At 32.9% G+C, this 141863-nt stretch overlaps 4 protein-coding genes across 6 annotated transcripts; 1 reads left to right on the forward strand and 3 right to left on the reverse strand.

Annotated features, from left to right (window-relative positions):
* Positions 1–23226: 23226 nt before the first annotated feature.
* Positions 23227–25890, reverse strand: LOC134707909 (uncharacterized). The gene has a single exon (XM_063568070.1). The coding sequence runs from the start codon at positions 25806–25808 to the stop codon at positions 24882–24884; it is 927 nt and encodes a 308-aa protein (XP_063424140.1). The 5' UTR covers positions 25809–25890; the 3' UTR covers positions 23227–24881.
* Positions 25891–27822: 1932 nt separating this feature from the next.
* LOC134705973 (uncharacterized) lies at positions 27823–28685 on the reverse strand. Its single transcript, XM_063564685.1, has one exon. The coding sequence runs from the start codon at positions 28615–28617 to the stop codon at positions 27823–27825; it is 795 nt and encodes a 264-aa protein (XP_063420755.1). The 5' UTR covers positions 28618–28685.
* A 13183-nt stretch (positions 28686–41868) lies between these two features.
* LOC134707910 (mucin-4-like) lies at positions 41869–78297 on the reverse strand. Its single transcript, XM_063568071.1, has 18 exons — positions 77626–78297; positions 61424–61720; positions 59438–59575; positions 55849–56008; positions 54715–54966; positions 53270–53403; positions 51883–52046; positions 51279–51551; positions 49838–50100; positions 48843–48986; positions 48356–48514; positions 47298–47441; positions 46666–46791; positions 45887–46117; positions 45089–45286; positions 44124–44256; positions 43601–43690; positions 41869–42661 (listed from the first exon to the last, which is right to left on the reverse strand). Exons 1-18 carry the CDS (start codon positions 77854–77856, stop codon positions 42577–42579), a joined length of 3222 nt encoding a protein of 1073 aa, XP_063424141.1. The 5' UTR covers positions 77857–78297; the 3' UTR covers positions 41869–42576.
* A 15854-nt stretch (positions 78298–94151) lies between these two features.
* Positions 94152–106365, forward strand: LOC134707911 (uncharacterized). 3 transcript variants are annotated; one of them, XM_063568074.1, is made up of 6 exons: positions 94152–94278; positions 95374–95432; positions 96396–96644; positions 98573–98830; positions 101017–101085; positions 102442–103139. In XM_063568074.1, exons 2-6 carry the CDS (start codon positions 95381–95383, stop codon positions 102930–102932), a joined length of 1119 nt encoding a protein of 372 aa, XP_063424144.1. In that variant the 5' UTR covers positions 94152–94278; positions 95374–95380; the 3' UTR covers positions 102933–103139. The 3 variants fall into 3 exon arrangements, with proteins under 3 accessions (XP_063424144.1, XP_063424143.1, XP_063424142.1); XM_063568073.1 differs by lacking the exons at positions 94152–94278; positions 102442–103139 and adding exons at positions 94422–94444; positions 105791–106365; XM_063568072.1 differs by lacking the exon at positions 94152–94278 and adding an exon at positions 94422–94444.
* Positions 106366–141863: the final 35498 nt, after the last annotated feature.

A 141863-nucleotide genomic window follows, 5' to 3' on the forward strand; every position in this document is an offset into this window, starting at 1 on the left:
TTTCAGGAAATGTTGCTTTTTTTTGGTTATTATCTTGAATATTATTATAGATAGAGGGTTGCTGCCCCTGAATTGGTAATTTTCAGGAAATGTTGCTGTTTTTTTTGTTATTATCTTGAATATTATAATTGATAGAGATAAACTGTAAGCAGCATTAATGTTCAGCAAAGTTAGATTTACAAATAAGTCAACATGACAGAAATGGTCAGTTGACCCCTTTAGGAGTTATTGCCCTTTATAGTTAATTTTTAACCATTTTTCGTCAATCTAAGTAATCTTTTACAAAAATCTTCTCCTCTGAAACTACTGGGCCAAATTAATCCAAACTTGGCCACAATCATCTTTTAGGAACCTTGTTTGAAAAATGTGTCCGATGACCTGGCCATCCAACCAAGATGGCCGCCACGGCTAAAATTAGAACAGGGATAAAATGTAGATTTTGGCTCATAACTCTGAAACCAAAGCATTTAGAGGAAATCCGACATGGGGTTAAAATGTTCATCAGGTCAAGATCTATCTGCCCTGAAATTTTCAGATGAATTGGTCAACCCGTTGTTGGATTGCTGCACCTGAATTGGTAGTTTTGAGGAAATTTTGCTGTTTTTAGGTTATTATCTTGAATATTATTATAGATAGAGATAAACTGTAAACAGCAATAATGTTCAGCAAATTTAGATTTACAAATCAGTCAACATAACGGAAATGGTCAGTTGAACCCTTTAGGAGTAATTGCCCTTTATAGTCAATTTTTAACCATTTTTCGTAAATCTAAGTAATCTTTTCCAAAAATCTTCTCCTCTGAAACTACTGGGCCAAATTAATCCAAACTTGGCAACAATCATCTTTGGGGTATCGAGTTTGAAAAATGTGTCTGGTGACTTGGCCATCTAACCAAGATGGCCGCCACGGATACAAATAGAACAGGGGTAAAATGTAGATTTTGGCTCATAACTCATTTAGAGCAAATCTGACAAGGAGTTAAATTGTTAATCAAGTCAATATCTTTCTGCCCTGAAATGTTTAGATGAATTGGACAACCGGTTGTTGGGTTGCTACCCCCAACTGATAATTTTTAAAGAAATTTTCCGTTTTTGGTTATTATCTTGAATACTATTAGAGATAGAGATAAACTGTAAACAGCAATAATGTTTAGCAAAGTAAGATCTACAAATAAGTCAAATGACCGAAATGGTAAATTGACCACTTTAGGAGTTATTGCCCTTTATAGTCAATTTTTAACAATTTTCATAAATTTGGTAAATTTATGTAAATCTTTACCAAATAATTTTCTCTGTTACTAATGAGCAAAGTTCATTATAGATATAATTGTAGGAATCAAGAATGTTCAGTAAAGTAAAAACTTCAAACACATCACCATCACCAAATTACAATTTTGTCATGAATCCATTTGTGTCCTTTGTTTAATATGCACATAAACCACTGGGGTAAAGCTGATGACCGTAACTGCATTCACGGTCATCCCAAGATGTCGGATGAAAAATTAGGTCAGTCTTTTTATTGTCTGTTAAGGTGTTTCTACATCCTTTTCTTTACAAAGCATACTTTGATACGATGTAAATTTATAAAAGATTCACACGGAAGTCACAAATCTCTACCGAGGAACGTGTATAAAACGGGAATTTTGATTTGAAAAATTCGCTAGGATGACCGTAAATCGTAATCGAGATGACCGTAACAGGATTAGCGATTCATAACAAGGCTGACCGTAATTGGTAAAAAGATGACCGTAAATTGGTAAGGATGACCGTAATTTATAAAGAATGACTAAATTTAAAAGGATTACCGTCAATTGAAAGAAATACCGTCTCGGTTATTGTATAGAAAGGTATATACTATGAAAATAAGAGCGCGGGGCTTTGTCCCATGCTCTTATTTTCATAGTATATACCTTTCTATACAATATCCAATTTAGCACATATTTACAACTTGAGTAATCTTGTAATTAGTCTATTGATTTGGTTTGGCTGACTATCTGTAGCTCATTTACATAGTTTTGTAAATCTACTCACTATCATCATTGTAAGATATTGACTTCAGAATGAAAGGTTGTAGTTGCTGGTGTACAATGTAAGTATGTTTATTGGTATATTTGTATAAACTGTGTTTTACTATACATGATAAATTTCAAAACACATAGATAGTTTGTAGACCTGGATGCTTCATACTTTGTATATAGATGCCACATGTTACGGAGTTTCCGTCAGTCACATGTCCAATGTCCTTGACCTCATTTTCACGGTTCAGTGACTACTTGAAAAAAAAGTTAAGATTTTTTGTAATGTTAAATTCTCTCTTATTATTAGTAATTGGATAACTATATTTGGTATGTGCGTACCTTGCATGGTCCTCATGCCCGTCAGACAGATCATGGATCAGTGAACAAGGTTAAGTTTTGGTGGTCAAGTCCATATCTCAGATACTACAAGCAATAGGTCTAGTATATTCGGTGTATGGAAGGACTGTAAGGTGTATCTGTCCAACTGTCAGGTGTCATCTAACCTTGACCTCATTTTCATGGTTCAGTGGTTATAGTTAAGTTTTTGTGTTTTGGTCTGTTTTTCTTATACTATATGCAATAGGTCTTCTATATTTGGTGTATGGAATGATTGTAAGGTGTACATGTCTAGCAGACAGGTGTCATATGACCTTGACCTCATTTTCATGGTTCAGTGGTCAAAGTTATGTTTTTGAGTTTTGGTCTATTTTTCTAATACTTTATGCATTAGGTCAACTATATTTGCATGGTGTATGGAAATATTTTATTATCTATATGTCTGTTCAAAGGTTTTATTTGACCGTGACCTCATTTTCACGGCTTATTGCTCAGTGTTAAGTTCTTGTGTTTTGGTCTGTTTTTCTGAATTTATAAGCAATATGCAACTATATTTGTTGTATTGAAGAATTGTCAGCTGTACATGTCAGCCTGGCATGGTTCATCTGACCTTGACCTCATTTTCATGGTTCATTGATAAATGTTTTGTTTTCTTGGTGATTGTTGAGTTTATGTGACAGTTGTAATAAAGCTTTATATTTGGTCTATCAACATATTAATATCTATGATAAATAAAGAAGCGAGACATTTCAGCGTGTGCACTCTTGTAATTTAAATGGACACTATAGACAATAGACACCTGCAAACAATAGGTGAATTTAACTGTGTAACTGAGTGGACCGTATCAAATGAAACTCGTATGTCTGTTTTTTTTGTTTTTTTTGCTATCTTCTGCATATTTAAAAAAAAATGCAACTCAAAAACCAGGTAAGTTAGTTTTTTTTTCTCAAGCATAGACTTGATATAACTTTTACATATCTAAAGGTCCTGCCATGCTTTAAGATTTATGTACCCTTCTGTAGCCATTTTTGTACGAATTTCTTAAACATCAATTGTATCAAAACTACAGATATAATGAATAATAGATACAGTCAATTTTAAACATATACTATAGGGGAAAACTTGATGCAAAGCATTATTATTTACTGTTGCCTAGCATTTGATAGAAAAAGAGTACTTTGTGGCAAATAAACTAAGATTTTTATAGAAAATCTACAGCCTTTAATAAAGAGATTTTTTTTTATAAAATTTGAAACATAGATTACTCACTTGTATTTCTATGATGACTTTTTTGTGCTGGTGATTATTTTTTACAAAAAGTTCTAACCAGCCTGTAAATTTCAAAATACCTCGTGCAGAGTAACTAAAGTCGAGCACACCCTAAAAGGTGTACTTGATTTGGTCCATATTTTTATTTGTTCTAACCAATAACTACATTAATAAACTTGTTTTAAGGAAATCAATGCTAGCACTGCATGCAATAATCCTATTTATTGCATAGCAATATAATATTTCCCATAGAAAGTAACCAAACGTTAGTGTGCAATAAATTCCAATATTGCACTAGTGCAATAAATCTTCAAAATTCATGATGTCATCTAGGACAAAATCTTAGTTTAAACCAATTTTTACTTTCAAATATTATATTGCTATACAATAAAAGGGTTATTGCATGAATATTGGGGAATATTATCCCTTGTAGAACATATATTGCACTCGCAAGCTCGTGCAATATAAATTTCTACTCGGGACAATATTCCCCAATATTCATGCAATAACCCTAAAATCTATCGGTCATCAAATTGCCAAATATGTTAGAACAAGGATAAAGGCTGTGGATTTTCTATAAAATTTCCATATGTTTAGCATTGAAGCAACACAAGGGTACATAATCCTTAATACTTTCCTAGATGCATCAGTTTGTCTGTTCTCTTAATAGATATGTGTGTGTAAAAACGGCCATATTTTTCAATTCATTCAGATGAACCTTAAACATTATGAATATCCGGTAATTGAGCCCATGTGTATGGTTTCAGAGGAGCAGAATAAAATATTGATATATAAAAAAAAAACAATTCTGTTTTCTGTTTATATAATTTACCAGGCTCCCCTTTAAAATTCGCTATTTATACAAGACTATTTTAGGATCTATTTTGCTGGAGCTCACCTTCATTAGTTTGGTCGGAGTATTTTAAAAACATGTTCTTCTAAATTTATAGTTGGCTTATAACCTTTTCCTAACATCATTTTAAGTTTTGTGACTTCAACTCCGAAATGTACGGACCGATATGCAGTATGACCAGAATTAGTGTTTTCATCCAAAACGTTCTTCCTAAAACTAAATGTTTGTGGACCAACATGATTGTCTATAGTGTGCATGCATTAAAATGCTGTCTACATCAGATGAGGTAAACTTGCAAAGTGGAAAATTGATAACACATGTACGTATCTGAAATAAATTAAAAAAAAACATCTGCAAAGGTAGTTGAAACGATATAATATAAATGGCTGTACATCCATTGCCTTTTTGGCATTTTTAAAAAGCTGCAAATGTTTGCACCTGTCCTAAGTCAGGAATCTGATGTACAGTAGTTGTCGTTTGTTTATGTAATATATACGTGTTTCTCGTTTCTCGTTTTGTTTATATAGATTAGACCGTTGGTTTTCCCGTTTGAATGGTTTTACACTAGTAATTTTGGGGCCCTTTATAGCTTGTTGTTCGGTGTGAGCCAAGGCTCCGTGTTGAAGGCCGTACTTTAACCTATAATGGTTTAATTTTTAAATTGTTATTTGGATGGAGAGTTGTCTCATTGGCACTCACACCACATCTTCCTATATCTATTTATTTATTATATAAAATTAATAGGAATCTCAGAAATAAAAAAAAATCTTTTGGCTTGTAGTTGGATGCTACATTTGACGAACCATGTATTTGAAGCACGTCTTATTTGTGTCTACCTTTATGATAATGTTGTCTTATAAATACGTCTTACACCAACACGATTAATATCATTAATTATTTGATACAAAAAAGGTAATACAAATACGGATATTTCTTAGAAATTACGGTTATACTATGAAAGTTACGGTCATCCTTTCGAAATTACGGTCATCATTTTACCAATCACGGTCATCCTTATTATATGTTACGGTCATCTTGAAAATATTTTAAATATGATTTACGGTCATCTTAGCGAATTTTTCAAATCAAATTTCCCGTTCTATACACGTTCCTCGGTAGAGATTTGTGACTTCCGTGTGAATCTTTTATAAATTTACATCGTACCAATGTATGCTTTGTAAAGAAAATGATGTAGAAACACCTTAACAGACAATACAAATACTGACCTAATTTTTCGTCCGACATCTTGGGATGACCGTGAATGCAGTTACGGTCATCAGCTTTACCCCAGTGATAAACCAAGGTGAGCGACACAGGCTCTTTAGAGCCTCTAGTTATCATACAAGAGTGTGTGCATGAAGATAAGATATAATTTATGCTTTATTTTCATAAGATCAGATTTGTCTAGCGATGTTGATGTATTTTCCTCGGTTTTAGTTTGTTACCCATATTTGTTTTCTCTCAATTCATTTATGACTTTTAAACAGCGGTATACTACTGTTGCCTTTATTTTGCGAGATTGCAAACTTGTCTTCTATTACTCCAAAAAACAAAACAACTATGGAAAATAACAAAATTGGAACTACATCATGCTCCTTGTATGTATAATATTGTAAATGTATATGAGTTTTTTAGAGGAGTATCCTAATGACAGTTCAACCCAACATACAAAGAGAAATAGAAGTTTCAAATAATAGTAAAAAAAATAGATTTCGCATTTTTGAATTTAATGCGTTCGAGCTCGGTAATGCTGTTATTCTTTTATACATGGACTATTCTGTTTTTGGATACATCGAAATTGCACACAAATGTTATATTCTTCTGGCAATACAGGATACAGGATAACATTTACAATTATAAAAATCCCCTTTGTAATAAAAATAGTAATTTGTCAAATAATAATTGTAAATAATCGCTTTGTGTTATGTAACATGTTAAATACATTTCATTTTTAAATGCTTTGTAAAATATTATTTGTTATTTTTATTTTTTACTGCGTTTTACTTTAAAATATGGTTATTGACCAATAAAAACCTTTGCGCATCCTGGGGAATATATTAAGAAGAGTATTTAAACAATTATGAATTGCCGGAAAATTTTAAAAGGCATCAACAGTTTCTAACCAATTGTAAGTACATTTTAAGATATAATGAGGTTAAACAGTTATATTGTAACTGTCAACATTTGCTTTTAAGTATTATCGAGACTTGCGTTTTTATATATTGCCTCGTCTGATTTTCGTAGAGCTAGAAATTTTTCCGTGGTTTAATCTAGCTTCATCAATTAGCTTCTTCAAGAACTTTCGACTTTCATCTGTTTTGTTTTAAACGTTGAATATTCTAACGGAATGAATATACAAAATATCTGTGTCAAAGTTATTGCCGAAAACTGCTTATCCAAATTTGTCGAGTTTCCTGATTATTGTTTCCCCTTTTGTATATTCACTCAATTTAATGCATTTTGCAACTATCATTGATGAATCTAAAGCATGTTATATAAACGACTATCATACTTGCGGAATCTGTGGCTATCTATCTATATAACTAGGGCTAAACCCCATTTGTTCAGAAAATGCATGAACCAGGTCAGGAATCAGAAATTTGTGTCATTTGTTCTGTTTGTTGAACGTCTAAAGTTGTATTCGTCTCTTTTTATTGACTTCCGCCTTTAGAAACCGTTTTATCTAACCATTTTCTTCATGAACTGCCTGTACCAAGTAAAGAATATGATATGGTTTTAATTTTTTTAATGACCTCTCTATTTACAGTTTACTTATAAGTTCTGCATCTTTGTTAAAATAAAGCTTATTCTTGTTTTAGATATAACTAATTTGTGCATAAAATGTGAAATTCTGCTGGCAATACAGGATAGGAAAAAATGATGAAAAATGTAAACAATTTTAAGAAATTCCTTTCTACCAATAAATAAGTTTATATATTAATTTTTGTCATCTACAACGCATCTTTTATACACATTTCCTTGCTTGAATAACAAATTATCTGCATCTACATTTTACTAGTTTATAAAGCATATATCATTTGAAAATTACTGACTTTAAAAAATAAATAATTATTAGGTAGAAAAAAAAAACTGCTATCATGTATATCGTTCCAAACTTTATGTAGAAGAATTAAAGAGAAAGTATGCAGATGCTTCAACTTTAGATCTTTGTCTTAATATAAAGTGTTTCAATGGCAAAGGAGTAGGTTCGGTAAGGTCCGATTTTGGCTCAAATTTCAGGTTCATCTGATGAAAGATTTTGACCACTTTTTAAACACTCAAATGACTATTTCATTTGATTCAATTAGTTTATGTGAAAGTTTTTAACTGATTTAGTCATTGAAAACGATCCGATACAAGCTCAAATATGGAAAATCTACCAAATGTGCCGAAAAATGTCACTTTTCAGATTTTTTTTGTCAAAAATTAAAGTTGGCGCATCCGTCGTGTTCATCCTCAACCTTTATATATGTTATGTATTATCATCAAATACAACTTACATTTCAATATCAAGGATGAACACGAATGCGCCCACTTTCGTTTTACGTCTAAAATTTAACTAAATGCTATAATTATGAAGATTTCCGTAATTTAGCATGACTTAATGGTACAATTACACGATATATGCGCATTGTATTAACAGCCCATGTTGATGCAGTAGAAGCATTCTACTGTCCAATAAATAACTAAAGGTTTACATTTCAAAATTTTTGTAAAACTACTATTTTGGAGGGCCACAGAGGGGTCTTACTGAACCTACTCCTTTACTTTGTCCTATTTCCAAAACATTTTTTTCAAGTTTTTATCTACAACAAGTTAACATTAAATATATAATTCAAAAAAGAAAGTTTTAAAGTTTGCCTATTATATAGTTCAACAATCGTAGGTGGTCACTTTAAGTCACTAATCAGAGGGTCAATATGAGTGATCGGCAACCGGGTATCAACTGAGTCGTAAGTCAGATGATTGTTCGTATGTTTATCAAACACATCTAACTTGTATATATGAATTAAACTATTTGTTTAGTAAATAAAAAATATCCGAACTAATCTATACACTGTATCTGTCTGACTAAAACTATTACATCTTGCTAGTGAGATAATGTCTTTGCTCTTTTATGACAAGTTTTACTTATAACTTATAAGTTATAAGGATATTGACTAAGCAGACACATAATTATAACTAAAATCCAAAAAAAATAATGATTATAATAAAATATGAGAACTTTGTTGTACATTTTGTACCTTTGAAATGTAGCTGTGGAAAACATGATTAACCATAGACAGCTATTCTTTAGATGATGCATTTATAACGTATTATTAATTTAAAATTTCCAATCTTTTTTATTATATCATTAATTCATTTTTCAGGTATTTGTCACTAACCGTTATTATCACGAAAAAAATGAAGTTCCTCGCCGTTGTGTTGGCACTATCACTATGCACTGCAGGTAAAACATGTATTTGTATATATGTATATATACATGTATAAAATGTGTAAAGTGCCTAGAGAATCAACCTAACGATGTTAGTGTAGATCTAATTCGTTACTTCCTCTCCGATCGGGGCTGGAACCTGTACTTTTTATTTCAAACTTCTACGACAACACCATAAATATATCATATTATATATAGGTCTAAAAAAACTCATGTACCGGATCCGTTATGTACGTTTTCACTTTTGCCATGCGTTGTCGGTTTGTTTTAGACGTCAACGTTTGAAGGTCCCTCTGGTTTATTTTGCCTCTTTTTCGAAGTTCCGATTAGCGGGTTTTCTGCATAGAGATGATGTAAAGTAGCAGCTGCTAGTCACAATGAAGAGATTTGCTGTTTGTATTTATGTACTTTGCATGATAGAAAAAAGTAAAATCACAAAAATACTGAACTTAGAGGAAAATCAATTTGGAAAGTCCATAATCACATGGCAAAATCAAAAAACAAAACGCATCAAAAACGAATGGACAAGAACTGTCATATTCCTGACTTGGTACAGGCATTTTCAAATGTAGAAAATGGTGGATTAAACCTGGTTCTATAGCGCTAACCCTCTCACTTTAATAACAGTCTCATCAAATTCCGTTACATTTACATGATGCGTTAAATAAACAGTCACAATCAATAAAATAGTCAAAATATGGGAACATCAGTCATCATCGTATAACAATTTAACAGGACACAACAACATCTACTATCTATAGAAGTGTTTTCTTTATTTTTCGAGCGAAATGAAAAGTGACTTGATAAGTTCGAAATAAATTTATCGACGTCGGTTTTAACATTATTGTATTGCTGATATGTCTTCGTCAAAGTTACTAAGGCTGGATCATCGTATATGACGTAACAAAGCCGTGGTGTGCAATTTAATTTTAAGGGGTGAGCAAAGGTGATAATGCGCAGATAAAAACACATTTTTCGAAATCTCATTTGCGCAAAAATATGTATATACGATGATTAAGTACAAAAAAGGAATGTTATAAAATCGTGTTGACTAACATTTCGGATGAAAATAAGTAAAATTCGTCAGTGATTTAAATCTAAAATCTTGAATTTCATATAACGTAACAAAACTCAATATTAAGTAATCAATGTATATCATTTATAACAAATAAGTTTGAAATAAGTATAATATGTTTAAATTTTTGTCTACTTTCGGATTATAAAAAGTTCGACTTATTGTATTTACACATGTCTTGTTAACAGCATAGTGCAGCCTTCTTATGTTATTCTCAGTTTAATGTAGTTCGTGTTGCACTTGTTGACACTCACCTATACTCCGTTTTAATAGCATTACTTAAAGGTTGATATTCCTCGTTCTTTTTGACTGTCAGTTCTCAGCTAGCCTTTCTTTAACCCTACTTTTGTCGTTTCAAATAAAACTTTCTCGATCGGTATTCAAAAACACATGGAACGCTTAATTTAATTAACTGATCATACAGCTGATTTTAAAACCCATGTGTTACCTCTGTAGCTTCATATTAGTATTCTTAACAGCTAAATACGAATAATGAGTATTCATTTGAATGAAAAAACCTGGGCTACGCTTGTTAGTTGATTTATGTGTGCAATTGAGGAGAAAATTTTAAAGGTAGCAGTGCTGCACTCTCTTTTCTTTTTGTCGTTGAGCACAATTGTTTACTTATCAAAAGGTCGTTTCAAAGAACCATAATTTTAAGTCATCATATGGACAACTTTTTTATGATCAATGTGTAGTATGATTATTTCATATCTCATTAAATTTAAATTGGCGCTTTTACTTATACAGATAAATAATGAAAAAAATACTTTGGTAAAAAAAAAATATGCCACATATATCAAATAAGCAATCACTGCTTGAAATTACACAAGTGTGCATGCTGCAGGTGAGAAGATGACCAGCTGGGGATTCGATTTGTTATGTCCTAATTCATGATCATATATGTAACTGTGCGTGTCAATCATGGGAATATACAAATGGAGAGTGTCGCGGATTAGGAAACAGCCAGTGCTGGTGTTTATATTTTGGAAAGTAAGTATATTTGTTCTTTAATTGATTATAACTTTTACTTTAAAAAAACTGTTACAATTGGTAGAATTTGGTCCGGAAACTCAGCTTTTGTCCTTTAATGTTTGTTGTCAATGAATATAGTCCCCAGTGTAGACAGTGTGCTATTTTTTACACCCTTTTCAAATTTATTTTCATTTTTTATGCCTCAAATAGCAAGAAGGGCATTTGGTCTGATATTTCAAAGTAAAGTAGTGGATTTGGTCCAGCGAAAAAAGGTTAAAAACTAGTATTTCGGAAGCTGTCTAAAAAATTTGATACCCCATGTCACGAAATTATCCTTTTATTTAGTTAGTGTTGATGAAGCTTTCTATAATTTTGATATAATTTGTCCCGAAAGTAGTTCACCACATAAAGAAAACGTAGGTGGGATTTTTTTTTTGTATTTCCATTTATTGACTTAAAAATATGCACTTCTAAATAACTGTGCTCTTGGGCCATAAAACGGCTGGAACTTAAAAAGAAGAAATCAATAAATGGTCTGTGTCCTTGTTTTTAAGGTAATTGTACATTTGGAGGGAAATTATTCACTCTAGAGTTTTCTTGTTAAAATATAAATAGCGGTTTTCTTTCAAAAACTGTGAAAAAAAATTATATACGAAATTCAAAAAAGGCTTTTAAAACTGTATCGTCTGTTGGTAATACAATTATGAAACAAATGGCTGGGTGGTTGGGGTAAACATTCAAATAATATTGTCTTTGTATGAAAATTGTATTACTACGAATGTCTTGTAAAAGAATTGGGTATAAAGGAGCACTCAGGTAATCCCACAAACAAAGTCATATCATTTGACAAGGATGAGATTTTAGCAAATCATAAGTCCTTCATGGCTTCAATAACCATTACATTGAACACCAAATCGGAGGACTTACCTTGTTTGTATTAGATACCAAAGCTTCATAAAATTCCGTACAAACAACGGTATATTGCTGGCTCATCTTCATGTTCCACTAAAGAATTGTCCATTAGATTGACTAAAATTCTGTCCGCAGTGAAAGAGGGTCTTCAGAAATACTATAAAACTGTATACTCGCGTAGTGGTATTAATCATATGTGGATTCTTAAAAATTCTAAAAAAAATTCTAGACAATTTTAAATCTCGGTCTTTTTCTGAAATTAGTTCCAACAAAACTTTTAATTTTTCAACCCAGTATACCACCATTCCCCATGTGAAATTGAAAAATCGCCTAAAAGATATAATCCACAATGCCTTTCAACACAAAAATGGTAGCATACGCTTTAAATTTATTACTTTGGGATTTCATAATGCACATTTCGTTAATAGTGACAAACAAAAAGGTAAAACACGCTACACAGAAGAACAAGTGGTCAGTATGCTGGAGTTTCTTATCGACAACATATTTGTTGAGTTTGGAGGCAAACTTTTCCAAACAAATGTCGGCATTTGGGAACAAACTGTGCGCCTCTTCTTGTCGATCTCTTCTTATTTTCATATGAATCGGAGTTCCGCCAGACACTTGTCAAAAACAAGAATCAAAGAAGCCAAATTATTTAATTTCACTTTCAGACATATTGATGGTATTCTATCCATAAACAATCCGAACTTTTATGATTGAGTTCCATTAATATATCCCCCAGAACTAGAAATTAAGAAAAACAACAGACACGGCTTCCTCCGCCTCATATTTAGACTTATATCTCGAATTTGACTTACACAGTCATCTCAGTACAAGAATCTAATGACAAACGAGACGATTTTAATTTTGAAATCATAAATTTCCCCCACCTTAGTAGCAATATACCAACTTCACCTGCATATGGGATATATATTTCCCAACTTATTCGATATTCAAATGCTTGCAGCTCCTACTCAGAAATTGTAAAGCGTCATCAGTGTCTAAGAAGAAAGTTGATGAACTAGGGGTATGTCAAAGAACGTCTAGTCCTTTTTCTAAAAAAAGTTCATCGGAAGGTACCAAGACCTTGTTGATAAATATTCCGTTACAACTTCTCAAATAATACACGATGGTCTTGATGTATAGACTCTGCGAACTGATGCTGTTTATCATCTTAACAACGTGTTTTAATGTTCTTTCGTTTGTCTTTGTGCTATTATTAATATTACTTTTACTGTTGAATGGTTTTATGCGATATTCGTTTGACGTAGCTCGGTACAGCATCTCGTCAATGTCTTTGTATTGGCTTTTATTTTTTGTGTTTTTTTTTTTATATGCGATGCTTTGTATTTATTTGGTTCTTATAACGTGACTCTGTAATTTAAAAGATCCCGTCAGTATAATATTGTTCTATTATATGTCATTATGATATATTTCTATTATGAACTACTATATACGTTGAACCACAAACGTCAAAATCATTCAATCGCGTAGTGGAATTAACTATTTTTGGATTCTTATTAATGATATATAACATTTTTGGACTAGTTTAAATCTCGGTCTATTTCTGACTTTTATTCTTACATACTGTTGATTTTTAACCCTGTATGCTAACATTGGCTATGTAAATTTTATAATTGTTTTTATGCACATTGAACGACAAATTTAAATGACGTATACAAATTATTCTGACGTCAGACACTCAAATCAATCAATGAATTCGTAGATAGATGTTTTTGTGTTCTGTTAAATTGTTCCTTTTAAAATTGTTAAACGATAATGAATGATGTACCAAATTTTTGACTATTTTATTTATTGTGTCTGTATATTTAACTGTCATTTAAGTGAGAGGGTTAGCGCTATAGAACAGGCTTAATCCACCATTTTCTACATTTGAAAATACCTGTACTAAGTCAGGAATATGACAGTTCTTGTCCATTCGTGTTTGATGCGTTTTGTTATTTGATTTTGCCATGTGATTATTGACTTTCCGAATTGATTTTTCTCTGAGTTCAGTATTTTTGTGATTTTAATTTTTATGCAACACTCATATTGTCAAAAAATGGATGAAACTAGTGGTTTCGAATATCTAATAAAAATTCAAAAAAACAAACAAACAAAAAAAAGAACATCCTTAAATGTCATGTTTTTGATAGAATGCGCAATCACATTTGACAAACCCGAGGCAAATGAACATACATTCCATTATTTTTATTTATGTTCAATTCTCATTGAGACCATCAAGACCGTGATTTGTCAGGTACATTCAGAAGCTTTTAGTCCTCAATTCTCTTCAACTTTACATTATTTTGCCTGTAAAACTTGTTTTATTCGAGCGTCACTGATGTCAAATGATTTTTGCGCGTCTGACGCAAATACAGAAATGCATACTTGGATATCTCTTATGAGTTAATTTGTTATTATTTCGTACTTACAAAATTATTTACAAGTCTGTAAAATAAATCATTGCGGTTTAAGATGTGTTTACATTTTTACATACATTTAGTTTACAATGTTCAGGTACGCGTTGCAAGTTTTATCAACAATATATTAGTTTGAATGGTTTTGTTTTTGTATTTTCCAGAAAGCCTAGTCTTGGAAGAAGAAAAAATTGGAAAAAAAAGATACTTTATATTTGGATCACATTTGTGTACAGCAAATAAAAATCTATGACAAAATGGCTACTATTTTCCTTCAATTCATCCTTTGAAATTTCTCTAATATAATAGTACAGAAGTTATCCTTTTAGACACAAATCTTACTTTCTCCAGGCACTATTCTTCTATAATGTTTTTTAACCTTTTGATGAACAGAATAAGATAAAGAATTGCATATGTTTGTGGTTTCGTGTAAATCTTATACAGAGGGCTACAGCCAATCTGCTTCCTTTTACATCACCATTGTGACCGATACTACCGTATAAGACTATTTACTGCGTTTGTCATACCATGAACAACACGACGGGTGCCACATCTGGAGCAGTATCTGCTTACCTTTCCGGAGCACCTGAGATCACCCCAGTGTTTGGTGGGGTTCTTGTTGCTTAGTCTTCAGTTTTCGATATTGTGTCTTGTGTACTACTATTTGTCTATTTGTCTTTTTATTTTTTAGCCATGTCGTTGTCAGTTTATTTTCAATCTATCAGTTTGACTGTCCCTTAGGTAAGTTTCGCCCTTCTTATAGTGATTTTGCTCAATATGTTGATGGCCGTGACTATTTCCTGACCGTGATAGTACATGTATCTATAAAGTAAAATATGCGAATCGTGTGCAGTTATAAAATTAAAATAGTTCGAGGTTGCTCTAATAGTTCGAGGTTGCTTTCTTTTCTAACATTATAAATGCAAAGTCACTGACAACACTTGAATACACTACTCATACTTAGGATCATCTTTATATCTTGCTGTTTGGTGTTAGCCAAATTGAAGGCTCCCTGTTGAAGACCGTAATTGGACCTATAATATTTTACTTGTACACAATATGACTTGGCTGGAGAGTTGTCACACCTTCTTATATCTATGTAAACAAATATTTAAATGATAAAATTAAAATCCTTTATGAAAAAATTAATGATAATTTACTACCACTGGGTCGATGCCTCTGCTGGTGGACTATTAGTCCCCGAGGGTATCACCAGCCCAGAAGCCAGTACTTCGGTACTGGCATGAAAATACGGATTTTTGTGTTATTAAAATTTGCTGTTAAAATTTGCTGTTACAAAGTATTAAAAATTATTATAAATTAAGGAATATATCTCCCTCATGCAAAGCTCTGATTCTTTTCACGAATTTGGCTATACTTTTTGGACCTTTTGGATTATAGCTCTTCATCTTTTATATAAGCTTTGGACTTCAAATAGTTTGGCCACGAGCATCACTGAAGAGACATGTTTTGTCGAAATGCGCATCTGGTGCAACAAAATTGGTACCGTTGATTTTATTACCATACATATATTAAAAAAATATTACTAAAAAATAGAAAACATTTTTTTATATTGTTTCTTCTTTGTAAGTTCACATATCCCTATAAATGCACAATCTAAATTTGAATTATGCATTCATTTGAATTTTTTAGAAGATTTGTTAACAATTATAAAAAAAAACGTGTATGTATACATTGTTTTAACTTCATATAATAAATATATAAGTATCCTCTTTTCGGTTTTTTTCGGTCCTTTTCGGTTCTTTTTGTAATTATTCATCACAACAGAGTTGGTGTGTTTAAACTGAAAAAACTTATTCAGAAAGATACCAACTGTAGGCAAATCTTTTTTAATAAATGCATCATCCCATTGTACCACCCCTAGCCAAACATTACATTTTGATACTTGCTTACGAATTCTCAAAATCTGTAACACGGAAAACTGGAAAGAGATGTATGAGAAAATGGAGCACTGGAAACGTCTTCCTTAGGTTTCTGTAAATAGATTATGGTTTTGTTCCTATACGTAATTTAGTTCTAACAATTCTCAAAAAGAAAAATGTACTTTGATTATAGTACTTACATTTATAACTAGGTCTCCGCTTCAAAACCTCCACACCGGCCAAACATAGCCAACACCCCGCATTTGGCGTTTCACACGGTGATTGAACAAACAATCATTTTATGTTGTTAAAATAAAATCAAAAGAAATACAGATCATAGTGCTTGTAAAGAAAATGCGTGTGTTACACACACCAATCCTGTGTTGCCTCATCTATTACACTTTTCAAAGTTGTCACTCGTCAATGATCATCAGTAGATGAACTTAAAAAGGAAAAAATGACTCAAAAAAAGAAAGCTATAAAAAAGTTATTACATATAAAAAAAAGAAGATGTGGTATGATTGCCAATGAGACAATTATCCACAAAAGACCAAAATGACAAAAACATTAACAATTTTGGGTCACCGTACGGCCTTTAACAATGAGCAAAGCCCATACCGCATATAGTCAGCTATACAGTATATATATCTGAAAACCTAAAAGTGCATCAATTTAATTTTAAAAGTTTTTACGTAATTAAAATAAAATGGACTTTTTATAGTAAAGGGAACCCTACAATATATAACCCTGTATCAAGGCTTAACACACCAGTGAATGAATGTCAGTCAAAGTAGATTCTTATGTATCAATCATGTGAAATCTTTAATACCATGTATATACTAGTATACAACAGGTCCATTTAACAAAACACGTTCATTCTTAAAAGTTGACTTTCGAGAAGCATAGCTTAAAATTTACTCACTAATGTTCGAAAACATATTATGGTTTAATTTTAAATATTTGACCAAATTATAAATGCATGCGATGACTGTAAGACGAAATTAAGTTATTTATATGTGTACGAATAAAAGATTTATATGTGGATAGGACTAAGGATCATTGTTTATCTACACCACAATGTAAGCCCAATAAAGTCTTATATAAATAAAGAATATGGTCGGGTTGTTTTTCTCTGACACATTCCCCATTTCCATTCTCAATTTTATTCAATGTTTTAACGATTAGCTCGACAGGCTTTGTGTGAAGACTTACTATTTATAATATAAAATAGATATGTCAACGCATAGCCTTGGTCGTATTCAGCTTTTGTTAGGATTATTGTCCCGTTGGCTACCAGATCACATTAAAGTTGTCGAGGAAGCCATTTTTTTTAATACTTTGATTTTATCAATAATTCAAAAAAAAAGGGGGGCCGAATTTGAAATGACAAATAAAATACAATATGGTTCTACACCCCTACAAAAGGTTTTTTCCGGCAGATATTAGCTATTTTAGGAAAAGGAAGACAACTCTAATGAAAAAATATGTTTTTGCAACTAATGGTCTATTTAGAAGTTCCGTAATTGTACCTGCAAAAGAGGGACGAAAGATACCAGAGGGACAGTCAAACTCATAAATCGAAAATAAACTGACAACTCGGTAGGTCGCATTCATGAATAGGAATAGGATTGAAGTTGCGACGTAAAGAACATATCAGATATCATTTGTGAAACGGTTATTCCATAACGGTCACCCAACACCAATTTGTGATGATTTCAACTTCACCATTTGGAACTCTTGGTTTAATAACTTCCTTGTGATCAGCAACCTTCTATCAAGAAAATCATGATAGAAAGTGCAAGCACGAGAAAATCGTATCAATTGGCCGGAGAAATATACACCGTATGCATGTGCTGCTGGAATGTTGCTACTTAGAAATGGAAAGTTCACAATTGGATAGCTGAAATCATCTCTTTTGTCGTAAAGTTTTGTTTTCAACCGACCCTCATTTTCAATTTCAATATGTAAGTCAAGATATGAGTGATCCATATGTACAAGTTGTTCCAATAACAAGAAACATCAATTCCATTGACCAAGAATAATTGAAAAAAGCAAACTTAGCCGGCATTATGTGTGTAATCCTTCATTTATTTATGTTTTAATTGATTTGTTCAGTTCAGAACTAATCTAGCTCAGGGATACTACTTTTAACAAAAGTTTATAATAACAGAATAGAAACAGTAATAATTATTGTCAAAAAAAAACTATTGATGTATCTCTCGCATGTCATGTTTCTCTGTTACATGTACGTACATAAAATACAAGACATGTCCCGTTGTGTAGGAACCTCTACAGTACAGGTATTTCAATCTGCGTTATGTGTTTGGAAGATTGTAAGTCCTGCGCATGTTGACTAGTATACGTAGTTGCAGGAACTCATTGATGAGTTACACAATTTTCTATGGCAAGTTAAATTTCTACACTACATGCTGTTTACCTAGTGGAAATTCCAATTATTCCAATATTCATTGAGTTTGAATATATGCAAGTCTGTACTAAATTTTTCACGGATTACGATAGGATTCTGTTGGGTCAGTCTTTGCTACAGTTCGGTCCATGCCCAGCATTATTTACTTCAGTTTTTGACGCGTAAACCACTACACGGGCATTTGCTATCAGTGCGTTTACGCGCTCGTATACGTAATTGAAATTTCTAATGCTTACTCGGGCAAACTCGCGTTCAATCTGTGTCTGATTAGTCAGTAGTCAATGTGCGTTTACTTCAGATTTCACAAGTTTATTTTAACGTGCACTTAAAAGTAAAACAGCGTTTTCTACTTATTTCACTAGTGCATTTTCACGTGCACTAGAAAGTAAATGCGTTTTTACTTTTCACGTTACATATTTGTGTTAATTACATAAAAAAGTTCTAAAACATTTGTGCATTTTATTCATTTGGTTTTAAAAAATGGCTTTTATAAAGAAAAAAAAAACAACGTATATCTGTTAAAACCGTACCAATTCAAAAACACTTTTAATCCGAAATATCAACTTTCATTTATTACAAAATAACTCAGTTTAAATAACGGATTTTCTGAAGAAAAAAATACAAATATAGACAATCAAAATATTAAAACCAATAATGCCAAAATTGAATACTACAACTATGTGCACATATAAAATTATGTTGTAAACAGTATTATGAGTGATTGGTAAAAATTCTTTACGGCAGATTCAACTACATTAAGTTATGCTTCAAGCTATGAAAAAAATGATATAGCGTCCTAACATTTGGTTCCATGCAATAGCACATAATAGGTCTATATGTACATGTAGTTTTTCTAGTCCCTGTTTTGGTATATATCAGTTTGTTTATTAAGGTGTTTGTCTTTTTCGCTTCTCTTTTTATTGTTTTATTTGAATTTATCTGCTACGCAGTTTAACCTGTACACAACGGTCAAACTCGAACCCAAGCCTGTTTTTCTCTCTTATTTTAAAATGTGACTTTAAAACTAAGGTTCAGAATATGTCTTCCATTAGCGGGAAAGGAATATGTAAAAAAAAAATGCTCAGATGCTTAGTGTGACCATTATTACTTGTCTAATCTTATTTTCAACAGCACGTTTAGATCATAAACGTCAAACATACAATTAATATATTGGATGTTGTGATCTTTAAAATTACAAAAGCAGTAACCGATTATTATTACCAAACACTTTCATAAATAAAAACACCCCTACAGCATGTACAGTTTACTTTATCAACAGCGAAAAATTTCATAGATGATATTAGACAGAATTAAATTACAGTAACTACTTTCGGTTTATTTGTAAAATTGTTGGTATTATAAACTATTTTGTAGACAAACCATACGGAAAAGGCACCAAATAGTGCAACGATATTCAAAACTCTTAAATCCTATTTTTTTTTAGACCAAACCAAGGCAAAAAAAAAAGGCAAATCACCAGGGCTTGATACGCACTTATTGTGCATATTGAAATTGATTAAAAATAAAATGGGATATCGATAAGGCAATTAATTTGAATCAGAATTTAGTTTGCTTTGTAAGAAAATATGCATGAGGATATCCTTGGCCAAAAGTATTATGTCAGACATGACGAGTTAGTGTGTGCTATGCGAATATTGCTTTAATTCAAATGGTTAAATTATCATCACTCATAATATAAGGCTGCGGCCAAATTATTTTAAAATCAAAAGGAAACTTTCTTCCGTCAATTTAATGTTTGTGTTAAAGTAACTTGAGAATTTATCAAAGCAGATTTGAAGTATAGTAAAAACGTTTTATGGACAGTTGCCTAGATATTATTTTTTTTGTAAGATGTCAAATTTTCGATGACCGTATAAAGAAATTCGAGAAAATCACTTCTACACATAACAACCGAGTGAGTGGAAAAGGTAGCGGTTTCATGTAATTTTAATACCATACGTCACTTGACAAACGGGTCAATATTCAGTCAAAATGTCACAAAAATTAGAACGACATTATCGATAAATGTACACCTCAAATGGCTTTTCCGGTATGTAAATAGTTAGAGTTATTTAGCTGAGACACAGACATTTCAGCCATGTCATTGTGTCAGAGGCCAACTTAGTCGAAATAAAGATCGCTTCCGGAGCACATGAGATCATAATCAGTTTCTTAAGGGTTCGTGTTGCTTCGTCTTCAGTTTTCTAGTTTGTGTCTTGTACATTATAATTTGTCTGTTTGTCATTTTTCTTTTATAGCCATGACGTTGTCAGGATATTTTCGATCGATGAGTGTGACTGTCCCTCTGGTATCATTTGCCCCTCTTTTTAAAATTATGCAACATAAATTTCAGTTAACATCTCCATGACCCTGAGATGTCGAAGCAGTTCTTGAGTCAACTCTGATACTTGCATTTGCAATGATTTCTAAGATATAAACACTTTAACAACTTAACAACTTAAACAGCAAGGCAGACGTAACATATATGATACATCTGAAAATAGGAAGTTGACAAATGGAAAAATATAAATGTAACGTTTGTCATGGATCCTTGGTTGTGTTATTCTCACGTATCATCCTTGTTTTCCTTAAACTAAGGAAAGCAACCAAGATATAAAACCTGACTTTTAATAAGTTTAAATGGTAGCACTATTTTCAAGTAAACGGTGATATATGAAATATGAGCACTCACAGTAATGTGGGTTATTGAGTGATTTGATATAATAATATACATGTACATGTATGTAATGTAATAAAGACGTTAGAGACCTTGTCATGTAGCTAGACAATAAGCACGCGTACAGACTGTTTGTTAAATATCAATAGAATCCCATAATACAAGTCTAGTATTCTATTATTTGTATTGACTTCAGTGTTTTTACTTTTGTAATCAGTATTGTTCTTTACTTTATATAGTCAAAGTATAGTTGTTTTTCTTATAGAAAAGCACGATAAAAATGAAGACGATGTTTAAAAAGTAACGGGTAGGGAAATAAAACGTTTTGTAATTAGTGCCAATTTATCAAGGTTTTGATTGAAGATTTGTATGAAACTACATATAATTATTCATGTAAGTTGAATATCTTGGAAGGCCAAAATTACCTTGGACAGAATGATATCAAAACTTTTAGAAAGATGTAAAGACCAATTGATGGCCTTCAACTATTATCTGCTTTTTGGTCGGGTTGTTGTCTCATTTACACATTCCCCGTTTCCATTCTCAATTTTATCAATTATTATTAAGTATCCGTTACTTTTCTTTGTGTGATAAGGTAGAGTATTGGATAATTGTTTGATAAGATTATAAAGTGTTATCGTCAGTATAGTTGATTGAGAGTGTTATTATTGCTCAGTGTTGTAACCACAAAAAAAAAAAAAAAATTACAAGGATGTAAACTTAAAGAGTCCATTGTTCTACTTTCTCAATGAAAGTCTAAAATACAAAAAATTATAGTATCAAAAAGAAAGAAAAAAACATAAGGCCTAATGTATTCTGAAATAGAAAATAAAATTCCACACTCACATGTCTCGAATGCTTTACTTATGATTAAATTAATGTTGAATATCTGTAAATAAATATACAGTAGTATATTGCTGTTCAACAGTCATAAATCGATTGAGAGAAAATCCGGGTTACAAACTACAACCGCGGGAAACACATCAACTATAAGAGAAAACAACGAAACAACAGAAACACTGAAGTGCAACATAAAACAAACGACAATACAACATACATAGACCCAAACTATGAGATAACATCTGCCATATTCCTGACATGGTACAGGACATTTTAAGAACAAATTAAGTGTTTAATACGAAGGCAAAACTACAAATATCACAAACTTCACATTTTCAATGATCCATTAAAATACGGTCATGGTCAGATAAACCATGTCTGACAGACGAGTATAAATTAACTTATAATCATACATGTACATACCCTCTAAAATTCAAACTGACCACACGCACGCACGATGAATGCACGATACACGCACGGTACTCACACGATACACGATACACACACTATGAGCGATGAGCGTTACACGGAGAATTAACGCAACCTGAATGATGAACGATGAACGCACGATACACGCACGATACACGCACGTTGAATGATTCATTGACGAATGAACAACGAACGTTTTTTTCACGATTCTCAAAGCTATTTTATTTTAGAATAGTATTTAAGATTGATATGAACTTTAATTAAAGGCAATACTTGTAGCTGTTTTGCCGATACCAGCATAATAGATAATATGATATTTTGCCAGCTCAGATTCAAATAACTTGATTAAAGTCGGCTATTTTATAGGCATCGGAAATATTTGATAACTTGGACAGAAGCTCCTAACAATCAACATATAGTGTCTTGATTTTGTTCAGCCTGAGAGTTCAAGTTTACGGCAAACGAACGCGAAACATTGTGTTCCGCGAAATCCTTACTAATTTTATTTCATACAGTTAAAAATCTAAAAAAAAATTATATGCATACAATGTCCATATGCATTATATCTACAGACAGTGACTGGTTCTAGAAATTGTTTCAACTACATGTTTGATATAATTGATTGCAATAAATGAATGATCTATGTATTTTAATTTTCATGTTACATATTTATTTATCACATATTTTATACGTTTTTGTATGGCCAATAATAGCCGGAAGTCAAGGTTGGTTATCAGCACTCGGGGCCGATATCGATATCAGCCCTCGAAATCCATATCAAGCCCCCGAGTTTAACTTCCGGTAACCTGTCAATCAAAATTTATTTGTAAACAAGTTGTCAGCCGAAGCAGCAAAACGACCAGGAGAGTTTTCTCTCAGATCAAATGACAATGCATGTAAATTCATACAAAAAATGAAAAAAGAGAACACAATGAAAAGAAATTTAGAAATTTACGAATCTGCAGTAGTAGAAAAAAGTAAATATCAATAGTGAAAACCACAAAAGTTCTCGTAAAATTTTGATGTCATAAAGAATTTTGACGCCACACTGGAATGAGTAGCGATATGGAATTCTTCCTATAAAGCATATTTAACATTGGTAATGTAACACTTTAAGTCGTTTAATATTTGCAATTCTTAGAATAAATATATTTATTGTTAATTATTTCTGAATCTTATCACAAAACGTTGTTTACCTACTGTGATACGAACTTTTTTTTAACTGACAGTGATCATGGTGATACATATTTTGATTTTTTTTTTCATTAAAAGTCTTTTTGAATTTGTGATGAAAATAATATCAAACATAATTTGGTGTATGCTATTTTTTTTCTCTTGCTTGAAAATATGTGATAAATAGATTATTACATGTCATTTTCCATATGGTTCGTGGTATCAGCCCACGACCCATATCAAGCCCTCGGGCTAAAGCCCTCTGGCTTGATATGGGAGTCTAGGGCTGATACCAGGGCCATATGGAAAATGCAATGTAATAATCTATAAATATTTTTTCACTTTGACGAATAAATTATATAAACTATTATATATCTGTATATCTAAAAAAAAATGTAATCTGTTTTCGTATTCACTACAATCATAGTAGAAATTATTTGATTCTTTTGTGTTAACATGCACTGCAGATTTTTGTAGTTCTGTACATATATTCTTATCAACAGGACATATTCAGGTTAATTTCACCAATAAATGAGTAGTTGAACAATATTAAGAACGTGTCGGTTTTTCCTTGGTATAACCTTAACCTTTTTCCCCTTGAATAGATAGGCTATAATAAAACAAAACAATATATTCATATTGCCGATAACCCAGACAGCTTGAAGGACACCGGATTTTAATTAGTTGAAAATACAATTATTCTTAATATTGTTCAACTACTCATTTATTGGTGAAATTATTCGTTTTCAGCAACTCTGTCTTGAAAACACCATTTTTTCCTGCCCCCTTGACGATACAATTATTCGTTACAAAAAAACACTAACCATGATCAGAAACATGAATTAAACTAAATTGTTACATATCTGATGAAATATGTAAAAATAAACTTGACACTACGACTGTTGGGTAGAAAGTGAAGACTTTCGAAATATTTTCCCGCACATGAAAATTTTCACGTGACTAAATAAGAAAATTCATACGCATCGTTAATACAAATGTTTCCCGCTATTCGTTGAAACGCGGGAAAATGTAAGTATTACCTTAACATTTTCCCCTTGAATATATAGGCTATAATAAAACAAAACAATATATTCATATTGCCGATAACCCAGACAGCTAGAAAACATACAAAGAAAGGGGTGAAATATGAGTAAAAAATCTATAATCCAAGACTCTGAGATACTGAAAGTCTCTTTTCTAAAGTGTCGGCAATATAGCCGTCTTTGCTACTGTCAGACTTCCATCTGCCATGCCTTTTAATGCATCGTTCATTAACTTCTGAACTAGCAGCAGCGGTAGCCCCACCGGCACGCAAAGAATGTAAACCCAAATTCAACGTGGGTGCGATTAATTTCAGTCTTTTCAATATATTTTCTCTAGCTGCTGTGTAACTTATTTTCTTATTTTTGTAAATAAGTTTAGCTATAGACTTATGCCTAAATATAGGTCGAAATATGTAAAAATCTGAATTCAGGTTCAATTCAGCCAAATCAATATAATTCTTGAAAATACTGACTGGACATGCTATAGTTTTCCCTTTTGCAATCAAAATTTCATTACCCTGTCTATATTGGTCCGTTTTGCTATGAGAAATAAATATTATCAAAAATTCATCATACACAGTTACGTCTTTACATTTTAAAGAACTAAGCTCGTCGAAACGGAGAAATCCTGAAAAACTTAACACTATCATTGCTAAATCTCTTACAATTAATAAATCATTAGAATCTTTGAATTTTGTACATAGTTCAATAATAATGTCGATACTAACAGGCTCTTTTTTGTTAACAGGTTTTCCATTTAAGCGCTTGGCTGATTCTTGTAATGATTTAACGAAAGAATTATCAGTAGGGTCAGCAAAACCATTCAGCTCATGTACCCATTTCAAAGAATAAATAGCACTATTAATAACGTTAGGAGAACAGTTTTTGTCTATCAAATTAGTTATATACAATGCGACGTGCATAGGAGCAGTGGGTAAATTATTAAAACCATGTTCTTTGATAAATGCGCTCCATCTGTTGAAACTAGAAAAGTATGTCTTGTTCGTATTGTTACTTCTTGAGTTGAGAAGAAATGACGACATCTTTCCGGTTAAATAAAAAAGAATATGGTCTTTAGAAACTCCGCTTGCCTCCACAGCTGCTCCGACATTCCGCTTCAATCCTATTCCTGCAAAATATAATTACTTAATCAAAATGCTAGCCTCATAGCTATCAATCTGAATTTCAGCAACTCTGTCTTGAAAACACCATTTTTTCCTGCCCCCTTGACGATACAATTATTCTGTGGTAAATAATAAATATTTCTCACAAAATCGAAAAATTCACCATCTCTATGTAAAATAGGCCAATAAGGGGCAGAAGTCCACTCAGGAACGACCAGTGTTCCTTTTGCTTTATCTTGTTTTAATTTATTCAGAGTTTTAGTAATTAAGATAGGTGGCGGTACAAGCCAGTTTACATCGTTACCCCAAAACTGGGTGAAAGCATCTACAGCTTCTGTCCCTGGACACCATACTTTTGAATTAAATCTCTCACACTGAGAGTTATAGTGTGTAGCAAATCTGTCTACCGTACAAATGTCCCATAAATTACACAAATAATGATAAATTGAGGGTTCTATTCCCCAATCGTCATGATCCGTGACTCTGCTCAGATACATTTGTAATCTGCATCATTATTTTCAGTTCTTGGTATCCAATTAGGTGTTAAGTTAATCTTTTGAACTTCACAAAAATCGATAATAGAGGAAGCAATTGATTGTAATTTCAATTTCTTGCTACCTACTTTCAAAATATGCTCAACATTCTTGTTATCGGAATTAATTTTAATTTGTTTGTTTTCAGTGACATTACTAAACGTCTTTAATACCCTTCTGACACATTCTAATTCTCTCCGTGTAGAACTTTCACCCATTTCCGGTTTGGTCCAATTACCAAATGTTTCAAAATTCTCAAAATGAGAATCAGCAAAAGGCGTAATATAACCACCAAAGCCCACATCTGAGGCGTCACAAAAAATCTCACAGTCAAACAAAGTATTGACTGTTACCGTGCTTATCTTAGCACCTACTGTATTTATATTTCTACAGTGAAGATTCCAGTACATTACTTCGCTTAAAGCTTCGTGCGTTATTCGTACACAAGCTTGCCAACTAGCTTTTGACATAACACAATCATAAAGAAATCTAGTATTTCTACGTACTACATTGCCAAAAACGGCGTGCATGGAAATAAGCTGACCAACAATACTTGCTATAAATCTAGCTCTGGATAAAATCTTTCCATTAGTCACTTGAAACAAAACAAAATTCAAATATTTTTCTAATTTCTCTATCCTTTCTTCCTTTACAATTGTTACCATTTTTTGTATCCAATGTGAAACCGAGCCAATCTAATTTTTGACAAGGAAACCAGTGCGATTTTTCATGCGCTATTAAAAAACCCAAATCTTCTAATTGAAGTTTAACTTGTTAACTACACTGTAAAGCAGTGGCAAAATCTTTATCACCAGCAAGACCATCATCTAAAAACATTATAATTATCTTGCCTTGAGATCTGAAATCTTTAACCACTTCTCGCAAAACCTTTGAAAAAATATACCCTGCGGTTGAAATTCCATAGGGTAAAACAGCAAACACAAAATATTTTACTGAATTATCAAACAGCCATGAAAACCCTAAATACTGTTGATGCTCTTTAAATATCTCAAGATGATGATATGCCGATTTTAAATCGTAGCTGAATATGAAATCATTTTCATTGAACAATTCTCTAGCGACTTTACAATCTTCGTATTTAAACCTGTATTTAAATAAGTGTGGATTTATGTGACGACAGTCAAGGACGAGTCTGGGTTTACTCTATGTGTTGGAAGCTACCGTAAGTGGGTTAACGACTAACGGTATAGTGTTTACTTCTTTGATACAACCTTTTTTCAATTGATTTAAAATTTCTGATGAAACAAAATCTCTGTTGTCTAATGAAGATTTGTTATTTCTTATATGTATACGACCAGGTTCTGTTTTAAACGGTATTTTATAACCGTTCTCGATTATGTCGAGAATGTATTGATTATCAGTTATCAATTTCCATTTATCTATCTACCTACAGGTGTGCCAGGTAAGTATAAAACAGTATCAGATGACAACTGTTCAGTCGTTACATTCTTGTTTTGTATATCGTACTTGCTCGTTATTGAGACAGAAGGTAAAATATTACATGTATGTTCAAAACTAACATTATTTATCTTTGATTCAGATGATAACAAATCGTTATTTAAATGTAATAAATTGAATGTACTTATCTTTGACTTCTTATTTTGTGGACAATTATCACTCCAATGGCCTCTGTTTCCACAAGTGAAACATCTACCAGGCTTGTAGTTTGAGTTCTTGTCTTCAGAGCTCCTATCTTTGTTATATGGAACTGGTCTTGGACGCTTTTTTGCCTTTTCCGCTTTAGATTTTCTTTCAGCTCTAGATTGGGCCCTATTCATACGTTTCTCGTCCTCAGAATCGTCTGCTATAGGATTTGTAACGTATTCCTGCACTACACGCCATCCTAAGTCGGAGGAATCCGCTAACTTAATAAGCTTCTGACGCTCTTGAACTAAGTCTATAGCTTCCGATATCTTGTCTTTTGCCGCGGCTACTTTGGAGAGGCTGACATCAGGAGTATCCAGCAAGGAACGGGCCTCCGTTAACTTGGAAATTACTTTTACACTGTGTCGAAACTGGTTTTCATTCCCTTTCCTTTGAAACTTGTAATTGTCTGATACACTTTCCTCTATTTTGTTGATCTGTGCGTTGGAAATATCAAACTGAGACTGTTGAATGTTGGATTGTAAACGATTCAATCTTGAGTCCATCATTGCGCTCATATTGTTCAACATGTCCTGCTGAGAACTAGCGATAACACTTTTTACCTCGTTTGCAATGGCTTCCCGAATCGGAGAATCTAACCCGGTGTCCCTCTCGACACTACGACTGTTGGGTAGAAAGTGAAGGCTTTCGAAATATTTTCCCGCACATGAAAATTTTCACGTGACTAAATAAGAAAATTCATACGCATCGTTAATACAAATGTTTCCCGCTATTCGTTGAAACGCGGGAAAATGTAAATGTTGCCGAAAATCAGTGATCCGATTGAAACGAGCGAACTGACATAACAACTGATTAAACTATCATAATCTCTATTTTTATGTAAGTTACAATGTTCCTTATATTATCCATTGTTATCAGAATCGTATGTGTTAATTTTGAGCAAAAGATATTATTTTGTCGGAAAAATTTGATTCGTACAAAATATTTAGAACTAGCTAAGAATATGACATTTACCAAATAATTAAAAAATTTAAACATTTGTCATACGAAATACTTTATAATATACTTCTGAAACGACTTTTCGTCCTGAATCTACATGAAATTTTTGCCACTGGACGTTTAAACAACCGCAGAATACTCAATTAATCAAAGTTTGCTCTAAGTAAAAAAGAATTAGACAATATAAGACACAATTGGTGTCTGGTGTTTGTTTGTACAGTAAACATTTTGAATTTGTTTATATTCCTTATACAATTTCAAGTATGTAAGAAAATTCAAACATATTTTCAAACATCCTGACACTTCAAATTTCCAGGAGGTGAGATTCTCGGGGTTTTACCTAAACATTCTTTGAGAAAATGCAATTTTTAATTCCAATTTGAAACCAAGCGGTAATAGATATCCCAAAGTTTTTTAAAATGCATGTCTAATTTGATAAGGGGATTTGAAAAATCGATCTCAATGGTAGTTGAAATTATTCAGTGCAATCATTGTGTGTCCGTCGTTGTCTTTCATACATATCAATTTTGGTTTTCCTAGTAGTTACCGCCAGGCTAGGCAACACTCATGAAACCCGGGTTTTTGCCAACGCTGATATCCTTACACATTTAAATAGTATGTCAGAAATAAGTTAAAAGTGCTATAACTCAGTAATGAGAAACTAAATCGTTATCAAAAGAGAGGTGAAAGATACAAGAGGAACAGTCAAACTCATAAATTGAAAATAAACTGACAACGCCATGGCTAAAAATGAATAAGAAAATCAGACAAATAATAGTACAAAAGAAACAACATGGAAAACTTTAAAAACAGAGCAACACGAACCCCACCATAAACTGGTGTGATCTCAGGTGCTCCGGAAGGGTAATCAGATCAACATGACTTTGTGGCACCCTTCATCTTGCTCATGCTATATATAATACAAACCCGGTAAATAGTATAGTTCTGTAGTTAACATTCATGAAAAGGGAAGGGGATTGTAGTTACGACGTAATAAACATATCCGATGTTATCTGCGAGACGGTTATTCCATAACGGTCAACCAACTCGTGATGGCGTCCGAACGAGAATGTTCATTTACCAATCCAAACAACAGCGTAGAGTTATAAAACTTTGATCCAAGAATAGTAGAGCTTGTTCATAATATTTAAAAAATATTATTCATCTGGCGTTCAATGAACAATAACTTTTGAAAGACATATCGATTTTTTTTTAAAGTAAACAGTGTATTATATATATATCAATTCCAATTATTATGTTTTAAAGTACTCGGTACACAATTCAAAACTCGAGCTATCAATACAACATGTTTGTTATTTCCTTGAATCTGAGTAGTAAAACACCGTTACTCATGAACAACTCGTTTATAAAGAAAACAATAATTGTTAGTCAGCTTACTTTTATCAATCCCCAACATTGATGTAAAGTATTGTGGATATTGATTCAGACATACTCGGGTCAGTGTGTGCTATGTCCGGGTCCTAGCCTTTATCTTTAACTGTTAAAAAAAGATCCTGTTCTAGATAAATACTTTGTTTAAAAAAATACCCTGTTCTCACCAGCAGGGCATGAAATAGCGACCCTGTTGAAACCAGCAGGACATGAAAAATGGACCCTGTTTTAACTAGCAGGGCATGAAAAGGGGACCCTGTTTTTCGGCACACTCATACCACCAAAAAAAATATAGGAAGTACTCCACCCCCGGGGGTGCTCTGTGAATATTGCTTTAAATCAAATGGTTAAATTAAAACTCTATTCAGGAATATGGCAGTTGTTATCCATTCGTTTGATGTGTTCGAGCTTTTGATTTTGCAATTTGATTAGGGACTTTCCATTTTAAAATTTCCTCATTGTTAGGTATCTTTGTGATTTTCACTTCTTGTTAATTCCGTATACAGTACCACAATATGTCGTACCGTAGTATACTGCACCTTTGTGTACCTTACCACACGTGTGCTTTCAGTATTGCACTGTACCTTATCATGCTGTATCATTTCGTACATACCAGACTTGCCTTTCCTTTACAGAATGATTTGCTTTGTCAATTTTCTTCGACTTGTACGTTTAAAAAAAATGTCATTGGTATCTTCTACGATTGCAACTTTGAAATTAACTTCTGTCGCATAGTTTCAATCATTTTGCCACATAATTCTATTGTAGTTATTTTGTTACGTATTAATTATAGTATATTTATAAGCAGTACCTAAGAGCTAATCATTAGAATACGTTACTGCTTAGAAACGAAGATCTCAGGATTAAAAGTTGAAATCATTACGTGTGTCAATGATTCTAGTATGAATTCGTTCATCTGTGTCGATATTGTCGGAAAGGTCATAGCGCGAACAGACCTTGATCGAAATGTGGGTTATTTAGAGACAGGTCAAAATCATAAAATGGACAGAAAACTAATACATTGCACAAAAAAAACAACTAAGAATATAGTGTGTATGTAAATCAAACCAGGAACGACTATTGCGGAACTCAGCCATTGTCTGTCTTTTTATGCAAAACATAGTTTTGTGTTAATACGAATTAAAGGTTTACGTACAGTAAAGCCAATTTGACGTGCATTGCTACAATGTATATATATTCGAATTAGAATTTACGTTTGGACGTAAAACGTTTTGAATGTAAATTAAACTAATTCGAATTAGTTTATGCGAATCGAATTCGAATTACGTGTGAACACGCGCAGCATTAAACAACACGTTATAAATTTGATGCGACCGAAGCGCTTTACTGGATTTACTTTCTTCATGAACGCTAAAGGACGAATACTTTACAGCCAGGGGAAGTATTAAAATGAAAACAGTTGATAAGCTTATTATGTAAATGACCTCAATAAATAACCAAAATAGTATAAGGATAACTCTCCTGTTGGATTTGAAACCTCATTTCTTTATAAGTACTGAATTAAAAACTCAAAAACGGACATTTTCATATATTTTCATGTCAGTACAGTAATACATATTACTGAGCTGGCGATACCATTCGAGGACTAAAAGTTCACCAGCAGAGGTATAATAATGTTTAGTATAAAATTATTTTATATTACTTCGCCTTATTAGAATTGCATTAGTCGCCTTTTAATTTACGAGCAACCTTTGAAATTTTTGTTTCTTCCAACACACAAAGGAAATTACATTCTGTATAATTTATATGTATTGGAAGATTTAATACATTTCTAAATATAGCAGGTGTGGGATACACTTCAATGAGACAGCAACCCCCAAAACATACCAAGTTTATTAGAGTTCAGCACACGGTCCTGGATAGTAAACTAGAGACAATAAATTATGGCAATAGTAGTTTGAATTGATATTGTAGTTTAATACTTGAACTTCGTAATTTTGGTCTTTTTGTTAGTTGTTTCTGTTTAGTTTTATGTTCTCGATTTGATAAGCTAAGTGTTTCATACTGGTCATTCGTATGTTTTGCAGTTACACAACTGTTCAATTCTACTAGGGATTGTGTGCTCGTAAATTATAAAAGCCTGTTACATTACGTATGTGCCTTCCAAAGTACAAAATGTAAAAGTCTGATTGCTTGCTGTCCGTCATACATATGCATTTAATCATAACCTTGAATGTTGTTTTTTTCTCGTATAAATTATTACCTTGCTATACACTTTGCTTTTGATCGTTGCTTGAGTCCGTACGATATTCTATAGTTGATTTTAGCCACGTCATTTGATCTCTGGTGAAGAGTTTCTCCTTGGAAATCCTATTTCATCTCTTTGTTTTAAATAATTGTCTTTCTTCATTTTAAGTTAATAGTTATGCTTTCTTTTATACTAGTAAGTCGGACCTTGCTGTTGGTTAACTATTTGTATAAATATATGTTGTTCATTTTTAACATGTAATGTTTCATCGTAAATGTTTCCATACACCATGTCCAACTTCATTTACGCAATTTTATTGTAAAGTATGGAATACACCATCATATCTTGTATTGCTACTAAATGCTGACGTTACGGACATTTTTTTACCCTTTTTATACCTTACATGTCTTGATCATTTGATCATATAATTATTCAATTGCTAAGATGCCAATTACAAACAAGATTTTCAAGATTTTTTCAAGATTTTATTCATAACCTTAGACACATACTTGTGTACAAGAGGACAATATATACATACATATTAAGATACTACATAGCGAGACAGGACAAACGGAACACAAATACATAGTATATTTTAAAAGACAATTGGTATAATTAAATAAAGTATTTTATGATTTTCTTCACAAAAATTGATAAATTCCTTTGAACTTGTACATTACAAATAGACAACAAGCCAGTGAACTTGTTCTTGCTTGGATTCATTACATAGTAATTTGGTATAAACTTTGATCTAAGAGCAGAAACATCAGCATTTGTACAGGTAAACAATATATGAAACTCATCCCCTATTCCCTCATTACATAATGTACATAATTATTCTATTTTCCCTCGCGATCCCCGCCCATCTACCCGTCTCAATAGGTAACTTCAAATTCGAGCATCGAAGTTTAGATATGTAATATCTGTCCTTGGGTAATAATCGCAATAGATACGGTTCCAAACCAAACTCGAGTTTGAATAAAGAATAGAATTCACCCCTAGATGCATTATGTATCTGCGAGAACCAATGCTGATAGTACTGATCTGTTAATCGCTGTTTAACCATACTTTTTAACCAATCAATATTTACAACTAATTGATCGTTCCATATAAAACTTAGACCTGTATCATCAAATATAGATTTTACATATTGAATCCATTTAAATTTAAACAAAACTTACAAATTTAAAAAGCAAACAAGCGCTTAAATATCTGTATAGTTATTTATATTTGACCTTAGGAAGATATTTGTTTGTCAGTTGACCACATGTACTAAAAGCATAACAAACAAACAGGTTTACATGTACATGTACTTTGATCTTGTGCTCATATAGTATTAATATGCACTTGGTAATTTGTATTTTGTATGCTTTACATGTATTTGTCTTTATCATATATTTAGTACAAAATACAGCTATTTTGTATATCTAATAAAGGTTCCTTTTTCCAGTCTGTATCACCTACCCTGTATCGCATACCCCGTATCGCATGGCTAAACCCGTATCGCATACCCCGTATCGCATGGTAAAACCCGTATCGCATACCTTTTTTTTTTTTTAACTAAAGTCAGTTTTTTAGGGTTTTTTTTTCCTTAAGAATTTTTTTTTCTAAAAATAGGTAATTTTTTTGGAATGACGTCATTGTTTGGTATGTAACGTCACGTACATCAATGTTTCATATTGTATGTGACGTCACGAACATCAAGTTTTTACAACATATTTTTTGGCACACTCAATGCAACTATAAAAAATACAAAAACTTAAATATATACAATAATAAACAAAATATTTTCAAAACAACAGATTGTAAGGTAGCCTAGGTGCTTCGTATAAATAATTGAGCAGTTATTTTAAAGCTTTGAAACAAGACAAAAGCAAAACTGAAGGTAACCAAGTGCTATGGATCAGAAAACAGTTCATATACTATAATACTCTTCTGTTGAAATATATGATAAAGCGTATAATACATGGCAAAATCCGTATCACATGCCGTATCACCCTCGACCAATATCATCCCTCGGGCTGATATTGATGTCTCGGGATGATACGACATATGATACGGATTTTGCCATGTATTATTCTCTTTTTCATCAACCACGATGACAAGTTAGATACGAACTTTTATCCTGCAATTGGGTGTCCTACTATACAGATACAGCCCTACAGATATCGCTATGCTGTATCTGTATACTTATACAGATATCGCTTTAAAGCTCCCGTCCACTGCCGGATTGAGTATTGTTTTAACCTGTGTGACCTCAGAATGTGTATTCCAGTTGCATTCCAATGACGATGACAATTGTCGATTTCACAATGATTGCGTATGATTGTGTTACAACATCAACCATGTCAATTTCGGCATGCATGTTTAGTGAATGGCAAATCTGAAGCGTAGGACAACTCGTACACTTCTGTTTCAAATTTGACAATGTTTTGTTATTTGTTTTTACTGTTGAAATTAGTTGTTATGTTAAAATAGATAATTATTCACCTTGAGCGATGTATTATTGTTGACCATTCGAGATTCTTTTTTTGCGAACCCGTCTTCAGCGTAATGTGTGATTTGATATTTCTACGCGGGCCTCAATGGATTACAAATCGAAAATAAATGCTAAATATGTTTATTTTTTGTGTCTTTCAAAACACAAACAATATACAGAATTAATTGCAGGATAAAGTCAATAACTGTTTAGTGTCTTTAAATATCAGCTGTATTTGTAGTCGGCTCGAAACAGGTGTAGTAACTCGATGAAAGCTCGCATTCACCTTGTTTCTTAGCCTCGTACAAATACAGCTGATATTTATAGACACTAAACAGTTATTGTCTATATAAAGACCCGGCCGGACCTTGCTTCATGGTCCCTGCTACTTGAACGTACAGTGAAAGTATATATGTCTCTATAACCAAGTAACCTTATTATGTATCATCACAAGCAACCTACATACTTTTGGCAAGATACCAAAATATACTCATTTCAATAATTGAATTCCAAGTATTAAGAGTCTCAACAACTACACCACGATTCGCATTTTGACATAAACCTCCATGTCTTTGAAGCTGGTGCAAACTGCAGAAAAATTTCAGACAAAATGTGTTATAGAAGAGATATTTTATATCAAAGTATAATTGATTGTCCTTTCAATTATCGATTTTTGATAGGTCTGCACTGACAAAAAAAATGGTCTCCCGCTAAGCCATGGGATAGAGTATTATTTAATCAAAATCATGCATGTTGCCGTGAAGTATGATTTTACTTATGGTTTGATCTATCGATACGAAAAATCAGTTTTACTACCAATTGCGACATTGTAAAATTAATTACTTCAGTTTTAAAGAAAACTGCGAGCAAACGTTTATCTAAAGAATCAATAAGTTAACGTAAATATCAGCTGTATTTTTCTCTATTAATGACTTGCTGCCATGCATACAAAAAACGTTAGGTATTCATCACATTCGCACGAAACTTTATTCATTACCCCTTTCAAAACTTTATTCTCTGTTCAATTTATGTTTGAATCCACTGTTACAAACCCTCATTCAAACCAATACAAACTACAAGCTACAATTTCGGATATTGCTAGTCACAGACTTTTCAAGCCAGTTCGCATTGGAAAAGATGAAAAAGAGAAAAGATCTTTTCTAAATCTTTCCTTTGCCAACAAAGGTCTCGATGGCGTCAACCTAGGCAATATCCTTCATCATAAATTAGTTCAATCGAAAATACCTCCTTATTTCAAAGACCAGTCTGTACCAATAATTTCTTATACCTATACCAAACCTATTACAACTAAAATTTTCAATTACAAACGCGTTTTGCAGGATCTTGATATTGACGACTTCAAGTCTAAACCTCCTGATTGCACTTGTGCTAGTTCCCAATTCACATATAATCCTGCTGGCCACGTTATTACCGGTGACCTTAACATTGTTAATAACACTTCTCTACGAAACTTGTTATCAAAAGGTCCGAAATATCGTGAGCCATAATCCATCAATTGGAAACACAACTTTAAAACTTTGATGGATTCAGTCGAGGATTATGCCAGGCAATGGGCTAAGCGCGAGAAGGAAGACGTAGACACTCTATCCGAATGGATTAAGGCAGTGAGGTCGTTAATACAAATCAGAATTAAGAAACTGAATGGGTCCATCAATGCCCATGCTACGTCAATCTTCAAAGAACCAAATGTTGCTAAACACCTATCTGACCTCCATGATGAATATGTTGTTGTCCCCGCAGACAAAGCCCCAAATAACATCGTTTTTATCTGTAAAAGTCATTACACTAATTGCTTGATAAACGAATTAGGTATAGACAATTCACTTGGAAACCCAACATATACCCTCACGACACTTACCAAAGAGGAAATCCTGGATAATCATAGTTCTGTTCTTTGTTCCTTTGGTATTTCAACCAAAGATGAAGAACTGGATCTTCCATCACTGTATTGGATACCTAAACTACATAAGTGTCCTTACAAACATTAGTATATAGCTGGGTCTTCCAAGTGCTCCACGAAACCCCTTTCTAAATTAGTAACATCCATTTATCAGCAATCAAAGACGGGCTTCAAAGTTATTGTGAAACTGCCTATTCTAGAGGTGGCGTGAATCAGATGTGGATACTTAAAAATTCCAAAGATCTTTTAGAGTACATACAATCTAACTCTCTTTCATCTTGTAACAGTATTAAAACATTTGACTTTTCTGCTCTTTACACAAGTATTCCACATTCCAAACTAAAAGACAAATTAAAAGAGTTGGTATTATTTTGCTTCATAAAAAAGAATGGTCAACGTAGATACAAGAATCTTGTCTTAGGGAGGGATAAATCATACTTTGTAAAGAATCATTCTGATTCAAACAAAAATTTCTCTGTAACCGATATTATCAAGATGCTTGATTTCTTGATTGACAACATATTTGTTACGTTCGGAGGACGTGTTTTTCAACTGTCGGCATCCCAATGGGAACAAACTGTGCCCCTCTACTTGCTAACTTGTTTCTTTATTATTATGAGGCTGACTTCATGCAGGAACTTCTTAGGAAGAAATATAAGAAGTTAGCAATATCCTTTAACTCTACTTTCCGCTATATAGATGACGTTCTGTCACTAAACAATTCAAAATTTGGTGACTATGTGGATCGCATCTATCCCATCGAATTGGAGATAAAGGATACTACAGATACAGTTAAGTCGGCTTCATATCTTGACTTACATCTAGAAATTGACAATGATGGTCGGTTGAAGACAAAACTTTACGACAAAAGAGATGATTTCAGCTTTCCAATTGTGAACTTTCCATTTCTAAGTAGCAACATTCCAGCAGCACCTGCATACGGGGTATATATCTCCCAATTGATACGATATTCCCGTGCTTGCATTTCCTATCATGATTTTCTTGATAGAGGGTTACTGCTCACAAGGAAGCTATTAAACCAAGAGTTCCAAATGGTGAAGTTGAAATCATCCCTTCGTAAATTTTACGGACGCCATCACGAGTTGGTTGACCGTTATGGAATAACCGTTTCACAAATGATATCGGATATGTTCCTTACGTCGTAACTACAATCCCCTTCCCTTTCATGAATTTGACCTACCGAATTAGACTATTTACCGGATTTGTAATCACATAAGCAACACGACGGGTGCCGCATGTGGAGCAGGATCTTCCTAGATATAGGAAGATATGGTGTGAGTGTCAATGAGACAACTCTCCATCCAAATAACAATTGATAAAAGTAAACCATTATAGATCAATGTACGGCCTTCAACACGGAGCCTTGGCTCATACCGAACAACAAGCTATAAAGGGCCTCAAAATTATATTTCGTGCTTAAAAGTGGCGTTAAAACACCAAAATCAAAATCAAATCTTATAATTGTATAATAATATAAACATTTCTAACTTAGTACGTTGCTTGGTGTTACACATTGTTACTAGATTATGTTCTCAACAGTCAACTTGAAGTCGCAAATTTTAATGCAATTAAATTTGCTTCATTGTCATACAAGATGTGCTCCTTTATAAATGCTACAAGATGTATTTTTCAAAGATAGTACTTATTTGAACTAAAAAGGAGATGTTGACTAGACGCTATTGAGGCCACAATCAAAAGACTGCAAAACAAAAAAACTGACATCTACAAGCCAATTTAATTTCTTATCGCAAAGACCAAAGTCGAAAATAAACTGAAAACGGCATGGTTACAAAAAGACCAACAGATACTTCCTAACTATAACATAATACCTGTATTGTAAAACAACAAAATATGTATGGAGGTTATATATAACATGCTTTTTAATAACAGTGGTTTAACACGCTCAGCATAAGTTCATTGTTTCAACGATATATCTAATGGACATTTTTATTATATTTTCAGAAAGCCTAGTTTCGCAGGAAAGCGTAAAATTGCACATGAATAAAATATAGTAAAATCACCACGTGGGATCATCAAAGTAGTGGTTTATTTTACTTGTCAAAAACTTCAGAAAATCACAGAATGTCTTGCTTATTAACACGACTTTTGTCCCACACAATACTCAATACTGTGTTATCCCACTTCCTCTGAATCATTATGATGTGAACTGTCTTCAACCGTTGAGAAATATAATGTCCGCCTCACAACTCGGAAAAAAAGCTAAGGACTGGAGCTAAATGAAAATACGGATTTTTTGTGTTATTAAAATTTGCTGTTAGAAAATATTATAAATTATTATAAATTAAGGAATGTATCTCACTCATGCAAAGCTCTGATTCCTTTCACGGATTTGGCTATACTTTTTGGACCTTTTGGATTATTAGCTCTTCATCTTTTATATAAGCTTTGGATTTTAAAATATTTTGGCCACGAGCATCACTGAAGAGACATGTATTGTCGAAATGCGCATCTGGTGCAAGAAAATTGGTACCGTTAATTTAATTAGTGTAGACGTCGACTATGGAGCTGATTACTAACAGTAAAGCTATCTCATGGATGACTGGCAGCAAATTGTTCGAAAATTCAGCATCCATCGGTAGCAATCATCTTACATTCTAAATTGCCTCAAGCCATTAAGGTCTTGCTGTAATTTATTCATAGAAACAATCAAAGAGGTAATTTCAATCTGCATTCATATATCCAAATCTTAACAAAACATCTTTTTAAAAAAAAAAACAAAAAAAAGACATCTTTTACTCTTTGCCACAATAAACATTTTGTCAAAGATAACTTTGTATGTACTCTGATGTTTTAAAAACATGAGATTGTGACCAACACAAAAACCTGATAACGTTTCACGTAGACTCACTGTTTACCGATTGTGTTATATTCCTTAATGTGATAATTTGACTAAGTGTTGATTCGCATGGATAGTGATACATGCATAGTAGGAGTCGCTAACGTTTGAAAATTCCAACTATGGTTTGTATGGCGTCCGTACAATTTGAGAAGGAATGATTTTAACTTAAACCATTTTGGTCATGGTTTAAAGCTTCCTTTTGAGCAGCGATCCTGAATCAAGGAAATCATGATAGGAAATAAAAGCCAGGGAGAATCGTACACTACAAAATGAGGATTCAAGATTTTTTTCATACGATTGGTCGTATGATTCAACGAAATTAATAATTTCTGTATGTTGAAATGGGATACTGTTATATCCCGATGTTATATTTTCCTTATTTCCGGTCTTGAAAGAGGGACAAAAGATACCAGAGGGACAGCCAAACTCATAGATTGAAAATAAACTGGCAACGCCATGGCTAAAAATAAAAAAATCAAACATAAAAATAAAAGAACAGAAGACACAACATAGTAAACTAAAGACCAAGCAACACGAACCCCAACACAAACTGGGGGTGATCTCAGATGCTTCGGGAGGGTAAGTAGATCCTACTCCACATGTGGCACCCATCGTGTTGCTTATGTTATTACAAATCCGGTAAATTGCTTAATTCTGTAGGTAACATTCGTGAAAAGGGAAGGGTATTGTAGTGACGACATGAGGAACTTGTCCGATATAACCTGTGAAACGGTTATTCCATAACGGTCAACCATCTCATGATGGCGTCCATAAAATTTACGAAGGAATGACTCAAACTTATCATTTGGAACTGTTGGTTTAATAGCTTGTGAGCAGCAGTCCTCATTCATGGAAATCATGATGGGAAACACAAGCCCAGAAAAACTGTACACTCATTTCGATTAACAGGGATTTCAGGGATAGGCACTATCATGTCTTACTTTTAAAACCATTTTAGCATGACAATAAGTTATGTTTGTTCTAGAGGGAATCGTCTAAATATCCACATATTATCAAATAGACCGTCATACCACCAGCTATCTATGAAATAACTAGAGATAATTGTTAGGCGAATAAGTACTGAAGCCTTTGATGTATTCCCATGGTTGGTCGAGCTATTTATCCAATATGTGGTTGTACTTCATTTTATATCGATACCAAATTCCATAGCTTCTCAACATAAGACAACATTGAAATAATTTAAGTTTTGTTTTGCAGAACGAGATCTGGAATTCAGACAACCACAAGAACGTCGTTCTTATCTTTTTAGTTTATAATACTGACAATACAAAAAACTTTCAATGGAAAGAAACACTTGTATAACATGTAATTCCAAAGTCACCGTTTGGACCCGACACGACAAAGACAACACATAAAAATCTGTTTCAATCAAAATGTTATCTAGACTGACATTATTTAGATGCTTATTTCTTGCTTGATAACATATAACGTTGGAATGAGGTGTTTTTCAAATGACAAAACAGATGATTTCAGCCTCTCAATTAGGGACATTCCATTTATATGTTATTACATTTCAACAGCACCTGCATATGGAGTATATATATCCAAGTTGGTATGATATTCCAGGGCTTGTATTTCCAATTTCTTTTATAGGAGGTTGATGCTTACAAGGAAGCAAACAAACGTTTCAAGTGGTGGAACTGAAAAATCACCCCTTAGAAAACGTTACGGACGCCATCATGGGTTGGTTGACCATTATGTAATATCGTTTTTACAGATGACGTCAACGACGGATATTTTCCAATTGACGTAAACACAACCCCGTCCTATTGTCCTTGAATGTGATCTTCCACATAAATACATGAAAACACATACTTCAGTTGTGCTACTTTGTGTTAGCCTGCATTTCATTGTCCTCTGAAGATTCAACATATGGGCCATAATTTGCAAAACGAGGATTGATTAAAAAAACTATATATCTATCTTCATATCAAATTTATTTTCAACGAATTCAATAAAAATGGTTGATGAGAAATTACAAACAAATACTACATTATCATCGTTATACAAACATATATTACAGTCATGTGACAGTCATATGAACTCTTGTAGACGTTTTAATTTATAATCACAAAAATACACATCATATTATTCTAGAACTGTTTATTTTATATATATACGTAGACTTACAGATGTACACCTAAGCACCAATCTAAATGCATAGCCCTAAGAATGTATTGCACGTGATTTCTTTGTTCTTGGCTAATGTTTGTAGCTAGTCTTAATATTCATAATCATATACATTTACAGTTTATTCGAATCACAGTTACATATATTTTAATTACAAACGTAAAAAATACTTTAATTTGGATCCCCTCAATGTTATATACAAATAGTAGAAAGACACACATTTTCAATCAACAACATATCCCCATTCATTAATATTACAGGACTAGAAATTCACAGCTAAATCTACAAAACACACACACACACACATTTACACACATATGTACACATGTATACTTCAACTCTACATCTGTCATACACACACAAACACTCTTCCCATTCAAATTCGTTTAATAAGTAATCCATTTATTCTTTATGAGAATCACACCTCAAAGTCAAAACATCTAACAAAACTGTTCTTTACATATATTTAGCACTCTTTTTATGTAGCTTTCGCGGACTAGAAAAACTCGTCAAATAAATCTGGATCCACAAAATTCGGACGAGGAATTCTGTATGGTCCTCCTACATGTAAATGCTTTAAACTGAAAAATAATAAATATATCATAAATATTTAGCCGATAACTTCGTTTCAAATCCTACTTGAGAAACATGATATGGAACGGTTTAGTTTGAATTTCACGAAATTTGACTCGCATAAAACCTATCATGTCATTTTAAATATTCGTTGAATATTTATCCCTTTTCATCGATTTCAATAACACAAACGCAGCCTTATCGTCGTCTCTCCAGAGTCTCAAAGCCAAAACGTAAGTTATTGTGTACTGACTTGACATTGCTTCAATTCCTTTATTTCAGTGTGTTGTAAAATATTTTAAAATCTAATCTGAGATTGTTTTGTTTCAATTTTCCTTAGTCTTTGTATTGCATGAAGTTTGCTAGGCTGCTTGTTGTGCAATAATCTCTTTTTTCAAATTTGCCTCGAGAAGTTTGAAATACAATTTCTGATAAAATAAATTATGAAAAAATCACAAATTCCAATGTGCTTGTATATTTCCTATCTTAAATTGAAACGGCAATTAATCAGATAAATTGCATATTTAATTCAGTTTGTAACGAAAACAAATGATTTTGATATTGATTTTAGTAGTAAATAAACTGATCATTTCAAGAATAGCTTATTTCATAATTTATCTTTTGGCAGTGGAAATGAAAATAATAAGAAAAAAATCATTTAAATAATGAAAATAATATAATAAATGTGAAATTGAAGTTAATGTTTATACAGTGTAACGTCTCTAATCCGAGTATTTCAAATCTCTGCTTTAGCCGATATATTTTCATGGTCCCAAAATATGCTTATTTCTTGCAGAAAATCCGAGTCAGCAATCCGACACCCTGCTTAATCTATCAATTTTTCTGGTCCCTAGTGTGTCGGATAACACAGGCTACACTGTACTCAAATATTTGTATAGTATAATTTCTTTTTGTCAACTGACATATGACATCTATATGTAACGTACCTATCAATAAAAGCCTGGTTTTCAAATACAGATGTATCTGAAGGAGGAATGTCAAAGTCTGGAAGTGGTAGAATATCTGTCATTGTTGACCTGTAAACAAAACAAATCATTTAAATCATTCCGTGGAGGGTTAAACGTGCAAACTTTGTGAGCATCATGACATAAACATAATCGTCGATAAACGTTTCTTCCCCAATAATACAATCAACCTCTTATTAATACTATATAGCTGAAATGAAATATCTTTGATACAGTAGTGTATGTATAATAAGTATCCATTAACTGATGAAGTCATTCGACAAAATTCAGATTTTCTACCAGAATTCTCTAGAATGTATGGTTTTAAATACTTTTCGAATAAAAACTGTTTTGTTTGGTCCGCCACAATACACACGTGTGTCGACCTTGATGTGCATGTTATATTTGAAGGTGTTTTATAATCGTGGCCAGCTAACTTTCATATCAAAGAAGACAATAAAGAAACTGATTATAAAAAAGCAAATAATATATTTATCCTACTTACATTTCTTCATCTGGCTTTGGCACCTTTCGTCGTCGAAAACATAAACAAAATATTACAACACATATAAGAACAATTCCTGCTCCACCTGCAGATCCAGCAGCCACAGGCAAAATTTCCTGTTCTTTTCCAGTATCTATAAAATCAAGTAAATAAACTCATCTTAGATACCAGGATTGAAATTTAGTGTTTGCTCCATTCGCGTGTTACGTGTCAATAAGACTCATCAGTGACCCTCGAATATAAAAAAAAATCAAAAGGCCAAATAATGAACCAAGTTGAATAACATCGAGGACCAAAATTCCTAAAAGTTTGGTCAAACAGCTAAGGTCATCTATGATGTAGAAAACCCTTAGTTTTTTTTTAATTTTAAGTTTTGTCAATAGTTGATTTATAAATATGGCCATATAAGAGATACTTTAAGGGATCTTCTATTTCATAGATAACTACATAAAAATATACTTTTGTATAAACCTAAATACTTTTGAGAACATTCTAAAAACTTTGGCCAATCATGCATTATCAAAAGTATTTCTGTAACTGTGTTATATTGTGTGTTTATATTCAAACGAGTTAGCAATTGTGTTCTTTTGCAGGAAGATTGTAATTAATACATCAAATTGAGGAAGGAAATGGGGAATGTGTCAAAGTGACAACAACCCGACCATAGAGCAGACAACAGCCGAAGGCCACCAATGGGTCTTCAATGTAGCGAGAAACTCCCGCACCCGTAGGTGTCTTTCAGCTGGCCCCTAAAAAAATATGTTTACTAGTACAGTGATAATAAACGTCATACTAAACTCCAAATTATATTCTGTTCATATTGATTTATGTCGTTCTATAAATTGCATCCTTTATTGAGTGGAATACCTTTCATAGTATATATTTATTTCAGATAAATAAGTATACAACGAATTCAGCAAGACATTTTAGACATACAAAATTATTCTCATTTAATATTCACCTACCGATTCTTTCAGCACAGAAAATAACAGCATTAGACCAAGTTCCATCTTCCTGGCAAATCCTCTGCTGACACGAGTAACCATACGAACAAAGCGTTTGAAATGATGGTAAACACCAGAATGTAGCATTATCCCCAACTGAGTGTCCGCTTACTAATTTGTTTCCATTCTCCGGTGTTGCTAGATATGGACATCGGATAACTGCAACACAATGTTTAAATTAATTATTTTGCTGTAGTAATGGATTATACAGCCAAATAGCCAACCCATTTTTAGGCTCACCATATTTAGGTACAATACGAATATATGCACCCGTTAATATATTTCCGAACAATTCAATTACAGTGACATCATATCTCCGTTCTCTAATGATAGACAATTAATCCAATTATCATACATACTTTGCATTTTAAGCGGATTTGACATGATCGAAAACATTTTTTCTTTAATGCCAATCGATGTGAACAGTACCATAGATATCAAATTCAAACACAAAACACACGATGAGAATCGTTTTGCAATTTCTTTAATTGCAATTTATTTGTTAAATTCTCGATATATTTGTGAATTTTCAATAAAAAAAAAAATGTAATACACTCATGTACATCTATTCGCAAGTTCATTCAAAAACGAATTATGCAGACAAATCTGCCTTTCGATAAGCTTGATAAAACGGGTCATACATCTTTTATCCTCTCAGATCTGAATATGTTCAACTTTCAATTGATCCTGATATTCGCTTCGCCGTTCTTTAATATTGGTTTCATATTATTAACGTGTGAAAACAAAATAATATCTTACCTTTCTCAATATCCTGCTGAATCTGTTTGAATTTTTCATCAAAAACAAGTGTACTGGCTGCTAGTTTTGAGTTGTTAGTAACTTGAAGGTCAAATTTACACTGCTGATTGTCTTTACAAATTGTTACTGTGTCAGGTCTTAGATCAGATTTATTTACAGTGAAAACCGGTTCATATGTAACTGGAACTTGAGCTGTCTCACTAAATAAATTTTCCGTTTCTTTTACGCTCCCTAGAAAGAAGAAGTCAGCTCATTTATCTATACAAACAAATAAGTGCACAGATCTTTAATCCATCAAAATGATAACTTTGTGCACTGCATTTGATCATGCTAGATAAGTCCAATGCAGTCAAAGCATATTGGCAACAATAGTATACCTCTATTCAGTAGTCATTACAGTACTAAGTTTTTAAAAATATACTTCCAATAAATACAAATAGAGGTCTGTACTGTTACATATATAACTTATTAGATACATATCTGTATAACACTTATTTTACAACATGAATTTGTTTACAATTTTGTAAGTTATTTCATTAGAGAACAAAATTGAACGTTCCTTTCTGGAAAGTTTAATGTTGTAGCATTTATCATTGTTACATATATCATTTACCGTTTGCCTTGGATTGCTCATATTTTTATCTTTTAGCACCTATAATTTCAATTTGTTTCCATCTTTTTCTCTATTTCAACATTGTTTTCAAATAATAAGGCAAAGGAGAATTCTCCGTACTTTTGTTAAATATAACGTTTTTTATGGAAATTTACAATATACTTACAAGTCATTCCAAACTGATGATGAATTATATCCATTGGAGATGATGATGATATAAAAGATCCATTTCTTGCAATAAAATCGTCGGATGAATTACCATTAAAATTACCCAATAAACCTCTAAGCGCACCTAAAATCAAAGATTTTTTTAGATAACATAAAATGCAAGATGATTTCATTAAAATATGAAATACAAATTATAAAAAGAAAATGAATATGGAATTTTAATAATTGCATTGTTGTTGCTATAATCACAATTTGAAAAGTAAACGAAATCAATGGGAAAAAATATTAAAAAAAATATTGTATTTTGTCAAAAAAAAAGAGTAAAATCACAAAAATACTAAACTCAGAGGAAAATCAAATTGGAAAGTCCGTAATCACATGGCTAAATCAAATGACAAAACATTTCAAAAACGAATGGACAAAAAACTGTCATATTCCAGACTTGTTACAGGCATTTTCAAATGTAGAAAATGGTGGATTAAACCTGGTTTCATAGCGCTCAACCTATCACTATGTTTACAGTCTCAACAATTTCCGTTATATTTACAATGATGCGTGAACTAAACAGACATAATAAATAAAATAGTCAAGATATGGGTACAACATACATGTATTTGGAATTACGCTTACCTTTTAATGATTCTTCTCCCATCATGACTAGTATGTTAATGAGATCAGCTGACACTTCCAATGATATAGACAGATTGATTACTTCGGACACAATCAATATTGTATCTACATCTTCATTTGATTTATTTCTTGATATGGTCACATCTGAAACAAGATAGAATCATTCTAGAAATGAACATTCACACATTAATTTAATATCTTTAGATCTTACTGATTTTTTTTATATTGAATTGTGCATTGTCAGAAGATGAAAAAAACTATAGATCAAGTATTGTCATTTTTTCTATTAGGCTCTGATTGTGTACTAGTATATGGTATTTGTTGCTTTAGAAACGTTAGGAATACGATCTCAATTTTAGGTAATTTCCAAAAATAACTTACAATAGGACCGTTCGAAACGACAAGTTTACATGGAAAAATACGAACTAGTAAAATATATTATAACAGATGAAACAAAACAAAAAAAACAGGATATTACTGGTATATAAAAAATCACCCAAAAAAGTGTATGCATGCGAAATGAAATTCGAATTGCATTGTTGGATAACATCATATCAGCAACCGTAAAACCCATAAATTTGAAAGCCAACTGAATGATTGAAAACTACTTAGAACTTGCATGTGTATGAGACCAAAACGACCATAAATAGATATATGTTACGATGTTTTTATCTTGCACTATTAAATTAAATCAAAATTACAAGGCACGGTTCAACGAAACCTGTTATGCCAATATTTTGAATTGAGTTACCTCTCTTTGTCAATTATTAAACAAAGTACAGATAAATTAAAAAAATATTGCTGTCTCCTTGTCTCATTCTACGTTTCCATTCAAAGTTTTAGTGTGCAATATTTAATATAAAATTACTTTCTTGATAACAATGGTGCACAAACACATTTTTTCGTAAATTGAAAGTATATATTATTAAAAAATTGCTCGACTTGACCTGCATATGAAACGTTCACCTCACTGCATTATGATATGTGTATTCATAAAACTGTCCAGTGACTAAAAAAAAGAGTTTCGGATAAGAATAAATACTTTTGAAAATACTAACCTTTTAATTCTGAGGTAGATACAATGTCCATTTTGTGTGGTTTACCATTGACAAGAATTCTGGCTTCTCCTGTTTCTGTTTGATAAACTTCTACTTTATCAGACAAATCACGGACAGTAAACGCTACTGCAGAAAACACAGTGGCGTTTTGTGGTGTTCCTGTTAAAAATTATTTGTTTAGTAATAATTACAGGGCATTTGTGATCAATTGTAAACAAAATAAAGTGTTTAATGTTAAAAATGTTTTGTCCGAGGTGCTTGGTCTTTAACAAACACATCCTTTTCTAAATCTAAAATCAGACAATTATGTTGTTTTGAGAGTCTTGTTCCAACGATGGCGAACACAATTCGCTGATGTTTTTGTTGGGTTTTGTTTTGCTTTTTTTTTTCTTTTTTTTCTTGGTATGTATTTTCGAAATTCAACACTATTGTTACATCTAAGGTATTATTCTAGTCTTGTATCTTTGCTTTTATTGTCCGATCTTACCACTTGGGTCTTTTGCTTGTACAGCTCGCACTTGTATAACAACACTGCCATTTGTGTCTTCAACTAATATAAAATCGTCAATACCATTAAATGTATAATCTAATCCATCAAGCGTTGTTAAATGTGGATCACCAGCTGCTTTAGCTGTGAAAAACAAGAATCAAATATGATATATAACATGTATAATAAGTGGAAATAAAGATATAGTGCAAAACTGTGCAGGGTGAATGGTAAGTGTGAAACATAAAGTGTATATGATTTAGATAGTTATAATATGATATTATGTCATATTTCTATTCCTTTGAGCAAGTTTCATGTTCATTTATTTCTAAAACAATTGTGTGCTCTTATGTGTCAATAATCGTTGGGCACTGATAGTGTTATATTTAAAAACGTTAAAAATAAAATGAAAGTCACAACAAAAGTAACACGTTTAAATCATCTCATTGTGTGTACATTTCAACACTGGTTCGAATATCTAATGTTTCAGTAACGTCTATGATTTCACAATATAATTTATATCACTGACAATATCATGACAATGCTCCCTTTTGCTAGCTGACATTTTTACCTTTATTTTAAGTTATTGTCTATTTGACATATATTTTGTCTTTCTTGAATGAGCATTTATTTATATGCAGCTGAGTTGGGTGTTATTGTTTTTTTTTATGTATCACAACTGACTTTGTTCTCCTCAAGTCAGGAACTTATTCATTGTTTGAATCACAGTTCGACTGTCTGTTCCCAGGGTAAATACCTTTAAAAACATTTAGCATTACATATAGAGGGTGCTGAGGTTGACAGAAACGGTTTTTTTTCTCAGGGTCAGAAACAAATTATTTTTTTTCTCCAAAAACTTTAAACCTTTCCAGAAAAATCCAATGTCTTTGAATGCTTTTGGTTTGTCCGTTATCGTTCACAATACTTAAAACCTTATAGTACTATGATTTTTCTTGTTCCCAGAATGACAGAGTGATAGCGTTACATGTACTTACCAGGTGCAGGCGGATTGTATGATTCACACGTCGTTGGAGGTCGTGAACTCTGAAAGTTTTGGCACATTTGTGAATTTTTAGAATACTGGCAACAATGTAAGTAAGGCAACATATCCTCGGTAAAAAATGAAAAATAAGGCACAATATTATCTCCCTGAGATTGATAATGGTATCGATTGTGTGTGCCACCACTCGGATTATCCCGAATGTCTAATAGTTCACCTTCCTTATCATAGCAACACAGTTCTCCTGTAGATGTATGACTGAAAAACAATAAATTTGAAATAAAATACTTGCTAGATGTATTTGTTGACCAATCAGCCAATTACAACCAGTTGACTAATCGACCAGTTTATAACTTATAAGGTTAAAAAAGATGCATACTTCATTTTATGTATGAACAATTCCAAGGTTAGTTCGTTGCTATCACTATCCTTACGAATATAAAGGATCTGATCAATTTAATTAACATCATTTAATCGATGCAATTGAATTTAACAAAACGAATATGGCAGTTGTTTTCTATTCGTTTAAAGTGTTTGAGCTTTGTTCTAGGACTTTCCGATTTGAATTTTCCTTGGAGTTCGGTATTATTGTTATTTTCCTTAGAGTTTCCTTGGAGTTCGGTATTATTGTTATTTTCCTTAGAGTTTCCTTGGAATTCGGTATTATTGTTATTTTCTTTTTATAAATATATGTTTGTGATCTTTATTTAATCCACGTGTATCTTTCTTTTAAGAGTGTAAGAGAATAATCAAATTAATGTTAATGTCACAGTTCATGTTTGCGTCTTATTCGAGACGCCGGTCATATCTACGTTAACATATGCCATAAAAACGCATCATAGATACTCGACTTATAATTCTGTACGTCAAATGCGCGTTACGTCTTATTGCAAAAACGAAAATCGGACGCTTTGTTTAACATTGTCTGAAATAACAATAGCTCATTTAGCTCCAACCGATTCCAATATCCAAAGATCGTGTACCATTACAGGCAATTTTGTTTTGAAACAATGTAACAATTGTCCATCTGATTATTAGAAAATCGTTCAGCTAAACTAAACTCATGCTTATCAATATAAAAGAGGCTTTTCCCACATATACTTCTTTCAGTATACTGTAATTGTTTTGTCTCTTGAATATCAACGTACTAAGTTTCCTATTTTTAAATATGTATAAGGTGTATAATTCTATAAACAAACATTACCAGTGCGAACACAGATGACGACACATCATATATAGACTTATTAGCTGTTGTTTAAATATTTTTACTGATTTGTGGTTCTTTACAGTGACATATATTTAAACCTAGCATTACTGAATGCAGTTACATGCCTAGTGTTTACCTCTAATTTCAAGTTACTGCGATTACTATCTTGGTTATCATGGATATAGTGTTTATTATTATCAAACCAAGCTAATGTTTTAACACAACTTACATGTTAAAATTCCGTCGAATACAGTGAGAAGCATTGGAATGATATATACAGTTTGAAGCACTTTCTAAATTGTCTAAATTACACAAAGGATCAGCGTGATAACGTCCCACATCGCGCACGGCTTGAGTTAATGTACATGGACATGAAGATGAAATGTCAGTAAGATTTGATCTTTTCTTTTCATCATTTAACCATGAGTTACACCACGATACAGACTTCCCAGAATTCTTCCATCGTACTGGGAAAAAGTCGGACCAGATCATAGGAGTTATCCTGCAAAAACAATACATGTTGAATAGGATAATAAGCTAGTTACATAATATCAAAACATTAACGAATAAATGATTTGTTCCTTGTGGGATATTGATCTTCTTGATAAGTAAGAAATTAACGTGGCTTACCAATAACCATAAGTCAAATTGTCAGGCGTCACCGTTGACAAAAAGAGAAAAAAAACAATAGTCCCAACAAAACTACACACAAAACTAAAAGATTGAACATATGAACGCCTACTTTCGAAACATCAGAAGATTATAGTAAATAGAAGAAAACGAGAAGACGTTTACTAGAAGTAGCATATCTTTTTGACAAATAGTATACTTACCATTGTCCATTTGAAGAACTCTCATTCCATGAAAGACGTATAATAGCAAGAGAATGATCACCCAAACTCTCGGATAAAACAAATTTGTGTTCACCATTTCTGGCATCGTTTGTATAAATCACATTAGATTGAACTGTATTCAAACCTGGCGTATATTCATTCGACTGTAACATAATTAAGTAGAAATTATAATAAATATTTATCTTTGTTTTCTATAAGGTTGTACATGCACAAAAACTGGATTCGAATGTATGTCTGTTATAAAAATTATCAAATATACCAGACTTATTATTGTATTAAAAACGATTCGTGTTTGCTCTAAATAAGATTTCGGCGTTGCTCGAATACAAAAATAGTTTTCTGTACTGTTCTAACTTAATTTTAGTTATGCGTTGTTATTCTATGGTTAAGATGCCGAAATATACTACAATATTATTTATTTATGTATTTCTCTGTCATGTCTGTCTTGGGTGTTCTTGTTTTTATTTGTACTGTATTCTCGTCATGTAATGTTGTCATGTTAGCAGTATATTTCACATTGCCATGAAGAGCGATGTTTAACTAGCCACAAAACCCGGTTCAACCCACCATTCTCCTTCAAATGTCTTGTATCGAGTCAGAAATATGGCAGTTGTTATATAATAGTTCGTTTCTATGTATGTTGCTTTATCATATTGTTTTTGTTGTTTTACATTTTTAGTTGAAGTGTTTCCCTCGGATTTAGTTTGTAATCCGGTTTTGTTTTCTCTCAATCGATTGATGACTTATGAACAGGAGTATACTACTGATGCTATTCTTAAGGTCAAATAAATTCCCCAAGATAAAGAGCATATAAATAGTACATTCTTCTTTACTATTTCTTACATTACACATTGCAAAAGAACACATTCACTCTTTAAAGAACACAAAACTGATTGAATATTTGTTGATATGTACACATATATAATTTTTTTCAGTACTCATTGGTTATAAGTCAAAATCAAATGTATTGTAAGAACAATGCACTGAAGTAGAAGAATGTAAGAAAATATTTAACATGTTTAATCAATACATATTCATGATATTGTTCTAGTGTTTGCTATGACAACACATTCTGCTGTGTTCAGACAAAGAGACTTTGGTTTATTGGTTAAAGAAATTGGTATGATCATACTCAAAATACTTTGAAAATCTTGCTGACTGTAAGCGGGATGTCCAAAATGTACATTTGACACAGACTTGACACAAACTTGACACAGACTTGACACAAACTGGAATGTCGATGGTAGAATTAAACGTAAATGAAAAATTAATTATTCAAGGATTTGTATTATTGTGATTGAAATGCATGTTAATATTCCTTTCAATAAGACATTCGCAGACCTCTTCAATCTATAATGATACTTACAAAATATAAAACATCTAATTGTGCAGACTGGGACGGAATTAAACTAAAATTCCAAGATAAATTGACACTATCACCAATAATCCAATCATCTGGACTTCGTCGTATTAAATCATTTTGCTTTTTCATTACGTTAGCTGAAAGTGACATAATTACATTATAAACATTTGAATATTGTTTTCAATGGCTTTAACACTGATTGTGTTATCTGTTATATAAAAGCATACTCAATTGTATTTATATATATATACATATGCATATGCATATTCATGCCTATACAATCTGTCTATACTTGTATCTTTTCATTGCACATGGTCATTTTTTGTTTTTTGACTGGTTGTGACGTCAAACTAAATCCATTCGATGTTGGATGTGTACTGATTGACAATTTAGTCATAAGATGCATGATTTTTTTTGGTTGATATTAGCATGAACTACAGCTGTCAGTAACTACTGTTCTTTTAGATCTGTACATTTTTGTCATGTTCCCGTCCACGTTCACTCTGTGTTTTTTGTGAGATGTATTTCTATTTGTTTCCATCAGACAAGTTTAGCTTTTTTCAGTTGATTTTACATTTTGCTCCTACATTGTGCTGTAACACCACTGTCCCAGGTTAAGGGAGGGTTGGGCGCCCGCTTACATGATCAACACCACTACAATATGTATGCACATTTTCATGTCGGGAGTGTGTAATCCGGTTGTTGTCTTTGTTGCTGCGTTACATAAGTGTTTTGCGTTCATTATTTTGTACATGAATAATGTCGTTAGTTTTCTCGTTGAATTGCTTTACATTTGCCATTTCGTCAATGTGATATGATTGCCAATGAGGCAACCAAATGACACGGAAATTAACAGCTATAGATAGTTCACCGTACGGCCGCCAACAATAAGACCCCGAAATTCAAAATGTAAATAAAGTCATACAGTCATAATCTGTAGTATACCACTGTTCAAAAGTCATAATCCGATTCAGAGAAGAAGAAAAAAGAGTTACACATCAAAACCGAGGAAAATACATCAACTATAAGAGGAAAACAACAGAACATTGAAGTGCAACAAAAATCAAAGAACAATGCAACATACATATAAACGATCTTTTAAATAACAACTGCTATATTTCTGACTTGGTACAGGACATTTTTTAACAAAAATGAAGGGTGAAAAATTCCCACGAGAAAACTAAATTTACGTTTTCCAAACCCTCGGTTTTAGTTTGTTACCCGGATTTTTTTTCTTGTCCATGGATTTATCAGTTTTGAACAGCGGTATACTACTGTTGCCTTTATTAACGTTTTCCAATTAATGTAATGTATTTCAGGTTTTTGGCTCGTTTCGCTGAGTTGAAGGTTTTTGTTATTCCAAACAATCTCCTTCTAAGTACCAGTAACCATAACCACTATAATATCCGACCACTCTTTTTACAATTAATAATTACTTTCGTACTTACTTATCATGTACAAAGCAGAATAGTTCCAACCCTCTTCGTAAGGGTTATAAAGTATCGTTATCTCGCCAGTTCTAAATATTGGCGGGAAAACGCATGCAACAGTATCATCAGAGACATGTTTGCACGTGACATTAGTGTTTGTTTCCACAATATAGGCCATAGGTTTATATTCTTGATAAGCACATGGTCCAGTAATGTTAACTTTGTTTCCTCCAAGCATATTTCCAAACGACGGTGATAACACAATGTTTTCTGCAACAACAACAAAACATTCATTTGTATTTATTGATAGAAACGGAATTGTTCAATTGATTGTTTAATGGAATTGCTGGTATGCTTGGTCTGTGTGCCAGTTGTGCTTCTATGTTACGTATTTGCTTGTTGTTTAGTGATTAAGATTATAACACAATGTTGACTGCTGTTTTTTTTACATTTTTACCTATTATGTCTGTTTGTTTTGTTCACGCATCGTTGTCAACATAATGCAATTTGATGCAACTGTCATACAAGTGAGAGGATGTACAAGCTGTAAAACCAGTTTCAATCCACCATTTTCTACCTAAGAAAATGCCTCTATCAAGTCAGGAATATGACAGTTGAATTTTTCTTAGCGTTCTGTATTTTTGTGATTTTTTTTCACAACAATTTAAAATACTTTATATTTCTTAATTATTCAAAACGACATATCACGTTGCAAAATTGTTCTTCGATAACATAGATTGGCTGTAAGACAATTTGAAGTTTTTAGAAACTTTTGCAACACTGTACGTAGCTATTACTGTTAAGATAAAATTACATCTATTGCACAGTCTGAATTATTCTAAATCGACAGAAGGCGAATAGTTTGACCAGAATTGCAATAAGCGCATTGGATTGGTCTGAAAAGTGAACATGACCGGATATTTAACTATTCAGACTTTTAAGAGCAGTTTAGATCAAAATGACTATTTCAGTTCAATATAGGTTTACTTGTGAGTTTAAGACATTCACTAAATGTTATGTAACCAATGTTTGGATGTTGTTTATAATTAAGTCATATCAATTCATTCAATGGAATTAAGACAAAACAGGGCAAATGTATCTATTAAAGCAATTTTATTTCCCAACTTTGGCTATTGCAAAGAATGCACTTACCAACATTATTACATTTTTTATCATCTATGTCGTCATCAACTTGGAATACCCACTTCCCTTGTATACCAACATTACTTGTTAAAGTTAGGTTGATAACAGCATCAGTCTGAGCACCTTCTATTGAGTAATAGTTTTTCTGATCCCCAGCATTAAATCCAGCCTATAATGTAAATAATAAAAATTTATTAAAAACATCAAATATGGGGTTTTCACCGTGCCAACGACATAGAGATTATTCATAACCGTTTTTGTAGGTTTGTTTTAAAATTAGGTAAACGTGCTCCTATAAGTTTTCTTTGTGGCGAACTTGGTCATTTACCTATGTATGTTTTGAGAAAACAATTAATCTTAAAATATTGGTTACGTATTGTTACATATAAACCAGCTTTTGTATATGATGTATATAAAATTTTATATGATGATGCAAATCATGGTAAAATTAATTGGGCATCTAATGTGCGTGATTTTTTATTTAGTCTTGGAATGAACCATATTTGGATTGAACAGAATAATATTGATATATCGTTTGATGTTATAAAGACACGCATTAAAGACCAATATCTACAAAAATGGTCAGCAGATATATGTGACTGTGAGAAATTAAGTGTGTATAGTAGCATAAAGTTTGATTTTTGTCTTGAAAATTATTTTGGCTACATTAATAATAGTAACATTCTTACAAAACTACGAAGTGGTACATTGAAACTTAATGTTGAAGTTGGTCGCTTCTCTGATATACCAAGAGAAATGCGTCTTTGTGTATGTTGTAATATGCAATGTGTTGAGAACGAATTCCATTTTGTATTGGTATGTCCAGCATATAGGGCAATTAGAATATTGTTTTTGCCACGCTATTATTGTTCGTGGCCTACTATTTTTAAACTATCTTGTTTGTTGAAAGCTAATTCTAGATCTCTAACAATTAAGCTCTGTATCTATTTAAAGAGTGCATGGAAAGCTAGATCTGATATTATTGGTTAGCTACATTATGTTTGTTATTATTGTATTGTTCTCTGTTACCAGTCTTTTGTCACATTATGTATATATTATGTATTGCCATAGCATGTTCTATATGCTTTTGCAAATAAAAAAAAAAAAATTAAAAAAATCAATTTAAAAAAAACAAAAACATAGTGCCACTGTTGTGACTGTCAAATTTTAATTGTCAAAATGAATGTGTTTGCTATGTATACCACTAAAAAAAAATTGAAAAGTATTATTTTCTTAAATACCGAAATAACTGTTTTTTATGTAAATGTGTAGTAGGTTTTTTTGTATTTTTTGTATGGAAAGGATTTTTGTATTCTTTGTTTCTGCATGGTATATGGTATATTTCTTGATGTTGGATACATTTTTGTAAAACACGTAAAGATTATTACAATATTTCTTAGACATTATAATTGCCTTTGTAATACTGGGATTTTATAAAGTTGCTTTCAATATGCCTTTACCGTTGTAATCACAAGTAAATATGTTAAAAAAAATAAAAGCGTTTTTTCTAAAAATAAAGGTGACGTAAACGTTAAGCATTGTCGGAAATGTGTTCACAAGGCGTTTTTCATATTAAGAGTACAAAGTTCAATTACATTCAGTGTACGTAAAACGAAATGTTGACCAAAGGGAAAATACATATCAAAATAATATTGTTTGCACAGAAACGATTCTGGCAATAATTACAGCTATATGTGCACTGAACAAACAATACATAAAAAGTACAAATAACAAACTGAAGAATAGTATTCTGCCCACAAACTCTCGTTCGGTTTTAAACATAATCGACCTACACGTAAGCAAACACTTTTTTAAAGAGGACAATTGAGATAGACAGAAGCAGTCATTCTTTAGTGAAATTCCCGCTTATTATTCCCGTTCCCGCCTTTATGCCAGACGATAACATAATAACTACTTATATATTTCGATACTCTTTAACACAGAAATGAATTGTTACATAAGAAGGGTGTTACTTCGACCCTCCTTGGAGCTTTTGTTCGGGACTAATTTGTTCCGAACAGATAAATTATAATTCACCAGGCTAGGAGGTAAGATGTCCCGTGATAATGACGTAATGACTTGCATAAACTAGTAAGGGCGTTGGCACAAGTTTTATTTGCATAGTAAAGAGCATTTTAACAAATACTTGTATTGTTCGTGTACTTTACACTGTTTTTGAAAGAGTTTGATAAACAAGAAGACTGTAAAAAAAAGTTCATTATTATGTATGAATATGTCCTAAGTGATATATTATTATGTGACAAGAGCATTGTTGTTAACTTTTGTTGATTGCCAATTGAGATGGAAGAGTGTTAATTTTAAAACGCCCTTTCTGTTTTATACAGTCTATTCATTAACACTTTCTAAAATATGTTTTTTTTATATTATTTTCATTTAAATGAAAATTCAGAAATGAAATTTACAAATTTGTTCTTTTCTATTATAGAAATTTACATATTTGTTTCGGAATTTGCCGCATGATAACATTTTTCTATGTTTGATTTCTTTATGTTACATTGCATAACTGCCATGATGGTATATATTAATGAAATAAGAATCGATAGAAGATAAAACATAAATTGATGAAAAAAATAGCTAAACATAAGAACAGCTGTATTATATACATATAGCATGCATTATATTGTTGCAAGGATGCAGTAAGGGTGGACAACTTTTATAAACTTGACCCAGCGCTTATTTCCGTTCTGTGAGGTCTCGTCGACATAAAAAATACATAGGATTTATTTAGCCTTAAAAAAATTGTATTACTTCATATTAAAAATCAATGATGTATTATAACAAATTACTGATTTTAATACGGGGTAATAGGGAATCATAAATATAAAGAAAAAGTAGAATCCACGTAGAATAACCCATAGCTGTTAAAACAGGTTAATTTCTGTGTCATTTTGGTCTCTTGTGGAAACTTGACTCATTGGCAATCAAGCCACATCTTCTTGTTTATATTAAAGTTCTTTCTTAAGCTAAACAGGAGTATCATTTCATGTTGGTTTTTTTAAACTTGACATTATAATTATATGTGAAAATTATCAGTAGGTTAAGACCCAGCGATATTATCAGAGAAATCAGACAACATTTTGGATTTTTTGCCCTAGAATTGCCAATGTTAAATAAATTTCACAGTGCTTGGTTATCAAGTTATCTTGGAAACTTACCAAATAGTACGAAAACTTAAACAGTAAAAATAACTATAGGAATAAGGTTTGCAAATGGGCCAACATGAAAGATTTGTCAATCGACGCCTTATAAGAGAAATTGCCCTTGGAGGAATAATTTCACTACCTTTTTGTAGAAAATATAACAGATGGAGAACAATCGAAAATAAGCAAAGCTGTTCAGCAAAATCAAATCGTACTTTAATTACAAGTACATTTTTGAAGTTGAAAGCAATCATATTATCCTGAAATTTCAAATAACTTTATTTAATAATTCCTTATCAGATGTATCTAAAATAAAATTTTACAATAAATGAGGCAAAGTATATATATGAATAATATATATGTGTGCTGGTCTAATATTGATCGTGGTAAAAAAAAAAACACAAATCTTTTCTGTGTCTTTTTCTATAGTTCGTTACCTGAGCAGGTTGTCCTCCAAGTCCTGTCAAAGTATTCCCTCCACTGTTAGAACCCGTGGTCCACTGTATTTTATTGTAGTTAAATATCACGAAAGAGTGTATATCGTCAGTTACCAATACAGCTTGAAACGTATTGCGCTGAAAATAAAATCATTTAATAAAATAATTTCATTTAGTTATGAAAGTATGCGACTCATTCTCTTGACTGACAAAAGACATAAAATGTCCTTTCTAAATGCAGTGCACAGTAAACTGTGCAAGATGAATAAATGTGCAATCTCATTCGGTCGAAATGGTAATGATAATTGTGATACCACGTAAAGGAAATTCAGTGGTGACACTCTCTCTGAACGTTATAAAGATCTCTTGCAACAACTCTGTGAGTGGTCTGTTAGTGGCTTGATAAAATCACAATTTCCTCATATACCGTCATCATGGTCATGTTCAAGTAAAAATCCATATTTCCCGCTCTTAAATCAGGTCGAAATACCTATTACATGGCTTATTTGTTCTCGTATTGAAAATACATGACATACTTGCAACAGGACTATAAAATAAGCACATTTAAATAATCAATCGATACATAAAAACAAACTGTTCAATGAAATGCTTGTATATTGTGTAGTTCGTCGCTTTTTCAATAAGATTTTAATTGCATTCATAATTTGTTATTGTAATCATTAAAAATTTTAATTACTTTTGAATATCATTCCATCCAGAGGGGGGAAATGTGTGTGTAAAACTATATTGATAGAAGTCATCTCTTCTGGTCTTTTCCGAAATTCAACCAGCCGCTTGTTATTTTTTTTAACAACTTTTGAGAAATGAAAATCTTTGAACATTTTTTTCTGTTATGTTCATCCCATTAGTTTTATATGTCACATAGTTATAATAATACAATTATAGTAAGATGTGTTTGTGTAATTCATCTAAAAAAGATTATAATATAAAAAATGCACATATTGAAATTGAATGGTATATGCGATTCAAGTTAGCTCTAATACGGTTTTACCGCTGACTATGTTGAATACCATGACGTTGCATAAATGAATAGTATCTAACCTCGAATCTATACTTAATATTATCAGATCCGAAACAGAAAAAAGTCGTAGAAAATATCAACTGCTTAATTTATTATATACTTGATTTAGAGGTTAACTGCGTGAATTCATTTAACATGTTTAATGCAGTTTTTAAAAAATAACATGAACATTGACTTATGTCGTTTTTCATATTTTGATTAATTTTAATACATATTTCATAGTACTTAACTGTAAAGAAATATTATCATGACGCCGTCACCATGGTCATGTACTTTTACATTATTAACGAGTTTTTATTTTATTTTTTTCATTAAGCTCAAATATAATTTATAATAAATATTTTATTATTTAATATATGATCTCTAAAACTAGTGTCAATGGGTGTGTTTATACTTTCAAACATAATTTGTTTTCTGATATCGCGTGACGAACTAGCTGATATATACTATCAACAAATGGTTTTCAAATATTTTCAATGATTTTACAGTTTGAATTTCAAATATTTTACTAAATGTTTTTCAAAAATAATTGTTAAAAATAAATTAATCCAAGCTATTTTTGAGTGGCACAATTTACAATTTTCCATAAAATATGCCAAGCACTAACATCGATTTTTTTTCACGGGAAAAATGAAAGCAAGTCAATGAAATTTAGTACTGCAAAATGGTATCAATTTGCTTGTCAAAATACATGTAGACTGTGACTTCTGTTGTATATTCTTACTACTGAATACTTGCAAAATAGTTTATATATACTACTTCTTTTAATTGCATCATTTGAACCGAGTACATTGCTTTCAATAAAGCTAATTTTTCTAGAGGCTTACAACCATCACAACAAATAATTTGGCGTTACGTGAAATACTTATTTGGAGTTTTTGCTTTTTAAGTATAGGGATTGCAAAATATTTTCTTATCACGACTATCTTGTAAAACTGACTTACTCTCTCTCTGCCCTGGCGTGAAGCACCGTAATATCCTACATTTTCCCACGTGACGATGAACATCCACTTGGCTGTAAAAGCACGTTGTTCTCGGAAGTAGCTTCTTAATTCAACTGTTGCTTTGTCAAGATATGCTTGTTCAAATGTTTCTCTGAACCATACGGTTCCACCAATGTGTTCAGTATCTACATCCGCCCAAAATGGCGCAATGATAGATCGATTTTCTTTTGAAGGAAAAGGTTGTGGTTTGTATGTATCCAACTTGTCTTTAAAAGTAAGTATTCCGTTATTGTTCACCTGAAATATAAAATGAGATGGTATTAGCTTGTTATAACCAGATGCTCCGCAGGGCGTAGCTTTATACGACCGCAGAGGTTGAACCCTGACCGGTTGGGGCAAGTATGGACACAACATTCAAGCTGGATTCCGCTCTAAATTTGGATTGTGATTAAATAGTTGACACAGCATAGGTTTCTGACACAGAATGAATGTATTCAAATGAACTTAAAATTTTTGTTTTCTCTTAGAGCAATTCACTATGCTGTTGAATATTAATCCTCTCAAAAAAATGTTTGAAGAAATTTTCTTTTTATTTATGAAATTTCAAATGAGAAAAATTGAACCCAATTTTTTAATCACATCCCCCTTTACCTTATTCCAAAACTAATTTCAATTAAAATATTCTAATGGAGTTTGCAACAATTACTACTCATTTAAATACATCATAAAATATTAAGATGTAAAAAAACTGCTTGTTATCACTGAATGGTAAAGATTATTTAAATTTATCAGTTGGTAGTAAAAAGTGAATATACATTGTATATTGTATATAACAAAGATTTAAGTTGATTCTGGACAAAGAAAGATAACTCCAATTAAAAAAAATTTCTTGCAGATATTTCTTGCTTACTATACTGGACAAAGAAAGATAACTCTTAATTAAAAAAAAAATTGCAATTTCACAATATTGTGAAATTTGATATTTCTTGCCATTGCACAATACTGTGCAATTGAAAAGACTTGCTATTGCACAATACTTAATATAATAATTTTAGATCCTGATTTGGACCAACTTGAAAACTGGGTCCATAATCAAAAATCTAAGTACATGTTTAGATTCAGCATATCAAAGAGGCCCAAGAATTTAATTTTTGTTAAAATCAAACTTAGTTTAATTTTGGACCCTTTGCACTTTAATTTAGACCAATTTTAAAACTGGACCAAAAATTAAGAACCTACATTTGGCATATCAAAGAACCCCAATTATTCAATTTTTGATGAAATCAAACAATGTTTAATTTTGGACCTCGATTTGGGCCAACTTGAAAACTGGGCCAATAATCAAAAATCTAAGTACATTTTTAGATTCAGCATATCAAAGAACCCCAAGGTTTCAATTTTAGTTAAAATCAAACTAAGTTTAATTTTGGACCCTTTGGACCTTAATGTAGACCAATTTGAAAACGGGACCAAAAATTAAGAACCTACATACACAGTTAGATTCGGCATATTAAAGAACCCCAATTATTCAATTTTGATGAAATCAAACAAAGTTTAATTTTGGACCCTTTGGGCCCCTTTTTCCTTAACTGTTGGGACCAAAACTCCCAAAATCAATACCAACCTTCCTTTTGTGGTCATAAATATTGTGTTTAAATTTCATTGATTTCTATTTACTTTAACTAAAGTTATTGTGCGAAAACCAAGAATAATGCTTATTTGGGCCCTTTTTTGGCCCCTAATTCCTAAACTGTTGAAACCAAAACTCCCAAAATCAATCCCAACCTTTCTTTTGTGGTCATAAACCTTGTGTCAAAATTTCATAGATTTCTATTAACTTAAACTAAAGTTATAATGCGAAAACCAAGAAAATGCTTATTTGGGCCCTTTTTGGCCCCTAATTCCTAAAATGTTGGGACCAAAACTCCCAAAATCAATACCAGCCTTCCTTTTATGGTCATAAACCTTGTATTAAAATTTCATAGATTTCTATTCACTTTTACTAAAGTTAGAGTGCGAAAACTAAAAGTATTCGGACGACGACGACGACGACGACGACGACGACGACGCCAACGTGATAGCAATATACGACGAAATTTTTTTCAAAATTTGCGGTCGTATAAAAATACATGAAGAAAGATCATGAAGAGGCCGAAAGCAAGTCGTCAAAAAAGGCCGGCAGAAATAAGAACAATCTCGTACTAGGTTAAAAGACAGAAAAATGTTGTGTATTAATTATTCTATCAGAATATTAGCCTTGCCTCATCTTAGTTGTGAGACGAGAGTTTGGATTATGATTTATTAGTCCTTTCCATCTTTCATTAGAACATGTTAGAAATACCGTTTTGATTGTCTTATAGTCATTTTTTTTGTCTTACCTTTTGTTTTGCATAAGATATACCACTAACATATAATGGTGTTTTTTTTTTTTTTTGCTTTAGCTTCTCCCAGATGCAATTGAATAACAGATTGGTTCCAAAATGATCGTTTCTTCCTCGGGATGATAATTTCCATTTTAGAACCCGATTATACATGTACTTGTTATAAGAGGTTTTTTTTCCTTTTTGTGATTAGCATAAATGGTAAACCAGGTAACTCATAATTATAATAGCATAGCGATCTTGAGTATTTTGATGGGATTCTGGAAGCAGTGGCAAAAAAATAAATTCCAAGGTCAAGGACACGGTTATACTCAAAATTTGAAATTTTGATTGTAATCAAAAACTTTAATTCATCAGAAACCATTAACGTTAGATCGACATGATCGACACAACATGTTTGTCAAATTGTACATTGCGACCTGACGCAATGCAAATACATTTGGGTTTAGTGCTCTGTTGACTTTGAATATGAGTTTTTTTTTTCTCCATTTAAAAATTCAAAATAAACTGTTATAATAGTATGACGGTTGTTATCCAATCGCTTATTGCCTTTGAGCTTTTGAATTAGTCATTTGATTATTGACCTTCCGTTTTGAATTTACTCAGAGTTCGGTTATTTTGTTGTTTTACTTTTTGAAATGATGATTTCAAAATCATGCATTTTGGAGACTTGGGACTTTATGATTTGAGATTATTGAACTTTAAACTTAAATTTTAGATCAAGGTCAAAGGTTAATTTGACGTTCTTTATTCTGAACTTTTGCTATAATTTCATACTGGTATATGATTTCGTCATATGGTATTTAGTGCTAGATTGGACTACTTGAGACCTCAACTTAAAAAGTCAACCGGAATTAAATATTATGTAAACCGGGGAAAAAGTCATTATGACACTTAGGGCATTACAGAGTACATGAAATAAAGTTTTTAATTCTGAGTTGTATTGGTTCCATATCTATGCATACATAGGAACGAAGATAAGAAGTGAATATTATTGATATGAATAAAAAAAAAACACATTCATAATCAAACAAAAATTTATATGATATCCTAAAAAAACGAATATCGCTGGTTTATATGATTATACTAGTATTACATATTTCTGTTGTTCCCCGTTTTTTTTAAACTGCAAATGCATGTGAATCACAATGTTATCATTAATACAGACATACTTTTTTTCAATTTTAAATTTAAACATGTTGAAATACAAAAGTAAATACCGTTATCTTTATTATAAGCCGGATATTCTTTAACAAAACGTAGCAAAGCATTTAAAGACCTTGACCACATCCACATGTACAATTCATTTCAATTCTTCACGGAAACAGTCTATCAATTTATATCACTGTGTTTGTTTACCCTTATGTGAACTAAATAAGGTAATCCCCTAAATCAAACATCATAAGAAACACGTGTTATGTATCCGCCTGTATTTATTGCTATTTTGTGGTTTACTCCTAGTGGAATACACATGATATTTAACCTGTTGTGGTCAGAAAGTGGTACATTCAAGAAGTTCCACACCAGTTCAAACAAATTCTTTGTCAAACTTTCTTTTGGATATGGAATTTTAGGTGAATTATCAAAGATACCGAGCATTTCATTTATTAACTTTCTGTACTAAAATTTATTGCTTTAGGCATAAACAAATACAACATTGAAAGCAGTAATTAGCGCAAAATTTGCACACAAAAAATTATGGATGACAAATTTAACAAAAATAAGCTCAAATTGGTGTTATTTGGTCATTATCAACTCAGCCCCTTTTTTTCATACTGTATTTTCAATTAAAATCAAGACTAACCTAGAAATATGTGATACAAAATATAACAGTCAACCTACAAACTGACCATCTGCATAATAACATATTACTTTAAATAATTATGTTTGTTTAACTTTTATGGACTTCTACAAATTTATTGTACATTTAAATTCATATTTACTTAGCATGATTTTTAAAAGTCTAATTTGTATTGAATAATAAACACTTTTGAAGATATAAACGATGAATAGCTGTAATAACAGTTTATCCTAACAATGAATTCAAATTCTTAGTGAACTTTTTATTTCACTTAGTAACTACACGTATAAATGCATAAGTGTTCCGGAGTATTCTGTTAATATATAGTTCGTACGCATTTAAATTCACTTTAATCACTTTAATAAATACATGTAAATGACACCCTGAAAAGTTTCACTGTTATAACTTCAAATCGCTGAAAAGCTTTAGCAGAAAAGCTTTAGCATGTTAAAAATTGTTCATTCTCAATTTCATTCATTGTTCGAGCACTTTGCACATCTATAAGTTTGAATATAATCGATGAAAAGCGTTAGAAAATGTTCATTCTTAATTTCATTAATTAGGCAAGCACTTTGTACATTTACATAATTAATTAAGAATATTTCATGTTGTTAAATTTTTATCATGTTTAAATAAATTTTGATAGTGTAGTATATAGATGATGAGGTCATCGGTATACGAGATTAGACCTCTTAACACATTTTGGGTATTTGAACCTTATTGATTGGTGTAATATTTCTCATTATCAGTTAATCCAAATATTTCTGTTTACATTTCAAGCTTATGTAAATAGCTAACCTATACAGCCCGTCACATCGAACGGCACTTCGACGCATGTAAACATGGGTGGAGTAACTTAGCCTCGACTTCGATACAAAATCCATATGCGATCCAATTTTAGTAATATAAATACTGAAAATTCTAGCCTTCATCGTATTTCAAGTTTTGTTTGGCTTTTCTCATCATAAATAAATATATGACTTCTTAATAAATTTAGCCTCCACTTCGCTCAAAAATCCATGTGTGATTTTAATAATATAAATACTGAAAATTCGAGTCTAAAAAGTTTTATTTGGCATTTCACATTGGAATTAAAAAGTATATCGTTATAGAATGAAGATAATAACAACTGTCTGAACTTTTTTAATGTTTCATTTTAGTTTATAAAAATGTTTTCCTGTTACAAATCATAATGACTGTATTGTTTTATGTGTACATGTTATGCTGCCCCTCAAGGGCCCTTGATTGGAATAATAATTATTCTTATTCTTATTCTTATTCTTATTCTTATTCTTATTCTTATTCTTACTCATTGTACAAATAAATATGTTACTTTTTGCTAAATTAAGCCTTGACTTCGGTCATTGTCGGTACTAAATCCATTTGTGATATACCACTGAAAATTATATTCTTCATTGTATTTCATTTTTTTTTTTGCCTTCTTAATTATATAAATAAATATATAACTTAGTCTACTTGATAAATTATAGATGTATAACAATTCAATATGATAGTCAGATAAAATGTCCGCAAGGTAAATAAAAAATAGAGATGTCAAATAACAAATTCTTTCACATAGTTTAGATGTCAAAAGCGACAAGAAATTAAAATTTTATTGTCTCAACTACATGGATCTACACTAAATCATAATTAATCATACTGATACTAAAGGAACAACCATTACATTCGAATATTTTTTTTATATGGGGATTTTATATATTTTACAAATTGAATAATTACTTTGTCAAGCCTATCAATGAACACAAGATATATCTTTTTGATTATCCGTTTCGTAGGGTTGCTGTATCTTTAAACCATTATAATAGGTCAATGTACGGCCTTCAACACGGAGCCTTGGCCTCACCCAGAACAACAGGCTATAAAGGGCCTTATTCCAAGAACAACTTTTGAACTAGTCAAGAAAGATCATCTTTAACATTGTCTGTTGTCTGGAGAACTTCTAAGAAATCGCAAAATCCTATCCGAATCACGGAGTCGGGCTGTTGTCTTTAGGCGTTTAAAATTTGACCATTTCATAAAAAAAATTGTCATTATACTGTAGAATCTAAATGAACACATAATGCTGTAAGAATCTTAAAGAACACATAATACTGTCAGAAATTCAATCTTAAAGAACACATAATAATACTGTAAGAAATTCAATCTTAAAGAACACATAATACTGTAAGAATCTTAAAGAACACATAATACTGTAAGAATCTTAAAGAACACATAATACTGTAAGAATCTTAAAGAATGATAAAACACTGTTTAACTGCGAGGCTTAGAAATGACTGAAGCCCTTGAAAATGTCTTTATAAGATTCTCGATCTTATAAAGTCAAACAACTAAAAGTAAAAAAAAACATTCTTCTTCAGACTTCTCATTACAGCTTCAATGTATATATATTACATGTATCCTTGCTACTACTATATAAAAAATGTAATTTAACGTTATTGTTTTGAACTGCCGTACGTATATTTAAAAGACATGAATCGATGATGTAATACATGGTGTTAAGAATGCAATGGCTCGTCACATTTGAATACCATTTGAAAGATTTTAGTTTTTTTAATGCTTTATCATTAGATTCGTATAACATTCTGCAAGGAAATGTGAGTAGTTTCAACCTCGGAAATGACTATCAACATCACCATAATAATACCCATTAATCTGCAATAAACGTTGCTTTTTATACCATTTACCTAAAAATCTTTCATTTATCAACATTTAAACCCATTATTACTTAACATCTGAATTACTTTTCAGCCAAAATAGAAAATATTACTACCTCAATGTTATAGTTCACTAACCGCCTAATACGGTAATTAATAAACTTGCTTTAAGTTATGGATGCAGTAACGCCCAATACACAAATAGATATTACAACAGTAGCATTTGACCCGTCACTTTAACATGTCAAAGAAATCATTACATTTGCTTGCAGCAAATTAGTCGCATTAATTTAAACAAAACGTGTGCGACAGGAAGTCATTGCGCGATCTATTTTCTGATAAAATAATCGGAATGACAGACAGAAACTAATTAGAGTTTATCTAATTCGATCTAGTTTTGCATGATGTAAGAGATATTATAATTTTTCTGCATTTTATGTCTGCAGGTAACGGATTAGAACTTAAGCATGCAAAATTATGTTTTACATGTATCAAAAATAATAATAATGCGGGGCATTCAGGCATTAAGGGAGGGAAAACAAAATAAGCAACGAATGTACATGTAAATTCCTAGAGCAAAAACTTAAATTTTAACATATTGCTTGTTTGTTGCACATTTTATTCTACTAGGTATTAAAGCAAAACAGAATTTCCAAATGAACCTTATTTTTATATAAGGAAAATAATGTTGAGAAGAACATGTTTTTGGTTTGACATGGCATGGATGGTGCTATGAAATAGTGTATCAGGATTTGCTTAATATCATATCTGTTATTAGTTACTTTGAGGACATCACAACCAAATTACTAACCAAAGGATTCCTACAATTTAACGTGTTACTTTTTTAACAGCCCACGTGGAAGATTTTTTTTAATTTTTGCGAATTCTGTTTTATTCTGTATAGTAGAGTCGTTGTGTAGGATTTCCCCTTGCCCTATCTTTTGGCGAAAACATATTTAATTATTGTACTCTAGTGTTGAAATGCAAGTCAAATTTCTCAAAACCTATTTTTATTAAAACTAAAACAAGATAATACCACGGATGCATTTTTGAACAGGATTTTTATTCCTAATTTATAAATAAGATCTTTTACTTTGTTGTGCGTTCTGTTGCATAATATCCATATCAAAAATAGAAGGTAAGAACACAGCACGGCAGAACAGGTGTCTTCGTTTACTAAGGAATTCATTCTGATTATTACAGTATAAACAATCTATTTTTATCTTGCTTTGAATCAAACAAAAAAATATCATACGCATGAGCCATCTTGGTTAATGAAAACTGCAATTCTCAAATATTTGACAAATATTTTTTTTGCAAATGATATAACAGCTTTCATTTTCCTGGATTTCCCGCGAAATGTCTAAGTAGATTTCCCGCGAAATGTCTTAGTGCAGACGTTTTGTGTTGACCTTGAGGCAGATCAGGAGCATGTTCGTCTTCAAACATTTATTGTCTGTTTTGATTAATTATCATATTATACAAGCATTCTAAACAATCCTTTAAGCTGCGGAAATTACATGGCTCGAGTGAAATTTTTTAATAAATCTCTGAAATATTACAATGACATGATCATTGGATATACCTAAACCATAATCATTTTAATCAATACGAAATGCTTGTCGGATTCATCCCGAAATCGATTTGTATTTAATGCACGGCTTAGCAGGTGTATCAAACATGACAACGCCCAACATTATCAGTTGAAACAACTTAATATCTGATAAATTAATAATGAGAAAACAACATTGGAGAATTTCAAAACGAATATTTTATGTATTGATCTTTGATGTTTAATGGCAGGGTGTATAATCAGACATATATCAATGTATGTAATCGATTTATACTTATATATAATATATAGTATCTGTTTTACAAAAGTGTTTAGACATTTATATATTTTCGTGAATTTAGTTTTTAATAGACAGGCCACTTCTTATTGAAAACTAAAATTGAACTGATTTCCTTATTACAGGGGACCTGCTGTCTATCAATAAAATCAGCAATCAAAGGTAACCCCGCATATGTCACTAAAGAAATAAATCTATATGATACGTTGAAAAAAAAAAACTTTGCCACGAAACATACTAAGAATGTTGCATTCCTAATTTCGTCATAGCTTTTCAAGGTTTTAATTTTTTGTTTAATTGATATGCTTTCTGCGATGTTCCTTGAAGTCTCGTTCTGTTTAAAATCTCGTTCTTTGGTCTTGGTATATACATGTACAGCTTTGGTTCTTTCTTTGAGCAAATCCTACGTCAATCTGTTAATCCTTAACCTGGACGACATGGAGTTCAAAGACGGGTAAGGATATGGTCCTGTTTAAATCATGCTTAAATAATAGGCTCAATTTACAATGTTCATCCTTTTCATTCCTTCAAATTATGTTTTATGATATATAAACAGTTCTTTGTGATGTGTTCAAATGAAAATATAATATTAACTCTAATGCCTTCTAATTATAACCATTTAGAAGCTATCAAGATTATCTTGTACCAAGTTTAGACTTCTTTGTTAAATATTCAAAGAGTTCTAAATATTAACGTTAGTTGTAAATCTGGAATGCATTTATTTCTTATTTCTTCTATGGACAATTTAAAGTATTAATACATGTAGTCCTAATTTATAAGCTCGTTGTGGCTATGTATTTATACATCCAAAACTCGACAAACCATTGTCGTTTTGGGTAGTTTTTATAAGACTTGTAGTCCATTTTGAAATATTTTCTCTTCTTGATTGCTGCATAAATTCATGGAGTAAATTATGCACAAACTATTCATCTTTAGTCTAGATGCATGTGTTGAAGGGGGCATAGTTAAGTTTTAACTTTGATAAAGAAAAAATACAGCGACCTTGCAGGAACAAAATTAGATCATTTATTTTAAAAAATCACATTTTTTTCTAATTTAAACGACATCAAACATTTTCACCCTCTTTTCAAGAAATTTGAAAGAATACAATTATCCATTCTGTTAGTAAAACATGTGATAACGATCTTGTAAAAATTGCCAGCTGGAGTATCTTTCAAAGAAAAACGATTATAAAACAATGTTAAACTTATAATTTTTATTAATTTTCACACTCCACCCATAACTCTAACACTTTATTTGTACAACATGCATGATAAGTTTTCCGTCTGACTGATTCGAAGATATGACACCCTTTTCCGACTTCCTGTCGCATTAAGAAGTTACACCTATGTCAAGAAGTGCGGTTGTCATGTCCGGCTTCAGGGTAAATTACAAAATATGTGTATAGTATCTGATGGTCAATTTCAGGTGAACAGCTACAAAAACGTCTTAAGAAAAGTGGTTGCTCGTTTGGAAAAATTAGACAGATTGATACTAATAAATGTTAAAATGCACTAATAAAAAAGATGCGTTATGATGGCTGATGAAACAAATCTCCCCCAGTAGCAGAAGTTAACAACTGTAGGTCATAGTTGGGCCTTCAACAATAAGCAAATTATATACTGCATAGCCGGGTGGCTATTAAAGACCCCAAAATGACAAATTTTAAACTATTGGAAATTCTTTCACTAGATGCACGTCTTTAACTAGATGCAGCCTTAAATGGAAACCCTGATTCGGCAGTTACAGTCCTTTTTTCAAGACGATTTTATACATGTAGCCATGATTGATTCGATTTTATTTATACAATAGAAGTATTATATTGATATAATACTTCCACGTTTATATATACCAACGTCGGATTAATTCTAAAGTCTTTGTGGTTTCTTAGAGAATTGTAACAATGTAACGGTCATACAAATTTACAGAGCTACAATGTAGTATCGTTCTCAGACTTTGAAATCAACCAATCAAAATACTTCTTTTTGTTTGAGCACAAATTGTGTACGCCTAGTACGGAGTATACGGTCCATCAGAGCATTCTGGTTATTGTCATGAGGATAGGTAACGTCATTTATTTAAAATAATTTCCTATATGTTATTGAAGACATGATTTGAACCATTTACATGCATGCTAATCGTCTCAAAAATGCCTATTTGCTACTGAACGTTAAGCAACCAACAATCAATCAATCAAATACGCTTCCACTCTGCATGTTGTATACTATTTCAAATTTTCAGACTTTACTTTCAATTGAAATGCACTTTTACTTATTTTTCAAGTCGGTACAAATAACATTTATTAGTGAATTGGAACTCGTAGGGACTGGACTTGTTTCTTGGTAACTGTAATCACAGTCAGCTTAGCATTATCATAATTATTGTGGCACTATTGCGCATTATTAATTTGGTTCTCCCTCCCTTATAAATTTATTCTTAATCCTTTTTTCAATTATTAAAAATAACTTTGTTAGTTAGATTACATGTGATGCTGTTTAGAGATTGTTTGCACTCTGTGTTTGTATTTATTTATATCCCTTTTTATTGATTGATGATTATGACTAGTTTCTATGGACGTAAATGTAGTCATGAAGATTCATTTTTCTTAAAACTTTTGATTTTTTTTAGAAATAGTTTTACATCATCTTGATCATGCTTTGAATGCTTAATAAAACTCTATGAGTGTGTTTATTACTGTTTGGAAAAATCATTTTTGTTGTTTTTTTGTTTTTCGCATAATATTCATATTCATATAAATGTTATTGAGGTCGACCATATTAAACCATTTAAACATTTGTATCGTTCTCCACGGATAAGTAACTATTAATTCTGGGCGTATCCGCAGTAACATTATTTTCCTATTAACTATGTTCAGGAGCAGAACCTGCAGCCTGACGTCAATAAACGGTAATAAGAAAATACAATTACTAAGATTCTTTCTAAACATCTTCGGTGTTGGCACAGAGATATTTAATATTGAATGACGTCGATAGAAATTTCGTAGTTTTGTCTGTGTTGGTGTTCTGTTATTATTGCAATATAAAAAAAATAAACATAACGATGTTTTCATCTATGTGTACAATACAGCGTGAATCCTATGAGTTAATGACCCCTTTATAAATTGCATAAAGTACATATGTTATGACTAAATTTGTTTGAAGGTAAAAGAGTACATTTACAGACGAAAAGCTTTGAATGATGTTTTTATTATATGCTACATTATTCATTAATACACCTTATAAAATTTCATTGCATATTTTGATGCATTGTAAACACGTAACAAAACATGAAGATCTAATCTTTTAATTCAATGTAAAAAAAATTACGCGCAAGAGTAATTTTAATCGACTTTTCCTGCATTTGCGTATTTTAAAATGCACGTGTTGAAATTTGTATCATGCAGCGTACTTAACGGTTTGTGCATAATTGATTTGAGATACACTATAATTATTTAATTGTCAGTTTACAGTCTTATCTAAATGCACTTACATGTGACTTAAAACGAAGCATTTAAAAAGCCAACATTAGATGTGTTTAATTCTTTCTTATTTTAATGCTTCCAACATGTATTTGCCACAGGATGTTTAAGCAAACAACAAGCAATCCAACATGTACACAAACTATAAACAAAAGGCGTACTGGACCATGCCTTAACCAATCCAAAATTAAGAATCCGGACTCCCTGGCCGCCTGCATGCACTGGACTATAGTTATTATTATTTATCGGAATTTTAATGTTTTTTTCTTTTCTTTATCTTTAAGCATACAATAAAGATGCACCCCTGAGAGTTAGCCTGATAGGATATCTATAACTCACACCATGATATTATAGGTAATGGCTTAGAACAAAATGATAAATTTAAAAACAATTACGAGGGAGTCTTTCATCAATTTGAACTTATTTTATTTATATGGTTAAAGACGATGAATGTAACTAGCTATAGGGTATCCATAAAATATGATGGTATAATATAGTGTAAATAATGGCATGAATGGTGCAAACGTTAAAAAAAAAAACTCGTGTCATATCCTTTCGTCGTTGTTTTGCTTGTAATAATATGTTAAAACTTTATTTGTTTCAGTATTGTGCATTCATGAGATTTCCACGGGCAGGGAATTGATAGTGTTTTTGACAGAGGTTTCTAATAAAGATAATATTGCAACTTTTACCAGCTTCTTTAAGTATCATTAAATAGTCATTCAGCAGTCATAATTGAATATCAAACTCGTGTTTGGTTCCAGCAACTGACATCTAGGTCTTGTATGTTGTTGTGGGGGGGAAAGGCTTTGATTGTGTCTTATGTCAAGTATGACAAGCTTTCTATGACCATACATACGAAAACAAAGACAAGTGTTCCAGAGACTGCTTTGATATATGTCTTGACGAAAGCTTTACAGTAGTCAGACAGGTCATGTTTTTCTCTGGCTGTTTATGACGTCTTTTCAACTAAATCCATTGTATGTTGGATGTGTACGGATTGATTGTTTAGTCAAAGAGGCATGTGATTTTTTTATTAGTTGTTAGCGGCTTTGAACTAGCTGTCAGATAACTGCGAGTTCTCTCAGATCTGTTCATTGTGTCTTTTTGTGTCGGGATGTATAAGTACCCGGCCACGTCCACTTGTACTTTTTGTCTATCTGATGAGTTAAGCCTTTTTCAACTGATTTTTATAGTTCGTTGTAATGTTGTTCTGTTATACTACTGTCCCAGGTTAGGGGAGAGTTGGGATCACGCTAACATGTTTAACCACGCCACATTATTTATGTATGTGCCTGTCCCAAGTCAGGAGCCTGTAATTCAGTTGTTGTCGTTTGTTTATGTGTTACATATTTGTATTTCGTTCATTTTTTTACATAAATGAGGTCGTTAGTTTTCTCGTTTGAATTGTTTTACATTGGTCTTATCGGGGCCTTTTATAACTGACTATGCGGTATGGGCTTTGCTCATTGTTGAAGGCCGTACGGTGACCTATAGTTGTTAATGTTTGTATCAGTTTGGTCTTTTGTGGATAGTTGTCTCATTGGCAATCATACCACTTCTTCTTTTTATATATGTATTATCATAGATATGGTCATACTTCATGTACTTATAAATCAACTATTTACAAAGCTTAGAATATTACATTATGAAATAATAATGATTTTCTATTCTAGGAACATACTGCCTTAGCTGTATTTGGAAAAACCTTTCGGACATATAGGTTTTAAAATGCATGATCTTCAAATTCTTACTTTTCGTTCTTCACTGTCGAGTCTTTTGTAAAGACGAACACTAGCGTACAAACTGCATGAACTGGTAAAGCATGTTGTCTTCAACAAGTTTATGAAGTTTATCTTATTAAAAAAAATTGACACATTTTTTTACTAAACAATACAAACATGACAATGTGATTTTCACGTTTACCAGGATAAAGTAACTAAATCAATATTTTCGAATTTAAAAAAAAATAATTTTGAAATATTTCAATTTCAAAATACATGAAATACATGAAATAGTTATTTAAACATTCAAACACATTCTAGGAGGTAAAACATAACTTCGTTATCTTACTCAACAATATTTGACAAGATATCATTTAAAAGTATCAATTGCATTACAAATATTCCATACTTTCGGATTTCCAATCTTGCGTTTCATAGCACCACTTACGAGACTCTTTATATTAAAATACATGTATCTTTACTTCTGTAGCTAGTCATGTATTATATGACTCGTCAATAGTATTAAAAACATTTGATATTCGACATATGGCGGAACTTTCTTTTCATTTTGGTGAAAAACAATGAAATTATTACATGGAGTGCCCAAAATCACATTTAGGTTATGAAAGTTAACGAATGATTCAGTCGTCTGTCATGCCTGTGTTACTCGATGCTTGATTACAGCAAAAGATCATAGGATTAAAATGATATAAAATTCGTTTTAAAAATCTTTAAATCTAAGATGAACTGATCTGCAATCGTTTTTTTTTTCAATTCATTCTTGGTTCAATTTTGGGATTTGCTCTTTCACGTTTTGAACTTTCTTAATTCCAATGGCAATGTATGTATAGACATTTTAGACATTATTTTTATGTATATAGTTTTAATAAATGCATTGCAATCATAGGTTTGAACGTAGTTTTCAATTTAGACTCGTTTTAATAAATGCATATATAGTTTCGAGCATACAAAAATCGATTTGATGATAAACACTTAAATGTTTTTAATATCTTATTAATAACTCATGATGGATTAATTTTTGAGACAGGAAATAAATTAGTAGGTGTAGGCAATTATTAATACACCTACGTCAGACTTTGATTGTTATTGACTAGTGGAATGTATAATAATGATAATAACTATACACTGCAGACATTTCAATGCCAGAAATATACATCACAATTCTTTTCACAATTCCTTTCTTATACATAAACATGATAAAGTAAAAGTTTAACAGCTTAAGTATTAATTGTACTTAAAAGAACATGTATATGGTAGTTAAAAAGAAGTTCGGGCGATCATTTTATCACAATTTTCTATGGTCCGATACGAATCTGACTAAAATCCATGACTTTTTACAATAACAGACATTTGGGTCGAAGTGACTTTATTTTGTTTTTAATGCCTCTACTACTTAATTAAAGAATTCTTCCATATTTATAGTTCGATAAGTTTCATGAATGTTTTCATTCGGGTTTTCATGTTTTAAGGTTTTATTTAAAACAAAGTGAAACAAAGCCGTTTGAACACATGAGTACATGAATAACAATGTACTTTTTCTGGAATGCATTTAGGGTGTTACATTTATAAAATAATCTTCAAAATCGTGCATAGTCTGTTTTTAATAAGACTCTTGATAGAAACCTTTTAGTTCATTTGTAAGCTTTCTCCGTTTTCATAATAATTTTAGAATCATTGTTCGGCTACTCTTGTCTGATCAATGGTCAATTTGGACCAGTTGGTATTCGAGAGAAAATTAAGAGCAGATAAAGCAGAAGAAGGACCAAAGCAGGGCAAAGGCCATACACAATTAATGGTATAAAGATACATAGTCGTCATATACTTCAGTGGGAAAATTGTGCCTTGCATGCTCTTGCATGCCTAAATAAAAGTTCTACTGTGTGCGAAAATTTAATAACAAGAGATTTTATTAACACAAATATTGTGCTTGAATAAGTGGAATTTTGATGTATTGAACCATCATTTTTATAACGTAAAATGTTCATTTCGTGTGACTCATGTTTCGTGTTTGTTTATATATTCAGTAAGTGCTTCCTCCTTGTCCATGAAACAAAGGATGGTTGAACATGATGATAAACTTCAAAGGAAAGGTGGATCAATGTTGGATATCATGAACAACAATATATATATGCAATCTAAAGAGATTGCTCATGTATAATGCTGCATTTTGCATCATACACCACGTGCAGTGCGTGTTGACACGTGTATCTCATAATGCAATATACTAAAACCGTGGGTGCCAACCACTTCAAAAACACATACGTATACTTACGTAAAGATTGGTGTAATTTCTTCCAAAGAATTTGAATGTTCTTTTTAATTTAACTTTATCGGAACCACCGTCGTCAATTGTTGGTGTTAGTTGGTCTCCATAAGTTGAGTTGAAGGGGTAAAGTTCGGAAAGTGAGATTCCACTACACAAAACCGCACAGTTTACTATAGTGATTAATGAGAATAAGAACTTAGCACTGAACCAATTAGTTCTTAACACATTTGAACACATTATATTTTAAAAACGGCATTGATCTTGAAATCTTACATCCTGACGATTTCGTTTTACCATTCATTTCGTCAGGAAAATGATTTCACAAAAATTCCACGTTTGAAATTATTAAATAATCCATACTTTAATACATTGTAATTCCCAATAATAAACACACGCACAACTATTCATCTTCCGTTTTAATTTTCTCAATGCATAACATCCTATATCATGGCCTAACTTATAACCATATGATTGTGTAGTTAACGTGTAAATATAGGTCATCTGTTCATGTAAAAGGCTGGGTGTGGTTACATTTTATACAACTGACAGATGTTTCTAAGTACTTCATTTTCGCTTGACGCGTTAAACAAACATGGCGGGAGGTGATTAAAAGTCTGGAATTGGTGTATTTGCTTTATTTCGATGTTTAATTGCACTGTGAGTTTGCACCTATCAGACATCATGATCGATAACATATTGATGACGTCACAAACAATTTCCCACAGGCATAAACAATATTTGTTGAATCAAAGACATACACCGTAATATATCAAAGACGATAACTTCATGGGTCAATTGTTACACAGAAATAAATGAATGACATGTTAAAGTATTTACTGTGTATTGTTGTAAAACAATAAATAGATGTTAAATACACTAATGTTTACATGGGATATTAAAATAGATCGACGAATTTACATTCATGTGTAGGTTGACCTGTTTGTTTGGCAAATATTTAAACCACTACGTTTGACAAAGTACCACTGCAAAGATTTATTATATTTATTTGTATATACAATATTTATGTACAATTGTACATCTTATCAAAACATAACGTAACTTATGGATATATAAGTAATTACACACCAAGAAACATCTTCCTGTTTGTATTGATTTGTCAAAAGGGAAACTGGAAAGTTGATTGATCTTAATATATAACTATATAAAATACCAAAACTCAATCCGAAGCCTTTTTTACCTTATACACTGTTATACATTTTTGAAATATTCAATTGTCGTAATCATGGTAGTACAACATTCTTCCGAGAAGCTTACACCACTGGCTTACACAGACCCGTATTTATTTCAGACAATGCTCAGTGAATTTGTGTAACATGATTCTACAATTATATAATACCATCTTTACATGATCATATATTGTGTTCTATAGATCCATGGTAGATCTAAGCTGCCAATAGCCAAGTCCAAAATTTCTAGAAAACAATGGTCTATTTAATGCGAACATTTATTTCTTATAGTTTAATTAATTGTGATTTAAGTTTCATTTTGTTTTTAAGACAACACACCGAGGAGTCTCTAGTAAGGAAGTTAAAAATAGCCTCTGGATAGGACTCATGTAGTTTTTCAAAGTCTGCAAGCTTTTGACTTAAAGGCTTGTAGACCTGGAAAAACAGTCAAAGGCTTGCAGGCATGGACAAACTACTTGTGATTGTTTTAACTTTCCGCGGTTACGTTGACGGATCATTAACCCTATTATAATGCCAAAGAGATTTCAGCTGAGACATACAGGTTAATGTTTTCACTGTAGGTTTATTGCTGTCGGGAGATTTATTTAAAGCATTTTGCTTTGTATTGCAAATAACTTATTATAGTTCCATCGTTCATTAGTTTTCATAATATCTGTGACTTTTGGAACACATATATTTTATACCAGCTTTTAAACTGTTTTATTCCAATGTAATATAATTACGCTGTTATGAAATAAAAGTTCCTCCATAATATAAGTTCCAAACATAATTATTTTTCTGGAAAACTTATATTACAATTTGTGTTCCTAACAGGAAAGCTGGTATAAGATATGTGTTCTAAAATTCATAAATATATTGCATTGCTAATAACAATTTACAACTTAACTTTTGTAAGGCGGATCAGATATTCGTTGACAACCTGACCTAAAGGGTCGTGTGAACTTATATAAATAAGCTGTCTATATAAACTATATTTTGTCTGCAATTTTATTTACACCAAAAAAAATCCTAATGTTTACAAATATGTATATCAAAAATAACATCAAGTAGAAACAACTTAACTATAGAAAATGGAAGATTTTATGGTATAACAGGAAATGATAGACTATGTACTTCTTTGTAAAAATGATAGAGAGGGTGAGTTTCATTTCATCCTAACATGTCAATTTTTTCAAAGTTTTAGAATAATTTGTGTTAAGCCATATACTTAGAAAAAACATCGATGTACAAATTAATTAAACTAAGGAGTACAATCACTGTAAAAGAGCTGTGTAATTTAGGTATTTATATTTGGTAGTAATATCGAAATGTTTAAATACTGTTAATGTATTACTGCAGCACCTTCTGTTATTCTGTCACATATATATTTCATGTTTGTTTATGTAATATATGTATTATTGATGTTGTTATAACCATTACATCTATGGTGTTATTCAAATGTGTACCTATACATGTAGTTTATATAGACTTTACTAATAACGATATATCTGTTGCTTACTTATATTTTTGATATTGCACCAGGCCATGCGTTTCTCAGACTTCTTTACACTAAATCCTTTGTTGATGCTTTAGTCTGGGAAAACAGTCATGATATATCTAGTATGAATTTATAATAGTAGTTGTAGTTGCAAGTACTCTCAAATCTGTATACTCTGATCTTTTTATTGTTGGGATTTATATAAGTACATATGTAGCCTGCCGAGTGTTTTTTTTTTATTGAGTTATTGAGTAAAGCCCTTTTCAACTGATTTTCATGGTCTGCTCATATGTTGTATATTATACTACTGCTACACAACTGTTTCATGTTATGGAGGGTTGGGCGTCTGCTAATATGTGTAACTCCGCTACTTTCTGTATGTGCCTGTCCCAAATCAGGAGTCTGTAATTCAATGCATGGTTGTCGTTTATTGTTGTATATCTTGTTTGTTTTTCGTTCATTATTTTGTACATAAACCAGGTCGTTATTTTTTCTCGTTTTAATCGTTTAACATGCATTTGTCACATTGGGGCATTTTAAAGCTGACTATGCGATATTTACTTATTGTTGAAGGCCGTAAGGTGACTGATAATTTTTAATTTCTGTGTCTCTTTTGGTCACTTGTTGAGAGTTGTCTCAATTATACCACATTTTTTATTTTGATATTTGAACCAACTTTCAGTTAGAACGATTTCTTATTTTGATGCTGTGTCTATTGGTTTTCCTTTATAAGTTGTTTTGTAACTCGTACCGATCTTTCGAGTTCAGTCAATTGCAATTAATTTTTACAGGTTTTTGTTTTTGTTTTTTTTTTATTTTGGGCTTTTGTAACACTGTCCTTTATGTGAATAAAAGGGGTTTGAACACTTCCAAATATGTTTTAACCAGTCACATTTCTTGTGTGCCTGTCCAAACTCATGTATTTATATAGCTGTTAGTTTTATCGTGTGAAATGTATCAATGTCTTCTTTTTAACTTTTTTGGATTCGAGCGTCACTGATGAGTCTTTTGTAGACGAAACGCGCGTCTGGCGTATATACAACATTTAGTCCTGGTATCTATGATGAGTTTATTTTCGTGTTGAGGCCTCTGTTTTAGCCGACCATACAATGTTGTTGTTTTCTCATCGACGAAGGATTAGGCCGTACGGTGGCCTATCTTTTGCTCAATGCCACTTCATGTGAGCTCTAGTATATTGCTGTCTTATTAGCAATCATACTAAATACCCGTATTTTTATATATTCAGAATCTCATTGCGTAACATCCATCAATTGTTGTCGATCATTGTCGTCAGGTAACATTATAATACTCTTCTATGAAACTACTCAACCAATTGTATATAACCAACACTGCCAAAATTGTCATTAGAAATCTACTTTAAAAATGTGTGCGATGGCTCCGTATAACCAACATAGCCGATATGGACACAAATAGAACATTTAGGTGAAAAACAAGAAACTAAACATATAGTAGAGACCCTAGTTTCTTGGAATAATTTATTTATGCGGTACACATACAATGTATAACGTCTCCGAAAAGTAAAGTTTACTATCAGGAAAACAAATTAACAGTCTATTAACACTTGTATACCCTGCATGAATTTGATTCAAAAGGAGGAAAACATAAGGCAGACAGGTATATTTAAAGAATGTTCGCAACATGCCTTTTGATTTCTCCATCATACTAAGTATTTGAGTCCTAGTAGTTCTTTTACATTAATTTACAAAAGACAAACACCGTGCATCAATTTCATTAAAAGATATAACTAAAGCCTGAGACTGAAATCATATAGAACATTGAGGAAAAGTATAATATGCACGAGGATTTATTTAGTGGCTTCTATAATTTTTGGCCAGGAACAAATTAAAATGACGGTGCCAGTTTGAAAATAACTCAGTGATTGAACAAGGTTATTATATTTATTTTATAAATGGTGTAAAACTTTAATGCCGTAATGTCATCATATTTTCCATTTTTATAAAAACTGATTATAATTATTATTATTTTTTTAAGCTGGACAATTATTCTTTAAGTTATAGATATTTCATATCTTTTGGACAGTTTTGTGGTGTTTCGTAAATTATACCATAGCTTTTGTTGAAACCCCCGGCAATAACCTCACGAGACGAAGTCGAGTGAGGTTGCCGAGGGGTTTCAACAAAAACTATGGTATAATTTACGAAACAACACAAAACTTTCCAAAAAATATGAAATATCTGTTTTAACCTATTGCATCTTTCGCTGTTAAAAATTGTGTATTTCATATATTTTTGTTTGTTTACTTCGAAATTATTTTAATAAGAATCTGTAAAATAACCCTTTTCGGACCTTACACTTAAGGCTCCGCCTACCTTTTAAAAAAAGCACGGGCTTCAGAAACAGCGGGTAATCAGTTTGAAAAGATTTTTCGACAGCGATGGATGCATCTTTTTATTGGTGTTTTAGAAGTTCTGGATAAGGACACAAGAAACTTCTAGTACAGATTTCTGATATTTCGGAAGCCGATTGCTGCAATCCCAAACTTACGTACAATTGAACTGCAAAGGGTAGGTTTTTTATTTTTATTATTTGTTTTCAAATGTTCGAAATGTCGAAATTTTTTTATATAAATTAATGATTTTGAGGAAATTAATTTCACAAGAATCTGTTTGAGAGTTTGTTATAGATATTTCATATCTTTTGGACAGTTTTGTGGTGTTTCGTAAATTATACCATAGCTTTTGTTGAAACCCCCGGCAATAACCTCACGAGACGAAGTCGAGTGAGGTTGCCGAGGGGTTTCAACAAAAACTATGGTATAATTTACGAAACAACACAAAACTTTCCAAAAAATATGAAATATCTGTTTTAACCTATTGCATCTTTCGCTGTTAAAAATTGTGTATTTCATATATTTTTGTTTGTTAACTTCGAAATTATTTTAATAAGAATCTGTAAAATAACCCTTTTCGGACCTTACACTTAAGGCTCCGCCTACCTTTTAAAAAAAGCACGGGCTTTAGAAACAGCGGGTAATCAGTTTGAAAAGATTTTTCGACAGCGATGGATGCATCTTTTTATTGGTGTTTTAGAAGTTCTGGATAAGGACACAAGAAACTTCTAGTACAGATTTCTGATATTTCGGAAGCCGATTGCTGCAATCCCAAACTTACGTACAATTGAACTGCAAAGGGTAGGTTTTTTATTTTTATTATTTGTTTTCAAATGTTCGAAATGTCGAAAAAATTTTATATTAATTAATGATTTTGAGGAAATTAATTTCACAAGAATCTGTTTGAGAGTTTGATTGAATTATTTCACGTTTAACTTGAAACCAGAACCCCATGAGGGAGAGTAGGAGGGATCCTGATTCCGCAATCCCGGGCTTAAAAACACGAAATCCCGAGGTCTCGAAATTCGAAAAAAAGAATTCCCGGTTCCCGAAAGGGTCAATCCCGAAATCCCGAGCTTAAAAACACCCGATCCCGGAGCCCCGATAAAGGTCCTATCCCCCCTCGCCGGTGGCGTACATTGATTAAACGGAATTTCAAAATGTTCACGATTAAATTCATTGACATGCGACGATATAATTAAAAAAAAAAAATGGCTCATTTAGAGCTGGGAACAGTATATCTAACATATTTATATTTATTCCTCGTTAGAAACAAACGCTATCCAATTTTAACGGTCAAACATAGAGTAGCTTCATTAAAAGTCTAGATGTCAGCAGTGTTTAATAAACCGGGTGTGGATCAAACACTTTTAAAGTGGGGTGGGGGTAAAGCAAGCCAACATTTGAAAATGCTATTAAATAGGTTATTTGTTTACCATATTTAAAGTTCTTTAAAAGGGGCGTGTTTTCTTTCCCCTACATCCCCTAAAAACTAACCCGCCTTGCCAAACAAACGGTTAGATGTGATTTATGTAAATGTAGCTGTACAGTGGAGCCTATAGAAAGTTTACCATTTAATAACCGAAAATCAACATATTTTTAAACTTTATTTGTTTGTTCTGGGAGCGAATCTTGGTTCATTTAATATATAGGACAACAGAGTTGGTGTATGTGGGTTCGATTCCCACCCTAAGCAATCATTTATTTCAGCTGGTGCAAAGCGGGCAGTTGAGCTTAGTGGCCCCACACTGACTTTGTTGTTTCTATAAACAAATCCAGGCGGCCGCGGCCAGGTCTTGACATTTTTTTTCTTTTGAATGCCTTATACAACAAAACCATGGTATAATTGTGAAAATTATACCATGGATAGCTATGGTATAATTTTCGGTTATTGAGATTTATACTCGGGTTGCACTCCCATAGGTTACATTGTACAGCTATAGGTTAATATATATATATATTTTAATCATTATTAATTTTAACTGTTGTTTTTATTTATTGGCATATGATCAATGATATTTTACAGTTACAGTTGTGACTTTTTTTAACAATTTTGTTACTTCCTCCAGATACTTTCTTCGAACTTGTGCGTTTGCAGATTGCATCCCTGGATTCTTCTTGTTTTTTTAAGTGGATGATACCTAATTATAAATAATGCATTGTTGATATTGTAGAATAATATTGTTCTTACAAGGAGTTTACCATATAACAGATATAGATACTGAAAACTATATACAAGTACTTAATAAGAATGATTTTGATGAAGAACAGATAAAAATATCCTTTTATGCGTTCATGCTGAACTTCTTGCACCGTCCTCACAGTGTTTCTCATGAAAATTGTATATTACCCGTGGCAAGTCCCTTTAGACGCTAATAGGAACAAATGTTAAAACGATTTAAGGAGAAAAGGAATTTGTTAAATATGCGTTTTACATAAAGCATCTACGTGTATAAAATAAAACATAAAACCTTTGTTCCTCAATTTCTGGTAAAAATAAATGAAATATAGGGAGATCCGAATAATTTTGATATGTTACCATCACATCAGACGCATATATATGTTTCGCATTTAGTATTTACAGGTGCTACTGAAAAGTTGCTATTAAATCGGGAAAATGGAAAGAATACAATGACAATCTTCAATATAAAGTTTGTCTCCCGTCGCTCGATTTTTACATGCTTGTCGAGATATCTTCTTCTTCTTCCAAATCTTCACATCCTTTGTAGGACAACCACATCGTTAAGGCATGTAGAACAAAACCCACCACCATACAAGTAGGAATATATTTATACTATAATTTGAATAATTCCATCCTCCACCGCTATATACAGGATCACATTTGTAGTTACACATATATCTTCTTGTATGTATTCTTAGTTGCGTTTAAAATTGTTAGGCTAGTTACCGGACATATATACAATGGGATTATCTATATGTTTACGTAGTAAAAAAAGTTCATTCTTAAAAGATAAATGTTGTAAAATAAGTTGCTTCAATCAAGTTCGCACTGATAAAAAGAATAATAGATTTGCAGCAGTAAAATGTAAAATAGTTCGTCTTTCTTGATATGGAATAAAGATCTAAAAGCTAAAAGAAAAACACTTTGTTTCCTTTTCAAGCAAACCTATAACTGTGTCTACTGTTTTCAATACACTGAAAAGTGGCCATATAGTCACGAAATTTGTATCCTTGTTCTTACACTTATATTCCATTCTCTACCCGTGATCGACCTTGATATGTAGTTTTCGTTAAGAGCAGAACATAACCACAGTATTATTTGAAAACAATAAATAGATATTTTATTTCAATTGAAAATATATATACATGTCAATACATTATCATCAGTCACTATTTCGATTTTACAATCAAACAGTTTTATCTCTATTTTTGCACTCTTGTATTTTGTATGTAGCTTAATTTTATATTCTCATTTTTTTCTAAATTCGAATTCGTTTAAATTCTTTCATAGACCAAGCAAGTTAAACTGCATCACACAAATTTACTAAAAATGCAAAATAATCAAATTTTATATTTTAATGATTAAAAAGACAATCAATAAATGTGTTTTCTTTTATTTCCGCAAGTTTAAAATGAAAATATTTTAAAAAAAGTAGAAAATAATTATCAGAATATGTATAACGTTTTACATGTTTATGTCTTTGAATATTCATAAGACTCTTTAGCATGCAATTATATATCATATATAACCAGTGATAGGAGAATACATGTAAACTAATCCAAACATTATATTAGAATATTATTTGGAGAAAATGTTAATTTTTACATTCCTTATAAAACATGCATGCCAAAGGCTTAGTTAACTGAACATGAACAAACGTGAAGTTATCCTATTTCTAACTACACCCATATCATTTATCATTCGTATTATGTTCAAAGGTGGTTGTTTTATAAGTTTTACCCAATAGACCATAAGAAATGATACGTTTCAAACAATGTCTGTAATGATATGCAAACAAGTTTTATTGATGGCTTCCTTGTTTGGGGAAAAAAATCTATTTATATCGTTCAAAAATTATTAATTATCTGCTGACTGTTTATATATTTTTTTGATATTGTCAATGCATAATATGTAAAGCAGGTGATCCTTTTGCCTCTTTGTTTTATTTTTGTTTTCGTTTTTTATATATGTATTTGTCCTTTGCATGTACATGTATGCGTACATCAATTGATTAGGGGTCAATGTCCTTAAAGTTCATTTAAATTAACATTCCAACTTACCAAACAATTAACTATACCCTGCAATAATAATAGAAAACGGAACTATTTGGTACTTAACGAAAGGCGTTTTCTCCGGTTTCAGTCAACCAATACATTTTTTGAAAGATACATAACCATCTCAAGTGCTTAGTGAATAGTCCAATTTAATGTCTTAAAATGAATTGATAAGAGTAGACTTTAATACAATCAACCTGTCTAAAATGTTGATGAGTTCAAGATAAAGTAGCATTAGTTTAATGAGTTGATCTTATAATGATATCTAAAAATCAAGTTTGGAAACAAGCAAGTCATACAAAAATTTGGGTAAAAATTGTTATTGAAGTTTTCTGATCATTTTTAATGTGTCCAGAAAGATCGTAGTAAGATTTTGAGCATTTATGTGCCCATCAGATGTTCTAATCTGCATATTATGATATAAAGTTATTATATTGAAAATACATTTGATTTGCCTTTTAACCGTCTACTCCAGTTTTAGTCAAGGTAGCCATGTTGATTGATTGACAAAAAAAGCCAACCTTATAATAGATATATGAACATTAACTAATCTTTTAACCTGACCAAATAGTATTCTAACGTAATGAAAGTAGCTGAACAAGAGCTGGTCCATAATATAATGGCTTGCATTATATTATTTCCAAACAAGATACAGACCAGACACAACTCAGAAAACAAAAGCAATAAACACAAAACAGAAAACAAAAGCAATAAACACAACACAGAAAACAAAAGCAATAAACACAACACAGAAAACAAAAGCAATTAGCACAACACAGAAAACAAAAGCAATAAGCACAACACAGAAAACAAAAGCAATAAACACAACACAGAAAACAAAAGCAATAAACACAACACAGAAAACAAAAGCAATAAACACAACACAGAAAACAAAAGCAATAAACACAACACAGAAAACAAAAGCGATAAACACAACACAGAAAACAAAAGCGATAAACACAACACAGAAAACAAAAGCAATAAGCACAACACAGAAAACAAAAGAAAAATAGAATACATTTAGAAAAAAAAGACATGCCTCAAACTGCAGATATGGACTTAGCTTTCCGATAGAAACACCTTTTACACTTCCTTGTAACACTGTGCCACTGCAACTATGAAGTTTTGTAAAAACCATCCTTCCTAGTGTGGAGGTTTCACACCGCTATTGATTGCAAAGGTGACTCAAAACACAAAGTTGTGTGATATATTTTCAACATGTGTATGACCGAACTTCACATAGTTTTTAAGCTTATACCAATACTTCTATGCTTATACTACGGGGCGCCGAATGGGACTCTTGTGGTTTTGTACAAAATTCAATTCTGTCATAACAAAATCATTTTTGTCTTACAAAACTATGTGCTACAGACTTGTTTTGTGAGAACTTCAATTTTGTGATGACAAAATTCATTTGTGTAGATAAAATTCATTTTTGTCATGACAAAATTCATTTTTGTAGACAAAATTCATATTTGTCATGACAAAAGTCAATTTTGTCTTAAAGGTATGCAAATATAAACATATTTGCATACAAAATTGACTTTTGTTACCTGATATGGAAATTAAATCACAAAAGTCAATTGTGTACGGTAAGATTCAATTTTGTGAGACAAAATTGACTTTTGTGAAACAAAATTAACTTTTGTGAGACAAAATTGACTTTTGTGAGACAAAATTGACTTTTGTGAGACAAAATTGACTTTTGTGAGACAAAATTCAATTTTGTCATTTTTGTTGAGACAAAAGTCAATTTTGTCATTTTTGTTGAGACAAAATTCAATTTTGTCATTTTTGTTGAGACAAAAGTCAATTTTGTTAATTTTGTTGAGACAAAAGTCAATTTTGTAAATTTTGTTGAGACAAAAGTCAATTTTGTCAATTTTGTTGAGACAAAAGTCAATTTTGTCAATTTTGTTGAGACAAAAGTCAATTTTGTCAATTTTGTTGAGACAAAAGTCAATTTTGTGACGACAAAATTCATTTTTGTGATGACAAAATTCAATTTTGTAACAACAAAATTGACTTTTATGAGACAAAATTGACTTTCGTGAGACAAAAATCAATTTTGTTGAGACAAAATTCAATTTTGTTAATTTTGTTGAGACAAAATTCGATTTTGTTAATTTTGTTGAGACAAAATTCAATTTTGTCAATTTTGTTGAGACAAAATTCAATTTTGTCAATTTTGTTGAGACAAAAGTCAATTTTGTCAATTTTGTTGAGACAAAAGTCAATTTTGTCAATTTTGTTGAGACAAAAGTCAATTTTGTGTAACAAAAGTCAATTTTGTGTAACAAAAGTCAATTTTGTGTAACAAAAGTCAATTTTGTGTAACAAAAGTCGATTTTGTATGCAAATTAGTTCACAGAAACCTAACTAAACTAATTTAAATACAAAATTGACTTTTGTCGCTCAATTTTCAAATAAGGTAACAAAAGTCAAGTCTGTGTAACAAAAATGAATTTTGTCATGACAAAAGTGACTTTTGTCCGCTGATAGATAATTTTGTATGACAAAATTTCAAATTTGTAGTATGATACAAATTTTGTTAAACTGAACTCATTTTTGTTGAACAAAAGTCACTTTTGTCCGTACAAAATTTAATTTTGAGTACAAAACCACAAGAGTCCCATTCGGCGCCCCGTATATACTTACTCCAAAATTGACGTATTTCTAGTGCAAACAGGCGAAGAGTGCCAAAATATATCAATAACTCCCTATGACTCCTTGTAATAGTCCTGCAGGTAAATTTCTGAATAATTTGTGTTACGTTGCATCATAACTGATGATGGACTAATTGAATTTGGATATGCAGTAACAAAAGAAAGTAAATCCAGGATAATCGCAATTAAATATTGTTTTCTGTATCGCTTAGGACCGGCTGTAAAGACGATGGTCAGCTTGAAGATACGTTTTCATTACCTTACCTAAACACAGTATAATATGTAATGTAATACATGATTATGATTATGATAATGATACATGATACATGATAATGATACATGATTATGATTATGATTATGATAATGATACATGATTATGATTATGATAATGATATGATAATGGTACATGATAATGATTATGGTTAATATTATGGTTATATTGCCAATAAGACAAATATCTAATGGAGACAAAATAACGTTGACGTTAAATTAGATCATCGTCCGGACTCCTACAATGAGTAAAGGGGGACGAAGGATACCAGACGGACAGTCAAACTCATAAATCGAAAACAAACTGACAAAGCCATGACTAAAAATGAAAAAAAGGCAAACAGACAAACAATAGCACACCACTCAACACAGAAAACTTAAGAATAAGCAACACGAACCCCACCAAAACTAAGGGTGATCACAGGTGCTCGTCGTGTTGCTCATGTTATAACAAATCCGGTAAATAGTCTAATTCGGTCGGTCACATTCATGAAAGGGGACTGTAGTTAAAAAAACATATACCACATAGCAAGCTACATGTATAAAAGGCCCCCAACATGACAAAATGTACCATAATAAATATTCTGCACAAGACTTTCAAAAAAGCTTTCGGTTTGCTTTTTGAATTTATTATGTCATCGATATATGTCTTAATCCCTATAACAAATTGTCGAAATTCCTATTGGAACGAACTGTGCGCATCTCCTTGACGACCTCTTCTTATTTTCACTTAAATCGGAGTTCCTTCAGACACTTGCCAAAAACAAGAATCTCAAAGAAGCCACAATTATTATTTAAGTTCACTTTCAGATATATTGATGATGTTCTCTCCATTAACAATCCGCTTGGGTTTCATTTTTATATCCCCCAGAACTAGAAATAAAAGAAACAACAGACACGGCTTACTCCGCCTCATTTTTAGACTTATACCTCGAGTTTGACATACACAGTAATCTACAACAGTCTTATTCGATATTCAAGAACTTGCAGCTCCTACTCAGACTTTGTAAAGCGTCACCAGTGTCTGAGCAGAAAGGTGATGAACCAGGGTTATGTAAAAGAACGTCTCGTTCTTTTTCTAAAAAAAGTTCATCGGAAGGTAGTACCTAGACCTTCAAACTTGTTGATAAATATTCTGTATCAATTTCAGAAATAATACATGATGTTTTTGATGTATAGATTCTGGCGTTGTTTATCATCTTTTATAACGTGTCATAGTGTGCTTTTATTTGTCTTTGTTCTATTACTAATATTACTGTTTGGTCTGTTTTCTGTGAATCCATTTGACGTGGCACGGTACTTATACATCCCGTCAATGTGTTGTTTGTATTATCTTTCATTTTGCTGGTGTGTTTTGTACGTGTGACTTTTTTGTGTTTCTTTGGTACATATGACGTGGATCTGTACTTTTAAAGATCCCGCCATTATGTTATTGTTCTATATTCTTTGAAAATACGTTGAAGACCAAATTAATTTACTCGCAGTGTGGTATTAACCATATGTGGATTCTTAAAGTTTTTAAAGAACTTCTGATAATTCAAAAACTCGGGTCTTTATTTAAAATTAGTTCTAACAAAACTTTTGATTATTCAACCCTGTATACCACCATTCCCCATTTAAAATTGTGATTTTTGAAAATACTTTGAACGACAAAATAATTTTATATTTCTTCATGTCTGACGTCAAACACGCGACTCTACACTAGAGGTGATGTGAATACAGTCACAGGACTTCAAATATTTAAATATATGGGTTGATTTAAAATACAGAAACAAGTAAGCAATGCATGTGAATGTTTAATTTGCTAGATGCTTTTGTGTTTCTTCTTAACTATTTGTTTGTTTTTGTTCTAATTGAGATTGTGACACAGTGATGACTGTTGTACCCCTATTTTGGCATTATTACCTAGTATGTTTGTTTTCTTCACGCATTTTTGTAAATATAATAAAATTTGATGCGACTGTCATACAAGTGAGAGGTTTGGCACGATAAAACCGGTTCAATCCACCATTTTCTACATTTAAAAATGCCTGTACCAAGTCAGGAAGCTGACTGTTGTTGTTTGATGTGTTATATTATTTGATTTTGTCATTTGATTAGGGACTTTCCATTTTGAATTTTCCTCGGAGTTCAGGTTTTTTGAGATTTCTATTTTTACATCACTTGCAAACACACAATCACTCTGCTTAATGGAACGGTACCAAGACAACTTATTTGTATCTATACACATGCTACATGAATGTTATAAGTCATATTAACATTTTGCAGTGAAACAGTTACTTTCAGATAAGAAACGATAATTTTTTTCTAATATATGCATGCCGCTTGTGGTGCAATACACATTATTATTCCGCCTATTAACGGAGCCGGGGCCTGAATGGTTACGACACTATTGTTACCACTTGGTAATTCGGTACAAAAAACCCCAAAAAATGCCCAGAGAGATATTATGAAACAAATGAATGTATGGATTTAATTCATGTGGGTTTTAACATTTGTCAAACAGACCAACACATACTATAATAATTAAACCGTAAAAAGCGACAAATTTATTTTACCAAATTGTGTATATCCTCAGAATTTATTGTCCAATTTTGATTGAATCGATACGAAAACTCTATATGAGAGTTATTTTCCCTAATGCAATTGAAATAAGTGATATTGCTTGTATGTTAACCCATAAGTGATAGAGACATAGGGTCTGTTGATTTTGGGTCCTTTGTCTAAAGAATAGAAAACTAGGTCAAGGTCAAAAGTCAAGATCAAATTCTAAATTTTGATTTTTTCTGTTCCTTGATCTCCTTTGTCACTTTTAAAGATACACGTATATAAAAGAGATAACCGTGCAAAATCATCCGTTTGCCTAATTGTGATTAAGATATGATCCATTTGGTATGAAACAATCTAATGACATCTTTTAAGAGTAAATACTGTATTAACTTTAGCAAGCTATAAACTATAAAAAAAAAAAAAATTAAAAAAATTAAAAATTAAAAAATAAAATAAAAAAAAAAGATAAATACATTATACAGATCACGATGTGAAGCAGTGCGGACTATGCGGTCGTGGTGTTTGTCCGGGTATTACTTTATAAGTTGGTAATAATTTATGATCACAAATATAATATGTTTAATCCATAACCAGGATATTGTTCTTCCGCCTCACGACATTAAGTTTGAGATGACATTTTTTTAACTAATTTGACATGAGTGTTTATTTTTTAAATAGTATTTAGAATGCATTTTGTACTGTTATTGCGAATTGTAGTAATAAACCATTATCGTGATCTAGCAATTAATTCCGTTAATACTAGTGAGGACTGCCTTGAACTTGCAGATATATATTCTCTGCTCTATTTTGTTGAATTACATCTTAGCCTCTGAGATAAAGAAAGGACGCAGGATCTGATTCTATTCTTTGAGCTTCATCACGAAAAAAATATATCTTGCCCCTTGTTTTTCTTTACGACTGCAAATGGAGAATTATTTTCCCTGATCACAATTGTCGCAAGACTATTTTGTTAAATTGTTTGATTTTTGTCTTGAACTTTCTTATTCAAAGTGAAAACTCTTGCAGGAACTGCGTACATAATATTATTATTTCCCAGTCGACATGGTATCTAAGGGCCGGGGTTTTCTTATAAAAGGGTTGATGCCTACAAGGAAGCTTTTGAACAACATGCACCATCAATCGTTGCAGGATTTTGTTGCGGAATACTTATTATCGTGTCATAGAGACCCCGTAGAATTCTTCCTTTTAAGACTATTTCTATACCGCACAGACACTCGTCTCTGAATTATTATTTTCCCGAGACGTGTGTTATATAAAGGTATATAGGATCTTTTTTTTTTTACGAGTGTCTGTGTGTGATACATACATGTGCCTGTTCTCGTTTCTAATGAAAGCGACTTTTTTAAATTGTTATTTTAACAACACGACTACAGTTTACCATGAAACAAAACAGAATTGAAAGACGATGCATGGTGTGAATTTTGCCCACTTTTTAAAATCGATAAATGAATAAGGGGTAAAGTTGCTGTTTTAAGATCCAGTGGGAAATATTTCATTTCATTTTAAGCGTTTAAAATAATTCAATCTGAGAAAAATTCAAATTAGAGCATAACGAAGTTCGAGGTCTCTACTTTAAACTAAATTTCTTAAAAATACAACTCCATTCACCAATATCTCAAACTCAAAATGTTGATACCTAAATACACGTAGACTAAACGTTAAAAAGAGATCCTTTTACGGTCTGCCATTTGTAAATTATCCCATATATCCTGTTGTCAACGGCTTAATATATCCGACAGAGAAGGATTTTGAAGTTTATAACAACCCGCTTATGTAATTTACAAAAGGATACATATATAAAAATTATAAATATCAGTTTTAATATTGATGTACAGATATATTGTCCAGTAACAGCTCTGAGTAAGTGTGTTTTATTCATAATTTAATTCATGAAAATTATCTTCATAAATATTGTGCATAAGGTATACAGTATTAAACATTCAGGCATGCTCTTAAGAGAAAATTGGTATTGCTTGTAAAATATACAATTTTGGGATGGTTTTTTTTTATGTCGGAAGATGCAGCGGTGAATCCGAAATTAGTATTTAACTTTTTGATTTAATATCATTCACGAAATTCCGATTTAGAGTTTAGGTAGGATCAATTTCCTATAAATGTCTATCGGTAAAATGCAAAATTTCAGAACAGCATGTCAAATTCTAATTATAATTATAACTATTTTACCAATGCTTATACTGTAGGTGGATGATAACTTCAATTCGGGTAGACTGTATCTGCAAAATTGTAGTACATTTATATTTATAATACAAGACTAAAATAAAATGTATTTTCCCCATAAAAAAATAGGAGCTCAAGATAAGTAATGTCAGTTAGATACAAATATATTATTTTATTGTAAAAGAAACGAGAACTTTAGTGTATAGCAAGGTTATTATAACTTTAATTGTTTTAATTGATGGATTTTAATATTTATTTAAATTCGTTTGATATTCAAATCTTACAAGAGTATGACAGATTGAAGAAAAAAAAATAGCAGATTAGCCAGTCTTTTTTATTCTCAAAACTTTTCGCTGGTGAATTCAAGTTAGCATCATTTTCATAAATGAATTCTTAAGTAAATGCATATAGTACGCGGCAAAATTTGAATAAAACGTTATGTGCTTCAAACAACAGTTTATATGTCACATGTATGTTAACTGTACGAAAAATAAAATCGGAATAACGAGGTCAATATAATACTTCCATGGTAAAAACATCAACGGCTAGTCTTTAAGAAGCAATTACAAATGTAGTTCTCTGTAAGTATAAGTATCAAGGAAACGGTTCTGGAATTTCGTATCGATAACCGTGAACCGATTGCAATTTTCATGCAGCAAATAGATTTAACTTTATTGAAAAAAATCTTTGATTGTTCCAGTAGGAAAGAGCGATTATCTGTTATTCTATTATGACCTACTCATACTTAATAATTGTTTGTTGTATTTTTCTTCAAAGTAAAAAGATGTGGAGAGAGATTCTTGTAACAGCCGTTTTTCTACAAGCGTTTTCTGTATGTAAGTACATTAATATTTATATGTCCCCACAACGATTTAGTATTTAGTAAAATATGAATGAACAATTTGAGAATCATGCTTTATGTTATTTACACATCAACCAAAAAGAAAATAAAACACTGGAAAAAGCACTGAACCTACATCTACGTTTTTATTCCCGCTCCTATATTTTTTTAGTTATTCCCATGTCTATGTCTACATCTACTTAATCTTTAATATGCCCGCTCATCCATATACTTTCTATATCCGACCCACCATATGCATACTTTGTATTCCCGCTCCACCATCTTCTTTATATTTCTGCGTCTACATCTGCATTTTTGTACTTTGTATTCCCGCTCCTGCATCTACTTTGTATTCCCGCCCCTTCATCTACTTTGAATTCCGCTCCTTCATCTACTTTGAATTCCCGCTCCTACATCTACTTTGTATTCCCGTTCCTTGAGTTACCTTGTACTCCTGCTCCGATATCTACTTGGTATTCCCGTTCCTTGAGTTACCTTGTACTCCTGCTCCGATATCTACTTTGTATTCCCGTTCCTTGAGTTACCTTGTACTCCTGCTCCGATATGTACTTTGTATTTCCGCTCAACCATCTACCTTTTTTATTTATGCGACTCAAGATTATGGCTGAACGTTTAGACTTACTTAATAAGGCACCGGCTTTCGTAACTTTTACATATTATATCTATATATATAAATACATTGTTTGTTTTTCAATGTTTTTGTCAAGAATTAGGGCACAAGATTATGAGTTTCAAAACATAGTCTCGTGCATGCCACCCCCCCCCCCCCCTTTTCCTCCGACCAAAGATGAATGTTCGTGAATGGTCCTTGCCTTATTATTGTCTAGGTAAACTCGTGGTTTAAAGGAACCTTAGTTAAGTATAACACAAATATGTTCTAATTTTGCACTTTCCATTCATTAGAATACATTTATTTGATAATAAAATTTATTTTCAGATGCAATAACACTGAAAGTAAAGAATGGACAAGTTGCATATTTCAGATGTAGTGATGGAAAAGTTGTCGATGTAACGGAGGCAACCTATGAAAAGGGTAACTGTGGTGATCCCAGTGCATTATCGGTTGTGGAAGGACTTGCAAACGGAAAAACAAGTTATGATCTACCAGTTTCAAAATCAGTTTTTACGAGCACATGTGTAGTTAACATTGATGAAAAACTGAAAGTCAAGTATGACTGTGTTAGTCGTAAGTGTATTCTTTAACAAAAGGTCTATAGGTCCGAAAAATGCAAGTGTCATATCAAATAATTCTTTTTTCCATAGTTTTCTAAAAATAACAATAACCGATATGGTTTGGTTTAGATTTAATATGTTAAAAGCTTGCGTTTGAGGAATGTCATGCTCTGTTCAGGGTTATCAACTCGATCAATATCATTTTAGACCACTTGTAAAAAGAAATGACCAGACTTGTGACATAATTTATTTTTGACTTAAAAACGAGCGTACTATAATGAATTTGTAATTTGCAATGACAGATGATGATTCCCAACGATTGCCCCCTTATATATACGCGAAATACCTTCAATGTAAAAGGACCAATGTATATTACATGTATGTATGTATGTGAGATAGGAAATATATTTAAGTAAAGTATTTGAGGAATTATAGCTGTAATACTTTTGTTTATGTCTTTGAAGAAATAACATTTAAATTGTGGTAAACAATCAGAAACCCGATTATTTAAAAGTGTGCACCACATGTTTGAGGTTATTTTTAATAGACAGAAAAAAAAGAGTACAGTCATTCCTTGTAATCAGTATAATTCTAAATTCTTTTTTATGAGGAGTGTATGATGACGCCACGGTCACACGACAAAATTATGCCTTTGAGCTGATAGACGAAAAAACTTTCAGTCAATCACAAGACGTATTCCGTTAGTTCATATAACAATGGGATGTAAGAACTATTGCATGTGGAGCAAACCTTTGGTTAGTTTGCTTGTTTTTTTTTTTTGTATTTTACAAAATTGTAATTGAGATAGCATCCTATCAAATTTAAATACAATATATAAGCAAGCCACCCAAACTTGTTCTCTACAAACATAAGGAAATAAGCTCTAACATTAATTTCTTTTTTATCTTTTGTTTTTTATCACAGAGTTCATACATGTAGGCTTATATCCCTGATAAGGTTATCAATCAAACTATAGGATAAGCCCTGAAACTAATTTGAGTTTGTCGTCTGTAATTATCAAAATAATGATCGAGTCCTTTATTCGAATCTGTTGACTCATTTGGTCAAAAGGAATTTGCAAATATACTTTAAAAGATATAATTTCTTGCTCATATCCTTCAATAGTCTAATTGTCAATTTCGTAAATGACCCAGAATAAATATATGTGTATGAGTTCTTTTCCTGACAATGATTACGCATACTATAATTGACAGTGAGAGCAACTTTATGTGTCATGTGTGTACTGCTTAAGTTTTTCAAATCTTTTAATGACATATATTTTTTATTTTAAACTATTTTTTTATGAACACCAATTCCTTCCCATGATGTTCATATGAAAAATCCATTGATTACAATTATCTCGAAAGGATGCAGACATTACCAATCTTATAACTCGAATAATTCAAGCCCTTTCCGTGTCCGATTTCAACAGTCTTCCACACGAGGGCTTGAACTCCTTAATAAATGATCATTGGCCGCGTCGCCTGCTCTCTGTGAGAGAGAGCCAATCGGTGGCGATCAGGATAAAGAGTCTGCGCAACTGTCTTGTTATTGTCTTACCAAACACGTGTTCAATTAACACAAATCCGATAATAATTAATTAACATCAATTAACATCGATTTACATCATTTAACATCAATTAACATCCGGAACTCCTCCTTCTTTAGTTGCCAATTTAAATCAAAATTCCCATATTGCATAGCGGTATGAATTTTCCGGTTGACGGTCTTGATCGAGGAAGACGTTCAGGCGTTAAAGTAGCCTTCGTAGCCTGGGATCCGGCCCGATCTAGCTGCGCGTACTGACAAGATTAGCCAGGACCCCAGGCTATAGCCTTCGTAGATCAGCGGAATATAACGACTGAATTATTCGGGTTACCAATCTTATACAATGATAGTTCGTTAAAGTGTTATTTTCATTCATTTTCCATTTCATTTCAGCTACTGCAACTGAAACAACAGCAAATGGAGCTACGGCAGAGATACTATGTAATGCCGGGCAATACATAACAATAACAAAGGCCCTTTATGGTGATACCGCGAATAATTGTTATGATGTAAATGCATTTTCTATTGTCCAGACTAGCTGTAACAATGCAGTAACTTGTTCGATAACTGTAGACTCGGCTACGTTTCCAAGTTCCACTTGTAGCCCGACTGGCAGTGAGAGTTTAGCAGTTGCTTACAGCTGTACACAAGGTAACAAATAGTCGTATGTAGCTCTACAAGTATTACAGAAATCGTGAGTGAAAAAATATTTTTCCTTATCCGTTTTGGCTCAGAACGCTCATATCAAGGGACTTAATTCTTTAAAAATAAGGTGAAGGTTTATATACACATGCCATTAGTTAATTTTGCTATTTAGAAAATTTTCATGAAAATTGAACGAGCCACATCTATTTTAGTTAAAGTGTTGGGTAACATAATATAAAATAAAATTATCTCCAGTGTTTTTGTTTTATATAAAAAGTAGCTACATGTATATATTATCCGATGTAGAGATTTTTGCGTGACAAAAGTAATGCATTTTTTATTTTTTTTACCAGTCAGAATGCCTTATATTCTGAAAATTTTAATTAAGGATATTTGCTACTCATGTTTTAGAACCTTTTGTCAACTATTTGGAACTCTATCTTTTATTCAGGTAGTGGCAATACAAATTTGTCCGAAGGACTTTTATGATATATTTATGAGAAACTTGGTCCAGTTTAAACACCAATAAATAACTTTAAATCAGGCATTTAATCCTTATCATTCTTTAAAATTGAGGATATTGAATTTATTTTCGCTATCGTAACCTTTATCACACGTGAATTGTGTGTCTGTAGTGGTTCATTGAATTAGCCTGGCGGATGAATATATTTTCTGGTTAAAAGTTTGCAATCTAATTAAAAAAAATATCTATAAAAACTCTTATCTTTCAAAAAATTGTTTTATGTTTATTTTTTTATTAAACGATTAATGCAAAACTAAAGCAACATGTTCGTTACGTCTGGCCAGATTGCATTATTATCTCCGCCATTTTGTTTACATTTTAGTAAAAAAAAAGTTCGGTCACTGTTGTCTATCGAAAAATAAACAACCGTCAAGAATAACTACCAGAAGTCCTGTCGACCAATCATATCAACGTATTCTTTAATATGCAAATCATATAAGAACTATATAAATATATATCTACGATCATCATTAATTCCGTGTTTTAAATCCGTTCATTTTTTTTTTAATTATTATTTTGTGTACGGTGTCCTTTAGTTTCGAACATCCTTGTCCATATAAAATATTGTCTGGTCTGTAGTTGAAAGGAGTAAGTTCCGTAAAGGTCATATGTGGTCCTGAAATAGTATGTCCGTTGTTTCACGACGAAAAGAAAATAATAAAAGCTGACAATAAAACACGTAAAAAGTGAAATAAATCTTGTTTTGTACAGTTTTTCTTATAAATAGTTATCAAACGTAAACCAAAGCTATAATTCAGTACGCCAGACGCGCTTTTCGTCTCCATAAGCCTCAAGGCTTACAACCCTTATATGCCATAAGAGATTTTGGTTGAAATTTCACAAAACTGACTGGATTTCAACAAACATAAAATTCTACGAAATATAGCGACCTATCTTCGACACACTTTATATTAAAGCCAGATATGTAAAATGATATATAACCGTGAAGCATTACGTTAGTTTTTTTTACGACGAATGCAGTCCATGTTCCAATCCCAAAAAATAATGGAAATTCGTATATTTTGATTGAATTTTCATGGGAAATCATCACGAAAGCTATTTGTTACGTCTAAAAAGAATGTTAATACATACATTGATAACATATAGTAATTTGTCATACCTAGTACATGTATTAGCTTTGATACTGTCTGTTGTCTTATGAGTGTTTTCTTATTAATTCTGTATTATGTTCAAGTACAGTCGTATTTGGTTAACGTGAGCTGTATTGGCTCTAAGCCTCGGAGTAGAAGTAGAAATGGGGGTCAAGGCCTCATTGAACCTTATTTTTTATACTGTAAACCCACTTATTTTCGCGGATACTTTATTTCGCGTTTTACCCTTTCTTGACAACTTTGCGGCTATTTAATTTCGCGATTTTCTTATTTACTTGATGAAGTTTGATAAGATTCAAGCTTTATGTTTTGAAAAATGCATAACAGATCAAAGGTTTACTTATTCGCAACGATTTATATTCGCGTTATTTTTCTACTCGCGAAAGTCGAGAAAATAAATCGCTCGCGAAAATAAATTGGTTTACAGTTTTTGTCTTATTGGTATTCATACCATTACTTACACCACACTTAATCTTATCTATACAATACATACCTTTTTGTGTTTCTTATCTTGAATATACTGTCCCCCCTTTTATAAACACTTATTGTATTTACAGTAACAGGACAAGTGTATACACATTGGGGAAGTACAACGTGTGGATCAACCGCTCAATTATTATACTCAGGTAAAGTATTCAATAGAATAGTATATCATTTTTTGTTCTAAACTCCGTGTGAAATATAAGATGTTAGGCTACAAATGTAAAAACAAATATGGTTCAGTTTAAAGATATTTAAAGTAAAAACATGTTTTAACTTGTCACTTGCACCTGTTCGAAAAAGCTGTATTATGCCGCTATATATTATGTGTTTATAGATTATCGTTGATCATCTCAACGAGATTGATGTTCTCGCTTGAGCTGGTACAGCGAAAGTAAGAAAAGCAATCGAGTTGAGATGACCAATGATAATCTGTTTATCGCTATTTTACCTATGACGACGTTGTCCATTTCATGTCAATTTCGTTAGCAACGCCACGTGGCCTCCTTAGTTTCTAGCAATAATTTTTCCATTTTAAGCGAGAAGCATGATATGAAAATTATCAATAAAAAAGATCAAAGGAAAAATGCACAAAATAGCGATAAAATAGCTTATAGATATACCATACGTGACATCGAAGAAGCCTCTAAACATCGCGACTATCGATTCACTCTGTCGCATAGTTTTGTGCTTGTCACAAACCATGAGCTCGTAGTTCAGTAGTTGTCGCTTGTTTATGTCAGTCATATTTGGTTTTCGGAAATTGTTTATGTTATGAAGTCGGCCCTTGGTTTTCTTGTTTTGATTGTTTCGGATATTTAACAATTGGGAACTTTAATAGCCGACTATAATCTTGTGTTTTTTCTCATGCATGGTTGAATGTCGCACGGATGCCTATAATTGCCAACATCCACTTTTTTTTAACTCTTGTGGATAATTGTCTCATTGCCAATTATACATGTAGCACATCTCCTTATTTTATATTTGATTCAAACACTCATTTCAATTGGCATCGAAGAGATACGACGATTTCGAAAGGCACACCTTCGTATCATCCTATGACAAGGGAAATAAAACCTATAATGTCACAACCTTGAGCTGCTCAAATATTTACTAAAGAATTAAAAAAAAAAGACCCATCATATCCTTGATTTTATTTTATGTTATTAGTTTTAATCAAGATTTTTTTTATATGTTATTTTCATGTCAAACGTTCTATAGTCCGTTACACTGAACCATTGTAGACAAACAATATGAATTTCTGCACAACATATACCAACTTACTATAATCAAATCGTCCATGTTTTGCAGTAGAACGTAAACATAATCCGTTAGATTAAGTTAAAAAATTCTTCAATTTTTTCTTAAGTTTACAAGTTTAAAAAAAGAGACTACTCCGATCAACCTTTTAAACCATAACTTAGTTTTACAATTTCATAAACAAAAGAAAACGAATAGATGATAAATATACGTTAACCAGAATGACTTTAATTAATTGAAAGGCGTTATGGCTGGTGGACCTCAAGGTACAGCAGGATCTGGTAGTGACTACCTTTGTATGCCAACCATACCGTCTTACACAGGTGATGAATCGGGTTCCGCCGAATCAGAAAGGGGACAACTTTACGGAATTCAGCTTGGGCTGGACACTGGGGATATGTCGTCTCCTTTTGATACCAGTAAAAATGGTTATGTTGTTGACTGCGCCGTTTGCCAGATCTTAGCAAATCCCGCGGTTTTCATGCAAGCAGCAACAAACACGTGCCCAACGGGTTGGACAGTTGTATATACTGGTTACCTAATGTCTGAAATAGCTGCAGGAGTAACTGCGACTTCAAAGGGATACGCATGTCTGGACAAAGATGCACCCCTGTCAACGGATAGTAGTGCCGATAATGCATTCGTGTATCCAGTAGAAGGAAAATGTGGGACACTAACATGTCCCAGTTACGAAGATAATGTCGAACTTACATGTGTTGTTTGTTCTAAGTAATTTTCATGCACTTTGAGACTGCTAAATTCGTTTAATTTAAATCTAATGAGCTTTAAACCACCACTCGTATACTTGCTTCAAGATACATACTGTTTTCATATCTGTTATACTCAATATGTATTTTTGGTAAACAACAAACTATGGTTTGTAGTACAAAATACGGTACCAACATAAAGCTTATTTGATTAAAGTAGAATATGAATTACGTGTAGGTTTTTTTTCTTATTACATTAGGCATGTTGTACATGTAAAAAAGACTCACATTCGAATTCATCAACATCAATTATAATTGTAAGAAATAATATTTGACATTTTTCAAATAGATCAAGTCTATGAAAAATGTTAGCTGCAGATGCCACGAAAACATACAATGTAGAAACGATGTTAAAAAAACTATATTCGTAATTTTGGTAAAGAATAGTTTCTTTATTTTAAATTTCTATATGAACTCTATATATTGTTAAATTGTGTTGAATTAAATTTTGACCCAGAAACTATGGTCAGAATTCTCTTGCCTGACATATAATCCAAATGTATAACTTTTTTCATATTTGTTTGAAAATAATGTGTGATACCATGCAACCCGATCAAATAGTACATTTTCAAATTACCGATTTTTTTTATTCCGGGTTATACAATTATTTGACAGGTTACCTTTTCTGTGATCCAATGTAAGATATCCTGGTACTTGGTCTTTTAAGAGTAACATAACTAATTAAAATCAGGATGTCTTACCACAGAGTTGGTAACATTTCGAAAAAATATAATCTTCGGAGTCAAAAATTGGTAATATGAAAATAATCGATTGGAAAATAATCTATTCATTTTTTTGTACATAAATAAGGCCGTTAGTTTTCTCGTTTGAATTGTTTTATATTGTCATTTCGGTGCCTTTTATAGCTGACTATGCGGTATTGACTTTGTTCATTGTTGAAGGCCGTACGGTGACCTATAGTTGTTAATTTCTGTGTCATTTTGGTCTCTTGTGGACAGTTGTCTCATGGACAATCGTACCAATTCTTCTTTTTTATATTGGAAAATTCCAATTTTACATAGTGAATGGGAAATGTTTTAAGTTGGATTGATTGATTGTTTGTTTGTTGCTTAGCGTCCAGTGGTAAATGCATTGTAAGTTTACTTAAATTACTTGTTCATAGTCAAAAACTTCATTATATAGATATAAAAAGATGTGGTATGAGTGCCAATAAGACATCTCTGCTTCCAAGTCAATGATTGTAAAAGTAAACCATTATAGGTCAAATATGGTCTTCTACGTATACACAGAGCCATCATGGCTTATACCAAACAACTAGCTAAAAAGGGCCCCCAAAATGGCAAGTTTAAAACCATACAAGCGGAAAAAGCAACGGTCTAACCTATATAAAAGCGAGAAACGAGAAACACTTATCAACCATATCAACAAAAAAGATCAATGAGCATCAGGTTCCGGACTTAGAACAGGTGCAAATAATTACAGTGAGTTTGGACGTTTTAATAGGTAACAACTATCACCCTTACCTGAAACAATAGTGTAACATCACAACAAATAAAAGACACACTATATAAACTATCAATTGAAATAGCTTAACGCAATCAAAAGACATCTTAACACAGGTGAAAATACACTAAACTTTATGTTTATATACTACATGTAGTACGGTATATTGATGTCCTGATGGCAGGTTTTTTGGTAATCCAAGCGATATAGAAATACGGTTACCTGAACTTCATCATGCACAAATAAGGGGTTGTTATGGTCGATTTATTTTTGAGAGGGGAACTGTGCATCAGTTCGCACCGACGTCTGGTTGAAATTGGGACGTTGATTTCATGTTTTGAAAGTGGTATTCCCTTTGCAGGTTTGATAATCACTGCAATACATCTCTGAAATTAGAAATTGTTTTTGGCTTTCTTGAAAGATGATGGCAGTTCAAAATCAGGCCAATAATTTAAACCCACTTTTTAGAACTGATTTTTGTATTAATTTTATTTGCGACAATTTAGCGGTTAAATATAAAACAATTGACAACCAACCAATCGAGCCGTCAGCTCATTCGTAGTCATTATGAACAAAATGTGATACATGTAATAAGTGAACAATTAGATTTTGACTGAATTAGGCGCAGGACATTATTTCTTTTTTTACATGCAAGACGCAAGGACACTTGTGCTCTAAACATAACGGACATGCATTTGCAATTTAAACTATGATACACCTTAATTTGTTATACCGGAGTTTTATATCCGACTATAATCTATTTTTTCTCATAGTTGAAGGTCGCACTGATGCCTATAATTGCCGACATCCACTTCAGTTGAACTCTGTCTCATTGCCAATTATACCACATTTCTTTATTTTATATATGATTAAAATAGGCATTTCAATTGGCCTAGAAGAGATACGAAGATTTGTTTACCCTCAAAAAGCACACCTTAATATATCTCCTTATGACAAGGGAAATGAAATATATAATGTCACAACTAGTATTATGATATCTTGAGCTGCTCAAATATTTACTCAAAAATAAAAATAAAAAACCATCATATCACTAGATTTTATTTAATGATATTTGTTTTAATTAACCTTTTTTATGTTCCTCTATAGTCCGTTACACTGAACCATAGTTTACCAAAACTATGAATTTTTGCTCAAAGTATACTTACTAGTATAATGAAATCGTCCACTTTTTGCAGTAGAGCGTAATGATTAGTCGTCAAATTAAGTTTAAAAAAAAATGATTCAAATTAAAGTTTAAAAGTAAAAAAAAAAGACAATGTTTTACAATTTCATAAACAAAAGAAAACAGAATAGTTGATATAAATATATGTTTACCAGAATGACATTCTTTATTTGAAAGGCGTTATGGCTGGTGGACCTCAAGGTACAGCAGGATCTGGTAGTGACTACCTTTGTATGCCAACCACACCGTCTTACACAGGTGATGAATCGGGTTCCACCGAATCAGAAAGGGGACAACTTTACGGAATTCAGCTTGGGCTGGACACTAGTGCTTGGCCGTCTCCCTTTGATATCAGTAAAAATGGTTATGTTGTTGACTGCGCCGTTTGCCAGATTTTAGCAAATCCCGCAGTTTTCATGCAAGCAGCAACAAACACGTGCCCAACGGGTTGGACAGTTGTATATACTGGTTACCTAATGTCTGAAATAGCTGCAGGAGTAACTGCGACTTCAAAGGGATACGCATGTCTGGACAAAGATGCACCCCTGTCAACGGCAGGTAGTGCCGATAATGCATTCGTGTATCCAGTAGAAGGAAAATGTGGAACACTTGCATGTCCCAGTTACGAAGATAATGCCGAACTTACATGCGTTGTTTGTTCTAAGTAATTTCCATGCACTTTGAGACTGCTAAATGTGTTTAATCTAAATCTAGTGAGCTTTATACCACCACTCGTATAATTGCTTCAAGATACATACTGTTTTCATATCTGTTATACTCAATATGTTGGTTTTTATTTGATACACAACAAACTATGGAATGTACGGTAACAACATAATTTAAAAGCTTATTTGATTAAAGTACAATTGAATTATAGTTATATTGTTTACTCACTTTGTATGTCGCAAACTTAATGTTTAAAGTTTATATGTCAATAAAAAATAGAATTTGAAAGAAAGAAAAAATTAATTTAATTTAAATTACGTTTAATGTGTTTTCTTATTACACTAAGCATGGTGTACATGAAAACTTGCATCGTTTTCGAATTTACTAACATCAATAATTCCAAGAAAATATATTTTTCAAGTAGATCAAAGTTGGTGAAAATGTTAGCTCCAGATGCCACGAAAACATAGAAATGATGTAATATTCGTACTGTTGTTGCCTCACGATAGTAGAGGGGCATTATGTTTTCTGGTGTGTGTGTGTCAATTATTTCCGTCCGTCTGTCCCGCTTCAGTTTAAAGTGTTTGGCCAAGGTAGTTTTTTTGTGAAGTCTAATCAACTTGAAACTTAGTACACATGTTCCCTATAATATGATCTTTCTAATTTTAATGCCAAATTTAAGAGTTTATCCACGATTTCACGTTCCACTGAAAATAGAAAATGATAGTGCGACATGGGGCATCCGTGTACTTTTGACATTTTTAATTATATTTGAATGGTATATAATGTTTAATTGTGCTGGATTAATTTTTCACTCCAATACATGTGGTCGGCATTCTCTTTCTTGACAAATTATTACAAAGTATAACTATTGTCATATATATATAAAGTGCCTAGAAAATCAACCTAACGATGATAGAGTAGATCTGATTCGTAACTTCCTCCCGGGCGCCGGGACTGGAACCTGTACTTTTTATTTCTAACTTCTACGACAACACCGCCTAGCATTGCGCAGATACCTTATACCCTCCTCTAACTCTAGCTTATAAAAAATAAGCTTCCGTTTCGGGAGGTGTTACCTTGCCGTAAGAATTAAATAAGGATCTCATAAAGCAGCTTATTTACCCAAAATATTGTACCGATCGAAAGCTTTATTTGACCTTGGAAACCACGTGTTGCTCTTACTTGACTTTGTATCAGGATGTCCTACCAAAGAGTAAGTAACTAATTGTAAAAGTAAACCATTATAGGTCAAACTGTGGTCTTCTACACGGAGCCTTGGCTCACACCGAACAGCAAGCTATAAAGAGCCTCAAAAAATGGCGAGTGTAAAACCATTCAAGTGGGAAAACCAACAGTCAAACTTATATAAAAACGAGAAACACTTATGAACCACATTAACAATAAGGAGCACTGAGCATAAGGTTCCTGACTTAGGACAGGTGGACAGGTTTAAATAATTGTAGTGAGCTCAAACGTTTAAATAGGTACCAACCTTCACCCTAACCTGAAACAATAGTGTAACATCACGACATATAAAAGAAACATTATAAACTATCAATTGAAATAGCTCAATATTTTGGTAACCAAAGCGATATAGAAATACGGTTACTTGTACTTCATCATTCACAAATAAGGGGTTGTTATGGTCGATTTATTGTTTGAGAGGGGAACTGTGTCTAAGTTCGTACCTACGTCCTGTTGAAATTTTAGACGTTGATTTCATGTTTTAAAAGTGGTAACCCCTTTGCAGGTTAGATAATCGCTGCGATACAAATCTAAAATTAGAAATTGTATTTGGCTTTCTTGAAAGAAGAATGAATATTGCCAATATCCAAGATGCACTCCGCCCCCCCCCCCCCCCCCTTTAATAGCAGTTCAAAACCAGGCCAATTATTCAAACCCACTTTTTAGAACTGATTTTTCTATTTAAAATATTATTCGCGACTTTCCTGAATTTTCTCGACAATAAAGCAGTTAAACATTAAGCAATCGACAACCAACCAATCAATCCATCAGCTCTTCCGTATAGTCTTTATAAACAAAATGTGATACACGTAATACGTGACCAATTAGATTTTGTCTGATTAAGACGCAGGCCTTTAGTTCTTTTTTTTACATGCAAGACGAAATGACATGTTTGCTCTAAACATTACGGATATTTGCGCTTTAAACTATGATTCACCTGAATTTGTTATACCGGACACTTCACTTCAAAGGGGGTATTGTCTTTTTCTTTCTTCCTGAACATATATTCTGATCCCCAATTTAAAGGGTAAGACATTCTGACTCAGACAAAAAGCAATAACACCCAACGACATTTAGTTTCAAACATATTTTACACAATCTGTATTTCGTTTAAGTATAATATTTAAGATTTGTTTCCTTTTTTCCAACCAATATAACCTCCAAACAGGACACTATCACAGTTTTATCCTCGCCACAATACATCTGACGTAATTTCCGTAATGAATCGTGCCACTCTATATTACAGTTTTGTCATTTTTTCCATTCCATAAGTTATCTAATTTAAAAATGTTCGAGTTTGCACTCTTAGAATATTTTTAAATGATTGATGTTTTTTCATTAAAGACTATGGTTAACGTTTTAATATTAGGTTAAAATGTGGAACGAGGCACATTTTCCAAGTGAGAGGTTTAACCCACCATTTCTATATAAGGAAAATGTCTGTACCATGTCAGGAATATGACAATTGTTTTTCATTTATTTGATATGTTTGAGCTTTGGTTTTGTCATTTGATAAAGGACTTACAGATTTGAATTTTCCATGGAGTTCGGTATTTATTTTATCTACTTATGAGTTTATATACATTTCTGACAACTAGTTGATAGCGGGGGGGGGGGGGGGGTAATTATATACGTAAAATTTTGTCCTGCATTTATTTTAGTTGTAATCTCTGTCCTACCTTTTTATTTTTCACTCTATCCGGTCCTTTTTTTTTTTTATTTTATCCTGACTTTTTTTACATGAATTGTCATCCTGACTTTTTTTTTTTGCAAATGTCTCATCCTGCCTTTTTTTACTCAAAACTCCTGTCCTGCCTATTTTTGTCAAATTTCATATACCATTTAATAGTACAATGAGTTTTCATTTATATTGACTGATCGGTCCGAGTGGTAATATCAAAATGTTTTTAGAATTATATACGTAGAAGTTTATACTCTGCTCTGCATAAAAAAAATCAAAATTCTAAAATTGACCTAGTTTTACATCTCGGTTTTTTTTTCGTTCTTTTTCCAAGTACGTTAAAACATTAGATTATTTAATTGTAATTTTCATAACAAAGTTCACGAGAGCAACTATTAAAGGTCACCATACAGGATTTTTACATCTGTTATTCATTCATATAATATATGAGAAGAATTTGTCCATGCAAATAATCATAATAAATTCATACTATGAAAGTAAACAATTATTATATAATTATATAATTAGTCTTTAAAAATCTATTCGCAATGAAACTGATTGAAAGTCATTCTAATAAAATATATTAATTACATTTTCCTTTATATACCATTCTTTATAATATATAACGTAAAGATTTGTATCGATTTCAGATCAAATACATTACCAACTTCCAAGCAAGGACTGAAGCTCATAGACTCGGCAATCAAACGCAGGACTTCGGGAATGTCCGGAGAGCCGACAACCTTGCTTCGGAAGTTGATACATTACTACATGTCATGTTTAAAAAGCAGTGTTCATTTCAATTGCATATAATCTATAACATCTACCTACATACTCATGACTTTTTTGTCGTGTTTACATACCGGTATACTGTTAATATATAGGAAAACTATTTCTAGTACTCTATATGTCATGTAAAACAAACAAATAGTACTTTTATTTCGGTACTATATCGTGGTCAAGTACTTCAGTTTCTAGCACGAAGTACTCGACACACAGGAATATCATTTTGATATTAAAAACAGTTATATTACGACAACTAGAACATGCATGACGTAATTGATCTTGCTTCATTTCTGTTCTGTATAAAATTTCGATGACATGGTTTGATTGTCAATGAGACAACTCAGCACCACATACCAAACGACTAGGTGTAGAAGTTAACATCTTCAAAAGCCATAATGTGTAGCTATTATTTATTAAAAGCCATGAAATGAAACATTCAAACGAGAAAACTAACGGACGAGAAGTTGTCCTAGTGCTGTTAAAAACTAACGGACGAGAAGTTGTTCCAGTGCTGTTAAAAAAATTAATATATTTTATTAGGTCAATGAACGAAAAAATATAAACTTTTTTGTATGAGGCTGAGAAACTGGGGAATAGAGAGGTTTTACCGAGACCGTCCCCAGTTTTAGGCCGAGTACAAAAAAGTTTATATTTTTATGACATTGACCTAATATTTTATTGATATCTTTACAAACATTTTTTTCTTCAGAAACTCACTGTCATCAAATATGATACATATACCTTTAAAGTCAAAATTCCGATATGACTGTGGGTACTAAAGTCAGAGCATCAAGACCTAAAATCCCCCCCCCCTTTTCACCCCATCATAAACATCATGGTTACGTACAGATATTGTCTTAATTTTGTACAAGTATAAAGGATCATTAAGAATTAGAATTGCAATCTCAAACTATGCAAAAAATAATTTTCTGTAAATAGATATTATAATTAAAAAAATCAGAGAAATAAATATTTCTTTTTAATTAAAAGGTTTTCAGTTTACGACAGAAATATTAAAAGTTAGAAATAAATAAAATTGTGGAGATGATATCATGTTTAGAAAATATGTGCTTCAATGGAAAAAGATGCATGCAGTTTAAACAGAATATATACATAAGAACATTATATATGCCAAGTCTGCTTGTTAGAACGCCAAGTTCATCAATAAAATGAGATCGACATCACCTTGTCTTAAATACTGATCTATTTTTATACTGATTCGTATGGATTTTCAATGTTAATGTTTATATTCATTGATTGTGTGCATCAAACAGTGATCTGGATCGTTAACTTTTAAAAGAAAACTCTCAATGATTTTAATGTATCAAAATCTTTAAAGAACCCATTTAAGAAGAGCTCCACCCTAAGTTAACGTGTAAAGTCTTGCTTATAGTCAGTTATATTATGGAGTTTGATCATGCATAAACATAGAATGTTTTATTGAATATAAATGAAAGTTTGTATTATAGTAAAGTGCGAAATATATTCCTTTATTATTTCATATACTGTTTTGCTCAATTTAATGTCAGCTTCAAACTGTGACCGTGAACAATAACAGTAAATATTACGCCTCTTATTATATCACAATGACAAACATATTTCCATTTTCAGTACAAGTGTACTCAAATAAAACTACAATCTTCGGAATAGTAAGCTTATAACATAATTTAATATTTCATTTTTAAATTAATTGAATTTATCGGCATTGCAATATTGCCAATAACGACGTTGTCATTTTCATGTCAATTTCATGTCAATTTCGTTAGCAACACAACGTGCGTGCTTAGTTTATAGCGATAATTTTCCATCTCAAGCGTGTAGCATGATATTAAAATGATCACAAAAAATGTCAAAGGAAAAATTCACAAAATAGCGATAATGTAACATACGGTGACCTATAGTTGTTAATGTCTGTGTCATTTTGGTCTTTTGTGGATAGTGACTTTTAGTTGTCTCATTGACAATCATACCACATCTTCTTTTTTATAGCATAAAACAAAAATCCTGTAGATTCCTTATAAATTGTACAAGTTATGAGTTACCTCCTCTAAAAACACTGAAATCAACCAACAAAATTTCAAAAATTACGTATCAATACTTGTAAAACAAAATAACACAATTTTGTTCATTCGAAAGAAAGTTATTTCATTATGCATTAACATTTTACCTTTTTTGTTTAAAATCTAACCCTATTGTGTTCTACTATAAATTTACCATCGGGGATGTTGGAAGACCCCATACATTCTTATTAATTTTTACCTATTTTTGGGCTACAATAATATTCTAATATAAAGAAAAAATTTGAATATTGCTTTAGTCTCCAGCCTATGCATTGTTGTACAATAAAGTGCTACAAGAGCGAAAATGCATGCGTTTTGTAAGATTATAAGAATGATTATTTAAATGATGTATTGGATATGTTTCTCGTTATCATTAAGTATAATGATGTAGCGATGATTCCGCCAGGTAAAACTGTCACAAAGTAACAAAAGAGTAATAAGGTAAGTATCTCAAATTTATGGATAAATTCATTTATTTGATTTGTTACCTGTTAACCTTTAATACAGATAAGCATGTAATGTAAAATGACATTATTTTTTGTCGTTTTCTTCCTCTTTTCTTTCATTTCTTATGTGAATATGATTCGATTCTAGAAATCAAGGATAACTTTGTACACTTCTCAGGAGCCAAAATATATCTAGATTCTTTTTTCTTAACCTGATTTTTTGGTTTATACCTGACTTTTGTATGACTGTAAACAATTTTTTTTTATTATTCTTTCAATAAAGATTAGAAGATAGACCAATCGGAATAAATTAGAATTTAAAAAAAAATGTTAATAACATCAATCTACTTTTTGGGAAATAAAAGAAAGTTTTATCATATTTTCATGTTTTTTGTGTCAAATTTACCATGCTGTCAATTTTGTTTATTTGTAATTGTTCTCTGTTTTAAGAACAAAATGCATATGATTTCAACTTCTATGTTATACATAACTGATAAAAATAAATATATCCAAGAAATTTGAGAAGAAAAAAGTGACGAGGGATGTACATGTTTCTGGTAAAATCATTTCTTCTACCACTCACCCATTTTTTTCTCAAAAAATTGACTGAAAAGACTGACTTGATTGGAAATGAAATTTGAAAAATTGATACTCATTGTAAATAGTACCTAATTTGTTCACAGACTGACGTTTGATTCTTACAGTAATCAAATACTGTACACCGACCATGCGAGGGCTGCAAATCTTTGCTTTTTATACGAATTTGATTGTGCATACTTCTTGTGTCGTCCACCTGTTTTGAACCAACGTGGACTTCAATTGTAACTCAATCAAACGTCAATCATCGTGCATAGCAATAAACGTAATATTTGCATTTTAAAAACATAATAATATGATTAGGAAAATATGGTTGATTTAAAAAATAATAATAATACATTACATTTTGTATCATACACAACCAAGTACCTCATAAAATAAATGTCTCTTTGGTGTGTAACTTTTTGTTTTCATGTTAACATTATTATTCTATTTTTTAGATGTGAAGAAGAAAAAATAATATTTTTGAATATTAATTTTTAAAACCTCAACTTGTATAGCATGGTACGGTTATGGTAATGTTTGGAATACGTCAATACTTATATATCTATAGTTAAATACAACATACGACTGAAGATGTTTTTGCAATATTTCTGCCACTCATACTTGGTTATAAAAGATTTATGATGAAATTTTATGTCTTATAAAAGATGAAATGTCCAAATTTGACAAAATGGTCACAACGCCCAAAATAAACCATTTAGTTACAACAATGGATGTCTGAAGTTAAATGTAACGTATTAGCCAGGAATTTGACACTTTTTGTGTCAAATAGATTATAATGCATCGTATACCACTAAGGAAAATAGATGATGGATTCTGATTAAAATGTTAAATATGTATGCCAAGTCCTTTGTTGCCAAATTTATCAATTTAATATCTTTATATGTGATAATTTCGTGTTTAACAAAAAAAAACTGATTTATGTTAGGTTATTCCATGTTTTGTCTTTTTTTTAACTTTGCTAGTGAAAATCCCATTTTAGCACTTTAGTTCGGATTTACTTATATGTATATGACCGTTTGAATTCATCTTTTCTAAATTTTTGTTTATTCTGTATTTTGTGTCATTCTTCTTTTAGTTTTTTTTTCTGTGAGAAAAGGGATCGTTTTGTTAACAAGAGGATATTTTTTTTAATTCAGGTGAAATTAAATTTTTGTAAAAATGTATTTCAAAATAGGTCGAAAAGAGACTAAAAGATGAAATTATACAAATTGTGTTGAAAGAAAATTGTTCAAAGCAGACATTGGTGGCTTGTTTTTTCTAAAGTAAGTGGTGCAACAGGGTGATTATCGCAATATTAAGAACTCATATTCTGATATCCGACACACACACATGTATATATACTAACCGACTTTAGAAACGCAACACTCGATTTTTTTTGGTTATTTTTAAATGAATGTGTCAACGTCAAAAGCGATGACTGCCTGTTACACAAATGTACAAACGCCAAAATTATTGTCAGAAAGGTCAACAAATTCTGTCTGACATGATTTGAGCTCAGTTTTTGCATTTGTTCAACCCATTAATTGGTTTTGGCAATTATGCGGTTTTCCTTTAGTCGATTCTTTGGCAACTCAGTTGATGGGAAACATTTATGGCATGAATCTGTACGCAATGCCACTCGGCAATATGATTAGCAGTTGACGTTGCGGCCGTATAAATGTCTGGCAAATGACGTTGCTTGTCTACTTGTATCGTTGTCGAAAGGACAGTAAGATGAGTTTCTGAAGTCATACAGTATGGTTGTAGCACGTTTATGATTTCATGTTTGCAGTATTCTTAAGGGCTAATTCAGTTTTTATTTCTCAGTCTTGGCAATATGGAGATGCAACATTTTTAAACTGCTTTAAGGGAGGCAAAGGATTGAAAGAACTGTTTCTAAAAGCAAAAAAAAAAACACAAACTGAAACAATCTTTCATAGGTCTATAATTTCGCTTTAAGAAATTCGTGCGACTTCAAAAATTCGGTATGTTCAATAACCACATGTAAGTCAGATTTTTATTTTTTATAAAGAGAAGGAAGTATGATAAGCATGAAAAGTAGTTGTAAGAGAATCAAACAAGATGTGGTGAAAAAATCAACAAAAGGAGTGTTGCGTTTTTAAAGTCGTTCATTATGTATATATATTTTATGTATGAAACTTTTATTGAAGTCGCATATTTTATTAGTCTTCCAAAATCGCGAAAATGAATGCACACAATAAGTTTTGAATTTACAGTACATAATCATTGTGTTGTACAATAATAATAATACATTTTTATAACAATATATTTCAGTATTATCACAATAATAACAAATGTAGCCCTTCTCTTACAAAAAACAGAGATTTGATGTTATTGTTTTTTTATGACTAGCAAATGAATTTACATCTAAGAAGATTTTGCTGAAGGAGAATTATATTTTGACCATTTGAACCCAAATTTACAAGCACAGCTTGGATTTGTATTTGTATCAAGATATAGATAAAAAATTGAGTATGGAAATGGGGAACGTGTCAAAGAGACAACAAACCGACCATAGAAAAAACAACAGCAGAAGGTCACCTAATTTAAAAGGTCTTCAATGACTTTGGACAGGCGCAAAAATGCGGCGGGGTTAAACATGTTTATGAGATCTCAATCCCCCCTTTAACCTCTAGCCAATGTAGAAAAGTAAACGTGTATGTGAACACATTGAAAAAGTATATATCGGGGCCTTTTAGTATAGCTGACTATGCGGTATGGGCTTTGCTTATTGTTGGAGGCCATACGGTGACCTATAGTTGTTAATGTCTGTGTCATTTTGGTCTCTTGTAGACAGTTGTCTTTTTGGCAATCATACCACATCTTCTTTTTTTTATAGTACGTCGTTGGTTATCTATTTTATATCATTTTATATCTTACCATGCTGAGAACTTTTATTGCTTTCTATACGGTATGTGATTTACTCATTGTTGAAGGCCATATTGTTACCTTTAGTTGTTAACATCTTTGTCGTTTAGGATAAGGTTTGATATGTGTCTCATAGGTAATAAAATCTAATCCTTATTTTTATATTCAGCCTTGTTATTAATGTGCACCTAGATACCGGTCTTTGCACGGCACTCTTCAAACACATAGCATCCGATGTTGCCATCTCTTGCTGACGGGCCTTTTCTGTAATTTCACACATACCAAACGGACCCACCTTTGCATAGATCTTACCTCACTATGCCTGTCATCAGTTAACAATTTGAGGTCTCTATCCTCGTTAATATAAACTAATCTCATTCCTAGTCAATAGTAATGCATGAATTTGTAGAGTTATCTCACATTGGCCTTATTCTGTCACAGGGTTTGGAAATTTTCTTATTTCACTACAGCCCGTAATAGCAATCTATTATAACGGGTATAACCGATATAAGACTCTCTCTGTTTAATGGAATTTGTATTGAGTTTGAGGTAAGTGAAAAAAGATGTCCCTGGATCTTTGATCTTCTCAATAAAATTTATTCTCAGGAAAACTCGGGACAAATTAGAATATGTCATATTTGAATTACATCTTTGTCTAAGACTACATATGTTCTCCTTCAACGAGAAAAAAATACAAAAAGACATTAAAAAGCGAGAAAAAACCCGAAAAGACATTAACAAGCCTTGTTAATGTCTTTTCGTGTTTTTGTCTCGTTAGGTTTGCAAAACTAGCATCCCCTATTTACCTATTTATGGCTTTGTATTATATATATAGAATATTTCCGTTCCGCAAAATCTGTGTCGCAAATAAAAACTACGGGCACTTATTGTAAGAAATGGCAAACAACAATACAACACAACCTCTGGCACGGTTCCTGATTTCGGACTATCATGCAGTTTATACTACATTTCATGCGTGTTTACATTCATTCTGTTTGGTTTTTACTTGATTTGAGTTGAACGGACATTGTGTAACAAAAAAAATACTTTTTAAGATAAGACGAATAAAATTGAAAATGGAAATGTGGAATTTATCAAAGAGACAACAACCCGATCATAGAAAAAAACAACAACAGAAGGTCACCAACAGGTCTTCATGTAACGAGAAATTCCCGCACCCAGAGGCGTCGTTCAGCTTGCCCCTAAACAAATATATACTAGTTCAGTGATAATGAATGCCATACTAATTTCCGAATTGTACACAAGAAACTAAAATTAAAATTAAAAACCAATTGAAGGTCTTTCCATCAATAAATATCTATTTTGATATGAAAATATTAAAATTCAGTTGAAAATTAAGGGAAAGTAAGAACGTTAACTATAAACAATTGCATTGTGTGGGAATGTCTAGTCCTAATGTTACAGAGGATGTGTTCAGTTTGGAGAAGGAGATGACTCCAGTGAAGTCAAGAAGACTACAGAAAGTGGAGGAAATTGAGTCGGAGGTCGACAGCAATGACAGTGGTGAAAGCAGCGAGGAAGATGAGGAGTTGCAGAGGTTAAAGAAGTTAATTCCCGAGACATACTTTAACGGCAGAAAAGTTCATTACTATCAACTTCAAAAGTAACTACTCAAAAAGGCAATCAAAAAATTCCAAGTAGCTTTTACGTAATATCTAATTTCAACGTAATATCAAATTCAAAAATGTCAGTTGAAAATGTCAGTTCCTATTGCTTAATGATGTATAAATATGAATTTCAAGGTCCAATTAACCTATGACCTTGACCTCAATTTGAAGGTCATAAACCAAGGATTCCAAATCAAAAGACCCTAGGTCTGTATCATGTATGGTTCATGAGTAATATCACTTTACGCATAATTCTAAATATAAGAGGGGCAAAAACTCCCATTTATTGTCTACGCAACCTTCCAATTAAAATTTATAAGTTATGACATGTCGCAACTAACAATTTAGTAAAAATAATTTGTCGAAATCTTATAAAGTTAATGAAAAAGAGTGAAATTAAGCCAAAATCAAAATTTAGAATTTGACCTTGACCTTTGACCTTGACCTAATTTTCATTTGTTTGGACCAAGGATCTTAAATCAAAAGACCGACCATAGGCCTCTATCACTAATGGTTTTCCAGTAACAAATTTATTTCATTTATTTCATTACAAAAGGGGAAATAACTCTCATATGGAGTCTTCGTAAAGCTTCGGTGAAAATAAAACGTAACATCCTGAGGATATAACGAGCAATTTGGAAAAATAAATTTGTCGCTTTCTTTTACGGTTGCGGAGGAGATCTGATAACAAGAAAAACAGTGTTTGGGGAGATAACTCTTACAAAGAAAAGTGTTCGGTCAAAGAGGGTCAGGTTCAAAAGCGTATAGACTGTATGATATCATATACAAAAAAACTAATCGATATCTTTTGAAACATTCTTACATCGCAAGAAAAAAATTAGGCGGAAGAAAAAAAAAAATCAGAACAAATTCAATAGGTCTTTCCACAAAAAAGGTGGAAAGACCTTATAATCAGAACAAATTCAATAGGTCTTTCCACAAGAAAGGTGGAAAGACCTAATAATACAAGACTAACAAAGACCAGAGGCTCCTGACTTGGGACAGGCGCAGAAATGTGAAATACCTGAACGTATAAGATGTCTGCATGTTGAGTTATATTTACGAATTATTTCCTTATACCGGTGATAAAATTTGGTAAATGTTTGTCCAGTTTGTGATATCGAAAACCCTGGTGTAATAATTTTTCAGTAATACATAAATTTCTCTCGCTAAAATCTAATACGTTGTTACATACACGAGCGAATCGTACAAGTTGAGATATATAAACACCATAAGATGGTGACAAGGGAACGTCACCATCTAAAAATGGATAATTAACAATAGGAAATGAAAAATCATCTCTTTTATCATAATTTTTTGTATTACATTTATATACTAGTAGTTTAACTAGTTAGTTCAGAGAATGTAGCATAAATAAATCATTTCATTTCTGTAGTATATAATTAAAGTGATTGGCATAGAGCCTTGGTGTAGTGGTTAGTGCATCGGACTACTAACACAAAGGTTCCTGGTTCGATTCCCGTTCCGGGATAAAAAAAAAATCGACTCTCCCTTGGCACCATTTGCAAGTATAGTATAGAGGAAACGATGATAGTCTGTCGGAAGGGGACGATAAATGGCCGACCCGTGTTAAGAGAGGGCCATATCTCTTGCACGTAAATGACACATTTGAAGATTTCGAAAACCAGGCTAATGCCGCTACAAGGCAACACTTTCACTCCCGAAGTGGAAATGGATTAATATAAGTTGCAAAACTTGTTTCCCAATCCACTATGAATATATATGTTGAAACTAAAGTGCTTACTGGGTTGACGGATAAATTATAGTTGGCTAACACGACTTTATGAGACTGAACCATTATTAGGCTTTTTAGGGTTTACAATCATAACTGTATGAAATTAGCTGCGGAACCGTAGCGCATACATGTAGGTCTTGGTGATTATAGGCAGTGTACGGTCAAAAGATGTCCTATGAGCTACGGTTCCGCAAATTGTATGAAAATATCGTTAGGACCTAATGTATAAGCAGGGCCTATGAGATAATACGGTCCCGCAGTTAGTATTAAATATGCAATAGCAAGCTGCAAATTTGCTCAATAAGGAATACAATAGAAAGTCGAAATTAAAAAGATAAGTAAACAACCACGAAAACAAATAAAAACTTATATGAACCGGAAAATGTTGATTACCAAATCATTGGACAATTTGAGCTTCAACAAACTCTGAATAGTGTAACCAGGTACTCAAATGAAAATGAGTAAATGTACCGTGCCTCACACACTACAGAGGTTAATATGTTTCTTTTAAAGTTAAACTTAATAGCTTAATTCGAAAGAACTTGATGAACTTCGAATATCATGCCAGGGACCAGAACAAAACAAACAAATCTCTGTACAAAGTTTGCATTTTTGTAAAAACATCTTTCAAGATAAAAAACAAATGATTTAAAGTATTCATTTTTATTGAATATTTTTATTAAGCTCGTCGTATCATCATACGTGTCGCCTTCAATGAACTGAATCCTTTCCAATGCGTCCAGTTGACACCTATAGTATTGGTACCCTTTAGGTACTTCCCGTTTTGCATGTTTGTCTGATTTTAAACAATGAAAAAGGATTTTTGCGGAATGTGTTAGAGATAAATTGAAAAAAATATACGCAGATGTTGGTCATAAATGCATTTTACCACTGATTCTAGTATTTAAGCTTTCATTTCCACAATCATAAATGTAAATGTTGTAAATGTCTTAACAATTTGAACGTGCTAACTTTGTCAAGACACTCTACCGGAAATTGGCTGAACTTGCAAAAACTATGTTTCAGATTTAGCTGAGAAATAATACAAGAGATTTGAAAATGGAAATGGGGAATGTGTCAAAGAGACAACAACCCGACCAAAGAACAGAAAGAGCTTAAGGCCACCAATGGGTCTTCAACACAGCGAGAAAATCTTTTAGCTGGCTGGTAAACAAAATGTTTACAAATTAAGTGAAAAAAATTAACGTCACATTAAATTCAAAACCTGTATAAATGAACTAAAGTTTAAAAAAAAAATAAGAGACAAACAAAAGCCAGAGACTCATGACTTGGGACAGGCGCAATAATACAGCGGGATTAATCATTTGTAGTGATATCCCCTCTAATACCATTAGCAAATGTGAAATAAACAAACAACCACAAGTATGAACAATTAAATTCAGTTTTAAAAAGTCCAAATCCGATGTCAGAATAAGTAACAAATGAAACAAAGGAAAATGACAATGATACACAAATTAACAAAGGACTACTAACAGTAACATACATGCCAGCATCATACCTTATTTAAACTAATTAAAATATAAAAATCAAGCACAATCCGTTCAGTTATTAGTTTAGTATCATACCATCGTATTATATGAGAATTACATTACCCGTATCATTTGAGCTAACCACTGATTTGAAAATAAATGTGTTTATTTCTATGCAAAAACCCTACGAGTGATCAATATCAATACCAAAATATGATAAACATTACGACTCAACAACAGATTCGTAATGTTTATATGTAATTAGAGGTTTGGTTACTTTTGAGATGTAGATGAATGCCGAAATTGTTTTGATATGTATAAAATATTACCATAAAAGATTGGATGTAAAATATCGAAGATATGCATGTTGATGTATAATTAGTTATCATAGGTACCAGGATTATAATTTAGTACGCCAGAAGCGCTTTTCGTCTACATCAGACTCATTAGTGACGCTCATATCAAAATATTTATAAGGCCAAATAAGTAAAAAGTTGAAGAGCATTGAGGATCATAAATTATTCACGAATAGTTTCCTTGTTCCAATGATAAATTTAGTAAATACTAGTATACACCCGTGAAATCGCGGGTCCGTGACTGAATTAAAATATTTAACTATGCGTAGGTCTTATTGTAGTATTGGTATCGTCAACAGATAAAATCATGCCGATTATAAGATGCACCGTTTTCTCTGCTTTTAAAATCTTTCTGCTTGCAAAATCTTTCTGATTGAACCCGTCGACCTGCAACTTATCATTTATTGGTAATATTAGTTATTTGGAAATCAAAAGGTACTTGAATGGAATATTTTTTAATCAACAGCATTGTCCTATGTAAGTTCTAAATAAAGTTGAACTCTTTGATTCGCTGTTTTACGTCATGCAAGCTAACAAATTAAAAACTACCTATACGCCTTATTTTCAAGTGCAGATTTTTAGTATTCGTATGGTTATCTTAGAAAGTCTTACTGATTAAAATACTACAATAGGGAACAAATTGACAATGATTGAATTCATTAGTGTCAACCCTGTGATTATGACCCGTCTAATACATGTAGCATCCTAAATACAACTTTTGGTGGTGCGCCCGTCAGATGCGGAACGTACAGATAAGGTAATATGTAACAGGTGAATATGTACTATAATATTGGTATCGGTATCGAATTCGACCCGGAACTTGTTAATTATTGGCAATATTAATTATGTGGAAAACAAAAGAGTCTGGAGTGGTGTAATTTTGAATCAACACCGCTGTCCTATATTAGCTATATATAAAGTTGATTTTTTATGTATGTGAAGTTAGCAGCCGGTTCGTTATTCGTTATTCGATATTCAATATCCAATCGGCTGCTAGCAGCCAGTTTGATATTCAAAATTTAGTGAAAAAATTACAAGAAAATTAAATACTTGATAATATAAAAAGCATGATTTTCATATTTAAAAAGACTGATAAGATACTTAGGAAATCGTTAAATGACCTTTTCAAGCTGTCGTAATTTCTCGTCGTAATTTCTCGTTGTCCTCGAATATAAACCCTTTTCCATGTTACATATTTGTCTTTATGTAATATAGAGTTTTGTCAATAAAACGACGTCAAAGATGTACTTTTGTGTATAATATTTCTTAAGACAAAAAGAAAACCCCATAACTCTAGAAATATTTATAACTATAAATAGAAATATATATGGAAAGCCAGAAAAACAAAAACAAATCAGTCGAAAAATGTCAAAATTTTAGGACAAAGGGCACAGGGTAATGGTGAGAGCCCCCTGATCTCTCAATCTTTCTAATATTTGACAGACATTTAGTCAATAGGTAGATACAAACGTGACTAAAAGGAATTTGGGTACACTTACTGTCTTCTATGTTTACGGAGCGCCCAAAGTGCCAGTTGGATATTCAAAATATATAGCAAAAACCTACACGAGACCGCTTAAATGAGGTTGAGACCCCCCGGGTCTTTCAATGTCCATAAAATTCAACCAAATCATTGACTCTCTATATATATAGGTTGTATTAGATGGATTTACCAGAATAGCGTCATCTTCTATATCTACGGAGGGCTAAGATTGTCACTTTTCAGTCGAAAAATGTCAAAATTTTAGGACAAAGGGCACAGGGTAATGGTGAGAGCCCCCTGATCTCTCAATCTTTCTAATATTTGACAGACATTTAGTCAATAGGTAGATACAAACGTGACTAAAAGGAATTTGGGTACACTTACTGTCTTCTATGTTTACGGAGCGCCCAAAGTGCCAGTTGGATATTCAAAATATATAGCAAAAACCTACACGAGACCGCTTAAATGAGGTTGAGACCCCCCGGGTCTTTCAATGTCCATAAAATTCAACCAAATCATTGACTCTCTATATATATAGGTTGTATTAGATGGATTTACCAGAATAGCGTCATCTTCTATATCTACGGAGGGCTAAGATTGTCACTTTTCAGTCGAAAAATGTCAAAATTTTAGGACAAAGGGCACAGGGTAATGGTGAGAGCCCCCTGATCTCTCAATCTTTCTAATATTTGACAGACATTTAGTCAATAGGTAGATACAAACGTGACTAAAAGGAATTTGGGTACACTTACTGTCTTCTATGTTTACGGAGCGCCCAAAGTGCCAGTTGGATATTCAAAATATATAGCAAAAACCTACACGAGACCGCTTAAATGAGGTTGAGACCCCCCGGGTCTTTCAATGTCCATAAAATTCAACCAAATCATTGACTCTCTATATATATAGGTTGTATTAGATGGATTTACCAGAATAGCGTCATCTTCTATATCTACGGAGGGCTAAGATTGTCACTTTTCAGTCGAAAAATGTCAAAATTTTAGGACAAAGGGCACAGGGTAATGGTGAGAGCCCCCTGATCTCTCAATCTTTCTAATATTTGACAGACATTTAGTCAATAGGTAGATACAAACGTGACTAAAAGGAATTTGGGTACACTTACTGTCTTCTATGTTTACGGAGCGCCCAAAGTGCCAGTTGGATATTCAAAATATATAGCAAAAACCTACACGAGACCGCTTAAATGAGGTTGAGACCCCCCGGGTCTTTCAATGTCCATAAAATTCAACCAAATCATTGACTCTCTATATATATAGGTTGTATTAGATGGATTTACCAGAATAGCGTCATCTTCTATATCTACGGAGGGCTAAGATTGTCACTTTTCAGTCGAAAAATGTCAAAATTTTAGGACAAAGGGCACAGGGTAATGGTGAGAGCCCCCTGATCTCTCAATCTTTCTAATATTTGACAGACATTTAGTCAATAGGTAGATACAAACGTGACTAAAAGGAATTTGGGTACACTTACTGTCTTCTATGTTTACGGAGCGCCCAAAGTGCCAGTTGGATATTCAAAATATATAGCAAAAACCTACACGAGACCGCTTAAATGAGGTTGAGACCCCCCGGGTCTTTCAATGTCCATAAAATTCAACCAAATCATTGACTCTCTATATATATAGGTTGTATTAGATGGATTTACCAGAATAGCGTCATCTTCTATATCTACGGAGGGCTAAGATTGTCACTTTTCAGTCGAAAAATGTCAAAATTTTAGGACAAAGGGCACAGGGTAATGGTGAGAGCCCCCTGATCTCTCAATCTTTCTAATATTTGACAGACATTTAGTCAATAGGTAGATACAAACGTGACTAAAAGGAATTTGGGTACACTTACTGTCTTCTATGTTTACGGAGCGCCCAAAGTGCCAGTTGGATATTCAAAATATATAGCAAAAACCTACACGAGACCGCTTAAATGAGGTTGAGACCCCCCGGGTCTTTCAATGTCCATAAAATTCAACCAAATCATTGACTCTCTATATATATAGGTTGTATTAGATGGATTTACCAGAATAGCGTCATCTTCTATATCTACGGAGGGCTAAGATTGTCACTTTTCAGTCGAAAAATGTCAAAATTTTAGGACAAAGGGCACAGGGTAATGGTGAGAGCCCCCTGATCTCTCAATCTTTCTAATATTTGACAGACATTTAGTCAATAGGTAGATACAAACGTGACTAAAAGGAATTTGGGTACACTTACTGTCTTCTATGTTTACGGAGCGCCCAAAGTGCCAGTTGGATATTCAAAATATATAGCAAAAACCTACACGAGACCGCTTAAATGAGGTTGAGACCCCCCGGGTCTTTCAATGTCCATAAAATTCAACCAAATCATTGACTCTCTATATATATAGGTTGTATTAGATGGATTTACCAGAATAGCGTCATCTTCTATATCTACGGAGGGCTAAGATTGTCACTTTTCAGTCGAAAAATGTCAAAATTTTAGGACAAAGGGCACAGGGTAATGGTGAGAGCCCCCTGATCTCTCAATCTTTCTAATATTTGACAGACATTTAGTCAATAGGTAGATACAAACGTGACTAAAAGGAATTTGGGTACACTTACTGTCTTCTATGTTTACGGAGCGCCCAAAGTGCCAGTTGGATATTCAAAATATATAGCAAAAACCTACACGAGACCGCTTAAATGAGGTTGAGACCCCCCGGGTCTTTCAATGTCCATAAAATTCAACCAAATCATTGACTCTCTATATATATAGGTTGTATTAGATGGATTTACCAGAATAGCGTCATCTTCTATATCTACGGAGGGCTAAGATTGTCACTTTTCAGTCGAAAAATGTCAAAATTTTAGGACAAAGGGCACAGGGTAATGGTGAGAGCCCCCTGATCTCTCAATCTTTCTAATATTTGACAGACATTTAGTCAATAGGTAGATACAAACGTGACTAAAAGGAATTTGGGTACACTTACTGTCTTCTATGTTTACGGAGCGCCCAAAGTGCCAGTTGGATATTCAAAATATATAGCAAAAACCTACACGAGACCGCTTAAATGAGGTTGAGACCCCCCGGGTCTTTCAATGTCCATAAAATTCAACCAAATCATTGACTCTCTATATATATAGGTTGTATTAGATGGATTTACCAGAATAGCGTCATCTTCTATATCTACGGAGGGCTAAGATTGTCACTTTTCAGTCGAAAAATGTCAAAATTTTAGGACAAAGGGCACAGGGTAATGGTGAGAGCCCCCTGATCTCTCAATCTTTCTAATATTTGACAGACATTTAGTCAATAGGTAGATACAAACGTGACTAAAAGGAATTTGGGTACACTTACTGTCTTCTATGTTTACGGAGCGCCCAAAGTGCCAGTTGGATATTCAAAATATATAGCAAAAACCTACACGAGACCGCTTAAATGAGGTTGAGACCCCCCGGGTCTTTCAATGTCCATAAAATTCAACCAAATCATTGACTCTCTATATATATAGGTTGTATTAGATGGATTTACCAGAATAGCGTCATCTTCTATATCTACGGAGGGCTAAGATTGTCACTTTTCAGTCGAAAAATGTCAAAATTTTAGGACAAAGGGCACAGGGTAATGGTGAGAGCCCCCTGATCTCTCAATCTTTCTAATATTTGACAGACATTTAGTCAATAGGTAGATACAAACGTGACTAAAAGGAATTTGGGTACACTTACTGTCTTCTATGTTTACGGAGCGCCCAAAGTGCCAGTTGGATATTCAAAATATATAGCAAAAACCTACACGAGACCGCTTAAATGAGGTTGAGACCCCCCGGGTCTTTCAATGTCCATAAAATTCAACCAAATCATTGACTCTCTATATATATAGGTTGTATTAGATGGATTTACCAGAATAGCGTCATCTTCTATATCTACGGAGGGCTAAGATTGTCACTTTTCAGTCGAAAAATGTCAAAATTTTAGGACAAAGGGCACAGGGTAATGGTGAGAGCCCCCTGATCTCTCAATCTTTCTAATATTTGACAGACATTTAGTCAATAGGTAGATACAAACGTGACTAAAAGGAATTTGGGTACACTTACTGTCTTCTATGTTTACGGAGCGCCCAAAGTGCCAGTTGGATATTCAAAATATATAGCAAAAACCTACACGAGACCGCTTAAATGAGGTTGAGACCCCCCGGGTCTTTCAATGTCCATAAAATTCAACCAAATCATTGACTCTCTATATATATAGGTTGTATTAGATGGATTTACCAGAATAGCGTCATCTTCTATATCTACGGAGGGCTAAGATTGTCACTTTTCAGTCGAAAAATGTCAAAATTTTAGGACAAAGGGCACAGGGTAATGGTGAGAGCCCCCTGATCTCTCAATCTTTCTAATATTTGACAGACATTTAGTCAATAGGTAGATACAAACGTGACTAAAAGGAATTTGGGTACACTTACTGTCTTCTATGTTTACGGAGCGCCCAAAGTGCCAGTTGGATATTCAAAATATATAGCAAAAACCTACACGAGACCGCTTAAATGAGGTTGAGACCCCCCGGGTCTTTCAATGTCCATAAAATTCAACCAAATCATTGACTCTCTATATATATAGGTTGTATTAGATGGATTTACCAGAATAGCGTCATCTTCTATATCTACGGAGGGCTAAGATTGTCACTTTTCAGTCGAAAAATGTCAAAATTTTAGGACAAAGGGCACAGGGTAATGGTGAGAGCCCCCTGATCTCTCAATCTTTCTAATATTTGACAGACATTTAGTCAATAGGTAGATACAAACGTGACTAAAAGGAATTTGGGTACACTTACTGTCTTCTATGTTTACGGAGCGCCCAAAGTGCCAGTTGGATATTCAAAATATATAGCAAAAACCTACACGAGACCGCTTAAATGAGGTTGAGACCCCCCGGGTCTTTCAATGTCCATAAAATTCAACCAAATCATTGACTCTCTATATATATAGGTTGTATTAGATGGATTTACCAGAATAGCGTCATCTTCTATATCTACGGAGGGCTAAGATTGTCACTTTTCAGTCGAAAAATGTCAAAATTTTAGGACAAAGGGCACAGGGTAATGGTGAGAGCCCCCTGATCTCTCAATCTTTCTAATATTTGACAGACATTTAGTCAATAGGTAGATACAAACGTGACTAAAAGGAATTTGGGTACACTTACTGTCTTCTATGTTTACGGAGCGCCCAAAGTGCCAGTTGGATATTCAAAATATATAGCAAAAACCTACACGAGACCGCTTAAATGAGGTTGAGACCCCCCGGGTCTTTCAATGTCCATAAAATTCAACCAAATCATTGACTCTCTATATATATAGGTTGTATTAGATGGATTTACCAGAATAGCGTCATCTTCTATATCTACGGAGGGCTAAGATTGTCACTTTTCAGTCGAAAAATGTCAAAATTTTAGGACAAAGGGCACAGGGTAATGGTGAGAGCCCCCTGATCTCTCAATCTTTCTAATATTTGACAGACATTTAGTCAATAGGTAGATACAAACGTGACTAAAAGGAATTTGGGTACACTTACTGTCTTCTATGTTTACGGAGCGCCCAAAGTGCCAGTTGGATATTCAAAATATATAGCAAAAACCTACACGAGACCGCTTAAATGAGGTTGAGACCCCCCGGGTCTTTCAATGTCCATAAAATTCAACCAAATCATTGACTCTCTATATATATAGGTTGTATTAGATGGATTTACCAGAATAGCGTCATCTTCTATATCTACGGAGGGCTAAGATTGTCACTTTTCAGTCGAAAAATGTCAAAATTTTAGGACAAAGGGCACAGGGTAATGGTGAGAGCCCCCTGATCTCTCAATCTTTCTAATATTTGACAGACATTTAGTCAATAGGTAGATACAAACGTGACTAAAAGGAATTTGGGTACACTTACTGTCTTCTATGTTTACGGAGCGCCCAAAGTGCCAGTTGGATATTCAAAATATATAGCAAAAACCTACACGAGACCGCTTAAATGAGGTTGAGACCCCCCGGGTCTTTCAATGTCCATAAAATTCAACCAAATCATTGACTCTCTATATATATAGGTTGTATTAGATGGATTTACCAGAATAGCGTCATCTTCTATATCTACGGAGGGCTAAGATTGTCACTTTTCAGTCGAAAAATGTCAAAATTTTAGGACAAAGGGCACAGGGTAATGGTGAGAGCCCCCTGATCTCTCAATCTTTCTAATATTTGACAGACATTTAGTCAATAGGTAGATACAAACGTGACTAAAAGGAATTTGGGTACACTTACTGTCTTCTATGTTTACGGAGCGCCCAAAGTGCCAGTTGGATATTCAAAATATATAGCAAAAACCTACACGAGACCGCTTAAATGAGGTTGAGACCCCCCGGGTCTTTCAATGTCCATAAAATTCAACCAAATCATTGACTCTCTATATATATAGGTTGTATTAGATGGATTTACCAGAATAGCGTCATCTTCTATATCTACGGAGGGCTAAGATTGTCACTTTTCAGTCGAAAAATGTCAAAATTTTAGGACAAAGGGCACAGGGTAATGGTGAGAGCCCCCTGATCTCTCAATCTTTCTAATATTTGACAGACATTTAGTCAATAGGTAGATACAAACGTGACTAAAAGGAATTTGGGTACACTTACTGTCTTCTATGTTTACGGAGCGCCCAAAGTGCCAGTTGGATATTCAAAATATATAGCAAAAACCTACACGAGACCGCTTAAATGAGGTTGAGACCCCCCGGGTCTTTCAATGTCCATAAAATTCAACCAAATCATTGACTCTCTATATATATAGGTTGTATTAGATGGATTTACCAGAATAGCGTCATCTTCTATATCTACGGAGGGCTAAGATTGTCACTTTTCAGTCGAAAAATGTCAAAATTTTAGGACAAAGGGCACAGGGTAATGGTGAGAGCCCCCTGATCTCTCAATCTTTCTAATATTTGACAGACATTTAGTCAATAGGTAGATACAAACGTGACTAAAAGGAATTTGGGTACACTTACTGTCTTCTATGTTTACGGAGCGCCCAAAGTGCCAGTTGGATATTCAAAATATATAGCAAAAACCTACACGAGACCGCTTAAATGAGGTTGAGACCCCCCGGGTCTTTCAATGTCCATAAAATTCAACCAAATCATTGACTCTCTATATATATAGGTTGTATTAGATGGATTTACCAGAATAGCGTCATCTTCTATATCTACGGAGGGCTAAGATTGTCACTTTTCAGTCGAAAAATGTCAAAATTTTAGGACAAAGGGCACAGGGTAATGGTGACTCTGTATATATAAAGATTGTATTAAATGTTCTTGAACGGACTGTTTACTCCAGATCAGATCAGACCAGAACCCTAGTAGAATCGAGTTGTTTCAAGTACAAACCGTCACCATAGGTTGCAGTTAGCTTGGCGGGGGAAGATATACAGACCTATACCACGCACCTTCACACAGCTCACACAACCATCCCGTTTGAAGTAAAATTCAGGTCCAAATGCATTGTTGACGGCTATTTCACACAGGCAACTTATAAGGGCTCCAACACTTCGTGCTGGCAGAATTGTGTTCGCCAACATAGGAAGGGCTCACAAAGCCATTCCCACTAACATGGGTAGGAATCCCCTTTCTTTTTGAATGTTTTTCTTCAATTGGGTAGTGCTTATTTACAGAGTCATACCACTAGAACCTTTTCTAGGAGCTTGGTGATCTTTTCAATCTGTCGCAGGGTAATCAACATTTTGTGTGCACCTTGCAGGTTTGTGTGGGATAAACGAATGGTGACCGGGCAACCTTTTTTGGCTGCTTTCTGTAATTAATTAGCTTGACCTTTTATCAAGTTCAAACTGTATTTTGATAGACTTATTATGCATACCTCGCGAAAATGGAAGCGGATGGTGATATGTTCACTGCGGAGATTGATAGGATCGCTGTTTTGATCGCTGAGGTATGTCTGCATGCGATTGATGATTCTCAAGGTCACGGGTAAGTACACCATGTTTTTTGGGTTTTGAATGATCTTTATCCCGGGATCGATTGCGGGGGAAAAGCTGTAGATAGTGGACTGTTGGGTGACGTGTACGTAGCTTCCATTGATGATGCTACTGTTCACCAGGATGCTGTTGATGCTTCTGATGCTAACTATGTATTCACCCTCTTTGTAACCGTTTGTTGCCCGATCAAATGTGTAGGGTTGTCGCTTAAAATCCAATATGGTGTTCGATTTCTTAAATTGTAAACCAGGTAAGAATGCGACTATCGTTTCCAGAGACAAGAATGGAAAACCCTTGTTTTTTGTCTGTGGTGTAGACGATTTGTTGCAACAGTATGCATGGTGTCCATTTATTTATTAAAACACGACGTTCAACTTCTGACCGTCCGATTCGAACTGAAGGACTCCTACGGACATTGCAAGTGCAAATTCTTCGGTGTTGGCGGGAATATTACGCTCGAATTCCGCTCGAATCTGTATGTCCACTCGGACTGATGACTTACATCGATGACAAACAGCGGCTATAAGTCAATGAAACCAGAGGGGTTGACGCCACCGTTACTGAGGAGGGTGTCGGTGTTGTAGAATTTCTTTTTGAAGTCTACAGCCTTCTTGAACACTATGGCAACCTTGTATTGTGAGAAACCGGCATTAAAGTGGACGACTGAGCAGTGATCGAACACGGAAGCATTATGGATTTTGTCATTATCTCTGTCGGTTCGGAAGGCAACGGTGATATATCTAGGCTTTTCGCGACCACTATTGGCAGCTAGGCAGCACTTAAACTGTGAGGCTTGGGGAACGGCTATGAAATCGCAATGTCTCATGCAAAATCCACAGTGGAACTTGAATTGATTCTGGATGGTTTTGTACAGTTGCATCTTGTTTTCGTCTGCAGGAGTGACGTGAGGGAGGAACCAAGAGATCTAAATCAGGATTATTTTTTCCACGTTATTGACGGCGGCTGCCCTAAGAATGGCATTTGCATCTGAATTGCGAACGAGTGGGAGTTTGTGCCCGTACAATATTTTGTTGTAATCATCCCAAAATATGTATCAGGGGGATGGCAAACGAGTTCGATCCTTTGTTGGTGGTCTTGGTGATAATGAATCCATGGTAGGCTGCAAATCCAGTGTTCTCAGCCTCGGCATCGGTGGAAGAATCCTTATGCCACAGTTTGGACCCTGCGATTTTGAGAAGTCGTCGGGGCAGGTTAACATTCCCACCATAGTGGTGGCAATGCCGGGGTCGTAAATGTGTTCAATTTGCTGGCTGGAGAGTCGATAACAGATAGTTTTGAAAGGATACATGATACCATTGTGAATGAGATCAACGTCTGCATATGAAGTGGCGTCGTGCTTTTGAAGTCGTACTTCTACCAAGAGATACGCTCGATTTGGTGGAGGAACAGGTCCTGCGTTTCGATGTTGATTCGTATTTCCGCTCCAGAGTTGGTAAGTTGGGCGCCGGCTCAAGGTTCGAATACGTGAACTTGGTATTGATATTTTTGAAGACTTTCATCGAAGGTAAACCCTTCTGTAATTGTAAGGATGTCAGACATTATGTATTTATTTATAGCTTTGGAGGAAGTTGCGGATGGTAGCGATGCCACGACCAGAGATGAGATTGCTTTACTGGGTTTGATTGTGGGGCTTACTGCGTTTAACACTTATATTTAGCTGTTAATTGGGTTTGCTGCGTTGGACACTGGGTTTTCGAGGGCGGGTCACTTTGTCAACGACATGGTCGACGACTTTGGCTACCACCTTTTTAACTCTTATCATTGCTGCATTGGTGGCAGCGGTCATAGACCTACTTTCCAAGGTCTTGGCAGCAAAGGAGGTGAACATGCGACCAGCGATCGATACCGCCGATAGTGTCAAACAAACTTCGACCACCGTATGCATACTTTCGAGCAAAACCTTTCTTAATTCATGATATTACGATGGAGTTGCTTATATTCCTTGATACTGATGTGTTCACCTTTCTTCATGGCATCGAGGATCGCTACAATTGCGTTGCGCACACCATTGTTTCCAGCACGGTAGCCAGCGTTGCACAGATCCAAGCGATAGAGGAGCTGGTCAAAGTCGGAGGGTAGAAATAAGGTTTGAAGTCCGCTACAATGCTCATCTTGCTTAAGATGTGCGACACAATCTTTTTTATTGCCTTTGGGTTCTCTAGAGGTTTAACTGCCTTGATACATTGTACCGGAACTAGTACTGTTCAGGATCTCTGCATAGTCGACAAGGTCTTAAAAACTTCGGGCTCGAACGATTCTGGTTTCTTTTTCACCATGAGTTCCCAGAGGTCAAGGGTTCATTTTTACCTTACACCATCCACGAAAATATCATCGCCGTCAGAAGTAACTGCATGCTGGTTAGCTTCCAATGAAGATACCATCGGTTTCAGTTCGCGATTCAAAGGTATGGTCGGCGGAAGGATTGGTACTGATCTGCAAATACTGCTGTGCTCGAGGTCCGAGGATGATGTCTGTAGGTGGTGATATTGGTAGTGGGTAGTCAAACTTGGGCGGTGTAGGAAGGATGTCTTTCACTGCTGCAGGAAGGTAAACGATCGTTTTATTGATCGGTGAAGCTGCCACTCGCTGAGCCTCAACCACAGGTTTAGCACATTGGAAAGGTACTGGTTGAGTTCAATCTTCTCGAGGCGATGCTGCATGTTACTGGCTTAAATCTTTCGCTTGGTCTCTTGCAACTCCCTGGCGAGCGCCTCACATTGTTTAGGGTCTGTAATCTTTATAAACGTTATCTATTTACAGCGTTGACGTGAACTCCCCTAGGCGATGGTTTGAACACCTCCAAGCGTTTGTTTTTAACGTCCCTAAGCGTTGGTTTGAACAGTGATACCTTTCCTGAAACCATAGGCAAAAATCTATCGAAAGGTAAAAAAAATTAAAAAAATACAAGCATTTCCATAAAATTGAATTGAAAAGATCGAGCGATAAATCTTTGTTGATAAACACTACAATCATGTATGGACCTATGGGTGGTAGGAATAGGAAAGACGGACTGTCAAACAGGTAAATGCCATATAAAACATGCTAAAAACAATCTAAATGTTCATATAACCCTACTACGAAGGCTATATTATTCTTCAATTATCTAAAAATCTATTTTATTGTACAAAAAATTTCATATTTAAAAAAAACACAATGTCCATAATGCGTAACAAAACTTCTAACTGTATATTGCTACCTTATCGTTTTTTTTTATTTCAACCGTATCGGTAAATTAAAGCCCTCAAAGTCCGCGTACACCACGAAACGGACTCTCATCGAATGGGTGGTGTTGACAAAGGTCCACTGGTATTTCCCTTTTTTAGGCAGCTCGATCTTGACTGCCTTTCGGTTGACGCAACACTCTTTGTTGGTCTCTAGGACTTTCTTGCTATAAAAGTGGTTTGAGCACCTGTAGCCTTCGATCAGCTATAAGTTGAGTTCATTCTCCCGCTGTTTACCAACGTTTGAAATGTGCAGCGAGTATACTTCACTATCATCTATTCTAGATACAGTAACCGCCAGGGTGGAATTGGCCTTCTCAAATTTATTAATATCCTTAAGGCTAACAAGATTGAGCGCTGTGTAACCTTGTCCGTTTGTTTTGGGTCTACCTCGTTATGGTGCAAGGCCGAAAGTATGGCCCATTTGAAACACTCCTCGTCGTTATTTTTCACATTGATTACAGTCTTCTTGGCTTTGATCCACGCCGGCTAATCAATGTACTAGGACTAACCCAGCGCTCGGTGTTTGTTGATATTGACTTGATGTTTTACAATTGCCTTCGATGTCCAGCCTTTTTTCAGAGGTCCACTGTGCAATCTTTTCTCCAATCTTTTCATCCATCTCCTCAAGGCCTAGGTTTCAAGCAAGTCCGTGGTTGAGGTGAAAATCTGGTTTTCCGAGTGAAAGTATTCCTCGTTCTCATCATCCATCTTACCTGTTTGGTTAATCTTCACTGTGCATCATTACATGTACGGTTTAATACTTTTTTATCCTTTCAATGCACAATCGTCTATAAGTTCCACCCTTGACATCCGAATGACCTCAAGGTAGGTCTTCACATCCATGTCAATAATGGGGTCATTTTTCAAGTAGTTAATACATCTTTAAAGGCTTTTTTCAGTGGATGTACCTCAATTTTATCACTATTTTTCGGCTGAAAAGTGACAATGTAAGCCCTCCGTAGATATTGAAGATGACGTTATTCTGTAAAATCCTACTATTGCAACCTTTATATATACTGAGTCAATGATTTGGTTGAAATTTATGGACATTGAAAGACCAGAGGGGTCTCAACCTCATTTAAGCGGTCTCGGGTAGGTTTTCACTATATATTTTGAATATCCAACTGGCACTTTGGGTGCTCTGTAAATATGGAAGACAGGAAGTGTACCCAAATTAATTTTAGTCACGTTTGTATCTACCTATTGACTAAATATCTGCATAATATTAGAAAGATTGAGAGATCAGGGGGGCTCTCACCATTACCCTGTGCCCTTTGTCCTAAAATTTTGACATTTTTTGACTGAAAAGTGACAATATAAGCCCTCCGTAGATATTGAAGATGACGTTGTTCTGTAAAATCCTACTATTGCAACCTTTATTTATACTGAGTCAATGATTTGGTTGAAATTTATGGACATTGAAAGACCAGGGGGGTCTCAACCTCATTTAAGTGGTCTCGGGTAGGTTTTCACTATATATTTTGAATATCCAACTGGCACTTTGGGCGCTCCGTAAATATGGAAGACAGGAAGTGTACCCAAATTAATTTTAGTCACGTTTGTATCTACCTATTGACAAAATATCTGCATAATATTAGAAAGATTGAGAGATCAGGGGGCTCTCACCATTACCCTGTGCCCTTTGTCCTAAAATTTTGACATTTTTCGACTGAAAAGTGACAATCTTAGCCCTCCGTAGATATAGAAGATGACGCTATTCTGGTAAATCCATCTAATACAACCTATATATATAGAGAGTCAATGATTTGGTTGAATTTTATGGACATTGAAAGACCCGGGGGGTCTCAACCTCATTTAAGCGGTCTCGTGTAGGTTTTTGCTATATATTTTGAATATCCAACTGGCACTTTGGGCGCTCCGTAAACATAGAAGACAGTAAGTGTACCCAAATTCCTTTTAGTCACGTTTGTATCTACCTATTGACTAAATGTCTGTCAAATATTAGAAAGATTGAGAGATCAGGGGGGCTCTCACCATTACCCTGTGCCCTTTGTCCTAAAATTTTGACATTTTTTGACTGAAAAGTGACAATATAAGCCCTCCGTAGATATTGAAGATGACGTTATTCTGTAAAATCCTACTATTGCAACCTTTATATATACTGAGTCAATGATTGGGTTGAAATTTATGGACATTGAAAGACCAGGGGGTCTCAACCTCATTTAAGCGGTCTCGGGTAGGTTTTCACTATATATTTTGAATATCCAACTGGCACTTTGGGCGCTCCGTAAATATGGAAGACAGGAAGTGTACCCAAATTTATTTTAGTCACGTTTGTATCTACCTATTGACTTAATATCTGCATAATATTAGAAAGATTGAGAGATCAGGGGGCTCTCACCATTACCCTGTGCCCTTTGTCCTAAAATTTTGACATTTTTTGACTGAAAAGTGACAATATAAGCCCTCCGTAGATATTGAAGATGACGTTATTCTGTAAAATCCTACTATTGCAACCTTTATATATACTGAGTCAATGATTTGGTTGAAATTTATGGATATTGAAAGACCAGGGGGGTCTCAACCTCATTTAAGCGGTCTCGGGTAGGTTTTCACTATATATTTTGAATATCCAACTGGCACTTTGGGCGCTCCGTAAATATGGAAGACAGGAAGTGTACCCAAATTAATTTTAGACACGTTTGTATCTACCTATTGACTAAATATCTGCATAATATTAGAAAGATTGAGAGATCAGGGGGCTCTCACCATTACCCTGTGCCCTTTGTCCTAAAATTTTGACATTTTTTTACTGAAAAGTGACAATATAAGCCCTCCGTAGATATTGAAGATGACGTTATTCTGTAAAATTCTACTATTGCAACCTTTATATATACTGAGTCAATGATTTGGTTGAAATTTATGGACATTGAAAGACCAGGGGGGTCTCAACCTCATTTAAGCGGTCTCGGGTAGGTTTTCACTATATATATTTTGAATATCCAACTGGCACTTTGGGCGCTCCGTAAATATGGAAGACAGGAAGTGTACCCAAATTTATTTTAGTCACATTTGTATTTACCTATTGACTAAATATCTGCATAATATTAGAAAGATTGAGAGATCAGGGGGCTCTCACCATTACCCTGTGCCCTTTGTCCTAAAATTTTGACATTTTTTGACTGAAAAGTGACAATATAAGCCCTCCGTAGATATTGAAGATGACGTTATTCTGTAAAATCCTACTATTGCAACCATAATATATACTGAGTCAATGATTTGGTTGAAATTTATGGATATTGAAAGACCAGGGGGTCTCAACCTCATTTAAGCGGTCTCGGGTAGGTTTTCACTATATATTTTGAATATCCAACTGGCACTTTGGGCGCTCCGTAAACATGGAAGACAGGAAGTGTACCCAAATTAATTTTAGTCACGTTTGTATCTACCTATTGACTAAATATCTGCATAATATAAGAAAGATTGAGAGATCAGGGGGCTCTCACCATTACCCTGTGCCCTTTGTCCTAAAATTTTGACATTTTTTGACTGAAAAGTGACAATATAAGCCCTCCGTAGATATTGAAGATGACGTTATTCTGTAAAATTCTACTATTGCAACCTTTATATATACTGAGTCAATGATTTGGTTGATATTTATGGACATTGAAAGACCAGGGGGGTCTCAACCTCATTTAAGCGGTCTCGGGTAGGTTTTCACTATATATTTTGAATATCCAACTGGCACTTTGGGCGCTCCGTAAATATGGAAGACAGGAAGTGTACCCAAATTTATTTTAGTCACATTTGTATCTACCTATTGACTAAATATCTGCATAATATTAGAAAGATTGAGAGATCAGGGGGCTCTCACCATTACCTTGTGCCCTTTGTCCTAAAATTTTTACATTTTTTGACTGAAAAGTGACAATATAAGCCCTCCATAGATATTGAAGATGACGTTATTCTGTAAAATCCTACTATTGCAACCTTAATATATACTGAGTCAATGATTTGGTTGAAATTTATGGATATTGAAAGACCAGGGGGTCTCAACCTCATTTAAGCGGTCTCGGGTAGGTTTTCACTATATATTTTGAATATCCAACTGGCACTTTGGGCGCTCCGTAAACATGGAAGACAGGAAGTGTACCCAAATTAATTTTAGTCACGTTTGTATCTACCTATTGACTAAATATCTGCATAATATAAGAAAGATTGAGAGATCGGGGGGCTCTCACCATTACCCTGTGCCCTTTGTCCTAAAATTTTGACATTTTTTGACTGAAAAGTGACAATATAAGCCCACTGTAGATATTGAAGATGACGTTATTCTGTACAATCCTACCATTGCAACCTTTATATATACTGAGTCAATGATTTCGTTGAATTTTATGGACATTGAAAGACCAGGGGGGTCTCAACCTCATTTAAGCGGTCTCGGGTAGGTTTTCACTATATATTTCGAATATCCAACTGGCACTTTGGGCGCTCCGTAAATATGGAAGACAGGAAGTGTACCCAAATTTATTTTAGTCACGTTAGTATCTACCTATTGACTAAATATCTGTCAAATATTAGAAAGATTGAGAGATCAGGGGGCTCTTACCAGTGCCCTTTGTACTAAAATTTTGACATTTTTTTACTGAAAAGTGACAATATAAGCCCTCCGTAGATATTGAAGATGACGTTATTCTGTAAAATTCTACTATTGCAACCTTTATATATACTGAGTCAATGATTTGGTTGAATTTTATGGACATTGAAAGACCAGGGGGGTCTCAACCTCATTTAAGCGGTCTCGGGTAGGTTTTCACTATATATTTCGAATATCCAACTGGCACTTTGGGCGCTCCGTAAATGTGGAAGACAGGAAGTGTACCCAAATTTATTTTAGTCACGTTTGTATCTACCTATTGACTAAATATCTGCATATACCCTGTGCCCTTTGTCCTAAAATTTTGACATTTTTTTACTGAAAATTTGTTTTTTTGGCTTTCCGTATATATTTCTATTTATAAACTATAAATATTTCTAGAGTTATCGGTTTTTCTTTTTTGTCTTTAGAAATATAAAATACAAACGTACATCTTTGAAGTCGTTTTATTGACATAAATCTATATTAAATAAAGACAAATATGTAACTTAGAAAAGAGTTAGGGTTTATATTCGAGGACAACGAGAAATGACGACAGCTTGAGGAAGTCATTTAACGATTTCCTACGTATCTTATCAGTCATTTTAACTATGAAAATCATGCTTGCAATGTTATCACGTATTTAATTTTCTTATAATTTTCATCTAAATTTTGAATATCGAACCGACTGCTAGCAGCCAGTTGGATATTGAATATCGAATAACGAATAACGAACCGGCTGCTAACTTCACATACATTGATTTTTTGGACATGTCGTTTTACCCGATGACGGCTGACAAATTGGACCTCGTTATTTAAGTATTATAGATTTTGACTAGTTTGTGATATCGAAAACGCGTGTGTAATAACTTTTCATTATTACAGAGATTAAATAATATGTATTTGTAGGGTACTATACACAGGACCTTTGTACATCAATTTTACTTCGCTAAATCCGGGTAATCGGTAAATAGGCCAAAACATGATCCAAGTACCCTGGCAGACAAAACAGTTCTACAGACAACACGTGATTTAACATTTTAACACGATTTCATTTCGTCAGGAAAGTCCAAACATAATGGCTACTCTCACACGTGTCTTAACTCTACCAATGGATTTGTTTGGTATCAATGATTTGAAAAATGGTCAACATTATTCTAGGTTATTTTTAGGTTTGATGGGATTTCATAATAATCAAAATAGTATGTAATGAACATCAAATTTTGATAAATGACAGGAAATGTATAAGAACATTTACATAAATATCTAAATATTATTTAAACAAGAGAATAATGTGATCTCAAGCTTGTATACGTATTACTCACTTGACCTAAATAATCTCATTGCAGGTTTTAAGGAAACATATAATTCAAACATTTTCTATTGAAGGGTTTTATCAATTTTAAATATGTAGTGCTCTTGGACCGTATGGACTACAATCTTAATGCTAGCCCTATTGAAGCTTCGTGCACCTATTTGAATAATGCTTTGCAGAAAAAGTCGTTTGTTGCACAATAACGTTCATCTTTGTAGGCTCGCAGGGATATTTGATAGAAAATCGATTCATATGTCGAATATCATGGTCATGCTCATGTATTTTAAGGTGAACATTAAGAATTATTAATAACATGTCACGAAACGTTTGCTCTGTACAATTATGTATGTTAGATTTGCGGTTCTTGTCATTACGATAAAAAGATCAAATTAATGGAACGAAATCTCCTACAATACTCTAATCTGAGTAGTTATCAAACATATAATTAAAACTGATAAAAATAATTACCCAGAACAAAACCACATGCATTTTTTATTGTACTACCGGAATAAAAAAAAAGACAAATCGATGTTTTATTAATAAAAAAAATCCGGTGTGGACATTAACGGTGTTTTTTAGGACTTAAGAGGAACTAGCTTTTGTGGGTTTTAACGGTGGTTTTGAGGATTTTAACGTTTTTTTATGGACTTTAGCGGAGTTTGTTATTGTTGTTGTTAACTTAAGCGAATGTCCATTTGCGGACTTGAGCGTCAATGTGTACACAAGCAGAAATTTTATGTGGACTTTAGAATAACTGCGGACTTTAACTATGCCAAAAAGCCGGATTAACTTAAAATTTAAGACACAAAGCTTCCCATTACCGATATCACCCTTAGTCCAAAACACACGCGTTAATCCTCACCTCATTATACCGTAATATAATATGCAGCTTTTTCCGTAAATTTGTCATAAAAAAGAAAATACTTTGAAAACTATATTCTTAAAAAAAACCCATTGGTGCAAAAACTAGGAATGACCAACAGATCACATATTGTGCTCACTCAAATCAACACCATAGTGTTCCCTTTTAGAGCCATTGATATTGCCCCTCCGTCGGCTTCCTTTTGATGGCTTTGTTTTCTATGTTAATAACATAGTTTTGTGTAACGTATTTTGGTCTTGGTATGGTGCTGTCATTTTATTATCGACTTAAAAGTTTAACGTTCAAATCCGAAGTATTGTATGCACATAATCTAATTTAGGAGCCTGTTGTTAAATGAATGTCGTTTGTTGGTGTATTTAACAGGTGATACTCGTTTCTCATTTTATTTATACATGTGTATTAGATCTCTGCGGCCCTTTATATATCATTCTTTATAACAGATATAGTTTTAACATACGGAGGACACTCTTATTTTGAGTGAATATTTTGATAATTCTAGAAAATCGTCCTTCGTATTACCAAATTCTGTAAAAACGTACTGCTTGTATCGATCTAATTAGTTAAGCCCTTTTCATGTTATTTTCATTTTTTCTTCTTATTTAGCACTGCTTCACCATAGTCATAGAAAAGGAGAGGGCTGCTGCGCCTTCATACTCGTTTAAATTCACCACATATTTTATGTGTCTGTCCCAAATAAAGAGCCTGTAATTGATAGTCGTTTGTTGCTGTATATCATATTTTTTTTTCTTCGCTTTAATGTTTTGTAAATAAATCTGGCCGTTAGAAAAAAAAAGTCATTTCGGGGAACTTTATAAAATGTTGAAGGGAGTTTTATCACCGACAATGCGGTATTGGTTTGAAATTTGTTGCAAGCGTACTTTTGCCGTAAGTGGTTTATATCTGTCGCATTTGGTCTCACGTGGAGAGTTGTCTCTGTCTCACTGGTAATCATACCACATTTGATTTTATATGCAAGTGAACTTTTGATTCTTTGTCAATATCACGATCCGTGGTATTTGGCAACAAACTTACAGGGCTTAGTTTAACATTCATGTATGCATTGGTTCAGTAATGTCGATAACATTATAATTACAAGAAACTCGACTCGTATAAAATTGATGAGAGGAAAAAGTAAAATTACAAAAATA

The sequence above is a fragment of the Mytilus trossulus genome, chromosome 2 (genome assembly GCF_036588685.1).
Source record: "Mytilus trossulus isolate FHL-02 chromosome 2, PNRI_Mtr1.1.1.hap1, whole genome shotgun sequence".
Lineage (NCBI taxonomy): Eukaryota > Metazoa > Mollusca > Bivalvia > Mytilida > Mytilidae > Mytilus > Mytilus trossulus.

Coding starts and splice junctions, on each gene's coding strand:
- LOC134707910 (XM_063568071.1), bottom strand. CDS start 77,856: ATGTGTTCAAATGTGTTAAGAACTAATTGGTTCAGTGCTAAGTTCTTA. Junction 59,576..61,423: donor CACGCCAGGGCAGAGAGAGA/GTAAGTCAGTTT, acceptor TTTTATTTTCAG/CGCAATACGTTTCAAGCTGT. Junction 48,515..48,842: donor ACAAGCAAAAGACCCAAGTG/GTAAGATCGGAC, acceptor AATTTTTAACAG/GAACACCACAAAACGCCACT.
- LOC134707909 (XM_063568070.1), bottom strand. CDS start 25,808: ATGTCGTCATTTCTTCTCAACTCAAGAAGTAACAATACGAACAAGACA.
- LOC134705973 (XM_063564685.1), bottom strand. CDS start 28,617: ATGTTGAACAATATGAGCGCAATGATGGACTCAAGATTGAATCGTTTA.
- LOC134707911 (XM_063568073.1), top strand. Junction 95,433..96,395: donor TCTACAAGCGTTTTCTGTAT/GTAAGTACATTA, acceptor ATTTATTTTCAG/ATGCAATAACACTGAAAGTA. Junction 101,086..105,790: donor CGCTCAATTATTATACTCAG/GTAAAGTATTCA, acceptor TTTATTTGAAAG/GCGTTATGGCTGGTGGACCT.